The following is a 144,179-nucleotide window of genomic DNA, read 5'->3' as shown; positions in this document are numbered from 1 at the left end:
GTACAATATAAGGACTTATAGTAGTCTCTAAATGTGAGCATTATTTTTTTTTGATCAATGACTTTGTCTCCATTTGTGTTGGTAATTGCTGGAATTGCACTGCAAGCTTCCTGCTTGTGGATTTGTTGAGCTAAAACCTTATTAGCTTTCTCTCAGTGTTCATAGTAATGATGTCTTGATTTAAAAATGAGTTGTTCTGTTTCTTTAGTTGTCAAGAGGTTGAGTTCTGAATGCAGAGCCTGTCTTTTCCTATGAAGTGCTTCATTTGGACACCTGGCATGTTCTTGATCTATTCTGGAAATTTCATTGATTAGCTCTGATACCTTCTTGGTTTCCAATTTATTGTTGTGGGTAAAATATGAGATAATCTGTCCTCTTACGAAGAGTATTCCTGCAGAAACGTCTGAGGATGTATTTCTCCCTAAAAACAATAGATTTGCTTGGAAATAAATTCTGTACAGTTCTTGTCTGCTAATAAAAGTGGGTTAAGAAGCCATCAGAAAAGTATGTAGGGCATAATGATTCTGACTTCATGATCAGAGGAGCATGGGCGGAAATAACGATAGCGTCATAGGCATCATAGGCAAGAAATTATTATCTGTAAAAAAATAATCAATTCTTATGTGACAGTGATGCACTGGTGAGTAGAAGGAATATGCTCTTGAGTTGGGGTTTACAAATCTCCAGGGGTCTGATAAGATGTGATCTGTTACAAACTATGTAATTGTTTTTGCAGTGTTAGACATCATCGTCCCTGTTGCAGAAGACCTATCTAGGTCTGGATTTAAAACACAATTAAAGTCCTCAGTCATTATAATTTTATGTGTGTTTACGTTGGGAATGGATGCAAATACGTTTTGGATAAAGTCCCTATCATCTACATTGGGTGCGTAGATATTTATCAAAATCACTTTACAGTCACATAATTTACCTGGGACAATCCCTTCAGGATCAGATACTACAAATGTTATTGTTCTTGTTATTGTTCTATGTGCAAGAATTCCCACACCTCTAGTTTTATTTGTAAAACTGGAATGGAATATTTGGCCAGTCCAGTCTCTGTGCAGCCAAAACTGATCCTTACTTAATAAGTGAGTCTCCTGTAAAAATACTATTTTGGCATTTAGATCTGTTAGGCGAGAGAATACTTTCTTCCTCTTTAATTCAGCCCTTTTACATTCCAGCTCACAAAGTTAATTGTTTGGTCATGAAGATCTTGCTTCTGAGCTTTTGTTGTCCTTTTGTAGTCCTAACTTAAAATAAGACAGCTTTGACCTTAATTTTCAGTTTTCCCAGGAGTTATTACCATGAAGCCTAATGTTGCGTTAGCACTTATAATTATAAGGATTTAAGAATAGATTAGAAATAGCTTGCTCTCTTTTTCAACCCTCCCTAGTCCCCCCGTCCCCCCATTTTGCCTCCCAACGTGAGGCTAGACCACACTTCACAAAGTCCCAGTCCTCTGACATATCTAGTGCCAGAGTATGTCCAAAACAAAACAAGCACCACAGCAGCGATGTATAAGGATCAAAATAGAGATATCTATTGACAATACAGTTCAAATACTATAAGCATAAGCATAAAATATAATCTTAAACAGTCTTGAGAGAGTAAACCCAGGGAATGATGTTGTGTTTTACAGCATTTTATAATGATGTTTGCCTTGAAAGGTGCAGTATAAAATGAATACAGATTGACTTAGTAAGGAAAAGTAACAGACATATAATTAAAAATATGAATTTGGCCCATTTGTAATATTTGTAAAAGAAGGAGCTTATATAATGACTCAATTAATAATAAGAAACATCTAAAGAGCCTTTAGAGAATCAAATGAGGAGATATTTTAGGAAGCTGGAAGATTCTTTGAGGTCTCATGGCAGACCGAGGCTGGAGATATGAAAAGGGTGATGAGAAGCAGGAATTGGAATATGCAAAATCCCTTGTCATCAGAAATATCTGTTAGTATACAAGTACCTATTGGAGAGCTGAAGAATGACTAGCAAGTTATGGAAAAAAATTATGGGGTATGGAAGACTACAAATTCCATTTCTGGCGAAGACCTGAACATTTCTAACTATTATTGATACCAGATGTAGTTTGGATGAGTTAAGTGGGTAAACAGAAGAAAAATGGAGCTAATGTAGAAGAGCAATGTGTGGTTGTATAATCTCTATCACCACTTCAAGCAATTTTATTCGAGACTGTAGTTATTATGGATGCACAGTGGCATAGTGGATAGTGGTAGTGATGCTGTCCTGGGTTCAAAACTTTTTGCGTGGAAGTTTCACATTCCCCTTGTGTTTGTGAGGTTTCTCTCCTAAATTCTAAAGATATTCAATTTAAGTCACTTTATAATGCAACATTGTTCCTGTTCAAACAAGGTTCAGTGTAAACACGATTGTGGCCTATAATGGACTGGCATCTCATCTAGAATATGTGCCTGCCTTGTGCCAAGTGTTCTCTGGCTTTATAAAATTTGTTAAGTAGCATTATTTGTGAGGGCAGTACATTAAAACATTATAAACAGTTGCTCCTTTGTAGTCCCAATAGAGTTGGCTCAAATCCCTGCCTGGTCACTATCTGTTTAAGGTCTGCATGTGCATGCTCTGTCAAAGCAGGTTTTTCTCTAGGTAATCCAACTTCCACCCACATCTTTAAGCTGTATTTTTAGCTCAGCATTAGACTCTAAGCTGTCCTGATGTAAATAAGTGAGGGTGTGTGCATAAGCATTAGCATAAACTGGATAAAAGTTATTTTATTGGTGCTACCTGGGGCATAAACTATATTCTGGAATGCTTACACTTAAGGCTAGAAGGATAGTCTCTTGTGATCCACCACCCAGTAATTAAATCAAGCATGTCCATAACAAGGATGAATGCATTTTTGGTGAAAAAAAATAATGAAGGCAATATGTATATAAAAGAAGAACAATTAAGCCTGCGTTAGATTAAACTTTAGGTACAGTAGGTTTCTGCCTCGCCCTTAGTTTTACCCACACACATCCTTTGATTGGATACAGCAAGTTTTAAAACTCAAAATGAATGGAATGACAAATATGATCAGATGCACAATAAGGAAAGGTGAGTGTATATGCAACAATGAAACAATAAAAAAGATTCATGGAGGCACAGTTTAAGCAAAATAAATGTTGCCAATACTGGCTGCTGTGCCATTAAAATTGCCTCAGTGAATGACACTTTCATTTATTCTAAAATTACTTGAATACTTCTGCCAGATGGAAGAAAACAATATAGATTATATTGTTGATGCTAACTGGTACATTGACTAAATGCTTCTGTTGTACATACTACACTAAAGTGTTTAACTCAATATGTGAAGTTAAATTTTAATTTGGAAAATCATTGATGAAAATGCTTAAAGTGGGCTATTCTTTTTGGTGCCAAAAGCTGAAAATATAACTGCCGCCATCAATTGTAATTTAGTGTTTTGTTGTGCCAGATGGAAGACAGGGTGCATCCGGTGATGTGTGATTTTCTTTGGCTTTTCATCTAGGTTCATGTTGAAGTAGTTATTTTTAACTCAGGACAAGGATTTGATTTTATTACTTAAGAATGGTAGTCTAGATTGATTAAGAAGAGTGGGGTGCATATCCTTTTTTAGATAAACATTCAGAAAAAAATATTAGTCTATTTTATTTTTGGATTTAATAAAAAGGTGACTATTGGTCCAATCCAGTGGTTAAGTAAATTCAGTGGACCTTAGGCGGCACGGTGGCACAGTGGTAGTGCTGCTGCCTCGCTGTAAGGAGACCTGGGTTCGCTTCCTGGGTCCTCCCTGCGTGGAGTTTACATGTTCTCCCTGTGTCAGCATGAGTTTCCTCCCACAGTCCAAACACATGCAGGTTAGGTGCATTGCTGATCCTAAATTGTCCCTAGTGTGTGCTTGGTGTGTGGGTGTGTGTCCTGCCTGAGATTTGTTCCTGCCTTGTGCCCTGTGTTAGCTGGGATTGGCTCCAGCAGAACCCCGTGACCCTGTGTTAGGATATAGTGGATTGGAAAATGACTAACTGACTGACTGAGTGGATCCTAGGAGGAATTTCTCAAAAATAAGCTAAGTTTATTCTCTTTGTTTCCCAAAAGAAGAAGAAGCAATGAGTTACTGTTTTGACAACAGCTACTGTTCTGCCTTCAAAAACATTGAAGACCTTAAGCTTGGGAGACAGAAGGGACAAGTTAGATCAATCTGGTGCTGCTTGGAACCCAAGCTAAACTGGGTTTTCCCAGATTTCACTTTCTTCTTCTGAAACAGCTTTCACTTAAAATTGTTCCACTAGTTACATGTGCACATGTTACATATATGGTATGAAATGGAGAAACATTTAGGACCCTACCTAAGCATATATTCCTCTACTCCCATTTTTATAATGTGACCTTGCTTATTGTGGGTATTCCTGTTTGTTTTCTGGTCTGGAGGTAGTGTCATATCATCACACTCTGCAACATTTTGATGATAAGGGGTTTTGACTGTTCAAAATTGCTAAGGTCTGAGTTTAGTATTCCATCCTTTTCCTTTTTTTTAATCTTTGAATTAGTGTGTTTTCAATTCTCACCATGTTTTTTTGTCTTCTCCTTTTTCCTTTCATCATTTGCTATCCTTTATTTGGTCCATAAATCCTGAAGCACACAGCTAGACTATGTATTATATGCACTCCTGCAAAAATGTACTCTTAAAACTACCAGTTCAGTTGGTTTTGGACTGTGACATTCCCTCTTTTTACTATTCTTACTTGGAACGTGATTTTTAAGACTATTGCTTTAGCATCTATGGACCTCCAAAAACCCACACACCTCATTTAAATTTGTGGAATGCCTGCATTTAATGTACTGCAGAGAATTTGTTATTTGCATTTTGGCTGACCCCTTTTGCTCCCTTTGTCTCTCCATGTCCCAAGATACCTTCATAAAGATGATCTGAGAATGCCACATGGTTATGGTTTTCTAACATGTCAAGGTTTCTCTCATCTGTTCTTTCCCACAAATCTCTTTTTCCCTCAGATTTTCCCTCTCTGGGACTTTTCTGTTGTCTCTTTTTCTATTTTCCAGCAGTGTCTACTCCTACATCCTTATTTATGCCAAGCATCCTTTTTAATTTTATATTGTTTTATTAACTTTCTGTTGCACTGATTCATGGTGCAGCCAGCTCTTACATTTTATGTTGGCAGTCCCCTGTGCATCCAGTCCATAGCTATATACAGAGAAGCTGAGATCTAGTACCCACATATTTTTTTCGCTCTTCCTTCTTTTTTGTTTCCCATTGATATTACTGGTACTTCTACTCCAGCGATATCTTTGTTAATACAGGGCTAAGCATTGGTGTTATCCCAGGTTAGCTGTTTTATTATCTTGCTATTATGTATTTTACTGTGATTTGTTATGATTGTTCACAATTTTCAAGTCTCTATTAAAAACTTGATTACTACAAAAAAGACTTATGTGACAGTGAACTTGAGATGTTGTTTGTAGTGACTCTGTGATAATGTTTAATTTCATCTCAGGCTTTAAGTCGTACTGAATCTAGAGCATTGAAGCAAAGCTGGTAGCAGATAGAGGCCAGACTGTAGGGAAGAGTTAGATTGAGGTAGGATGGCAAAAGGAAACATTTTGGTGTGCTGCCTGGGCAAACTAGGCATCTCATGGTCAATCCTGTCTGATGCAGCAATTCCTTATATAGTTGGTTAAGATAGGTAGCAGTGTTTTAGTTTATCCTATTATAATGGACATAGTATTACTGGACTGTAGACATAATAACAGCACAATTTAATGAGAAATTAATTTAAGATTAATATTTACATGCACAATTACTTTTATCTTTAATTACAATGAAAGGGGAATCTATACTAATAAAAGGCAAAGCCCTCACTCACTCACTCACTCACTCACTCACTCACTCACTCACTCACTCACTCACTCACTCACTCACTCACTCACTCACTCACTCACTCACTCACTCACTCACTCACTCACTCACTCATCACTAATTCTCCAACTTCCCGTGTAGGTGGAAGGCTGAAATTTGGCAGGCTCATTCCTTACAGCTTACTTACAAAAGTTAGGCAGGTTTCATTTCGAAATTCTATGTGTAATGGTAATAACTGGAACCTCTTTTTTGTCCATATACTGTAATGGAGGAGGCGGAGTCGCGTATCGCGTCATCACGCCTCCTACGTAATCACGTGAACTGAAAACAAGGAAGAGCCCCAAAGAGCGCTGAAGAAAACATTCTCCGTCAACCCCCACACTCCCCCCGCCCTTCCGCACATCACGGCATTTTCATTAATGAAGTGACGAAGAAAACATTCTCCGTCAACCCCCACACTCCCCCCACCCTTCCGCACATCACGGCATTTTCGTTAATGAAGTGATGTAATACTCCAGCTCCACCTTCTTCACAAGTTCATTCACCAAATTATTTGTCAATTATTAGGGATGCACCGATACCGAAACGGGTATCTGGTATCGCCTCGATACCACATTTTCTAAAGTACTCGTACTCGTTAAAAGTCCCCCGATACCGGGGACCGATACCACGGTCTGAGAAATGTCTATGTTTGAGCGGCGTGTAAGGGGTTAATCACAGGCGCCGAGTGCCCACCCCCAGGCCCCGGGTGCAGCTCAGAGCGGGGAGAAGGCGAGGCGAGACATGTCAGCCGTGTGGAACTATTTCAAAGTGAATGAAGACGACAAAACAAAGGCGGACTGCAAATTGTGCTCAGCGAAATTGTCCAGAGGAGGCTCAAAAGGTAGCACATTTAACACAAGTAATTTAATCAAGCACCTAAAATCCCAACACGACAACGAGTACAAAGAGTTTACCCACGCTTCTAAACCAACACAACCCACGCTGCAGCAAACTCTTGCAAGACGAGAGAAAATGTTCAGAGACAATCCACGTGCTGTGAAAATAACACAGGCAATTATCGAGTACATTGCATTGAGTGACCAGCCACTCTCGGAGGTAGAAAATGTGGGATTCCTGCGTCTCCTCCATGTTCTGGAGCCCAGATATGATGTCCCAAGCCGCCGCTACATGACTGACATGGAGCTGCCTAAACTACACGACTCCGTGAAAAAACATATCCACAGCCTACTGCAAGCCTCCTCTGCGTTTAGTTTCACCACGGATATTTGGACAAGCAGTGTTAGCCCCGTGTCGCTAATTAGCCTAACCTCCCAGTGGATAGACGAGAGTTTCTTGTTTTTTTTTGTTAAATTATATGACTAAAGCTGTTACCTGTAAATTTAAATCATGTTTTTATTAAGTACTCGGTATCGGCAAGTACTCGGTATCGGTGAGTACTGAAATGCAAGTACTCGTACTCGTACTCGTTTTCCAAAAAAGTGGTATCGGTGCATCCCTATCAATTATATTTCACAGTAAGAATTTACAGCATGACTCAAACACGGGAACGAAGGTAAATGACGTTAATTGTTGAGTGTCTTTTAATACTGTGTAAGCATACATATTAACACATGTGCAATTAAACATGTGCATTTACGGGGTGATTTCTCAGGCTTAAAAGGTCGCCTTTTATTAAAAAGGTAAATGCAAACTGTTTTCATTCTGAAGGGCACAAAACACGTTGGATTTCAGCCGTTAAACGCACAAAAATGTCGGTACACCAGATAAATAAGCGCAACATATTATCAGTTGTATTGTATGCTTACAATACATACAGAAATGTGTTAATCGTTAACTAATAGTATGGGATGGTGTTTTTCGACGCAGCTACAGATGCCGATGGAGACCAGAACTGCTTTGGAAAAATATGAATGCCTTGGGGCCGATCTGGAAGAAGGTAGCGCAGCGCCTTGATTTAAACGATTCCATGTCTTGGTGGGTTTGCTTATTGCCAATATCTTTACACCTGTTTTTAAGACTTATTGACTGAAACGGGCTTTCACGAAAAAAGTTAGGGCTTTGCTACAGGATACACCCTCCACAAGTTAAGGAAGTAAAAATAAAGGTATATATTTCTGTTTTATTTAAACCTTTTAAGTTCGTATGCATAGCCCCATTTGGCTGTTTTAGTTTTTTTTTTCTTTCTTCAGTAATATTTAATCTCCTTAAAGAAAAACAACATATGCATTTTACTTTTTGTATCTCTTTAGTAATATTTTAGTGTAAAAGGATAACCAGTATTTAAACCTTTTATGTTACTTTATAAAGTTATTTTACACAATGTTGAAAAATTAATAAGAAAGCTACATATTTTGGCAGCTGCTGCTTTAATTTTCAATGAAATGAAAAAAGCTCTCCAACAGAAAACCTCAATGAAGAAGAAACAGTTTGCACTATCTAAAAAGGAGAAACCCTCATTTATAAAGGTTTGCTGCAGATGACTTAACTGAAAATAAATGAATAGTTCCTATGTGTATAATACATATTTATCTATTTGACTTATGCCTTTATTCCAGCAACTTGCAACATCTGAGATACAATTTGTTACATTACTTTTGTTTTTTGCAGCACAGGCAGGTGAAGTGACTTCTTCAGGGTCACACAGTGGTGTTAGTACCAGGATTTGAACTGACAAGCTCTGGGTTTGCTGAAATATTACTGAAGAAAGAATAAAAATGAAAACGGGCAAATGGGGCTATGCATACAAATGTCCATCCATCCATTATCCAACCCGCTATATCCTAAATACAGGAGCCAATCCCTGCCAACACAGGGCACAAGGCAGGAAACAAACCCCGGGCAAGGTGCCAGCCCACCGCAGGGCGCACACACCCACACACACCCACACACCAGGAACAATTTAGAATCGCCAATGCACCTAACCTGCATGTCTTTGGACTGTGGGAGGAAACCGGAGTACCCGGAGGAAACCCAGACAGACACGGGGAGAACATTCAAACTCCACACAGGGAAGCGAACCCGGGTCTCCTAACTGGCACCTTTCACTGCGCCACCATGCCGCCCGCATACAAACTTAAAAGGTTTAAATAAAACAGAAATATATACCTTTATTTTTACTTCCTTAACTTGTGGAGGGTGAATCCTGTAGCAGAGCCCTAAGTTTTTTCATGAAGCCCCTTTCAGTCAATAAGCCTTAAAAACAGGTGTAAAGCTAAACTTGCAGCACCGCTATTCAATTACACTTGCCTAACGCCTCTCCTAAGGGCAGATACTGTGGGATCTGGGCATCAGTCAAAGCACCAATCACAGGCCCGATTAGAAAGCGGGAAGCTGCGATTTGTCGTCTCCCTCCCATGTAACAATCACAGCCCATGTTACAACGCACTATGTATGTATGTGTATATGTATATATGTATATGTGTGTGTGTATGTATGTGTGTATATGTATGTGTATATATATGTTGATATGTGTATATATATATATATATATATATATGTATATATATGTGGATGTGTATATGTATATATATATATATATGTATATATGTATATATATGTATATGTAGATATGTGTATATGTAGATATGTATATATATGTATATGTATATATATGTTTACATAACCTCTTTAACACACTACTTCTCCGCTGCGAAGCGTGGGTATTTTGCTAGTAGTTTATATGTACAGTATCTATAAATTACAGGGTATTTCAATAATAGAAAATCATTTGTAGAGGGCTGGCTATGGTAGACTGGCAGCCCATCTAGGACTAGTGCTTGCTTTGAACCTACCACTGCTAGGGTTAGTCCCTGACTCCTACATTCCTTAATTACAATATGAGAGTTCATAAAATGAATGGATAGATTTTATAATACTCAAAATTTCCAAACTCAAAATGCAAAACTACAAATAAATTTAATTTAAAATATGCCTGAGTTTAGATTTTCATTGTGATTTTTTCCTCATTAATTTGTATGTCATTGGATGATTTTATATCGATTTCTGAATGACTTTTAGTGTGCAATAAGAAACAAAAGGACGATTGTGTATTGTGAACTGAAAAAGATGACAAATGGTTTAACTGCAAGTTGTCACTATAGGACAGCACAGTCAAAATATTCAGGGAGCTTATGGTAAATCACAGGACTTGCATTACAAATTTAATGTACTCTCTTTGATTATTTAGTACAATAAAAAAAATAATTCTAACCCAGTGGGTAGTTTAGAAAACCACAGAAAAAAGCATGTTCTTTTGTCTTTTTTTCAAGAGAGGAAACAAAAGAAGCTCTAAAGAATTTAGTAAAGCGATGACCATGAATGTACTGCCTTTTCTGGTCTCATGAGCAATTGCGACAATAAAGCAGAGACAGGAACAGAGAAGATCGGTTCACTTTCAGTTGTAGACCAGGATGGAACTCAATCTAAGGCTGGTCAAAGTCATACCACAAAGTATAGAAAATAACACTTTAACCTGCTAACTAGGCAATGGGCATATAAGAGGCTGGAATGAAAAAATGTAGGAAAGACATTTAAACATCGTGTTACATATTGAAGAGTCCCACATCTGGTAAATGGGAATGAGACAAGAACAATGTAAACCCAAAAAGAAGGAAAAGTTGGTTATAGTTTGAGTTAATAAAAGCATCTGTCATGTCATGGATGGAAAATCTATTCAGGGACTTGTTCTTTATCTGAGCACCCCTGCAAGTGTTCATGCCATTTCTTATTTGACATATTATTATCCTCAGCACACAAGACCAGTTCCTTCTTACAAAACATTTTTTGTTCTATTTTTCCTGATTCTTCTCAGGACAACACAGGGGCACTGTGGTTTGCACTGCTTTTTAACATTGCCAGCCACCTAGATTCATTTACATATCCAGTCATCCTGTGTGCAGTGTTTGAATGTTTTCCCCTTGTTCAAGTCGGCTTTCTATGTGTACTTATGTTTCCTCCATTTATCAAACAACCAAATAACGTAGTTTGATGTGCCAATGTAGAGAAAAATGTTGAATAAAGAAATTTTAAGTTGGGGATAAATGTATTATTATCATGTGCCAGACGCATTTGAGATGCATTGTGGTTTATTTTTTAAGTATTGGTATTTCATATTGATTCCAGTAAAATATAATTATGCTCATTTAACTCACAGCTAACTCAACATTGTTGCAGTTAGAATTCTGTGCCTTTTTTTTTTTTTTTTTTTTTATTATTTTATTAATTTTCATTGTAATCATTCCATACAAACAGATCAATTTATAACCCAACAAAATTGAAGACAAATCAAACCCCACCCCTGAGAAGGAGAGCTTAGCTAAAGGAAAATTGCTTAAGGCTTTTTAATAAGGCAACAATAAACAAAAGAAAGGGAGAAGTAAATATATATGTAAATAAGAGATGGAGAAGGGAGTTAAATGCGGTAATAGTTATTTCTCTTATTCTAAAATAATATTGATTAAATCCTGCCAGGTTTTGAAAAAATTTTGTACAGATCCTCTAACTGAGAATTTTTTTCCAATTTCAAATAATATAAAACATCGGTTTCCCAGTGACTTAAAAGAGGAGAATTAGGATTCTTCCAATTTAACAAAATAAGTCTGCGTGTCAAAAGTGTAGTGAATGCAATCACCGTTTCCTTGTCCTTCTCCAATTCAAGTCCATCTGGAAGAACACCGAACACAGCTGTTAATGGGTTAGGAGGGATTGTGATACCAAGGCTGTCTGAAAGGCACTTAAAAATTTTTGTCCAAAATGATGTTAGTTTGGTGCAGGCCCAGAACATGTGACCCAGTGAGGCAGGAGCTTGGCTGCAGTGTTCGCAGGTTGGATCCGGTTCTTTCTGACTTTTCTTCTTGTTACTCATGCTTGTATATTGTAGTGGAAGTTCCTTGGTCGGGTTAAATACAGGATACCTCTAAATAATATGAAATACGTGGGAAAATAAAGCCGCTGCTAGCGGAGCTCTGCTTCAGACGTCCATCTCCTATAAACGGACCAAACCGACTATAAATTAGAAATTTTGTTAAACAGAAATTGCCCGATTTCCCCCACCTTGCACCCTCCACAATGCTGGAAAAAATACTGCTCAATTCTGAGGAAACAAACACTATTTCCGCAATATATAAAATCTTATTAGAGTCCCTACCTTTCAAAGATCCAAGAGGACATTGGGAAGAAGATCTCTTAATCAATATATCAGAAAAGGAGTGGAAGGTAGCAAAGCAGAGAATTCACTCGAGTTCTATATGCGCAAAGCATAGAATTATTCAACTAAAAATTATATATCGAGCTCATCTGTCTCGCTTAAAACTGTCCAAAATGTTTCCAGGCCAGGATCCAACCTGCGAGCGCTGCAACCAAGCTCCTGCCTCACTGGGTCACATGTTCTGGGCCTGCACCAAACTAACATCATTTTGGACAAAAATTTTTAAGTGCCTCTCAGACAGCCTTAGTATCACAATCCCTCCTAACCCACTAACAGCTGTGTTTGGTGTCCTTCCAGATGGACTTGAATTGGAGAAGGACAAGCAAATGGCGATTGCATTCACTACACTCTTGGCACGCAGACTTATTTTGTTAAATTGGAAGAATCCTAATTCTCCTCTTATAAGTCAGTGGGAAACCGATGTTTTATATTATTTGAAATTGGAAAAAATCAAATTTTCAGTTAGAGGATCTGTACAAAATTTTTTCAAAACTTGGCAGGATTTGATCAATATTATTTTAGAATAAGAGAATTAACTATTATTGTATTTAACTCCCTTCTCCATCTCTTATGTATATAGATATTTACTTCTCCCCTTCTTTTGTCTAATGTTGCCTTATTAAAAAGCTTAAAGAAATTTTCCTTTAGCTAAGCTCTCCTTCTCAGGGGTGGGGTTTGATTTGTTTTCAAATTTGTTGGGTTATAAATGGATCTGTTTGTATGGAATGATTACAATGAAAATTAATAAAATAAAAATATAAAAAAAAAAAAATAAAAAATAAAAAAAAAAAAAATTTCTAATTTGAAGATAGTAAAAGAAATGTGTAGCTGGGAGGTTGAATTTTGAACGTAATTGTTCAAAAGATGTAAATATGTTGTCTATATAAAGATCTCTGAGCATTTTAATCCCAAAACTTTTCCAGGTATTAAAAACTGGATATACTTGTGAAGGTTGAAAGAGGTGGTTCTCTTGCAGAGGTGCCACTGATAAAAGATTTTCCATCTTAAAATGCTTTCTAATTTGGTTCCATATTCTGAGTGAGTAAAGCACAATTGGGTTATTAGTATATTTGCGATAGCTTTCATTTATTGGAGAGCAGAGCAGGGAATATAAAGAAATACTACAGGATTTTACTTTTATTGCGGACCAAGCCTGTGTATGCTCATTTATTTGTGTCCAGGTTTTTATGGCTTGCATGTTTGCTGCCCAGTAATAAAACTGAAAATTGGGTAAAGCCATGCCACCTTCTGCCTGAGGTCTTTGTAGGGTCGCTCTTCGGATACGTGGGTGTTTTGAGTTCCAAATGAATGAGGTTATTGTTGAATCTAACTGTTTAAAAAATGATTTATTGATATATATTGGAATGTTTTGAAATAAAAAGAGAAGTTTAGGAAGGATATTCATCTTAACAATGTTAATTCTTCCGGCTAGAGTGAGATGAAGGGTTGACCATCTATGCAAGTCTTGCTTAATTTTTTCCATACAGACGCCAAAATTTTGTTGATAAAGAGCTTTATGTTTACTTGTGATATTTACCCCTAGGTATTTAAACTGATCTGCTATGGTAAAAGGTAGAGTGTCTAATCTAATATTATATGCTTGTGAATTCACTGGAAAGAGTATACTTTTATTCAGATTAATTCTAAGACCAGATATCTTTTGAAATTCTGTTAGTGCTGTTAAAACAGCAGGGACAGTGTTTTCTGGGTCTGATATATATAAGACCATATCATCTGCATATAGAGAAATTTTCTGTTCCAGTCCTTCTCTGACAATCCCCTTTATCTGATAAGAATTTCGGCAGTGAACCGCCAGTGGTTCAATAGCGATAGCAAACAACAGTGGCGACAAGGGACATCCTTGTCTGGTACCACGTTCTAGTTTAAAGTAGTCTGAGCAAATGTTATTAATACAAACTGAAGCTGTGCCTTTTTAAAATAAATATCTTCATCTCTTCATGTTCTCAGAAGAATGATGAATATTTTGAGTATTTTCAATACTCAATAGAATAGATTATGATTTATTATAGATTATTATTATAGATGCTCAAAAATAGTCAATGAAACTTCTGGGATATTGATCTGGTCAGTTAAGTAGCAGAGAGGGTTGTTAATCAGTTTCAGCTGCTTTGGTGTTAATGAAATTAACAACAGGTGCACTAGAGGGGCAACAATGAGATGACACCCAAAATAGGAATGGTTTAACAGGTGGAGACCATCAACATTTTTATGTCCTTATCTTTTCTGACTGTTTTTTCACTAGTTTTGCATTAGGCTATGGTCAGTATCACTACTGGTAGCATGAGGCGATACCTGGACGCTACAGAGGGTGCACAAGTAGTCCAACTTCTCCAGGATGGAACTTCAATATGTGCCATTGCCAGAAGGTTTGTGTGTCTCCCAGCACAGTCTCAAGGGCATGAAGGAGATTCCAGGACACAGACAGTTACTCTAGGAGAGCTGGACAGGATGTAGAAGGTCATTAACCCATCAGTAGGACCGGTGTCTGCTCCTTTGGGCAAGGAGGAACAAGATGTACATTGCCAGAGCCCTACAAAATGACCTCCAAATGTCTCTGACTAAACAATCAGAAACATACTTCAGGGTGGCCTGAGGGCCCAACATCCTCTAGTGGGCCCTGTACTCACTGCCCGGTACTGTGAAGCTCGATTGGTATTTGCCATAGAATAACAGAATTGTCAGGTCCACCACTGGTGCCCTGTGCTTTTCACAGATGAGAGCTGGTTCACCCTGAGCACATGTGACAGACATGAAAGGGTCTGGAAAAGCCATGGAGAACATTATGCTGCCTGTAACATTATTCAGCATGATCGGTTTGGTGGTGGGTCAGTGATGGTCTGGGGAGGCATATCCATGGAGGGAGGCACAGACCTCTACAGGCAAGACAACGGCACCTTGACTGCCATTAGATATTGGGATGAAATCCTTGGAGCCATTTTCAGACCCTATGCTGGTGCAGTGGGTCCTGGGTTCCTCATGGTGCGCGACAATGCCCGGCCTCATGTGGCAAGAATATGCAGGCAGTACCTGGAGGATGTAGGAATTGATACCATTGACCGTGGTGGGGGCCACCACATTCGCCTGACCTAAATCCAATAGAACACCTCTGGGACATTATGTTTCGGTCCATCCAACGTCTCCAGATTGCACCTCAGACTGTCCAGGGGTTCAGGGATGCCCTGGTCCAGATCTTGGAGGAGATCCATCAGGACACCATCCGTCATCTCATTAGGAGCATGCCCTGACGTTGTCAGGCATGCATACAAGCACGTGGGAGCCATACAAACTACTGAGTATGATTATGAGTTGCTGCAATGAAATTTCGCACAATGGACTAGCCTGCCGCATCATTTTTTCACTTGAATTTTCAGGGTGTCTTTGAATTTAGCCCTCTGTAGGTTGATATCGTGTATAGATATACATAATGTTTTTTTCCCATTGAGATCTGATGTGTTTTCAAAATGTTCCTTATAATATATATATGCACTATATATATCATATATATATATATATATATATATATACAGTGCATCCAGAAAGTATTCACAGTGCATCACTTTTTCCACATTTTGTTATGTTACAGCCTTATTCCAAAATGGATTAAATTCATTTTTTTCCTCAGAATTCTGCACACCACACCCCATAATGACAATGTGAAAAAAGTTTACTTGAGGTTTTTGCAAATTTATTAAAAATAAAAAAACTGAGAAATCACATGTACATAAGTATTCACAGCCTTTGCTCAATACTTTGTCGATGCACCTTTGGCAGCAATTACAGCCTCTTTTTTAATATGATGCCACAAGCTTGGCACACCTATCCTTGGCCAGTTTCGCCCATTCCTCTTTGCAGCACCTCTCAAGCTCCATCAGGTTGGATGGGAAGTGCCGGTGCACAGCCATTTTAAGATCTCTCCAGAGATGTTCAATCAGATTCAAGTCTGGGCTCTGGCTGGTCCACTCAAGGACATTCACAGAGTTGTCCTGAAGCCACTCCTTTGATATCTTGGCTGTGTGCTTAGGGTTGTTGTCCTGCTGAAAGACGAACCGTCGCCCCAGTCTGAGGTCAAGAGCGCTCTGGAGCAGGTTTTCATCCAGGATGTCTCTGTACATTGCTGCAGTCATCTTTCCCTTTATCCTGACTAGTCTCCCAGTTCCTGCCGCTGAAAAACATCTCCACAGCATGATGCTGCCACCACCATGCTTCACTGTAGGGATTGTGCCAGGTTTCCTCCAAACGTGACGCCTGGCATTCACGCCAAAGGGTTCAATCTTTGTCTCATCAGACCAGAGAATTTTCTTTCTCATGGTCTGAGAGTCCTTCAGGTGCCTTTTGGCAAACTCCAGGCAGGCTGCCATGTGCCTTTTACTAAGGAGTGGCTTCCGTCTGGCCACTCTACCATACAGGCCTGATTGGTGGATTGCTGCAGAGATGGTTGTCCTTCTGGAAGATTCTCCTCTCTCCACAGAGGACCTCTGGAGCTCTGACAGAGTGACCATTGGGTTCTTGGTCACCTCCCTGACTAAGGCCCTTCTCCCCCGATCGCTCAGTTTAGATGGCCGGCCAGCTCTAGGAAGAGTCCTGGTGGTTTTAAACTTCTTCCACTTACGGATGATGGAGGCCACTGTGCTCATTGGGACCTTCAAAGCAGCAGAAATTTTTCTGTAACCTTCCCCAGATTTGTGCCTCGAGTCAAACCTGTCTCGGAGGTCTACAGACAGTTCCTTTGACTTCATACTTGGTTTGTGCTCTGACATGAACTGTCAACTGTGGGACCTTATATAGACAGGTGTGTGCCTTTCCAAATCATGTCCAATCAACTGAATTTACCACAGGTGGACTCCAATTAAGCTGCAGAGACATCTCAAGGATGATCAGGGGAAAGAGGATGCACCTGAGCTCAATTTCGAACTTCATGGCAAAGGCTGTGAATACTTATGTACATGTGCTTCCTCAATTTTTTTATTTTTAATAAATTTGCAAAAATTTCAAGTAAACTTTTTTCACGTTGTCATTATGGGGTGTTGTGTGTAGAATTCTGAGGAAAAAATGAATTTAATCCATTTTGGAATAAGGCTGTAACATAACAAAATGTGGAAAAAGTGATGCGCTGTGAATACTTTCCGGATGCACTATATATATATATACAGTGGTGTGAAAAACTATTTGCCCCCTTCCTGATTTCTTATTCTTTTGCATGTTTGTCACACAAAATGTTTCTGATCATCAAACACATTTAACCATTAGTCAAATATAACACAAGTAAACACAAAATGCAGTTTTTAAATGGTGGTTTTTATTATTTAGGGAGAAAAAAAAAATCCAAACCTACATGGCCCTGTGTGAAAAAGTAATTGCCCCCTGAACCTAATAACTGGTTGGGCCACCCTTAGCAGCAATAACTGCAATCAAGCGTTTGCAATAACTTGCAATGAGTCTTTTACAGCGCTCTGGAGGAATTTTGGCCCACTCATCTTTGCAAAATTGTTGTAATTCAGCTTTATTTGAGGGTTTTCTAGCATGAACCGCCTTTTTAAGGTCATGCCATAGCATCTCAATTGGATTCAGGTCAGGACTTTGACTAGGCCACTCCAAAGTCTTCATTTTGTTTTTCTTCAGCCATTCAGAGGTGGATTTGCTGGTGTGTTTTGGGTCATTGTCCTGTTGCAGCACCCAAGATCGCTTCAGCTTGAGTTGACAAACAGATGGCCGGACATTCTCCTTCAGGATTTTTTGGTAGACAGTAGAATTCATGGTTCCATCTATCACAGCAAGCCTTCCAGGTCCTGAAGCAGCAAAACAACCCCAGACCATCACACTACCACCACCATATTTTACTGTTGGTATGATGTTCTTTTTCTGAAATGCTGTGTTCCTTTTACGCCAGATGTAACGGGACATTTGCCTTCCAAAAAGTTCAACTTTTGTCTCATCAGTCCACAAGGTATTTTCCCAAAAGTCTTGGCAATCATTGAGATGTTTCTTAGCAAAATTGAGACGAGCCCTAATGTTCTTTTTGCTTAACAGTGGTTTGCGTCTTGGAAATCTGCCATGCAGGCCGTTTTTGCCCAGTCTCTTTCTTATGGTGGAGTCGTGAACACTGACCTTAATTGAGGCAAGCAAGGCCTGCAGTTCTTTAGACGTTGTCCTGGGGTCTTTTGTGACCTCTCGGATGAGTCGTCTCTGCGCTCTTGGGGTAATTTTGGTCGGCCGGCCACTCCTGGGAAGGTTCACCACTGTTCCATGTTTTTGCCATTTGTGGATAATGGCTCTCACTGTGGTTCGCTGGAGTTCCAAAGCTTTAGAAATGGCTTTATAACCTTTACCAGACTGATAGATCTCAATTACTTCTGTTCTCATTTGTTCCTGAATTTCTTTGGATCTTGGCATGATGTCTAGCTTTTGAGGTGCTTTTGGTCTACTTCTCTGTGTCAGGCAGCTCCTATTTAAGTGATTTCTTGATTGAAACAGGTGTGGCAGTAATCAGGCCTGGGGGTGGCTACGGAAATTGAACTCAGGTGTGATACACCACAGTTAGGTTATTTTTTAACAAGGGGGCAATTACTTTTTCACACAGGGCCATGTAGGTTTGGATTTTTTTTCTCCCTAAATAATAAAAACCATCATTTAAAAACTGCATTTTGTGTTTACTTGTGTTATATTTGACTAATAGTTAAATGTGTTTGATGATCAGAAACATTTTGTGTGACAAACATGCAAAAGAATAAGAAATCAGGAAGGGGGCAAATAGTTTTTCACACCACTGTATATATATATATATATATATATATATATATATATATATATATATATATATATATATATACTGTATATATACACTGTATATAAATAAATGTTGCCACGGTGCCCTCTTCAATTGCAAGAAGCAGATCATGGAATGTTGCATGGTTTATTGTCAAATAATGCAATGATGGTTCGATCCCGGAGAGGGGAGCAGTAGAGTGTGTACGTCTCATGAGCCCAAACGAGGGCGAAACACGTGTTGCGTACTCTGCATTATTTGACAGTAAACTGTGCAATATTCCATGATCTGCTTCTCACAACTGAAGAGGGCACCGTGGCGGATGTTTGCCGAATGGCAGACCAACCACAAGCGTTACCAGGTAACCACCCACACAACACACAATTCAGGTCGAGACTCAGACTACGAATGCAATGAATATATATATATATATATATATATATATATATATATATATATATATATATATATATATATATATATATATATATATATATAACCAGAAAAAGTTCAGGGCTGTTGTTTTAACGTCTCTAAGGTGAGTTATCTTGGTTGTTATGCACAGTAAAAGCACTGTTTTTTTAGTTGTTGTTTGCTCACAGGCTTGGTGTATGTACACACACTTAAAGTGCTCAGTACTGTGAGCTAGAGCAATGACCTGTTAATCAGCATCTTTTTCATTAAATTCAATGCAAATGTATAGGTGAATAATTGTGGATAATGTTTAGTTAATTATTGAAGGGTTCCTGACGGATATCTTTGTCATGGACCAGTTTTTTACCCACGCTGCATGGACGGCACAACAATATATTATGGCATAGTCCACATTTAGTAATGCAAACATACAATGGAATCACTCGATTCAGTCCTATAAAAAAAACTCGGGATGAAAAAAGAAGAATAAAGAAGAAGGTAGAAGCTTTAGCATTAACTCTGAAAATAATAATAAAGGCTCCATCAGCCTTGGCCCTTAACCACAGTTGAACACTTCATTGATTTAAGATAGAAAACTTACATTAAAGCTGCTGTATTTGTTATTTTTTATTACTTTTTAACGACTATAATAGGCTTTTACTAAGTCTTGCTATTTCAATCTTACAAGGTCTTTACTATTATCAAGTTATTCCTGTCTAACCATGGAAAGGGACTTCAGAGATGGCAAAGATTGTCATTTATTACCATGATTGAGTGCACCTGCCTGCAAAGTAATTTATTTTAGAACCTCCAGAGTGGGGCCTGGTGGTTATAAATTTAGAATAGGAAGGATTTTTTTCCAAAAATTATGAACTAAATAACAAAGCAGTTTCAGAATTTTCAGTTTAGAACACAAGTTCACTTTGGTTAGAAAAACCTTGTGAATGGACTGGAAAGGAAATAGGAAGTGTATTTTAAGTGACGTAATTAAGACATTTCAACATCTGGAATCATGAATTAGGCAGGAGGTTTGTGGTAAGATAAACAGGGACAGAGTGGATGCTAAGTAAATTATTTGCAACAAATACTTGTGCTAACTGTGATATGGCTGCTTCTTTACCAGTTTGCTCTCTCCATATCAGTATCTGCCATTTCAAAAGTCTGTTAATTATTAAAATAATATATAATGAATGAAATCTAAAGAAAATTACATCCTGTCACATTTAGCAATCATAACTCAAACATTAAATGTATCGATGCCAGTGAATTAAGAGTGAAAAGTATGTTTGACATTTTAATTTATAAGCAGTGTTTCCTGCACATGGGTCTCTAGAGTAGTTTATAAATTCAGGGCAGTAACAACTTTCATCTTTAAAGCTATTGCTGAATCCTGCTTCTCTGCCATTCATATTACAATGTGGAGGCACAGAGGTCACACCATATACACAAGAGAAATAACAAATCCAAGCTTTTTTTCCTAAGAGGAATTAGTTATGCGTACAGATTTAAACTACTTGCTTATCTTATTCAGTTTTTAAGTGTCCATATTAATCAAGGTTAGCTTAAAAAGAATGGAGCAGCATTAAATACAACTAGAATACTGAAATTAAGTGTTATTATTTAACAATGAAATACAAAAAAAACTGAAATCTGAATATATCCAGCAACCATCATATCATTCCTCGATTGTCATCAAGAATATTGATCATGTAATTATTTTCTAAATGTAGCACTGCTTTTGCTATTGGTATTCTACTAATTGCTAATATGTCAGGGGTAATGTAGAGAAGTTCGTCATCATGGTACCATTACTGGTGATGGTGATTACTTTCAGCTCATGATGATGAACATGTGCACCTTTCTTAATAATGCTCTAATTTGAAAACAATTTAAAACATTGTTGGAAATTATCTTCTACCAATTATTTTCCCACTATTTTAATGTTAATCATCTTTAGATTTTTGTGAGATAAATCATTGCTAGATTCAACTTTTGTATTCCTGTCAAATGAAAAATGCTTTTAAATTGTTAAAATAAGCTCCAGCGAATGACCCAGCTCTTTTAAACAATATAGTGTGTAGGACCTCTTTACTAAGTTCACCTTCCCACCCACACAACTGACTCCACAATACTGTTAAAAAGCCAACGCCTATAGATTGTGTATGTGCAATCCAGCCCAAACATTACCTTCATCAACGTTAATGCAGTTAACCAATGGCCAACATTGTGTGAGTAGATTTATACTTGGAGTGCTTAGGTGGTGCTGTGATAGCACACCAAGTGTCTTTGGACTGAGGACATGCTGGCTCTATGAATGTGACAATAGAAAGATGATCATCTAGGCGGTATGGGGGAATAGCACTATGGTTAATGGGGCAACAGGTGGTCACAACAACTCTATCAATGCTTCCCTTTCTGATGACTACCAGAGGTATGTTTTATGCAATGTTTTCTTTACAATATTTATCCTTGACTAGGACTAGTGTCAGACTTGAGTGGCATTGATTGGAGAAGAAATGGACATTTTACAGATGTGTTCCACTTGTTTCAGAGGTCTGATGATTTCTGGATTTGTAGTTGAAAACAAAGGAGACAAAAATCTCAAATGATACATTAGTAGAGCATTCCTGCCTTTTGTTTTGTTTATTGTTATTTATTTTTTGTCTTTACAAATTGCCAACCTCTGTGCTATACGGTGAGGGAATGTTTCAAGACGAGGGGATAATTTGGAAGGGCAAGACAGAAATGTAGTAATGGTGAAACAGAGCTGAGATCAGAAAAAACACAAAAATCAAAATTCCACAAATGATAGGGCAGAACTACAAGGAGTAATCTTTAAACAAAGCCAAATTCAGGAAATCAAAATTGAATCTATAACAATTCTTTAGAAGTTAACCTAAATAAACATTTGTTTCCTCTGTATCTATTGAGTGAGTGATTGTCATTAAATCTATATCAACAGAGCCAATGACATCACCAGTAGTGGCTATTGCTCTCAAATGATGGTATTCAAAATAATGTAAAAATAAAAAGAAATAAAATGATGATGAAAATCAATATAATTTAAACAAAGCCAAATGCAAAAACTTATGATAAAATTGAAATATGTATAACAAAAAAAACCTATAAAGTGTAAAAATCCAGAACCTGACACATTACATTGCTTAGTATTTTGCAGATCCCAAGTTGTGGCCATCTTCATATGTGTGGAGTGGCTGGGAAGAAAAACAAATGCAGACACTTGGAGAACATAACAATTTTACTGGATACACCATTTACAATAAAGACACCAGATCTATGAGGCAGCAGCACAAACCATAGTATCCCCTGTGAAAAATATAACCAATAAACCATTTCATGGAACAGTTCTTATGTTTGAGGCTAGCTGGAGCCTACTTCTATAGCATTGGACACAAAGTAGTGATACTGTGAAGGAAATTTTTCTACATGACTATTAAAAAATACTAGTTATATTATTTTCGTTGAAGCACCTATTTTCTAAAGTGCTTATTTAAGTCAGGCTCAAGGGGACTGGAGTCTGTCTTGCCAACACTGGGTGCAAGGTTTGCTTAATCAGTCATGTTTTCTTAGTTTAAAAGTACATATACTTAAGAAAGAAAGAATAAAAAATATTAAAGCAATACACCACCCAAAAATAATGTTTTTAATTTATTACTTGCCCAGCATTGTTTGTAATATGGTCTGAGAAAAAAAATAATCTCATGTTTTTGTGGAGCACATGATCACGAAATTCCTGATGCAATGGCAACCTAGATTGAATAGTAGCAAGCAATATAAATATGTCCATAAAAAATGTAAAATTACTCATGTCACATAATTATTGTGAATTTCCCCTTGGGATTAATAAAGTATCTATCTATCTATCCATTTCCCAACCCGCTGAATCTGAACACAGGGTCACGGGGGTCTGCTGGAGCCAATCCCAGCCAACACAGGAACCAATCCTGGGCAGGGTGCCAACCCACCGCAGGACACACACAAACACGGGCCAATTTAGAATCGCCAATCCACCTACCCTGCATGTCTTTGGACTGTGGAAGGAAACCAGAGCGCCCGGAGGAAACCCACGCAGACACGGGGAGAACATGCAAACTCCACGCATCTATCTAATCCAAATTTTAGGTATCTAGTAAGTTGCTCAAAAAAATCCAAAACGTGCATTTTGAAAAAAAAAAAAAGCTATTTCTGGAAAATGTTCTAGTGCATGGGAGAGAGACGTGTTTAGATTAAAGCATGAGATTACATTTTTTCTTGAACATCACTACAAACAATGGGGGCAAAGTAGCACAGAACTTTGACTAGATGGGAAAATGCAGTTGAGAGGAAAGTGACTTTGTCTGAGCTCTGGAAAGTCGAGCCTCACTGGATCAGATTTCTCATCCAGGCAGTATATGACATGCTTCCAAGCCATTCAGATCTGCACACCTGGGGTGTAGCAGAGTCACCAGCATGTCCACTATGTTCCAAGCAAGGAACACTAGAACACATCCTCACATCCTCAGCAGCTTTACAAGGGCACTTTGGGAGAAAAGATATTGATGGAGGCATGTTCAGGTCCTGAAGACCATCACTGAAGCAATTAACACAGGACTTGAATGGGTGAAGTGGTGCTGAATTCGTTATAAACAAATTAAACTCTTTCACTAGGATAGATTTACCTGATTTACATAAAATAATTTCTCAGGTGAAACCCTCAACCTGTGCCCTTGACCCAATACCAACAAATTTTTTCAAAGAAGTATTGGGCGTGCTAATTGATAATGTTCTTGACATAGTAAATTCGTCATTAGATACGGGGGTCTTCCCAGACTGTCTTAAAACTGCTGTAGTTAAACCCCTACTTAAGAAAAATAATCTCGACCCCTCTGCTCTTGAAAATTACAGACCTATCTCTAACCTGCCTTTCTTAAGTAAAATTCTAGAGAAGGCAGTCATTATGCAGTTAAATGATCACCTCAATAAACATGCTATTCTTGATAAATTTTAGTCAGGTTTTAGAACAAATCACAGCACAGAAACTGCACTCGTTAAAGTAGTAAATGATTTGCGGGTAAATGCAGACAGAGGTCATTTATCTGTTCTCATCCTCTTAGATCTGAGTGCCGCATTTGACACCATTGTTCATAATATTCTTAGAATTCGCCTTAGTCAATGGGTGGGCCTCTCTGGCTTGGTTGGTTTGAATCCTACCTGGCAGGGAGAAAATTCTTTGTTAGTTGTGGTAATTATAATTCACAGACACATGATATCCTATATGGTGTTCCACAAGGCTCTATCCTGGGTCCACTGCTCTTCTCAATCTACATGCTTCCATTAGGTCAGATTATCTCAGGGCACAACGTGAGCTACCACAGCTATGCTGATGACACACAGCTGTTTTTATCAATTGCACCTGATGACCCCGAATCTCTTGATTCACTAACACAATGTCTAACTTGTAGCTCAGAATGGATGAATAGTAACTTTCTCAAATTAAATAAAGAGAAAACCAAAATCTTAGTGATTGGAAATAATGGATACAATGAGGCTATTAGAAATAAACTGGATGCATTAGGATTAAAAGTCAAAACAGAGGTAAAAAGCTTAGGGGTAACTGTTGACTGTAATCTATATTTTAAATTGCATATTAATCAGATCACTAGGACAGCATTTTTTCACTTAAGAAACATAGCAAAAGTTAGACCTCTTATATCATTGAAAGATGTGGAGAAACTAGTTCACGCGTTTGTTTTCAGTTGACTAGATTACTGTAATGCACTCCTCTCAGGACTACCCAAAAAAGACATAAATCATTTGCAGCTAGTGCAGAATGCAGCTGCTAGAATCCTAACCAGGAAAAGAAAATCCGAGCACATCTCTCCAGTTTTGATGTCACTACACTGGTTACCTGTGTCGTTCAGGATTGACTTTAAAATTCTGCTCATGGTTTATAAAGCCTTAAATAATCTCGACCCCATCTTATATATCGGAATGTCTGACACCTTATATTCCAAATCGCAACCTCAGATCCTCAACTGAGTGTCTCTTTAGAATTCCAAAAGCAAAACTTAAAAGAAGTGGTGAGGCGGCCTTCTGCTGTTATGCACCTAAAATCTGGAATAGCCTGCCAGTAGGAATTTGCCAGGCTAATACAGTGGAGCACTTTAAAAAACTACTGAAAACACATTACTTTAACATGGCCTTCTTATAACTTCAATGTAATTTAAATCCTGATACTCTGTATATCCAATTTATTATAATAACTATTTATGATGGCTCTAAAATCTGTACTAACCCCTACTCTCTCTTCTGTTTCCTTTTCTGGTGTCCTTTTGGTGGTGGCTTGTGCCACCACCATCTACCCAAAGCACCATGATGTTCCAACAATGATGGATGGATTAAAAGCCAGAAGTCTGTTTGACGATCAGCATCAAGTGACTCCGTGAGAACCCTAACTATAAAGAGGACTATTTCATTTATATTAGGTAGAATGCCCAGAGGGGACTGGGCGGCTCGTGGCCTGGAACCCCTACAGATTTAATTTTTTTCTCCAGCTATCTGGAGTTTTTTTTGTTTTTGTTTTTTTCTGTCCACCCTGGCCTTTGGACCTTACTCCTTTTCTATGTTAACTAATGTTGTCTTATTTTACTTTCTTATTTTGTCTTTTATTTTTCTTTTCTTCAGTATGTAAAGCACTTTGAGCTACTTTTTGTATGAAAATGTGCTATATAAATAAATGTTGTTGTTGTTGTTGACCCTCCAAGAAGACCATCACCTTTTTCAGAGCTGGACAGCAGCCAGATCCTGCCAAGAGATTATAAATCTGCATGCATCCTGGGATCAGTAAGAGACTGGAAGTTATTGGTAGAACTCGGATGACAGCTGAAGTTCCCCAGCCAAATTGCAGTCATCATGCGACCAGATAAATGCCTTGTGTCTGAATCCACCAAGCAAGTCATGCTGCTGGAGCCAACAGTCCTGTGGGAAGATCACTTGGACTAAGCCTTGGAAAGGAAGCTCTCCAAATACGCAGATCTGGCCTGCATCTGTCAGCAGTCGGGATGGAGAGCTAGTTGTCACCTAGTGTAGGTCAGGTGCAGGGGATTTGCAGCCTGTTCTCTGGTTACTGCCTTTAGTAGTTTGGGCATTAAAGGAGAGAGGAAGAGGAAAGCCATGTGCAGCACCATCGAAGCGGCAGACAGAGCCTCAAGATGGCTGTGGCTTGGGAGAGAAGAGGAATAGGGTCAAAGTAGCAAGCCATCTGGACACATGCTGGGGTCTGATCAATCGTATGATGCTGAAAGACCCAAAACACCCGATGATCCTAGGAACATCAGTGATGAAGTGTCCAGACTGAGGCATCAGTAGATGTATATTCACAACAGACAGAAAAATTATCATTTTTGGGTGGAGTATTCTTTTAAACATGCAAAGTAAAGGATGTGTGTTTTCTAAAGATGACCCATACAAGAGCAATTTGGAGTCAATGAACAAAAGATGCATGAAGCATTGTTAGGAAAGCAGAGTGTCCATGCAGTCATGGGGAGAATTGCTCATTGGGTAATGCAACTTGTTTTACTACCCATAGGAAAGACATCTGAAATGTCTTGGAATCAAATGATAGAAAGATTCTGTCATCATATTAGACAGACCACCGCAGACAGTTATTCTACCGTAGGGCTCCAGGACTATGACTTTGTCTGTTATAACTGACTGCGGAACCCTCAGAGGTTTATTTTCTCAAGAGACTGCTGACTTCTGTCTTTGTTTTCCACTCCTCCATTGTCAAGTGGATTTAGTTCAACAAATAATTAATGGACAGAAATTGTTAGGTTCAATAAATGTTAATCTACTTGGTTTTATTGTGTGTTTAAAAATCTGTGTCTTTATGTGTAGTCATTATGTAATTCGTAATTTGTATAGTTTGCAGTTGCGTTTACTTGTGAACTTGTCATGGTGCTCTGAGCCTGGGTTCAGTAAAGAATGCTATACAAAAAAAAAATGAAATTGAATTGAATTGAAGTTGCCTTCCAGTTTTCCTGTCATTAGTCTGCGTTCCACTCTGAGGTCTGTCAGTTTGAATGTTATATTTTCTAACATGCAAAATGTATCTAGATAGTACAATAACAATGAGGATGTTAAACATATTTCTAAGATGGTTTTGGTAAAGTGCTGAATGACACATAATGACCTAAATGAAGGACACGAAAAAGATAAGGATAGGTTTATGATTCCTGCCTGCACCTGTTTACCATGTCTCTTGGGGCAATAATCTTTCTTTTTAATTCAGTAATAAAAACATCAGGACAAGTGAAATATTTGTTTGCTTTGATTTTCAAATAGAAACAATTTGAATTAAATAAACAATCCATAATCCAATACATAATTTTTAATTTCTTCAGAATAAAAATTCTCCAAATTGCATAGTGGGAAATTTTGCAAAAATAAAAAGACATGGGACTCAAAATAATGTAGACAGTGAAAGTTTTTTTTTAATTTCTTTAAAAATTCTCTCATTGACGCCTTTTGCACATGAACTGTCCTTTGTCGTCCTTTAATAGCATTTTGTCAATTTGCCATTACTGCATCATGCTTTAGACCACCAGCTTCACCTATAGTTTCAGGAAGAGTGTGTTAGCATCAGTTAGTGGAAACTAGTTGTTAAATTTTAGCTGGTTTGCCAAATCACTTATGAAAACAATAATTTGAATTTTAAGCCAAGGGTGGGAGGCTTGTAGTTGTTGCTGGGATTTTTACTTATTATAATTAAGCTTCAAAGCCAGTGGTGGAAAGCTCACTGTTTTTGCTGAGATTTTTTTTTTTTTTTTTCCTACCACCAAGTAAACTTTTCAAACTTTGAATGACTACAGGAATATTACTCAGGAACAGTGTCATTTCTCCATTAAGGGCCAGTGGGGCACAACACCTCTAGATTTTGTGCAAATGTGCATAATACTCTTCCCTAAGTAATTTTGCTTATTATTAAAATTTTTATAACAACCTTAACTTTAACTTCTTAAATGTTTTTCTGTCATATCCTCAGTGTAATTACAGTGCTTACATATCTAGGAAAAAATGCTTTTTGTAGTTTGTAAATTTGTCTTTGGTGGGTGCTGCAAGCCTATTTCTGGCTTAGGGGCTGCGCAAATTGGCCCTGTAGTGTGCTCTATACCTCTATACACCTGGCTATGTGTATACATGGACAATCTGCACATACCATCACGGTATTATGCTGTATCTTGATTTTCACCCAATGCTGAAGATGGCAATGCTAAAATTGAAAAAGCCATAAAGGAAGCCCATGTGTGCTGATTCCACTTTGTTCGAAAAGAAACCAGCAGTGTGATGCACTTGTTTCAAAAAGGAGCATTTGAGCAAATTCATGGAGCGAAAAGCATAAAGATAGAGTATGCAGCTACTAATTTTTTCAATTGTTTGCAGGCCAACACCTCGCTGCACAGTACTTTGAACTGTAAGTGGACGTGCAGTGTGCAGTCTATCCACTAATGTTGTAGTGCAAGCGCATCTGTGGACCAGTCTCTGGGCTAATCTGAGGCAGGTTTTTCCACCCCAGGTCAAGAGGGAGTGCTTGCACCAACCTGATGTTTTGTTCCCTCCGTAGTACAGAGAAAATGCCCAGTGAGGGCAACTGACTCTGTCCCCTTCCCATTCCTCACCTTTAAAGCCTGCAGCTGCCGAAAGAAGGCATTCAGTTTAGAACAGATTGCACCATAGGATGGAGCTCTTTCTACCATGACCAGTAGTGATTATTTCCTATGCCTGGTGGCATTCTTAATTTAATTTTCTTTGTTTATTGTACTGTTTATTATTTTCAGACTGAATTCAGCTAATGGAATGGGTGCCCCAACATGTATCTGTGACCCATGTAGCACTCTGTGAAAGGCATATTGGCCTGTAAACAGCACCACCATACATATCTGTATGTAGCAGTTTTTTTTACGTAGGTGTCATGGTACTGCAGTGGTTACTACTGCTGCTTCACAGCCCTATGAACATGTCCATGTTTGTATTGAGTTTAAATATTCTCCAGATGTCTTTGTGGTTTTTCTATGGGTTCTGCACTTTCCACCCACAAATCTGTGATCTTTGCACATACAAAATCTAAGAGCTGAGGATGTATCTCTTGACGTTTAGCACAATGATCAGTGGCTGAATCAAATAAGATTGATAAATTATTAGGGACTTACTGTTATAATTGTAGTATGTTCACGAAAAAATATCAGGGGCTGATCACAGCAGATCTGGGGCTAAAGCCTTTGATACCCCACCCCCCCCCCCCCCCCCCCCCCCCCCCCTTCAATGCCACTGGGTAAGAACTGATCCTGGCACCTTTAGGCCCATTCACACACATACTGTATCCACATTCACAAACAGCCAATTAACCTAACATTCATATATCTTTCAACACTATTACATTTAAATATATTTTTGGAATCATTTTGAATTTCAGCTTGAGCATGTGGGAATGCTGACGATGCTGTATTATTGCTGTTGGTGTGTGCTCATAGAATGAGCAGTGGAGAAAAAGTAGAAAATATTTTGCCCATTTTGCTGGTAAAATGTTTGAACGCTGTTTGGCTTTTTATCATTTGCATGTCACTTTCCCTTCCTAAGGAAAATGAATAGGCTGCCATTCTTAGTTTTTTTTTTGCACACAGCAGCATTACACAGCAATTCACCCCACAGTGTGGCATGAAGAGGTTACAGTTAGGGAAGTCACTAACAGTACTGCTGTGCATTCATAACAGGTAAACCCAAAGACTTACGGGATTCACTTTTTGACTTAAAGACCTGCCTCTCCTCAAAATGTCTTTCCTGTGAGTCTTTGGGTTTTGTTATAAACTGTATATACCTTGATAATTCCACAAGCATTTATTTAAGAATATTTTAGCAAAAATCTTTTGTTTTGCATATTTTCAGCAGGAGACTGGATAGCAGAATTTAAGATTATGCGACTGGAGGAAGCAAGGTTTTTTTTCTTTTTCCTGTGGATGATTTTCACATTGTTTCCTGCTGTAAAGTACTGACTATCACTGAGCTCTGTTATGTGATAAACTTCTTTCCCTTGTCAAACATGCACATCAGAGGATCTTTCTCCCAGCTCATCACAAGTATGCAATACCCCAATGGGGTGAGAGGGGGCGTTGTCACTAACAGCATCATCTTTTCTCTCCTCTTCAGCAGCAAGGAGACACCTCTTGAGGGAAAATAACGCTGCCCTTTCCAGCTGTAGGGCTATAAAAGTCTCACTCCTCCTGATGTTGGTGTCCATTTGGTCCTGAAATTGGTGAAAGAATGGAGCTTCTAATGACTGACCAGTTCTCAAAAGCCAAACCCTTCAATAAAGCCAGGAAGGCCGCTTTATATTATTTCTATTTTGTGCATTCAAGCACTGATTTTGAGTTTTACTGCTTGAGAATTAAAAGGGATGACCCCATTTTCACCCCAACAGTTTTGGGACTCTTCCTGCAATTATTCACCTGTCCACACTCTCCATTCTACATGAAAACATAAGACTACTATTTTTTCTCGCCCACTACCACATGGGTTAAGTAATACATACAAATAAATCATTTTTGGATGGAGTATTCCTTTAAGGCAAAGTAGCGCTTCATTGCTCTGTCCATCATGTGAAAATTACTTATTTTTTCAGGTTGATCTCTGTATGGTGTGTTCTGGAAAGTTCACTGATTGCACTTTGATTGGATTTTGATTAAACTGTAAGGTGATTTTTAACTTCAATAAAAGTCATTAAAAATGTTTATTCTGTTAATGATTCAATTAATTATTTTTCTTTTGAAGTGCTTGATAAACATAAAAAATCTTGTACACATACACTTCACTGACACATAGGAAAAAGTTAATTCAATATTTAGTTAGAACTTTTATTGTAAAACATTTGCATCTTAGTGCCTCAAGTATACAGTCACCAGCAAATTTATTAGGTATACCTGTTCAACTGCTTGTTAACACAAATATCTAATCAGTCAATCAAATGGCAGCAACTCAGTGCATTTAGGCATGTAGACATTGTTAAGATGACCTGCTGAAGTTCAGACCGAATATCAGAATGGAGAAGAAAAGTTTTTGAAGTGATTCTGAATGTGGCATGGTTGCTGGTGCCCGACGGGCTGATTTGAGTATTTCAGAAATTGCTGATCTACTGGGATTATCGCACAACCATCTCCAGGGTTTACAAAGAACGACAGCTCTCTGGACAAAAATGCCAGATTTCAGAGGAGAATGGCCAGAATGGTACGAGGTGACAGAAAGACAACATTAACTCAAATAACCACTCGTTACAACGGAGGTATGCAGAAGAGAATCTCTAAATGCACCACAAGTGGAACCTTGAAGTAGATGACAAAAGTTACAGGAGACCACACTGGGAGGGAACTGAGGCTGCAATTCACACAGTCTCACCAAAATTGGACAATACAAGATTGAGTATCAATTTCTGCTACAACATTTGGATGATGAGGTCAGAATTTGGTGTCAACAACATTAAAGCATGAATCTATCCTGCCTATGTTGTGGGGGATATTTATTTGGCACACTTTCAGCCTCTTAGTAGCAACTGAGCATTGTGTAAATGCCACAGTCTACCTGCGTATTGTTGCTGACCATATCCATCATTTTATGACTGCAATGTACCCATGTACCCAGTGTACCTATGGGTACTTCTAGCAGGATAACAAAGCTCAAATTATCTCAACTGGTTTCTTGAAAATGACAATGAGTTCACTGTACTCAAATGGCCTCCACAGTCACCAGGTCTCAATTCAATAGAGCACCTTTGGAATGTGGTGCAACGGGAGATTTGCATCCTGGATATGCAGCCAACAAATTTGCAGCACCTGTGTGATACTATCATGTCAATATTGACCAAAATCCCTGAGAAATGTTTCCAGTACCTTGTTTAAAATATATCATGTGAATACAAAAGGGACAGTGTACCTAATAAAGTGGTCAGTGAGTGTACTTTACTTTTATCAACAAAAGGCTTCATGGAACTCAGATACTGCAAATGGTGAATAAACTAGCCCATTTCAATCTTTTATTGTACACTTTTATTCCACCTCTAACTCTCTTTAACTATGCCAGATCATTACAAGACCCCTATAATCACAACCCAAATACTCTGCCAGACAGAGGCCTGGAAGAGATGGAAAAAAGCTGTTCACTAGGTAAAGGTGCTCTAGGATTCACCTTAATAATACTAATACCAGGCACTTCAACTCCACACACACACCCCAAATGAACACTTGCTGAGCAGCATCTGAGCTCAGGTTTACTTAAAATATCCTGAAAAGTAATTTGCACTGCTATTCTGCATACCCCAGCTGCACAGCACATCATGGTCACCATATCCAGTTTAGGGTCACTCCGTGTTTAAAAGTCATTCATCTTTTCAGTCTAGGCAAAAGACGTCTACTGTATAAAAGAGATTTGATAAAGGATTTTAAAATTGCAGAGGGAATTAATAAAGTTGACTCTGGCCTTTACTTCAAAATAAGCCTTTCAAGAAAAACATGAGAACACAAGAGGAAGCTTGTTAAGCCAATTCTTAATGCATGGAACAAATTACTAAATTATGTACTGAAAGTCAGCACACTAGGGGCCTTACAATCTAAGCTTGATGTTGTCATAGAACCAATTAATGAATAGGAAATTGACAAGCTCCTATGGGTTGAAAGACCTTTTCCTGTCTGTAACAAAATGCAGTCTGCTCTGGTGACTTACTGGGATAGGAAGCAGTCTGCTGGTATTCTTGTGTGGCATTCGTCCCAAGGTAAACCAGAGAAGCTGCTCTTAGCTAACAATTATTCATTTACTTAGATGTTTACATTTTCTTTTGGGGGGAGGGGTTTGGTCTCAGATTGGATTAAATATACTGTATATGGAGGTGGTCTGCTGAAGAAAAAGCCCTGAGAGTTTCTACTGATTAATATAAGTGATGTAGCTGAATGTAATATAAACCATTATACAGTGTTGCTGACTTAATAATTTGACTGCTACCACAATAAATTAAACTTTAGCCAATTCAGGAATTAGAATGGACCTTTATGCACCCAATAAACCACCTGTAAAATTGTCCTGGACTAGCAACCCCCAAATTCCCCATTCACCCCAGCATAGCATCAGTGAAACTTTGGGTTCTGTAGATGGTATAGCCAAGAACAAAAACTGCAGCTACCTTTCTACTCCAAATCAAATTCTAGTGCCAGAAGTAGAAAACAACTTTTGGGTGCCATACTGAGGTCCAGCCCGCTGAAGGATTGAAAGGTGCAAAAGCAGGAGAAAGCATAGATAAAAACAACTTGTTCTTCTTGGCTGAAGGATAGAGTTGACTTATCATCAGCTCTCAGCAGACATGTTTAATGCCATCAAAAGAGGTCCATTCTGTGAAACCTCAAAGACTGTAACAGCAGTATATTGTTGTCTAACACAAAGTGGGACCAAAGCCAAAAGAAAGAAATGAGCATCTGGACAAAGAAATATCAAGCAAGTGACACCTGAAGAGTGAAGATTTCAGAAAAAATCAACACCTAATCCTGGGAGATCACAGGAGCTGGACAAGCTCCTGTATTTTTGAGTTATACTTTTGGTTACAAGATTAATATTGTTTGCCTACACATTCCTCGAGTGATGTATTGATGTGTAATTCTGGTTGTTTGTATTACTTGAAACAGTAGTAACTTGTGTCATGGATACATCTTTAGCTTTTTTACACTATGTTACTACTTCTAACTTTAATTGTAAAACTGAAATCGCCAGAGCAACTTCCCTTAATTTTGCCTCTGGCATGCAGTCTCATGGCATCTGCAAGTAGTGTGTAAACATACCTTATACATGCACTAACACACATAACAAGAGGAACTGTGGGGTGTTTCCAGGTCCAGATAATCCGTGAAGAGAATCAAAGCACACAATTATTAAGAAACCTACAGGTTAGAGAAAGATTTATCCATTAAATTGGCCAACACAGCTGAAATCCTACAAAAGCGTTTAAAAGTCAAAATTTCCTTTGAAAATTCTTTAAAAAAGAATTAAGAAGGTGAGATGAAAGTCATATGATTGTGTCCCTATAAAGGAGAAAAAGTGAAAGGCAACTAAGTTAACATTGACTTGTTTTGTGGTATTCATTCTTAATAGTAATAATAATACATTTTATTTATTTGTAGGCGCCTTTCTAAACACTCAAGGACACGAAAAAATGACAAAACACAGATTATAAATAAAAGTAAAATACAAAAGCTAAAATCAGACAGAGCAATTGTAATCAAAGAGAAAAAGCAGTCTTAAACAAATGAGTTTTAAGTTTAAATTTGAAAAGTGAAAATGATTCAATATTTCTAAGCTCAGATGGTAGTGAGTTCCAAACCTGGGGAGCAGGGCAACTGAATGCTCTGCTCCCCATAGTGGTAAGACGGACGAAGGGGACAGTCAAGTGGATGGAGGAAGAGGATCTAAGGGTACGTGAGGGAATGGCAACATGGAGGAGGTCAGACACATATGGAGGGGCAAGGTTGTGGATAGCTTTAAAAGTTAGTAGGAAATTTTGAATTGAATTTGGAACTGAATTGGAAGCCAATGAAGCTGCTGCAAAACGGGAGTGATATGGTGAATAGAGGGAGTTCTAGTAATGATGCGGGCAGCTGAATTCTGGACCAGTTGATGCTTATAAAGAGATTTGCAAGAAAGACCAAAGAAAAGGGAATTGCAATAATCCAGAAGAGAAGTGACAAGGCTATGAACAAGGATAGCAGTGGTGTGGGGAGTGAGGGAGGGGTGAATATGATTAATGTTATGCAAGTGGAAATACGCAGACCGGGAGATATTATTGATGTGGGACTGAAAGGATAAAGTACTGTCAAGGATGACACCCAGACTCTTAACCTGTGGGAAAGGGGAGACAAAGGAATTATCAATAACATATGAAAAATGATCAGTTTTGGATAATGTTGATTTTGTACCAATGAGGAGAACCTCAGTTTTGTCACTATTTAATTTAAGAAAATTTGAAGAAAACCAGGATTTGATTTCTGCTATGCAATCAATAAGTGAGGAGGGTGGAAAGGAAGCAGTAGGTTTTCTAGTGAGATAGAGCTGGGTGTCATCAGCATAACAGTGGAAGCTAACGTTATATTTATGAAAGATATTACCAAGGGGCAGGAGGTAAATAATGAAAAGGATGGGCCCCAGGGCTCTGAAGTAACAGCGGTGGGTAGGGTGTGAAAGTTTTAAGCTGAACAAACTGAATGTGGCCTGAGAGGATCTGAACCAATCTAGTGGAGTGTGCTTAATGCCAATCGAAGATAATCTATTGAGAAGAGTAGTGACACAAATAGTGTCAAAGGCTGCACTCAGATCAAGGAGGATGAGAATAGTAATTAAACCATAATCAGTTGCCATAAGGAGGTCATTAGTAATTTTTATAAGTGCCGTTTCTGTACTGTGGAGGGGACGAAAACCAGACTGGAACTGTTCATACAGATTATTTTGAGATAAATGAGAATAAAGTTGAATAGCCACTGTTTTTTCAAGAATTTTGGAAATGAAGGGTAGATTAGAGATAGGAACGAAAATTATTGAAATTAGTCGGGACCAGGTTTTCTCAGTATTGGGGTTATTGTAGCAGTTTTAAAAGATGAAGGAACAGTACTAGTAGTGAGAGAAGAGTGGATTATAGCAGAAACAGAGGGACTTGCATACAGTATATCCATCCTTTATTGTCTATATGTTATTAATACACTGGTTGCATCACTTTATGTATTACAATTAATGTAGTTTGGTTATTTGTTGAAAAACAGTAGTTTACCATGCCCAAACCACAAACAGAGAAAGTGAAGGCAGCTGTCTATACCTTTGTTTACCTATACATTTGTTCATAAATTTAAATTTATATCTATTCATAGTTCTGGCACCCCACTTGAATATGAGAGAGAGAAGTCCTGCATCATCACATTAGAACAAGTGACAAACAAATCAAACAGGAAGAGATTATTCAAGAAAATACCCCATGAGTAATACATTTACATGTCTTAATAAATAAATAAATAAAGAACTAAAATGATAATAGCATGTACCTTTCCTATTAATCACCTTACAAAATAGGTCCTAAAACACCTGCTACTGAACAAAAGACAACATTGAGAGAAGATAAAAAGTTAAAACTGCTGTTATCCCTTCAGGAGATTAGTAGCACAAGGTAACTGAAACTTAATAATTAATTTGCACGTTGTATTGAGCAGTGCGACCATAAATACAGACAGACAGACACACACACATAGACCACTGCAGTTACTGGGCACCACACATTTGAGAAGTGCCTCAAGGGTTTTTTTCAGAAGATTTACTGTAAATAGTAAATGGAAGCTTACATTCTGTCAGCCCAAGTTAATGAGAGCACCTCTGATTTTTGCAGTTCAGAATTACAGCTCCTACTTTGAGTGCCGCCTTAATGAAGCATTGGATTAGTTTAGAAATATGACACTTAATGAGCTGTCTAATTGTTCCAATGCAGTTTTAAGCCAAATTCACTTATAGTTGTCTCCTGATATACATATTATATGCCTGAATTCAGCAAGACAATGGGTAAAGAAGCCTATCCTGGCAATAACAGGCACATGATAGTCATCAATTAACTTCATGTATAAGCATTAGCAAGATAAACACGTTGTCCACAGTAACTCATAATCCATTGGTTTAGTTCAGTTCTGGTTTATTGTTGTATCTATGGTGTATAGTGGAATTGTGGAATTCTCTTTAGTATATCTTACCAATGGGGTGGCACGGTGGCACAGTGGTAGCGCTGCTGCCTCGCATTTAGAAGATCTGGGTTCGCCTCCCGGGTCCTCCCTGCGTGGAGTTTGCATGTTCTCCCTGTGTCTGCATGGGTTTCCTACGGGTGCTCTGGTTTCCTCCCACAGTCCAAAGACATGCAGGTTAGGTGCATTGGAGATTCTAAATTGTCCCTAGTGTGTGTTTGGTGTGTGTGTGTGTGTGTGCCCGGGGTTTGTTTCCTGCCTTGCGCCACTGTGCTGGCTGGGATTGTAGTTAGGATATAGCAGGTTGGATACTGGATGGATATCTTACCAATAAGTGATATTTTGCCACTCTCTTCTATGTGTTACTGTTTTATTTTGTAAACCTAGCTTGCTCACCAATGTAAAATCCACTCCTATAAATCCATTGGCAAGTGACAGTCAAACTATGCTTTGCATCCTGTCTCATATTATTAATTTGATGAGGAGTTTGTACTTGGGATGTGGGTATTACACAGGGGAGGAGACCATTCACTCTATCAAGCTTGTGCACTAGTTAGTCCCAATATCTTGCTTTTTTTCTAAGCCAATATCATATCAATCTAAAAAATAAATGAATGTTATACATTTGCCAGCCTGACTTTAATTTTATTCTCAATTGCCTAAGATGTAGCATTGAGGATGTGACAGGAAAACATAAGTCTATAGAAGAAAATCCACTCAAACATGGGAAAAACTGTCAAACTCCACAGGAAACACACAAGCTGCCCTAAGCACAGCACATTTTTCATGCCCTGTTCATAATAGCTGATCTTTTTTTCATCAGTCGTCAGTAATCATTTTAAGTCTAGGTAACTGTATGCTTAAGTACTAGAGGTAGTCAATCACATACTGTGTGTTTTCCATTCTGGTGAGGAACAAATGTGAATTTCACATATTTATATATAAAAATATATACATAAAATATGTACATAACTTATTTATATAAAAATAATATATATAATTTTCAATGCTTTTTTACATATTTCACAACATCCATTTTCTAAATACACTTTTTCTACTTTGGAAGCCGGATCCTTTCCATGCTGTATTTGGTTAGCTGATGAGTTGATCACTCTGTCAGGATTACCTACAGAAAATGTACAGACTTTGCACCTGAAACTACTGGGTGCCTAGAGTTGTGAGACAGAATTGCCAACTGTTTCATCAGAAGGTTCCCTCCTACATTACTTATTCTTGAATTATTTCCATAGATGCACTCATGCACCTATCAAAATCAGAGATGTTTGTTTCCAACTCAGGCAGCAAAAGTTACAAAATGGAAGTTAATTCATAATGAGACATCTGTTAATTACAAAGTGTGCAACATACCGCCACAATTGGCCAGTTTATAGTAGCCACCTGTAGCAATGTTGTAGGGTTAGTAGATTACATAGAATATTGCCATCCAACTAAGTTTCAATATCAAATTCACACACACAAATCCAAAAGAAAATGCAGGGTGTGCAAACTTGCTTTGATTCAATTCTTGTATACCACAGAGAGACTATTTTGTTCATTCTTTATTAGAATATAAATCACAAAACAAATATTTTATTTAATGTGAAGCTGATTTCTCAAATTCTTTGACAATCTTTGATTCTTTCTTTAAGGGACTGACTGTGCATGAACTGAGGCCAAAAGGTTAAAAAAAGTGCAAATGTTTGCAAAGATACTCTGACTAGGCTTTTGGCACCCCCTTTTGAACAATTTGAGCAATTTCAAATTTGACAAGTTCAGTATTAAAATATGACCTTCAGTTATACATTTATTTTAAACAGTATGGACTATTATATGTATATATAGTATGGACAATATTTTATATGGACTAGCATATTTTATTTAAATAAAATATGCGAACTATAATTGTTTTGGAACTGTCACTCTTTCCAGAGGTTGTTCCGGCCTTGCTCGCAAATGCTGTTAATGTAGTCTGTGGTCCTTATGACTCTGAACTATGCAAAGCATTTTACCTATTGAAAAAGAGTGACATTATTTCATGAACTAGACAATCACTTGAAAAATACATCTTTTCTATATGAAACTTGTGAAACTTTTATGAGGTTACTATCCTCACAATTTGAGAAGGCTGATGTCCCACCCAGAAAGTAAGTTCCACAAATGCCCAGATATCAATTAAAAATCTATGGGAGAAGAGAAAACAAAATATAGACTCCAACTGATTTATGAAGGCCTCCCTTCAGATTCCTTACCAGGACACCATACAAAAATGTCAATAACTTCAACAGAATTTTACAATGTTTTAGCACTGGGGCAGTCATGTGAAACATATTGCTGAAATGTAAAAATTATAAAAATATTTAAAAACAAAATACAAGTTCTTAATGTAGCAGAAAATTCAGAAAACTATTCTGTTATTATTCAGATCTATAATTTCTCATGATAGTAAGCAACCATTTGTTTTCACAGAATGCATCCCCCATTAGCAGATTCTGGTAAGCTTTGGGCATAAGGCAAGACACAAACCCATGACACTCACACACCCACACTTACTGCTGCGGAAAATTCTAAAGTCATCAATCATCATAAAAGGCATATGTCTGAGGGCAACAGACTTGCAGAAATCCCATATAAATAAGGGCCAGAGAAACCCCAGCCAGAGAATGATCGTACCAGGAATTAAACTGTGGTCCCTGGTATTGTGTTGTAGCGCTGCCCTTCGAAATGTCTAGAAGCTTATTTCACAAAAAGCAAATTTAGGAAATTGATAGATGAAGGAAATGTTATTTGATTTATTTAAAACTGGTCTAGAAATCATACTTTTTAAAGATTATAGGCTGTGTTCATTTGAGTATGCTCCAACTTCACATGAAGAATATGTAAAGAACAATGCAAAATTCATCTTGCTATCTATACCAAGTGGTGTGAATTCAAGAGGTACTTGAGAGTTGCCTTAAAACTGAAAGCAAAATTAAAGGGAGACAATTATTAATGCTTCTAAGAAACACAAATACTGAATGCATTATTAATAAAATATGAAGGATAAAGCAGTGAGATGATTTCACCACATAATCATGGAGATTATTTTCATTAACAATGCACACTAATTTAAAGAGTAATTTAGATGTGCTTTGATGGGGCAAAACCATATGTTTAAATGGCAAAGTATTTAGAAAAGTGCTTATTAAAGGATGTAGAGTATCAACTGGGTGACTTTACTTACATCCATTATTAAGCGCAGGGGAGTTTGAAATACTTGTCCAGAATACATTGATCTACCGTAGTGGATACCTATGAGACATGGGCAGATGCTACTTATAGAAATTGCATACTGAAATGCCAAGAAGATCACTTGTTTTTGAGCACATGCTCAGTAATTACGTTTATGCTGAGCTCTTTCTGACTCACCATGGCTTCAAACATTAATTATTTAAGTAGTAATATAGAAAAGAATTGTTCAAAGTTTATAATTTTGTATGAGACCATTGCTAGCTTGGATGAAGTTAGTGAACTGGCAAGTACAAGGACAACAAAAAAGTTCAGGTAAATTAGAGAGGGGATGCAAAGGGTGATACCTTCGGAAAATGTTAAGCTAGCCAGAAAAAAATGTGGTTTAAGGATAAGTTAGCTGTATTTTAAGGTGAAGTTTAAGATAAAGCATAAAAGTTAAGATAGCTGAGGGTATTTCAGACACACCAGAAGTTGGTGGTGTCCATATTTGTTTTTCCACTGAAAAAGTATAACCAGGAGATAAAATGTTTTACATAAGGGTGAGGAAAAACCATAGCCAAAAAATATATGCAAATGACAGAGTCAATAAGACTATTACTACTGTGCACCAAAATCAAAGCACTAAGTCCAAGTCAAAATAAACATAGCAAAGTTCTGACATTAACTTTTATTTCTTGCTCTTAGCTTTAAAAAATATTGTTTTTTAAGTTTTTGTAGGGAATCCTACACTCGGGTAGCTAGAATGTCTGTGCTACCATCATAAATATACTGAAGTGATGATGTCACACATCACAATGATACTCAATTGTGTTGCCATTGCTGACAACCTGTAATAAATCAGGAGCCCCAAAGAAATGTTGGGGTGCCACCCAGGACACCATGTTTACTTGAAATGGCAAAAACAAAAATAGCAGGTATTTGATGGTGCTAGGGTTAGCAAAAAAGGTTCAATAAGCCTTGGGTTACTCATCTGCCAAATAAGACACCTCCTTCCAGGGATGGAATGGGGTCAAATTGTCTTCAATGGGCATCTTCTCAGAGCTAAGGGTGGAAAAGGAAACAAGAAGGCTAGTGATTGCTCCCCCTGGTGTCTCTGGGTGGTAGTGCTTGCCATTGATGAGGCCAGAAGGTGACTCTTTGATGTGCATGCATGACACTATTAAAAAAATTTCTAAAATGGTAACACCTACGATAAAGTAACCATCTAACTTGGCTCCATTGGGATATAACCAACAGAACATAATAAACAGCCATAAAAATGCTTAACAAATATCCAAAAGTTAAACTAATGGATTTAAATTTTCAAAAATGAAGATTCAACTCAGTGTGTAAGTTGCGAGTTGTGTTGTAAGGTTAACTTAGCTGGTGTTTAAGGTTAAGTTTAAAAATAGGTTTAGGCTTAAAAGTTAAGTTAAATGAAGGGAGATGTTTTATATGGTTAAGTTAAATCTAACTTATGATTAGGTTTATAGTGTATCTTAAACTTAAAGTTATCTTAGCTGAGAGTGTGGTAGTTGAGTACATTTTCTTGAAGAGTTTGTTCTTAACGTGATTGTAAAGGGCAAACCTGTCACAAAATGTAATAAGGGTACTCCTGTTATTTGCTATTTGTATTTGTTAATAAGGAAAAAGTGGATAATGCTGTGGACCCATAATTTCAGTGATGTGGGTTTAAGTTCCACCTTGGTCTTGGTGGAGTTTGCATGCTGACTATGAGTTTTCCTCCATTTGCTCTATACATACTCCACATCTCAAACATATGCAGGAGTCTTCTTGGACTGGTGTTCCATCTAGAACTGCTTCCAACTTGTTCTTAGCGCTGTTCCTGTAATGTATAAAAGTAGGTTCTAGAATGGATGGATAGACAAATTGAATCATAACAAAAATACAAAAGCAAAGAACATGCAAACTTTGACTTTACTTGTCATCTGGAACTTTGAAAAAATAGTGTGAAACATAGCACTCAAATTCTTTTTAGTTCAATTGACTTTGCTTCAACAGCAAAAGGTAATGCAACTGTTAATAACTAGCTTTGAACAGTAGAAAGGAAGAATAATATGTATAACATCAAATATTGTTCAGGATTACATGTGCCCTTCAATTTGTTAACAAACACCTGCTAGAGATAATCATAATACTGTATTAAAGATACAAGAAGAAAGAATGCTCTGAAACAAATGCTGACAAGCGGTACAAAGAGCTCATTGTCTGAACAGAAATCAAGCTTAAGGTGGATGAAAGCAGGCAGACCCCAGGGGAAAACAACATACCTACTGCACCTCACAAACAGCACTGGCTTGCAAAGGAAAGCTTTAAGAATGCCTTTTGAATGTTGCTGATACCAAGTGCCAAAGCAGTAAAGGAGTAGATTCAGAACATAAGCATCATCTTCTAAAGCTACTTGACAGCTTTGAACCCCTTTGTGGGCATAGCCTGAGAAAGGAATTATTCAAAACTCCTCCACTGTTTGTAGAGGAAAAGTCTTTCAAAGGAATTTGCAAAAATATATTTCTAGAGATATTTCAAATGACGTATAATGTTATGATTAAGAAGAGAAAAAAGTTTATACACCACCCTGGCTGCCTTAATGTCTTACCCTAAGGCTATAAATTATTTCCTGATGATAGGAGTATGTGACTGTCTCTGAGCATGTGTGTGATCATGTTTTCAGTGTGAATCTTTTCAATCCATAAGGCACTGATGACTAGTGTATGATGTCAGAAGTGGGGTTTAACCTTGTATAAATTTTGAAGAGACAACTTTCCTTACAATTAAACACAGTAGGCAAAAGATAGATTAGTTTCATTTAATCTGTGCTAAAAGACATTCTACTTTTGTTACATTAATATAGACATTAATGCTCATTCGTTGAATTCTTTGAATTACAATTATCTGGAACAAACTGAAAAGAAAATCAATCATTTTTGCCATCACAGCTCTTGGAAAATATTCTTGGATTGTAAATCAAGGAAAGTTGTAAACTCAGAGACAACTGCAGTGCCTTCAAGTTTATAGAGATTTTATAGATCCTGAGCCTGTAAGTTTTTTTCTTCTTTATATACATGTATATATGTGTGTGCATGTGTTAAAGATCATATAAGACTAAAATAACCTTCCAAATATTTGATATATTTACATTTGATACAAATTAAATCCATGACAGAATACAGCAAATGTGTGGAAAACTGTAGATCTGTTTTAATGTTTAATGTTGTTCATTTTCCTTCGTGAAAAAGAAGAGAGTTAGTAGATTTATCTGTTGATTATTAAATGTTTTAGAATTAAGTTAAAATATATGTGTATTTACCAGACGTAAACTTTTAACACTGCCTTTGTAAAGACTGTCAACAATACTTAATTATGCTGATGTTGCCACTTAAAAATTTATGTTAGAAAAAAATATATTTGCCTAGTAAAGCTGTCCAGACTTCTCTTCTTTCTTTCATTTATTTAAAGACCACATGAGACGACCATAAACTTGAAGAAAAAAAATCATTTTAATTGCTTCTCCTTCAAGCCAACAAAATCTAGAGTTTATAACTATGAAATCTGGTAATGTATTCATGAAATGGCTGTAAATATTAAGGCTTTCAAAATCGATTAATGAAATGAGGCTAAAAAAACATTTATCTCTAGAAATTACAATAGATGTCACTGTGAAAGCAAATCAGCTTTGCTGCAAAAAAGACCAAGAACAGATCTAAAATATTGCAAGTAAAAGAGATTAAATGTGTGTTTGCTAGTATAGTAATGGGAAATAACACTGAAATAATGGGCAATATAGACTGTTATGGTGAAGGATACTGAGAGACAAATCTAGTGAGAAATGAACTTGCAAACAATACCACGCTCTAGTTCTTCATCAAATCCAGATCCCAGACTCAATCATGACATAGCAACATAAAGCAAAATGGAAAACAGATGAAACCCTAAACCACAGCATGTTTCTTCAGTTTAAAAATACTTTTATTTTTTCATCAGCTGGCAGGTCTTATAAAGATGATCACTGGGCAATAATTTGGAATGCAGGCTAAACAGAAATTCTATTTAAGGAAAGTTTAGAGCTGCAAGCTGCTATATTTGCACAAACATTATATCGCAGGGTGTGTTCTAGGAGCTGTACAACTTTTATGATATAAGAAAAGTCGTGGTTACAGGTTTAGGTTCTGAACAATTCAGTAATTAGACAGCAAATCCTGCTTATAAACAGGACAGCTATCTTAATTACACCTGCTGTTGGATGAAATGTTTATGCTTTTTATGCACAGGGATGACATAGTGTATTTTTTATTTTTGTTATGAAAATTTTACTCTGTGTTTTTTTATATAAACATTTATTTTTTGCCATGGATTATACAATGGTACAGAGGTGAGCACTTCTGCCTCACAAATACAGGAACATGGGTTCAACTTCTGGGGAAATCCCTAACTGTGCTGCATTTACTACATATTCTCACCATAATCACTTAGGTTTGTCAAGAAACTTTGGTTCCTCCTTTGCAACACCAAAAAACACACACATACACGCACACTTTCAAGTAATGTGTGTCCTTTTGTACACCATTATCTTGTTCAGCATTGGTTCCTGGGTGTTGCCGTGGTGGGCTTTGGCTTCCTGCCATCCTGGAATGGAAAAGGTGGGTTTATCTTAGCTTCGTTTTGGGTTGCCTTCATTTACTTTATAATCTGTCATACTTTATGTGAATTGCCATTGGTGGGAGCCTTCAGAACATGATACTTTATACATATGTAAAAAAATCTTATTCTTTACTGATGGAAATATGGCATTGAGTTTTGTTTATACTTATAATATTACTCAAAACACACAGTGCCTTCAGTTTGTTGAATGGAAAGTGAAGTTAATAGAAATGTACAATGATTACATTAAATATTAATTTTTAAGAAATTCTACTATATAGTAATGTAAAGTTTTCTAATCTATCTATCTATCTATCTATCTATCTATCTATCTATCTATCTATCTATCTATCTATCTATCTATCTATCTATGTGTTAGAAATATTTATCCCACAGGGAAATTTAGCTTTTACAGAAGACTCAGGAAATATAGAAATATAACAAACAAAAGCAACAACTATCCTTAAACACACACAAGAATTACAAAAAATATGACTTGGCTAATGATAAGAGAGCAGTTACAGTATGTCATTATAAAGAATATTGCTGTTGGTATAACAACAACAACAGCAATTTATTTCTTGTATAGCCCAAAATCGCACAAGAAGTGCAGCAATTGGCTTTAACTGGTCCTATTTTTTGATAGCCCCTAAGGCTTGACTCCCTAAGAAGACAAGAAAAAACTCCCAAAAAATATTCTAGTTGGAAAAATGGAAGAAATCCAGAGAAAAGCAATTCAGAGAGAGACCCCTTTCCATGTAGGTTGAGTGTACAATGGGTGTCAAAAATGGGGTAAATACAATACACAAAACAGAACACAAATAATCCTCTTCACAGAGCTAGATGTCCTGGGTATGACGACAAACTGCAACCTCGGTTCCTCCAACTTGCAGGGAAATCATGGGGGTTGGTGGCAGGATTGGCACTCCAGCCAGTGTAATAAAATCTTTACGCAGCTCTGTGACAACAGACAGGACTCCTTTCTGCTCTCCGCGGGAGTAGCTCTGCTACAAAGGCTGCTCGCATTATGAAGGGGATGGGGGAAAGCCCTGGGGAGCCCCATCCCTGGAAGAGTCAAAACCATCAGCAATCAGAAATGGTGTGGTCCTGAGGCGTCACCTCATCATGCACCACGGCAGCACTCAGGTCCCAATTTGAGGTGGCCCATCCGGTTAGATGCGTGAAATGTCTTGTCCCTCCAGCATGATGATCACCTTCTTCTACTGTTGGAGGAGCTGTGAAAACTATGCATTTCAGTGGTGGCACTCTCTGAGGTGCGCAGACATGGGACTGACCAGATATCTATGGGTGGGTACATCTTTTATTGTTCTGGTTGCTCTGATGGCTTTCATATTCAGGAAGTAGCTGTTGCTATAGTGGATCAGCTCCTTCCGATGGTGTGTATGCTCTGACTGCGGTGAATAATGTCTTTGTGAGGGAGACATTTTATTCGCAATTTCACTTGATGGTTGATGGATTCATGTGAAGTGAAACTACTCTAGTCATGGGTGACGTCAATGCAACCATTGGGCACTAAAAGGACTAGCTAAGAGGATTGTGTCAGTCCCCATGGGTCTGGTAACTGTAGTGAAAGTAGCTCCATATGCCTTGGCTTTGCAAAAGGTCAGGGGTTGGTCCTGGTTCCAGCGCCCTGAGTCGCATCGTTGGACTTGGTACTCCAGTACTGGCAGTGTTGTGAAGGAGATTGATCACATCCTCATGGGCAGACTCTGGATGCACTTACAAAACTGCAGGGTCCACAGAAGTCCCCAGTTTGTGAATTCTGACCAAAGACTTGTTGTTGATACTCTGAAGATCCATCTTAGGTCTAGTAGGCTACCACCTACAGTACTAAGAAAATGAGGCTGGACCTGGCCAGACTCCAAGATCAGGCTGTTTCTGATGAGTTTGCACAAAATTTGTGTGAGGAACTAACGGACTTGGGTGCGAATGCAGATCCTAATGTGATGTGGGAGTCCTTCCATGACAAGACCCTGAAGGTTGCTGAGGGTTGTGTTGGTGTTACCAGTGTTCCCAGAAGGAGGTGTGTCATCTCACAGGGCGCTCTGCATATCATCGAGAGGAGTTGCAGCACACAGCTTGATGGCAAGTTCGGTCTGTTCCGGGAACTGAAAAGGATGGCTGTGAGGGCAGATATGAAGGCATTTGTCTGTGAGCAAGTGACACACTATCTATGGTCTAGTGACCCACATCCTGCTTACAGAGGAATTGAAGCATTACGCACATCCAAATTTACTTCTGAGAGAATCGCAGTCATGGTTGCTGATGCTAGGGTCATCCTCAATAGGATCTGTGATCACTTGCTCACCTACCAGCCACCGGAGAAGTCTGGTTTTATGCCTAAAAGTACCATTGATCACATCCTGGCACTGATGGTTCTCATGAAGCGCAGACACGAATATCGGCAGAGGTTCTTTGTAGCCTTTGTCGATTTTTGTAAAGCGTTCAACTCAGTTGATTGTGCCTCCCTGTGGGACATCCTGAGACTTCGCGGGATCCCCTCAAGGTTGCTGGATATCATGTCTGGACTATACACTGGTACTATGAGTGCTGTGCAGAGTGGACTTAGAACCTCTGCATTTTTCCCAGTTGATTCTGGGGTTCGTCAGGGGTGTGTTCTTCCTCCTACTCTGTTCAATGCTTGCATGGACTGGGTGTTGGGAAAGGTCGTGGTGTCCAACAGATGTGGGGCATCTGTTGGTGAAGAAAGATTCACTGATCTTGACTTTGCTGATGATGCTGTGATCTTAGCGGTGTCAATGGAAGCTGTGATCGGAGCTCTTGAGAGACTGAGTGAGGAGTCTGAATGTTTGGGCTTGTGAGTGTTCTAGATAAAAACCAACATCCAGGCCTTTAATGACCTCTTACACACAGCCATCAACAGAGTTTCTGTCTGCGGAGAGAGCATCGACCTTGTCTAGAGGTTTGCTTACCTTGGCAGTGACATTCATGTCTCTGGTGACTCTTCCTATGAAGTCAGTATACGAATTGGGAGAGCAATGGTGGTGGTGGGGGCGGCGGGGTCATGAGGTCACTGGAAAGGATGTGTGGCATTCCCAATATGTATGCAAAAGGATAAAGGTCCAGGTCTTTAGACTCCTGGTGTTTCCTGTCTTGCTATATGGTTGTGAAACATGGATGCTATCAAGTGACCTGAGGTGAAGACTGGACTCCTATGGTACTGTTGGTTTGACTTTGTGCTGAATGAACGGTTGCTCACGGAGTCCTGAATGAGGCACATTACCAGCATTGTGAGGGAGCGTCAGTTATGGCACTATGGCCATGTGGAGCGATTCCCCTGAGGGTGATCTGGCTCGTAGCATTCCCATTGTTGAGGACCCTGGTTTCTGGACTAGGCCAAGGAAATGCCCATGTAACACCATGAACACGACTGTTTAGTTGTGTATTGGGTGCGGCAACATGCTGTACCAGTGCATGCTCTCCAACCTGACCTGACCTGAGACCTCAGGGATAGAAGACAATACTAAAATAGTAATAGTTCAAGCTACAAAAAAGTATAAACTGCAACGTTAAATGCAAGAATAAATTATACTGCTCACTAAATACAGATCTATCACATATGAGAATACAAATTTGTTCAGAGTCCTGGCATTTCCACAGCTGAGTCAGCACTGGGCTAATAATAATAGGACCCTTCTTCCCAATGATTCTAGCGCTCCTTTATCAAAGATGACTTTTGCAGAGGCAGGTATGCAACTTGACTGTGGAGCAATGGCAGCAAGTGCAACATGCAAGTATGGACAAGAGAAACAAAACAGTTAAGCGTTAGTAACAGATTATAAATGTCATATTACTTATATTATAGTACTATTGACTAACAACAGAGATAAAACTGTTACTAAGGGTATGCTAAACTGAAGTGGTGAGTCTTCAGCCGGGTTGTTTGGGTAGTTTTGTAATGTATGCTTTAATTGACATGCAAGCGTCAAAGAACAAATACATTAATGCTGATTCAGCAAAACTAATGGTGATTCCAACTGAATAAAATAATGGCAAAATATTGTTGCAATCATTATAATTCCCTCCAATAACTAAAATTTCCTTTTTTCCTGTGTTCAAAGACAAATAGTTCTCATTCATCCACCCCTTTAATTAACTAACACAAATAATTAAAGGCAAAATCAGAGAAACTTCATTTGGTCTAAAAGAAAGGTATAATTGGGTGTCAACTGCATACAAGTGAAAATTAACATAATGTTTTCTAATGATAGATCCCAGTCGAAGCATGTAAAGTGAAAACAGTAAAGGCCCCAGTACTGTGCCTTGTGGGACACCATATCACACTTCTGTGTATAATGATGGAGTACTGTCAGCACATTTCTTTATGTACTGGAATCAACTTGATAAATAAGCCCAATGCTAATTTCCAGCCTGCATAGTAAAATAGAATAGTCAGTGGTATCAAACACAGAGCTTAAGTCTAACAAAATGATTACAGTGGAATTTCGTTCATCAGAGGATATCAGAATGTCATTTACAACATGTGTTACTATAACTGGTACAGAAGCCAGACTTCGATTTCTGAAATAAATTGTAATATGTAAGGTGTGACTGAAAGTGATTAGCAACTACCTTTTCAAGTATTTTAGACAAAAAGGGTAAATTTGAAAAGGGCCTATAATTTTTAAGTATTTGGGGGTCTAGTTCTAGCTTTTTAAAGTAATGGTTTGATGACTGACACTTTTAGTACATCAGGTACTGCGCCAAGCAATAATGAGCTCTTGATAATGCTACGAGGGCAATCCCAAAAGTAAGGTCTCCAAAGCGGTGGGGACATAGAGAAACTGTTCGTACGGCTGTTAGCCACACTGTTGTGATTGGTGCTTCCTCCACTCCCAAACAAGCATGTGCGGCTTTGCTGGGATGCTCAATCTTGGCTTGGCAGCCCTTGAAAATGGAGCTCCCGTTGAACGCTACCACCAAGTGCGAAGTTCGCGCATGAGACCATAAATTTCCGACGAGACAGTTGCGAAGATTGAGGAAAACATGCGTAAAGATCGGCGGTTGGAACTTCATCACCCACCCACCCTATAGTCCGGACTTGGCACCCAGTGACTACCACCTGTTCCCTAAGTTGAAAGAACATTTGTCCGGAAGGCGATTCTGCTCTGACGAAGAGGTGAAAGATGAGGTTCAACGCTTCCTGAAGGACATGGCGGCGAGCTGGTATGACATGGGCATTCCAAAACTATCACAGCGTCTACAAAAATGCATCGACCGAAATGGTGATTATGTAGAAAAATAAATAAGTCTTTAACCTTTAAAATGATGTAAACATTATAGAAAGTAAATGGTTGTTTGTATTTCTAAAAAAACAGGAGACCTTACTTTTGGGATTGCCCTCTTAAGAATTGGTGCTGCAAGAACATCCACTGCACTTTTTACTAGTTTTGTATGTCGAAAATTAGGCAAGATGGGGTTTACTAGGCTACTATAACGTTTGCATTGTGTGAGATTCAGGATCTTATATTTTTGATTTTCACATTAAAGAAGTTCATAAAGTCTGTACTGCTAATGTCTTGGTATTTTGCACTGTAGTTCTGAATTCCTGTTTGTTAAATTAGCCACTGATCTAAACAGTACATGAAGATTATTATTATTGTTATCTATTATTTTAGAATAGTAGTCTTAGTGGGCTTTAAAAAGAGCCTTTTATATTTTTTAAAACTCTCTGTCCATGCAATTTGAAAGACCTGCAGCTTTGTTATTCTCCATTTATGCTCCAGTTTTCAACATTCTAATTTAAGAGAGCTTGAGAGCACCAAGGGACTACATTTTTGGCTTTTTAAACACCTCCGTCAATGTTACCCACTCGCCTTGTGGCCGAATTGGTGCCACTGATTTTGACCAAGCACTGACTACAGTGGAACCTGGAAAGACTGTAGCCCAATCAGAAGTATTTGAGCTGTCTAAAACATATGAGACAAGCCAATTTTTGGTTTGTGTAATTGTTCCTAACGCGGTCTTCCAATTTGTGTATTTTCCCGACCCACTCTAAATTAACTAAGCATTTTTGGTAGGTGAAGCTGTCAATACTGTCAGCCAGAAAACCTAAATTGTACTTGTTGCTGGACACACAACATATAAATGCACCCTCAACAGGCAGAGAACAGATGCAACTTACGTTCAGGGCCATGTTCATCTTTATCTCTTTCTGCAGTAGCTTTAATGCTTTCTGCGTTCAGATGAATCAATAAAAGACCACTTGCTTTAAGCTTCTACCACCTGCTGAGCAATCGATTTTTTACTGTTAGTTACTTCTCGTCAGATGTTGGCTTTATTCTAGTTGAACTTTACTGACAAATATGATTAGTTTTCGATTACTGAATAATTTCTTGACAAAAAGTTTTCAATGTTTGCACGTCATAGAAAGAATGTGCAGTGTTCTTCATCATGGTACTCAGTTTTATCTATCTATCTATCTATCTATCTATCTATCTATCTATCTATCTATCTATCTATCTATCTATCTATCTATCTATCTATCTATCTATCTATCTATTCAGAGCAGGCATAAAGTGGAATTTGCCTGTTATAAAATGATAAACACAGTGAAAATTTTCAAGACATATCGGAGAATTAATGATGTTTTATGCATTGCTGAAGATGAACATTTGATTTTCAAATTATAACACCTTTCTGAAAAAAACATGTAATTGCTTCCATGTAAGAAAATACAGCATGTCTGGTATATAATTGTAAATAAATGTTTCTTTAACATAAAATATCTATCTATCTATCTATCTATCTATCTATCTATCTATCTATCTATCTATCTATCTATCTATCTATCTATCTATCTATCTATCTATCTATCTATCTATCTATCTATCTATCTATCTATCTATCCAAAAGTTACTCACTACCGAGAACAGTGCTGAAAATAAAATGTTTTATCATGTCTTCCCTTTGATAATTTCCCCTTATAGATTAATGTAATAAACAAAGCAAATGAGTTTAAACGTAACTAAATTATGTAAACATTCACTTGAGCAAGACGAGCTGTAGCAAAATTTCAAATCTTGTTAAAATATCTATTTTTGACCAAAGATTGACAAATACACCTTGTTTTATATCAGGTATTAGTCCCTTTAATCCAGAATTTGATTAACCATGTGTGAGTCTGTTGTGTTGTGCTTTCCTTTCTATATCAAACCTCACTGGATGGTTCTTCTAGAGTGCAGGAATATACTGTAGTATATATTTTTATAAATTGATCACAGACCTGTGTGTATCAAATATAAATCCATGTTGTGTTTTATAGTCTATTGCAATAAACACCAGGCCACAATGTGTACTTGTACGATTAGCCAATGAAACAAAACTAAACTAATGCCAGCAATGGCCACATCATTTTGTTGGGAACAATACTTGGGGTCAACCAGGAGAGCCATTGTTAATCTCTGCCCTGTACTCTGCATACACTAAGGTCCCAGTCTTAGTGTAGAAACCTGGGCATTTGTGTATCTTTTCCATGTTAACTACACACTGAAATAAATTCATATATTCTTTACCATTAATGATAGGGCAGAGCAACACTGCAAAATTAAAAGATTCAGTTAGCAGGAGCAAAAGCACTGCTTGGAAGAAGTTAAATAAAATGAATAAATAAAATGACTGCAAAATGTTTTTTCATCCTATGTGTGTCTATGCTACAGTCTGTGCCAAAACTTTGCAATTTACTAAGAATCAAAACCAGCTTTCCTGGCAAATACTCTAGTGAGCTTTGGTGCCAGGAAAATTTTTTTTACCTGTTTTTATGCAGGTATATTAGACTTTGCAGAATGGAATTATATGAGGTACATTTTTCCTACTAAATGTAAAAGCATGGGTGGTGGGAGCAGACCAACTGGAAAATGCAATGAGCAGAAAATGAAAGAGGGGAGACTTCCATGTATTAATTCAAAAATGTAGCATTATGAAATGTCACCACAGACTGTTGTCCCTTGGTTACAGGTTAGGTGAAACAGGAGATGCCTTAACTTAAATGCAGATTTGAATGTATTTAGCCCCCATGTTTCCTATGTACACATTTTAATGCAGTAATAATAAGAACATTTTGGACTGCAACTGAAGTGTGCAGTAATGAAGTATAGGAGGAATGTGGACAAGAGCTATTTACTTGACTACATATCAGAGGCTAAGCCATGTGGAAATACGTTTGTCTATGGAATGTTTAATTGTGCATTTCTTGGAAGCAAAGAAAATAAAAAAGACCTGTGTCTTTTGTCATAAAAATTAAGAGGGAATAGTAATTCTGTTACTTTTCTTAGGACATTTTTTTACATATTCAAAATAGAATGCCATATTGAAACTATAACAACTATAAAGACACAGAAATAAAATGATTACTTATTATTTATGACCATTGCTGAGAATCTAGCAACTTACTGACTAACAGGCACTTCTACAAAAAAGCTTAAAGCTTTGACTCCAAGCAGCAATCCTGCAATTGTTTTGTGATGATACTGCAGAAAATTAAACCTTAACGAATGCATGAAAATTGTCAGTACACTATATTTAGTTTTAGTAAGTTTGTCAGACAACTAAATCTAAGATGAAGACATGATTCCATTTGAAACTGCCGACAAGTTATCGTCAGTAAGAAAACATTTAGCTTCATAGACCCCCTGTACAGTTTCTGGCAGTGATAAAAGTTGCAACATCTTTGGCTTCACCAGTCATTCTAAGCTTACTGGTACCATCGACAGCACTTCTTAGAGAGCTGAGAATTAATAAGGGGACCACACACAGTGAGAATTTTTTTTTGCCAAATTTGTAGTCTGGGTGGTGCTTTGAAATAATCTGAAGAAGCTCATGGGGCTGCTGCTTCAGGCTGTTAACTAACTACAGTGTTTATTACATTTTCCTGAGTTTTTGTGAGAAGCTACATGAATTGTGCTCTTGTCGTAAAATAAAACAACAAATAAAGGAAAGCCACTAATTAAATCAAGGTAAAAATGGACATCCGGCATGGTTTCTAATCTCTTTTACATTTGCCAGCACACTTGCAAACAGAGATCACTGTGCTGTGTAGTTTGGATGATCTGCTGTATGCCAGGAGGTGTGTAGCTTCTGTGGTTTTAATGGCAGCTAACCTCTTCATCTGTGTGTCTAACACAGTAAATGAATGCCTTGCTCAATTAAACTTTACTTTTGCATTTAAAAGCACTTGGCAAGGTAAATCTATTGTAATCCAGGTTTGGATTATTAAAATTGTAACATTATGAGTTAAAACACCGCATGCCATAACTTCATTGGCTACTCAATGTTGTATCTATTTGTAAACACTAGTTTGCAGATGTCCCGAGTTTGAATCTTGTGTCCAGACATTGTCAATGTGGAGCTTAATTGTTTTTCCCTTCTCTGTATGGCGTTTCCTCCAGGTAGTCAATTTTTCTTCCCATATTCCCAAAGGCTAATTGGTCCCCATGTAAACGTATCCTGGAGTGTGCATGAGTGAGCTCTATGATAAACTGATACCCTGGGCATAAGCAGGTACTTTAATGTTGATACTCTGTGTGTAAGAGAGCCCTTGGATGGACTGATGTGCCATGCCTAAGTGAGCCGTTCAATGAACTGATGCCCTGTCCAGAGTTGTTTCTTGCCTGGACAGCTTAGGCTACATGGTAACCCTGAATTAGATTAAGTGGATCTGAGAATATCCAATATGTATGTACAATGTTCTGTTTGTATCCTGAAAATGATATTTTTGCTTGCAGAAACAAATAAACTAGTTTTGTTTCAAGAAATTAGACAGGACTAGTGTTGATTGGAGAATTCAACAAAAGTGTTTTTCGCAGAGAATATGCTGTGTTCACTGGATAGCTTGTTAGCTGAATATTTTCCTGGAAACTATTTTGCCTGGTACTTAGGCAAATATTTTTTCAATCACCCCATGATACTTTATGTGGCAAGTGAAACATCACAGAGCTGTAGCAACCATGTGCACAACTTTCATGCATGCCTGTTGTAAGAACATTGCCAAAGTGACCATCGCTGGTCATGAGGAACAAATAAATTAATTTCAGCTATTAAGATGCACAGAAACTGACCACTGTGCGATATTGTTCCCCATTTCTAGCCACACTCATTTCTTAACTTGCAGTCATTTTAACACCCTGGGGTTTTTTAATTGCTGCATGTGGGTCATCAGTAAACTTAAAAAGGTAAAAATGGGTCCAATTAGCCAAGAGTTGCTGTCAGCACACAAAGATCAGTATTATATATCTGGTGGCAGTACTCTTAATACTGTAAGTTTGGGGGTTATTTTTTTATTGCATGAGGAATGAAAATCTGTCAGTGTTCTTCAACCTTTGTGGCCATAAGATTGAAACTATATGAGTGCAATGATCTATATTTTATTTATTTATTGCTAGTTTGTAGCTGTTTGTTGCATTTTGTTTGTGGTATTTGTTTTGTCTTTGTCTTCTGTTGTTTGAGTCACAGTAGCGCAGTGCTTAGCACTGCTGCCTCACAGCACAGATCACAAATTTGGCCACAATAATCAGTCCAGCATAGTTGGCAGAATCTTCCCTAGCCTTAAGGGACACTTAAAAGGCCGTTGCACCATTATAATCATCTTAAAACTAGCTCATTTCCTCCTTCCTCATTGACTTCAGTACATTTTACCGGGTTGGGCAAAGTTCTCAAATATTTAGATTTTGCTGAAGCCAAGGTGAATTCTGCAGGGTTCGCTCATCTAAGAGATTAAGCCCATAGTAAAGTGACTGGACAAAAGTGTTTTTTTTTTGTTTTTCGCCCATTTATTTGATTTACTAATATTATATTAATTATTTAATATTGACAAAAAACATGGGGAGAACATGAAAACTTTATACAGATAAGGAACAAGAGAGAGGTTGGGAGCATGCACTAATTACAGCGCATTGCTTTACCCACCACAGAGCAAACTGTGCAACAGGTGACACTAAGGACCAAGCATAAATATAAACCCTGTATTGTGATGTTTTGAGAAATCAGCACTAACTACTGTACCATGGAGTATCTCATAAGATTTTTTGAAATGTTATTTAAAAAGGCAGGAGCCCTGGACAGGCTGCCATTGAGAACTGGCAATTAACATACTCTTTGAAATGTTGAAATAAAACCAAAGCAAAATCCACAGAGACATGGGGAGAATGTACAAATTCAATATAAACAACAGTCATACTCGGGACACTAACACTGTGTTACCGCGTTGCCTAAATACTAATATGGCATGTAATTTATTTATACAGCAGGCACATTTTAATTAACTAAAGTATAGAAAGTACAATATCTAAACAAATTGTGGTCCGCTAAGGCCATCACTGTTTTTTGAAGTGTGCTGCAAGCTGTATACTCTGTCCTTGTCTTTGTTTGACTTGTTTTAAAGGGATGAGGCTCTCATTTGCTCTTTCACAGGCACCCACCCTGTGTTAAAAACATAGTGTTCAATGGTGAAGTGATCAAAATAATGGGCTATACAGTGGTACACCATAATTTTCTATGGTTTCCCACAGTTTTCTCTATAGAAGACTGGTGGGACAGAATAGTGTCCCTGGCAAACACATGGTCATTTACAAAGACAGAGCTATGGGATACTGTAGCCCAAGATATTGCAAGGTCCTTTGACATGGTACATAGTTTATAAGAATAACTCTGATGTTATATTAATGTCTTACATTTATTACATGTTTTAATACTGCACATTTTTTGGCATCCATCTATTCATTGTCAAACCCGTTTAATTCAGTCCAGGGTTATGGTAGCCAGGATCTGCCACTGCAGCACAGGTCACAAGACGAGAACCAGCCTGGACTAGGCATCCGAAATTTATATTTTATAGTATTGTGATACCATAGTGTTTACTTGTTTGAAAATCCAGTAGTGCGTATATTATTGGATTTTTGAAGAGAATGGTTAACTGATGCACTAGATAACTTTATTTGATTTTACCTGTCACGTTTATTCTAATCCAGTAACCTCAGGCATTCTCTCTTTGGAAAGCTTTTAACGCCATTTTAAGACAACCAGATAGTTTACTGAAACAATAATTCAATAAAATACTTTAACACTTAAGGATTGGAATGATTCACAGATAACATTTTAGATAGAAAGGTGGCTGAAAGAAGATTAAATAGTTCATAATGCTGCCATTGTTGATGCTAATTTTCAAGGGAAACGTTTTTCACAGAAATTTGCACCATGTTCGCATAAAGCACTGATTGCTTTTTTTGTTAAATATACTGGTACAGTTTTCTAATAATGTAATATGAATTTGCTATTTCCAGTAATAGCAGTTATTATATTTTATCAGATTATTAAATAAAAGGCTCATAAGAACTTGATCGGGATAATCTCTTCACTAAATTGCATTGCTCAGGAAGATTATTTAAAATATATCCTTATGGATTTCAGATCTGTTTCACTTTTTTCATGAAACTTAGAGCGAGCTAGTCTTTTTTTCCACATGTGTCTCCTTCTAGGACATATGAGTAGAAATTATTTGGCTATTCATCTGTCTATTCATTTTAAAAAGTTGAATATTTAATCACACGATCACAAGTCTGAAAACCATACCTGCATTTCACTGGAACTTATGTTTATTCTCAATATGATTATTTTGACTTCTTCACATTTCCAGAGTCCTGGGTTCAAATCTTATCTGTTGGGGCTGACTATGTGAAGTTTACACATTCACTATGTGCCTCAATGGGTGCTACTGCCACATTCCCCAAAGATGTGCAAGTTAAGGTAATTTTGATTTCCAGACTGGTGCTGTATGAATTTGTGGAGGAGAGGAGAGTGAGCTGGCCCTGCAATAAACTGGCCTCAGGTCCAGAAATGGTTGCTGCATTGTGCTTAATGCTACAGGGATAGGCTCAGGCCTATCTTCAACTGGATTAAGAAGAACTGAGAATGTTTGATTATGTTATGTTATACTTCTACACTTCTAGAGTCTTTGGTTTGAATTCTGTTCCCAGTCTCTATCAGTGTGGATACCCTAATTTTCCTGTGGCCCGTGCTTTCCTCCCACCTCCCCAAGACATGTGTTTCATTAATAGGTAATGCTAAATTTGTGTTGTATGAGTTAGTTCTTTATTTATATGTGATTTTTCTATGACAGCCTTGAATTGAATTAAGAAGGTTTGATAATGGATGGATAGACCTGCTCCCTGGCTGCTCTTAACTGGTTCAGGTCATATTTAACTGGTAGACACTTTTCAGTGACTTTTAATTCCTCTTCTTCATCTACTGCTCCTCTTAAATATAGTGTTCCTCAGGGATCCATTTTGGGTCCTATTTTATTCTCTATATACCTTCACCCTATTGGATCTATTTTTTAGGAAATTTAACATTGCTTTTCACTGCTATGCTGATGATACTCAGGTTTATATTCCTGTCTACAACTCTACAACAAATCAACTCCTGGATGGCTAATAATTTTCTTGACCTAAATCAAAATAAAACAGAGGTGCTTATAGTGGGTCCATCAGCTAAAGCCCAAATTGGTCTTGGACTTCTCGGCTCTTTCTCTGTCTTTTCCAAACCTCAAGTCCGCAATCTTGGTGTTACCTTTGACAGTAACCTCTCTTTTGAGAAACAAGTAAATTCTGTAGTCAAGAGTTACTTTTTCCAACTTCGTCTATTGGGTAAGATCAAGCCTTTTTTATCTTGTAGGGATCTTGAAATAGCTACTCATGCGTTTATTTTTTCTCGCCTCGATTACTGCAACTCGCTGTATTCTGGGATTAACAAATCTCTGATACGCAGGTTACAATTGGTCCAAAATGCTGACGTTCGCTTTCTGGTTGGGACAAGAAAGTATGACTCAGTTTCTCCTATTTTAGCTTCTTTACACTGGCTGCCTGTCAGTTTTCGAATTGATTTTAAAATCTTGCTACTAGTTTTTAAATCTTTACATGGGCTTGCTCCTGCCTATTTATCTGAACTGTGTGTTTTACACCAGCCATCCAGAGTGCTTAGATCTTCTGGTCATCTGTCTCTGGTTGTCCCTCGTACCAAGTGTATAACTAAGGGGGACAGAGCTTTTGCAGCTGCTGCTCCTCGCCTGTGGAACTCTTTACCTCATCACATAAAGGAGTCGTCTACAATTGAACTGTTTAAAACAAGATTAAAGACTCATTTCTATTCAGTTGCATTCCATGATCTTCAGTAATACTGATGGTTTTCTCTTAGTGATTATATAACATTACTTTTATTTTTTATGTATATAGCATTACTTCTATTTATTATGTATTTTATTTTATTTTCATATATTTTATTTCTATTTGTTTTATGTTAATTATTTTGTTTTTCTTTTATTCTATTATTGTAAAGTACTTTGGCCACAGCATTACTATGTTGTTTTAAACGTGCCATACAGTATAAATAAATTGACATTGACATTGACATATCCAACCCTCACAACTTTACTGGCATATAATAATTTTTTGTCTTTTTAATTATGTACCTACAGTATCAAATGCTATTGTAACTTCAGCCTCACCCTTTAATTTTGTCAATGTTTTTATGAAATCTCTCCAGCTGTTTACCCAAAACAGGCATGTGTGATTTTGCTAATTTCAAAAGAAGAAAAAAACTGTCAATTATCTGGATATGATGCATTCACTTTCTTTTGATCTTCTGACAAGGCAAAGTTTATTTCAGGAATATCTGTCGATTGAAAAGAATGTTTTAATATTATGCCAATATTGGCAATACAGAAAAAAACAGACATATGATGTGGAACATCAAAATAAAAGACACCACAAAATAAATAAATAAATAAATAAATACTGAGAAAACTATAAAATAAATGACAACATCTCTGCTAATAAGAAGATTCCAATTTTAGTATTTTAGTAAAATTAATACAAGCTCATATGTGTTAAAAACAGTCCCAGGGAAAGTGTGAAATTTTCTTTTTTTTTCTTATTTTAGTTCCAAGAACAACTTATAGTGTTGAAACAGCGACATACACAAGAAACTGTTTGTATATGTGATTTTGCTATGTATTTTTTGGATGTGATTTTTAAAGTAAAAATTAAGAGATTATGATGTCAGGCTAATTTGTAATCCTGTTGCTCAGACACAACCATAACTGTAGCTATAAATGCTAGATTTGCTTGATATCTGGTTTCTTAGGTGCATCATTTGGTCTCTACTAAAAGTGATTGTCATTTCATTTTAGTCAGTCATTTATTAACAAAAGGAAGAAATGACCAAGATTATTACAAAACTGATTTAATCAGTGCCTCATTGCCAGCAGCTTCAAAGAAATAAATCTTGTCTTATAAATTGTACATTAAAGAAAGAAAGAAAGAAAGAAAGAAAGAAAGAAAGAAAGAAAGAAAGAAAGAAAGAAAGAAAGAAAGAAAGAAAGAAAGAAAGAAAGAAAGAAAGAAAGAAAGAAAGAAAACTGTATTCAGTTTATTTAGAATTAGGTCTATACTAAAACATTTCCTGTTTAAAGTCTGCTGGACAGAAATAGTACCAAATTTTCATATGTAAGAATGAGTCTGTTTGTTTGCTTTTCTATCTATCTGTGAAAGGGAACATGATCTGTCTAGGAAAAGGAGTTGTCCCTGTCTATGAAAAGGAAATTATTTCTCATTTTGAAAGAAAAAAGGATGAACATGAAATTGAAGAAAAAAGGAAAACTTTGTTCAAACTGAACCAGCATCAAAACATATCCAAATGAAATTAGACATGGGAATAGGAGGTGGGGTTGGGGGGTGGGTGTCTGCTCATTCAATTTCCAAGGGATGCATATGTCTTATGCTGCAAATGTTTACTTCAGTGTAAAAAGAAAGGCTGCAATGCATCTTTTTGTACAACTGTGCCTATGTCTTTTTAAGGAACTCCCATGGAAATACTAAAGTACAGTTCTGGCTCACTTCATGCAGTCAAGGGGGCCTCATCTTGAAGCCCACGTTCCAAGGGCGCCACCTTCATGCCACCAGCCTGCTTTCTAATAAGCTAACAGACAGGAGGAGATGGGGCCAGAGCTTGTTGCCACATTCCAATAAGTTCACTGCTCAAACCTGCACTTCCAGTGAGCTTTTAAACTTTCTAATCATTTCTTCCTCTGCTGTACAGTACTGCTGTGCTCTGCTCTAAGTGGAACAATATTTTTCTTGTAAAAGTCCCTTTTAAATTGGTACTTTCTGCAGTCAATCAAAAAAGGATTTCTTTTTTATTATAAGAAAAAATTAAGGGAGGTCTGGATCGAAGGATTCCAAGGAAAGCAGAAAACTGATTAAAACAATCTTCCAAGCAAACAGTAAATGCCTAGAACAAAATTAGGATTAATATCTTCTGAACTTTGGCTTCTTCTCTAAGTGATCTTCAGAATGTTCTGTTTCATTACAGACTGAAAGCTCTTGTGAGTTTGAGATTTTTTTTTTCTATTTATTTATTTATTTTTCTCTTTGTGGCAGCGGACAGCAAAACCACAGCAGCAGGCTTAACTAAAGAAAGTAAGTTTGAGGTCTTCTTCTTTGGCAATTTACATTACATCATTTTATGTAAAGAAATGTTTTGAGTATGTATTAGGGTTAGGAGGTTATTCATTTTCATTCTTCCAATTCTGTGTGGTCAGATGGGCTTCTCCTAAAAGAAAATACACGTTAACATAAGTATTATTTCTTTTCAGATAATAAAATGGTATTAATTTAATCCTTCACTTAAATCTATTTTTTCAACAGATTCCTATTTAAAAATGCTTTGTACAGGACGAATCTTTCAGCAGTGGAATTTTGCAGTGTTCTTACTTTGCTGCTCCATTCCAACATATGGGCAAACTCTGGATGCTGTTAACATCAGACTGTGAGTTGCTGTTTTTCAAAATACTGACTTTTACTGTTATTTTGTTTCATATTTTTTTTATTCTGTTCTCTTTTGAATTTTCAGTCTATACAAATTACTAGTGCTTGAAACTGAAAAAATGTTGGATGTTGTGAATAGCATCATATATGTATATACATGTCCATGCATAAAGTATGTGCTTTATGTTATTATATTACACATATAAATTCACAAGGACAATTTCACAAGGAAAAAATCTGTTACAGTAAATGCAACATTTAAGTTGTTACACGTAAAAAACATGATTTATCCATCCAGTCATCTATTTTCTGACCTACTCAACCCAATGCAAGATCACAGAGTGGTGTGGAGTTTATCCCAGCAGCACCAGGCAAAGAAAGAAACTAACATGATTCATGTCCTCTAGCACACGAATTTAAGAACAAAACATCTATATGGATATGTATGTGTATCTAATACACTTCTTCCACATGTAGAATAAATTATATAATTAATTGGTTTAGAAGCTATTTCTTCTTAATTCTGCTGCATGTATTATTAATTTAAATGTATTTACATATTAGCCCACTGTTTCAGTAAATCATTACATTTATCATGCAATTATCAGAAAATCTTTCAAAATGTGAAAATTCTATTTTTTCCCACTTTCTTATTTTTTTATTCTTGTAGTCTTGTATGGTGGCATATTTGGTGTTTGATTACCTGAGTCCTTCTTCTGGGGTCTCAAATTTGCTATTTATTTTCCCATTTCTTGCAAATCTTTAAAAGTTTGTTGACTTCAAACAAAACAGACTAAATATAATCCAACATGTTCTTTTGTGAATCATATTAGTGTGTATGCTGGAGGAAATAATGTCAGGTGGTAGCAAGACTGACTAAAACTAATATTAAACAGCACAGAGATTAATACATCAGAAACCTTTGATCTTCACACCAAAAGTCAGAAAGATTCAGCAGAGCAGTAGTACAAGGTGCACCTGCCAGGTTGTCCACCTTATGCAGAAATATGAATTTGACAATAACTGCAACACAGGATATATACAGTAGACAAATATTTTTAGAAGAGCATTTAATTACTTCCTTAGTACTGGGAACTGAAACAGACATCTTACACTGATTTTTTGTCAAATGTCAGATAGACTTTCTGGATGAGAAAACAAGAGAAAATGAAATACACATTTGTCAATAAATGTAAACAATTATTCCTTTGGGCTAGCAGGGAAATAAAAAGCTAGGATTTAATAGATATGTATCAAACTCATTTTTTAATTCCCTTAATTTAGCATGAAATATTAAGCTACTGATAAAAATAACATTCTCATACTCACTTAACATGTGACAGTGCTCAGATCCTGTGGAGAGCTATACAAAAATAAATTGAATTGAATTAATCAAATTAAGTGTCTTATGGGTCCAGAACCTATCCGCTATAGCACTGGACTAATATAAGGGCCAGCCCTTGACATGGTGCCAGTCCATCGTATGGCCCACTCACACTCACACAGTGCTAACTTGGAAAAAGCAGTTAACCTAACAAACACAGCACTGGAGATGTAAGAGGAAAACCAGCACTGCAGAAAGTATACCCCTATAGATATAGGGAGAGCATGCAAATTCTACAAGGAGATTGTGCATAATTTGATCTAAGGATACTGTACCCTTGTAACATTAGTCCTTCCTTTTCTACCACAGAGCAATCTTAATTTGAAAACTACATAAATCAAAGCATTTTATTATGGAATACTACTTAATACTCTCATATTAGAACTCTGAAAGTGTATTTTCTATAAGGTTCAGGAATTTAAATGCATAACCAGTATTAAATAAATTAATAAGTGATTCAGTATCATTTTAGTGTTGCATTCTCTTCAGTGCAAATGGAAATAATCTGCCTTTCAACAATCAGTCAAAGTGCAGGTTATCCCATGCTTTAAAAGGATTAATTTCTAAAAAGTTAGACAATTATTCCATTTCCATTTAGGGATCTTTGCTGCACTTTTGCATTACTGTCATCTGTAACTACAGAATAGCAGTAAAACTATTTTTGTACTTCATAAAAGTTTCCAGCTAAACTTTGGAAAGAAAAAGATGCAAGAGTGCTTAAATGCAAGCAACGATTTACATTAATAAAATAATTTGCTTTTGCTAACATCATCTAATTGACATTATCTGTAATCTTTTCATGTTTGTGTTGCTACTAATGATAAAGCAATGATGTCCTGCCACATATTTAACACAGCTTCACTAGTCAAGGTCAGAGAGAGGTTAGACTAATAAACGCCTTTTACTTTCACACATGTGGCTCATAGAACAGTACAAAGCACTAATAAACAGAAGAAATCCTTCTTGCCTTTTTTATATACGGTAAACTCCATTCAGGCCACATACTGCAAACTCAAAACAAATCGGCCACCAGCTATAAAATTAGGCTCTTTATCTAACTTTTTGACAGCACCCCTTTTAGCCAATGCAAGAGAAAGCTGATAAAGGACATCAGAATTTCTGTATAATGGTTTAAGCTCTGAAGAAATTCTGAATTCTTGTAATGAAGCTCATAACCTTAAACAATAATATATAAGAGACCTTCACCTAAATAACACTTTCAGTTTTTTACACCAATTTTGGGTTACTAGATGGCATTGTCCTCCAATATGACATGCTGAGTCTCACATAAATCTCATTGTTTAGGCATGACTAAGGTCGCCAAAGCGTTAAAGAATTCCAGGAGTCTATTTAGAGTCATTGTATTCTCTATTAATTATTCAGAGACCAACTTTAACATACATTTTCAAAGTTTCTTTATTTCTTTTGGAAATAGGTAAATAATGACTGCAAAACACTTGCACACTGACTAGACACTCAATGTCTATGTCTACATGTACTGTATCTTGCTCATATAATGCATTGCTGTTATATGCATTAATGTAAATACCCTCAACCTCCAAAAAGACAATCTAAAATAAATCTCTAGAACAACTGCAGCTCAACATATGTGGCAAGCACACAACATCAAGAGATGTAGTTTTTCTTTCATGAAACATCAGGATGGGAAGGATGCTTGATCAAAGTGACTTTGATCATACTGTGATTGTCCGTGCCAGACATGGTTCTTCTAGCATCTAATAGCTGCTCTTCTGGGATTTTCATGCGCTACACTTTCCATACTTTTACAAAGGATGGTGAGATAAGCAAAGAACATCCAGAGACAGGCAGTTCTTTGGACAAAAACACTTTGTTAATGAGAGAAGTCAGAGAAAAATAGCCACAACATTTCTGTAAAACAGTACTGTGCAGAAGGGCATTTCCAACTGTATAATGTGTCAGAACATGAATTGTATTGGCTATAGCACCACAATACTATACATTGTTCCACTCCTCTTACCTACAAAGAGGAAGGTGATGCTACAGTGGAAATGTGATCACCAAAATGGGACTATATCACCTTGTAGGACAATATTCATTTCTGTTATAAGATGAAGATTGTGGAGGGTCAGAATTTGCAGTAAACAGCATTAATCCATGAATCTATCTTAATCTGTGTTAACAATTCATTCTCTTTATGGTAGCGTAATGATGTAGGGAATGTTTTCTTAACATACTTTAGGCCACTTAATACCAGCTGAGTGTCATCTGAATATTATTATCGACAAACTTTGTTGCTGATGATGTGCCTCACTTAGGGGTATAGTGTATGTTTTTCCAAAAGGAACCTGAAGGTAAACGAGCCATATCATCAATGTAATACCACAAACATGACAGTAACTTCAGTTTACATCCAGTGGCTTGCACAGACCCCAGATTCCAAATCAGTAGTGAACCTTTAGGATGAGGCAAAATGGAATGTTCTCAAATGAATTTATGGACAAAAAAATCTGTCAGGTCAGGTTGGGAAACATGCACTGGTACATGTTACTGCACCTACCACAGGACAAAACAGCTCAGGATCCTGGTTGGCAACCCCCCAGGCAGACACGCGGTCCAGTCCCACTTCCCAGAAATGACCATCTATCTGCCGCAGCCAGGTGTTAGGTGAGCATCAGCTTGACAGCATGGTGCTTTGATCAGGTGGTGGTGGCACAGATCACCACCACAGAAAACTGGAAAAAGAACAGCAGAGAAAGTAGGGGTTAGTACGGATTTCGGAGCCACCCTGAATGATAATGAAAATTAGATTAAGCTAAAATGAACCTACGAGAAAGCCATGGTAAAATAATGTATTTTTAGCAGTTTTTTTAAACTGCTCCGCTGTATTAGCCTGGTGAATTTCTATTGGTAAGCTATTCCAGATTTTAGGTACATAACAGCAGAAGGCTGCCTCACCACTTCTTTTAATTTTAGCTCTTAGAATTATAAGCAGGGACTCGTTTGAATATATAAGGTTATGATTAGGAGTGTAAGGTGCAATGCATTCTGAAACATAGAATGGGGGGAGATTATTTAATGCTTTGTAAACCATAAGCAGTATTTTAAAGTCAGTTCTAAATGACACAGGCAACCAGTGTAGTGACATAAAAACTGGAGAGATGTGTTTGGATTTTCTTTTCCTAGTTCAGATTATAGCAGCTGCATTCTACACTAGTTGCAATCGATTGATGTTTTTTTGGGTAGTCCTGAGAGGAGTAGTAATCTAGCCGACTGAAAACAAAAGTGTTAACTAATTTCTCAGCATCTTGCAATTTTATAAGAGGTATAACTTTTGCTATATATTTTAAATGAAAAAATACAGTCCTAGTGATCTGATTAATATGTGATTTAAAATTCAGATCAGACTCAATAGTTACCCCTAAATTCTTTACCTCTGTCTTGAATTTTAATCCTAATGGATCAAGTTTATTTCTAATACCCTCATTATATCCATTTTTGCAAATCACTAAAATCTCTGTTTTCTTCTTATTGAGTTTAGGAAAATTACTACTCATCCATTCAGAAACAACAACAACAACATTTATTTATATAGCACATTTTCATACAAAAAAGTAGCTCAAAGTGCTTTACATAATGAAGAAAATAAAAATAAAAGACAAAGTAAGAAATAAAAATAAGACAACATTAATTAACATAGAATAAGAGTAAGGTCCAATGGCCAGGGAGGACAGAAAAAACAAAAAAAAAAAAACTCCAGATGGCTGGAGAAAAAAATTCTACCTAACAAAAATGAAATAGTCCTCTTTGTGTTTAAGGTTCTCACGGAAGGACTTGATGATGATGGTCATGCAGACTTCTGGCTTTTAATCCATCAATGTTGGAACATCACGGTGCTTTGAGTAGATGGTGGTGGCGCAAGCTGCCACCACAAAGAAACCGGAAAAAGAAACAGAAGAGAGAGTAGGGGTTAGTACAGATTTTAGAGCCACCATGAATAGTTATTATAATGAATTGGATATACAGAGTATCAGGATTAAATTAAAGTGAAGTTATAAGAAAGCCATGTTAAAATAATGTGTTTTCAGCAGTTTTTTAAAGTGCTCCACTGTATTAGCTGGGCGAATTCCTATTGGCAGGCTATTCCAGATTTTAGGTGCATAACAGCAGAAGGCCGCCTCACCGCTTCTTTTAAGTTTTGCTCTTGGAATTCTAAGGAGACATTCATTTGAGGTTCTAATGTTACGATTTAGAATATAAGATGCCAGACATTCCGATATATAAGATGGGGCAAGATTATTTAAGGCTTTATAATCCATAAGCATAATTTTAAAGTCAATCCTGAATGACACAGGTAACCAGTGCAGTGACATCAAAACTGGAGATATGTGCTCGGATTTTCTTTTCCTAGTTAGGATTCTAGCAGCTGCATTCTGCACTAGTTGCAAACGATTTCTGTCATTTTTGGGTAGTCCTGAGAGTAGTGCGTTACAGTAATCTAGTTGACTGAAAACAAATGCGTGAACTAATTTCTCAGCATCTTTCAATGATATAAGAGGTCTAACTTTTGCTATGTTTCTTAAGTGAAAAAATGCTGTCCTAGTGGTCTGATGAATATGCGATTTAAAATTCAGATTACAGTCAACAGTTACCCCTAAACTTTTTACCTCCGTCTTGACTTTTAATCCTAATGCATCCAGTTTGTTTCTAATAGCCTCATTGTATCCATTATTGCCAATCACTAAAATTGCAGTTTTCTCTTTATTTAGCTTTAGAAAATTACTATTCATCCATTCAGAAATACAAGTAAGACATTGTGTTAGTGAATCAAGAGAATCAGGGTCATCAGGTGCTATTGATAAATACAGCTGTGTGTCATCAGCATAGCTGTGGTAGCTCACATTGTACCCTGAGATAATCTGACATAACGGGAGCATGTAGATTGAGAAAAGCAGCAGACCCAGGATAGAGCCTTGTGGAACACCATATAGGGTATTATGTGTCTTTGAGTTGTAATTACCACAGCTAACAAAGAATTTTCTCCCTGCCAGGTAGGATTCAAACCAAATTAAGACACTACCAGAGAGGCCCACCCATTGACTAAGGCGATTTCTAAGAATATTATGATCAATGGTGTCAAATGCGGCACTCAGATCTAGGAGGATGAGAACAGATAAACAGCCTCTATCTGCATTTACCTGCAAGTCATTTACTACTTTAAGTATTGTGATTTGAAAACCTGACTGAAATCTATCAAGAATAACATGTTTATTGAGGTGGTCATTTAACTGCATAATGACTGCCTTCTCTAGAATTTTACTTAAGAAAGGCAGGTTAGACATGGGTCTAAAATTTTCAAGAGCAGAGGGGTCAAGATTATTTTTCTTAAGTAGGGGTTTAAGTACAGCAGTCTTAAGACAGTCTGGGACGACCCCCGTATCTAATGACGAATTTACTATGTCAAGAATATTATCAATTAGCACTCCCGATACTTCTTTGAAAAAACTTGTTGGTATTGGGTCAAGGACGCAGGTGGAGGGTTTCAGTTGAGAAATTATTTTATGTAAATCAGGTAAATCTATCCTGGTGAAAGAATTTAATTTGTTTGTAACGGAGTACTGGGGTTTAGGAAGATCCTCAGTGTTGGGGAGATATACTATGTTATTTCTAATATCATTAATTATTTGACTGAAAAATACAGCAATAGCCTCACAGGTTTTACTGGAAGTACTTTGGAGGCATTCCTTTGAGTTACCTGGGTTTAGCAGAAGATCAATCATCGAGAATAAGACTCTGGGATTACTAGCATTGTTATTTATAATCTTAGAGAAATAGCATTGCCTCTCAAGATGGACTGTTATTGTATTCTGTTATTTTAACCGTTAATATTTCATAGTGGATAGTTAGTTTAGTTTTCCTCCATTTACGCTCAGCTCTACGGTATGTTCTCTTTAGATCAGACACTCTTTGGGTCTTCCATGGTATAACAATGCTAGAAGATTTTTTAACTGTCTTTTCAGGTGCAACTATGTCAACAGCAGCTCTCACTTTAGTATTAAAACATTCCACCTTACTATTTACATTATTCTCGCTATTATAGTTGGCACTATAAACGGACTGATTGCTTAGAATGTTTGTAAGTTTTAAAGCTGCTGATGAGTCAAAGAAGCGTTTTTTAACAATATGCTTCTCATGAATGTTTTCTATCAATATTTCTACATTAAATAGTAGAAGAAAATGGTCTGATAGACCAATATCAATGATCTGCCTTACATCAACTTTTAGTCCTTTAGTAATTACTAAGTTTAACGTATGACCTGCTTTATGTGTAGGCTGATTAACAAGCTGTCTCAAATCAAGAGTCCAGGAGGTTCATGAATTCTTTTACTTTTTGGTCACACTGATTATCTATATGAAAGTTAAAGTCGCCGACTATTAAGAGTGTGTCATAGTTCATAATTAAAATTGACATTAAGTCAGAGAATTCCTCAAAGAAAGACGCATTAAATTTAGGAGGTCTATACACGGATAATACTAGAATGTGAGAATTTCCATGAATAACAACGGTGAGATACTCAAAGGACTTGAATTTGCCAAAACTGACATCTTTACACTTTAACCGGCTTGAGTAAATGTTTGCTAGGCCACCACCTCTTTTTCCTTGACGATCCGCACGAGTAAAACTGCAATCCGGAGGTGCAGATTCGATTAAAACAGCTGCGCTATCAGAGCCTAAAATCAATTTTTCTATCACTAATAATATCGTTGATAAAAAAAAGTCTTCTTAATTAAAGCTCTAACATTTAATAGTGCCATATTTAATGTTTCGGAGGGGCAGAGATGAATACTATGTGCGTTATTGATATTTGGAACAGGAACCAAGTTATTTTTGTTAGCGCTGCTCTGTGTGTATAAACACAAGTAAGACATTGTGTCAGTGAATCAAGAGAGTCAGGGTCATCGGGCGCTATTAAGAAATACTGTTGTGTGTTATCTGCATAGGTGTGGTAGCTTACGTTATGCCCCGAGATAATCTAATTTAACGGAAGCATGTAGATCGAAAAGAGCAGCGGACACAGGATAGATTCTTGTGGAACACCATATAGAATATCATGTGTCTTTGAAGTATAATTACCACAACTAACAAAGAATTTTCTACCTGCCAGGTAGGACTCAAACCAATTTAAGACACTGCCAGAGAGGCCTACCTATCGACTAAGGTGATTTCTAAGAATATTATGGTCAATGATATCAAATGTGGCACTCAGATCTAAGAGGATGAGAACAGATAAACAGCCTCTATCTGCATCTACCCGCAAGTCTTTTACTACTTTAAGTACTGTGATTTGTTCTAAAACCCGACTGAAACTTACCAAGAATAGCATGTTTATTGAGGTGGTCATTTAGCTGCATAATGACTGTCTTCTCTAGGATTTCACTTAAGAAAGGCAGGTTAGAAATAAGTCTAAAATTTTCAAAAGCAGAGGAATCGTGATTATTTTTCTTGAGCAGGGGTTTAATTACAGCAGTCTTAAGATGGTCTGGGAAGACCCCCATATCTAATGATGAGTTTACTACGTCAAGAAAACTATCAATTAGTATGCCAGATACTTCTTTGAAAAAACTTGTTGGTATTGGATCAAGGATGCAGGTGACACTCTTTGAGTCTTCCATAGTATAATAGTGCTAGAAGATTTTTTCTTTTCAGGAGCGACAATGTCAACAGCAGCTCTCACTTTAGAATTAAAATGTTCCACCTTACTATTTACATTATCCTCGCTATTGTAGTAAGCACTACAAATGGACTGGTTGCTTAGAATGTTTGTAAACTTTGAAGCTGCTGATGAATCAAAGAAGCGTTTTTTAACAATATGCTTCTCGTTAATTTTTTCTATCATTTCTGTATTAAATCCATCCATCCATTATCCAACCCGCTAACTACAGGGTCTGCTGGAGCCAATCCCAGCCAACACAGGGCACAAGGCAGGAAACAAACCCCGGTCAGGGTGCCGGCCCACCTCAGGGCGCACGCACACACCCACACACCAAGCACAATTTAGAATCGCCAATACACCTAACCTGCATGTCTTTGGACTGTGGGAGGAAACCGGAGTGCCCGGAGGAAACCCACGCAGACATGGGGAGAATATGCAAACTCCACGCAGGGAGGACCCGGGAAGCAAACCCAGGTCTCCTAACTGCAAGGCAGCAGCGCTACCCACTGCGCCACAGTGCCGCCTCTGTATTAAATAGTAAGAGAAAATGGTCTGATAAACCAATATCAATGATCTGCTTCACATCAACTTTTAGTCCTTTAGCAATTACCAAATCCAACGTATGCCCTGCTTTGTGTGTAGGCTGACTAACATGCTGTCTCAAATCAAAAGAGTCTAGAAGGTTAATGAATTCTTTTACTTTCAGGTCACATTGATTATCAATATGAAAGTTAAAGTCACCAACTATTAGGAACATGTCATAGTTCATAATTATAATTAACATCAAGTCTGAGAATTCCTCAAAGAAAGACGCATTGTATATAGGAGGTCTATACATGGACAATACTAGAGACCTGAGAAACTCCATGAAAAACAACTGCAAGATATTCAAAGGACTTGAATTTGCCAAAGCAGACATCTTTAGACTTTAAGTGGCTCAAGTAAATGTTTGCTAAACCTCCGCCTTTCTTACCTTGGTGATCCACATGAGCAAAGCTGTAATAAGGTGTAGACTCAAATAAAACAGCTGCACCATCAGAGCTAAGCCACATTTCACTTACAATACAATAAAATCGATTTTCCTATCACTAATAAGATCGTTGATGGAAAACGTCTTGTTGGCTAATGCTGTAACATTTAATAAAGCCATATTTAATGTCTCAATAGAGCAGAACTGAATTGTAGGAGTGTTATGGGTATTTGAAATTAAGTTATTCGTATTAGCGCCACTCTATGCATATTCTTCATTTAATCTATAGTCTGTTTTCATAGTTTTAATACAATGTTCATCTAGAGGTGTGTGTGTAATTAAATTATTTTTCTTTATGCCTAGATTTTTTACAAACACTGTGGTTGAGGTTAATTATTAGAGTATGATATAGTGCACTTTCGAGGAAGATTTTGGTACCGAATGAGCATGTCCTGGCAAAGCATTTTGGAAAGGGTTAGGAGTAATAATAGAGAGTCAAGAGAGACGAATTACTTTAGAGATGTTTTTGAAGAGGACCCGGGCGCCAAATCTAGTAGGATGCAGACCATCCCGCTTGAAGAAATGCGGCCTCTCCCAGAAGGGGTCCCAGTTGTCTACTAACCCGATGCTTTGTCTCTCGCAGAAGCCTTTCAGCCAGATGTTTAATGCCAGCAGATGACTATAATACTCATTCAATCTTCTAACCAGAGGTATGGGACTCGATATGAAGATTCTTCCAGCCGGGCTCCTCTCCTTCGTGGCTTTAATTAGTGCTGTGAAGTCCGCCTTGAGAATCTCTGACTGTCGGTATCTCACGTCGTTTACCCTGGCGTGTATTACAATGGCTCCCACTGCCCTGTCCTTGCGCCTCTTGAAGACAGTTGGCACTCTTCTCATAACATCTTGAACACAAACACCGGGAAAACAAGAGACGAAAGATTTCTGATTAGGGCATGGGATGTTTAGGCTTCCTACGATTGAATCTCCAATTACAAATACATCACCCAGGGTTGAAGGCAAACTGGGGGAATGGACAGGGTCGAACCGGTTCTGGGTTGAGATGCTTGCCTGTGCCGATGGAGGTGATCTAGCCTTAAACCCCAGCCTGCTTAGCTGAAACAGGTGTGGGGGTGAAATTCACTTGGCCTTGAAAGTGAGCGGCACGGCGTGAAGTCAATGTTACTGAACTGTGATTTGTTGTGACGATTTCATATGTTGGGGAGGATTTTTCCAGTAGATGAGCCTTCAAATCCCTCAGGTGCCTCCATCTGAACAAGAGTTTCTGGATCTAGATATTGAGAGCCTGGAGTGCCTCGACAACGTGATCCATCTCACCATTGGCCATTGTCTGCTTCTGCTTTCTGCCCTAGGAAGGAATGAGAGATAGAGGTGGTCAGAGTGTCCTCCAGACCACAGATGGTGTGCCACTTGCACACAGATTCCTCTAACAAATACCACCTCCCTCCAGGCACACTGGTAACATCAACACAACCCTCAGCAACCTTCAGGGTCTTGTCATGGAAGGTCTCCCACATCACATTAGGATCAGCAGTCGCACCAAAATCTGCAAGTTCCTCACACAAACTGTGGGCAAACTCATTAGAAACAACCTGATCTTTATAGTCTGGCCAAGTCCAGCCTCATTCTCCAAGTAGGTGGTAGTCTATTGGACTTAAGCTGGATCTTCAGAGTAGTAACAACAAGTGTGTAGTCAGAATTCACAAACTGGGTACTTGTGTAGACTCTGCAGTTTTGTAAGAGCCTCCAGCGTCTGAGGATGTGATTGATCTCCTTCACTGCACCATCAGTACTGGAGTACCAAGTCCAACAATGTGGCTCAGGGTGTGGAACCAGGATCCATTGATCCGCAGCCCCTGGCCTTTTGTAAAGTCAAGGAAAATGGAGCCACTTTCACCTCGGTAGCCAGACCCATGGAGACTGACACAATCCTCATAGCCATCCCTGTCAGGGCCAGTAGTCACATTGAAATCACCCATGACCAGACGAGTGTCACCTTGCAGGCACCCATCACCTACCGAGTGAAGCTGCGAATAAAATGTCTCCCTCACAGAGACATCATTCACTCACTCAGAGCATACACTGAGACAACAGACAGGGCACCATGAGAGTGCCTTAAGCTGAGTCTCATAATATACTCGTTTAAAGGAGTGACATTGAACACCAGCAGAAGGAGCTGATCCATTACAACAATAGATTCTCCCTGAGTATGACAGCCTTCAGAGCGACCAGACCAATAAGAGATCTGGCCAGTCCCAGGCCTGCATACCTCATAGAGTACATCCACTGAAATGCAGAGTTTCTGAAGCTCCTCTGACAGCAGAGAAAGATGATCATCACAAACAAGACATTCCATGTGCTTACTTGAATGGGCCACCTCAAATCGGAACCTGAGTGCTGCCGTGCAGCAGGCGATGCTTCAGCATCACACCAATTCTGATCCCCAGCAGGCCTGACATTGGCTCTACCGGTGGTTTTGACTCTTCTGGGGATGAAGCTCCTGAGGGCTTTCCCCCATCCCCTTCATAGTGCGAGCAGCTTACTTCCTATGAAGTAGACATATTCTGAAATCCATAGAGATCATTCATGAAATAGCAGGAAATTGTGAATATTTTTCTCTTCCAGATACAAGTTTTAGACAAGACAAATGAAACTTGTCTTGACCAGACGTATAGATCAGGCATTTGACCTTGTCTTTAAAACTTATGCATTTCAATTTATTTGCATCTTAAAATGGAAGAGCAGTCACCACATGTCAAGGAATGGGTTGCATAAGGAAGAATTCCATTTGGCATTTCCCCTCTCCTTCACTTGTTTTGTATCACTGAAACCAGGCATTATACTGTAAAATGGCTTTTAGTACAGCATGAAAATAAAGAGCAATCATATCTTTTTACGTAACACCAGATTTTCATTATCTCAATGTAGAATTGCCACATTTTTGTCAGGAGAACCTTGAGATGTATTCCTCAGATATATTCTGACTAGTGGAAGCTCGACTGAGTATCATATTCTTATGACATGGTCAAAATAAACTACTGTATCTGTGTTTAATGGCACAGTCACTTTATTACTTACACATCTTCTAAAACTCACATTCAATAGCACATACAACAAGAACATGACAATACAGACAACTGACTAAACTAAACAAATATATTTTTGTGAACAAAGTATAATATGCAATAGAAGTGAACATGAATTCACTTAAAATTAATCTATCATAACCAACTCTGTATATGATCACAAAGAATGATATCTGCAGGAACAATAAGTTAAGACTGAAACTGTCTGTTGGTTTAAAACTTGTTAAGAAGGTTTAAAACAATTAGAAAGAAAGAATATTTTGACCAGCTACTGTTTATCCTTCGAAACATGAATCTCTGACCTGAAAGTTGGAGCCGGAATACTGCAAGTAGAGAATCCTGATTGAGAGGATTAACACCTGCTTTCCATGCAGTTTTCTTGTTCTGGTAAATTTGGCTGTTGGATCTTTGTTATTTTGCTGCTTTGTTTCATAATATGACACGTACTGTTTTTTTGCTAACATTGAAATTTCCAAACCATGCCAGAAGAACATAAATTCAGTTCATTCCAGTCAAAGTTTTTTTAAGTAGTGTTGTAAATATGGGATTTGAGATCAACATTATGAGACAATTCGTTTTGATTAAGTAGGCTCATCTGAAAATTTATTAATGTACCTGTGCATTTTCAAATTTATTTCAACATCCTCATGCTTATAAATTTTATATAAATCAGAAAGAGGACATCATCCTTGAAGAGACTCGTATGTTCACCTCCAAGTAAAACAGACAACCATTCACTTGCATTTTTCCTGACAAAATGGCTGTTAGTCTTGCTACAAAGTTAAACGCACAACTGAAACCTTCAAACGAACTGTTCTGTAAGAAGTTAACACTGAATGGTATTAAAATTATAATAGTTGCTTAATGTGTTTTAACATCCTCCATGCAGTAAGAAAAAAAGGTGAAGTAACAACAGCAACTTCTACTTCTCTATTGACATCTGGAACCAATGTTCCCTTCTATCTATCATTTTTTTAGTTAATGTTGGAGCCCTGTCCAGGGTAGGTAGCCCTGAATTTGATTGAGAATGTAATAGTAATGTTTAATAGTAATGTTCCATTATTAATAAAGTAAGGGCTACTGGGCTGAAGTCATGAATCATGTTAAGGTATTTATTTGTAGCTGCTGGAATTGCCCAAATAGGATACAAGCCACATGACTCTGAATTTGATTAGGAGGGTTCAAACACAGATGGATGGACACCTGACAATAAGAGCAAAAAATTTCTACCTGTTAAAACTCTGGTATGCAGCCTTTAAAGATAATTACAATATTGGACATTAGAAGATAAACTGATTTATAAATAGAGTTTAACTAATTCTGGCTCATTTATACATGTGAATTTCAGATTTGACTTACACATCCAAAAATGGAATCCACATATAACAAAATAAATTGTTTAGCATTTTTATATTGTAATTTAGCTTTCATCATGAGCTCATGTTTACTAGCTTTAAATCTTCCTATATAGCACAAAGTTTTGCTCGCAGATTTACTGATTTGTCATGGCCAAGTGTTTTGTATCAGGGACAATGTTACATTACATTTAGAAATAATCATTTTTTCTGTTACTTTACATTTTGTCTGTTTCACAGCGCTGTGTTTTTTAAATCCTTAAAAATCCTATCTCTTTCTGGCAGTCTTGACAAAGCATTTTCTGTATTCTAAAATCTAACCAACTCATGGATGTTAACTCCATTTCAGGTGAAAAAAGCATTTTTTTCAAAACAGTTCAATCCACTGGGTATCCTAGATCCTATTTCAAACACTTAGATATCAATTATATGAAATAAGCTCTCACCAGAGACTCTACATTAATACCCACTGAATAAAAAAAACATGAATGAAAGAACATTTCTGAAAAGAATATTTGACAATGACTCTGCAGTGCCTTCTCCAGCACAAATAAAAAGGAAGCATTCTGGTTTCTTCCTGATTCTGGAGTATATAATTCACAAAAGAAAGAACAGATCATGATTGTATTTAATTTAGGTAATTGGTTTCAAAAAGGCTTGATAAATGTAATATTCACAAACTAAGATCCAGGAAACAATGCAGTAAGAATGAAAGTCTGGTGTAGATAAAAAGGCTACTGATACTGTACAGCTAAGGCAAAAATTATTCACAAGACAAAATCAAAGTAATTATATACAATTTTACCAGGTAACTGCATAAATTATTCACTATATGAATATACAATGAACGTTCTAATATAGCTCTATGCTTACTCAATAAATGAGAAATACAGTCTTATGGAGGATTAAGATCTTTACCCACACAGTCGCTATTTGCTGGATTAACTGACTGCTAATATGTATACTTGTGTGCTTAACAAAAGTACGAGTCTACTGCGTATGAATTGAAACTGCAGTAATAATACATTCAGAACTGATAAACTAATCTAACATACAGTACACATGTTCAAGATGTGGGAGGAAAATATTAGTACCCAAAAAAGAACCCATGCAGACACAAATAGAAAGCACAACGACTAGACAGACAATGAAATAAATGGGATTTAAGCAAAATCTCTTGTAACTCAGTTGTAGAAGAATGTAATATATTTGCTATGGGGTCAGGTTGAAAACCAGGTGGTGGCTCTTTTTGATCGTTTTACGCATCAACTTTAGATTTTCATAGGCGTTTTGGACTCCTCTACATGCCAACCTTATTGGTATCTGTAAATCATCCTAAAACATGGCTGTATTACATGTGGCTCTCACGTCACATCCAATTTTAGCGTTTGCCTTGCATACTTTAAACTAAAGATAGCCTTCAATTTCTCTTGATAAGAATAGGAGGATTATAGAAATGACTATTTGGGCTGGTATTGAAATATCTGAAAACATAGTGTACAAATGCAAATGCTGCTACCACACAGTTACAAGATACTTTGCGTAAATCCCATCTATTTCATTGTCTGCCTAGTCCTTGTGCCTTCTGTTCATATCTGCATAGGTCCTTCTTTGGGTACTAACATTTCCCTCCCACATTTTAAAGATATGTATGTTAGGTCAGTTTAGTAGTTCTGAATGGATGCACCTAAGATGGACTGTCGCACCTTCCAGAGTTGTTTACTTGCTTTGTTTCCAGTACTGAAGATTTTGTGCAATTAGACATAGTATTTGATTTTTGATTTGACTTGCGATACTTTATTAGTCCCCAAGTAGAAAGGGTCTGTGAGGTGAAATTATATATTTGACAGTGTCTGTCTATATCATCTAAGGGTGGAGTGGTGGCTCTGTGGCTTAGGATCTGTGCTGGTATGTGGGAGGTTCAAATCCCATTACTGCCAGAAGGGGTCTTACTCCATTGAGCCCTTGAGCAGGACCCCTAACCTTATAATTGCTCCAGCGGTGCTGTATAATGTCTGACCCTGAAAGGTCATGCAAAAGGACAATTTCCCCCCAGTATATAAAAAAAATCAATGAATTATATTTTCAACTGGATTTCATAACACTTTATATAAAAACTGATTATTATACTAAGAAATTGATATTTGCAATTTTACAATAAAAGCAGCTGAACACTGAATCACTGAATATTTTTGGAATATTTAACTCCAAAACACAAGAGTTGTTAGCTTGAACTTTAATTGTAAGGATAAAAAGAACCTCACACAATGATATGGACAGCACATAAAAAGAACGGGCACAGGGCGAGCAGAGACGTTTCATCCCACAAGCGGTTTGTAACGAAAGGGCTTTGGATCAGCCTCAGTGATGCCTTCAGCATGTCTAAGGAGATGAATTATTGTCAACTAGTTGTGCAATGGCAGGCCGAGAGTCAATGTTTTTATTTTTGGCGGATTAGAAAGTCAGGATTATAGTGGAGAAGAAACAGATACTGTATGTCCTAAATTGGTCCTCATAGAAGCAGATGAATAGTCACATGTTGGCCAAGAAACACAAAGAAAGTAAGTTCTTCAAAATGGTGGATAATTATTGCTCCATTCTTCCTTTCAGATCCTTTAGCCATTTCATTTAGCCTATTTTGCACTTCTGTGATACATTTAACTTTAAAAAAAATCAGTCATACACTCTTCACCCTCATTAACACTAGAGACCACCAATTCTGAATAATATAAGATATTTGTGGATGATATGCATTAGCATTTTCTAACTGCAAATAATGTAAAGTTAGCAGTATGATTTAACAGTCTTCTGAGTAAACAGTAGCAGTCACACACAGTTCAAAGTCTATAAACCTAAGACCTTGGAGCCCACCCCTTTCCCTTTCTGCCACCAGGTTTATTTGCAGGGTGCAGGCAAAAGGAAAGGTTACCACACTACATCCTGTAGAATGTTTCTTTTTCTTTGAGAATTGTGTGGCAGAACTAACACAATCATGCAGAGAAAAGGGACTCAGTCTGAATCCAAGCATTAGGTGCAGATGTCCATCAGGATCTATGCCAGCTGTTACAGTGAAGGTCTTACCAAGGCATCTTGATTTATTTTAGTTAGGTGTGAGGATTGGGAACTTTGCTGATATAAGGTAAATACAATATGAAATTGTGACTGAATGTGTGCCAAACGTTTGCAAGGGTTGATTACTTTAAGTAAAAACACATTGCCGCAAGTTGACCTTGGGATTTTGTGTTGTTATCATTTACTTATAAAATAAAAGATGTTTGAGGGTGGATGCAATGTAAAAATAATTATAGTTTTTTTTGCATTAAGTCCACCGAACAAAACCAGATCGTTGTCAGCATGTGTGTCTATACTACATTCAGACACGCCTAATGAACAAAATAAGAAAAAAAATGTTTTAAGAAATCCTTGAAAACTTAGGGCACAATGATTGTTGTACATTTTTTTAACTTGAGTTGGCAGGAACAACTGCGCAATTTTAATATTTGGTAGTCCAAACTGTTAACATGTGTGGCGACCTCACATTTAGATATGAAAGAAAAAATCCATTGCCCATACCTACAGGCACTATGAGGAAAACAATGTGAATGATAATTTTTAGATGATAGATGAAGATGGAAACTGCATAACACAATGATGAGGAAGTAGTCACAAAGGATGGATGGATAAGTGGATTTTAAATTTGGTGTCTTACGGCTAGACAATGAGCATTATAATTATTGACATATTTTGTGTATTTTTCACACTGAAGTGTGTGTACTTTTATATTGGATTCCCATTTGAAAAAAGGAACTGAATTATTAATGTAACTGAATGCCATAGCAAAAATGTAGATCCTATGATCAATATTTCAGGAATATACTATGTTATTCATGAACACATGTAGAACCTGCAAAATTTTGTTTACTTTAGATAGCTTGTTAAAATGCAGTTATATTGATTAAGGTATATGTAGAGGTCTTGGTCTTCCAAGTAATTTCTGATGTTTAACAACTATATTTGGTAGATGCAATGCAGTTATCCAAGGAGACATTAAAGACTGGGATGCATATTGGTTGTTAACTTACTTTTTTATTTCAAATGAAGTATGTTTATGTATATGAAGTGACCATCTGAGGTTCATACTGTATGATGAGTCAGAGGCAGGGGCTTAACCAACAAACCATTCTTTCAAATGCAGTGCTCTAGCTACTTTAGCATATTGCATGCTTCTGCTGGTATAATTTCATCCTAATAAAATTACCGGTCTAAAATAGGCCCTGGCAGTTTTAAGGCCATTTGCTACATGCTTATAATCCAGCTAAGAACTTTATAATAATGCACAACCTTAGACCTCTGTCATGTACCAGTTCTATATTTTGGATAATCCACTATGATCTATTATAGATATGATCTATTTTCTAATGCCCCAATCAACACACCAGTAAGTTTAAAGATTGAAACCATCACAAAGTAGTTTGCTTAATTATTTATCAAGTGACAATATTTTGTGCATCAAAACACAGCTAATAGATATATCAGTGTTCAAGATAAGAGTGTCTCTCTTATCAAGTGGCAGCAATCGACTACACTGTCATTTGTAAAATTAATTTATTACTATGAAAGGGTTTACCAGGCCTGAGACTAGTTATTACATTATGTTGTTTTCTTAAATGTCTTAGGCTTTGCTTATCGAATTTTCTTTTAGATATGGTGTTTGCTCTTTTTGAAGTGGTGAGCCACAGCATCTTTATTTTAAATTGCTGTGCAATGACTTAACATGAGAATGGACTTTTATCCTGGTAGCCATAGTGCCTTAGTGAAATCTAGATTGACATCAGGCCAGTCAGTATCTGCTGTAGCTGCTGACCACAGTTCCTTTATAGTTGTGTGACTTACAACCTCAAGTACTGAACTTTAAGGCACAAGCCTGCCAAGCTCACTTATTGCCTCTGATTCATTTGTGTGACCCTCATCAAGTCACTTACTCTTCCTTTAAACATTTTTAAAGCATCCTGATCCAGTGAGTCACCTTGGCTGAAGGTGTCTGCAAAATTAATAATAACAAGAGATTTATTGTATTTCAGGTTTTGTAGGTTTTTTTTTCTGAACTTAATGTAAAAGAAGTGCCTGTTCTGTTCTAAATTGAGTGTGTATATTTGTATCATATGATGGACTGACACCCCATTGAAGGCTGGTTTGTGCTACTGGAATAGCTTCTGATACTGAATTGGGTTTTATAAAGGATGGCTAGATGGAGGTTTACGTATGCCTGACTACTGCATCATTTTCTCGTTTCCATTTCCTATAATATTGTGATGCTCCTACACAGCCTTGACCCCAGTTATATCACATTACATCACTTGAGTCTACTTTATACACTACAGCAGTGCTTTGATTTATTAAACGAACATGTGGGCTAAAAAGAGGTCTGTTTTTGATAAGGATTCCTTTTCCCTCATTGCTCAATATAAATTATTTGGATTGAGAATCTGGTAATACCAACTGCAACATGAAACACAGTTCAGTCTAAAAATCTTACAGAAATCTGTGTTTGGATTTCAAAATCTTTTGTGAACTTCATAATATAAGTACGTGGACTACAAATTAAGAATATGAGTAAGTGGACTACAAATGAATATTAATGAAAATTTAAAAATCAGGAGTTTAACCAAACTATTACTCTTGTAGAGATTGTAGGACTTCTTTGGTTTGAGTGCTGAAATTCGGGAAATTCTGGTCTTTATTTAGCATTATGGCCAACTGTTAACAGTGATTACTCTTAATTGAGAAGTGACACAAGTCAGTCACAATGAAGTAATGTCACATAGTAATAAAAATATATAATTGATTTAAAAAATAAAAGTCTAAAGATTTTTATTTTATTTGTGAAACTCTTTTTACTCATGCAATGCTGCACAAACTTTTATTTAAAAAATTAACACACAAGCTGCTAAACCTTAGAGTGACCATTGCACAACAGCACATACACGCAAGTGTTGTTGGGTATATAAAATTCATTTTGCAAAACCATGTGTAGGTTTAGTTTGACTGTTTCCAATTATGCATGCTACTTGTGACACACAGTTTGTAATGCCAGTGACCTTTTTACTCTTAACCAGTAAGCATTGTTTTCATTGCACTTTGAGCAGCTATATACTTTACATATATACCTTGATTGCCTGATGAAAATAATGCCAATGAGCACAACTAATAAACAATAAATGTTTTATAATGGCTCTATATAGATATGGGTAAACTGTTACTTTGTTTTTATGAACTAATCCTTCCTTATCCAATTGTGAGAATTTTAAAAATACATGTGCTTGGGGGTTGGCAGGAATTCCAAGATCCAAATGATTTATTTTTTCCTCCAGCAGTAACCTTTTGCAGAAGTACTGCAAGTTGGAACAAGTTCTTAAAGGATGTGTAAAGAAACCAACATTTTTTAGATTCAAAGACTTGAAAAAACCTTGGTGGAAATACTAGAAAGTATAATTTTAATTTAAAAATGTAAGCAGAAACATACTATATGCGCAATGAAACTGGAACGGTGAATCTTTCTACCCTTATCTTATGTATGCAGTGTTTCATTATGTAGTGTTTTCTGTTCTGTGGAATGATATTTTGTTCTTTGGTATGACACTTGTAAAAGTGTACAGCTCTCTAAGCTTTTCAGTGTCCATGTAAAAATAAACTGAATTAAATGTAAGGGTCCAGCTGGATTGTGAAAACTGACACTAAGCTCCACATATAGGTTTCAAGATGTAATCTCCCCTTTTAAAAATCATTCTCTGCTTCTCTTACATGTGTCTGCATTCACTTTCTGGCTGGTGCTGGCTGTACTGCGATAGCATATGCAGATATGATGCAAAAAAACTCTGTGCTGATTTTCTTCAACACTGTCAGTTTGTGTGTATATGAGTCTTATAAAAGTCTGAAAATTGTGGAACTGCAGGTAATTTAATTCTGTTCATGTTAAGATATGGGCCATGAGAATTCCTGACAGACTGTACACTGACTTTGTTTATCCTTGTGGTCATGCTAACGGATCTGGGCAGCAACCACCCAGCATTTTACCCTATAGTTATGTAGAGGATCACAGAAGTAGGCACTTATGGAGTGGTAAGACAATAGAAGCATTGTGGGAAATGCTAGAGCTCAGAAGCAATTGTGTGGCTCAATAGGTTATGCACACCCCCACCTGCCACTTACTTGAATGATCTGGAGTTTGTCTGGCCTTATAACATGGGAATAGGTTCAGGACTGTAGGAACACCTGAGGATACTTTGAAGAGTTATACATAGATAGCTGGTCCAAAGATCATTCTTGACTCTGAACATTAAGTTAAAATCCGATCCTGGCCAGCCAATGGGTGAACTTGAAATCAATACAAGACTGAGTGAGAAGGGCTCAACTAACAGGAAGTAGATAGTTCAGAGAAGGTGTTAAAAAATACAGGAGGTGAGAAAGACGATTGTTCGTAAAGTACTTTTGGTGGGAAAGTGTACAAGGCACCCGATTTATTGGATGCAAGGTCACATTCTAGTAAGGCAGGTTCCAAAGGAAGATGGATTATTTGTTTAACTGTGTTTATTTTTATATTGTTTTATTCTTTGTGTATATCCCACCCTCCCCTTCCTTGTGTGTTAAATTCATATATTTCTTTGGCCTGCTTAGCATTAGTAGACTTTGAAGTCAACTTGAGCACCCTTATCATACACAGTATTATTATGTTATCTGACTTTCAATGTATATAAAAATCAATTAAATTACGAAGGCGCATTGGTTAGCTCTATTGCCTCCCATCTTCAGACTTCTGAGTTCTAATCCCAGTTCAGTCACTGCCTTCATGTGTTAGTTCAGTTCTTCAGTTGTTATACTGAAGACGTGCAGATTCAGTTAATTGTCAACTCCATGTTAGCCTGGTGTGTAATGAACTTGCATTCTGTTCAAGGATGGTTCCTGCCTTGCATCCAATGTTGTCAAGATAATAATGGTTGTGACCCTAAAATTGGATTATAGATGTGTGTTAAAAAAAGGGTGGACGTATGAACTGAAATCAGTATTAGAATTTATATGCAACAAGAACAAGAAATAAAATTATAGAAGCTGAGGAAATAAAATTTCTGAATTTTTCTTTTAACATCTAATTCCAGCTATAAAATTGGAGAAAAACCATGACATGAGAAAACACACCAAATGGCTTAAACCTAAGTGATTTTACACTAATAAAACTATAATGTGAAATAATGAAAGTATCAACCTTGGCCACCATTCTTGCAGGTTTACTCATAACCTGATGCATTTCATCATTTACTGTTCTTCAGTTTGTGTTTTTAATGATAGCACTTTGAAATGTCTAACCATTGACTTTGTAACAGACAAAATATGCATCATGTGTTTATAACTAGACAACATCTGGATTTGCTTGTCAGCATGTTTCCCAAAAACAAAGGAAAAGTCTTAGAGACACACTTCTCATTCCTATGCAGAGTATTAGAGGTCTAGAAGTAGATGCAAAAATACATCTTTCTTTAATTTTCTGGCCAAGACTGTGTAAATGGTTTGTAATTATTTACCTATCAACAGGTTTTGTCATTGACAGCTGTTAATCTGTAACTTAAATGCCAGATAATAATGCTCTCTTAAGGGAGATGCCTCTACTTCTTTTACTTTAGTTTCAATGTAAAAGTTGAAAATTGGATTACAGTTTATTTGGTAAATTAAGCCTTTGACACTCATTATTGTGAAAATTATTTAGATACAAGGCTAATGCTGGAAATAGCAGATGCATTAGTATTTATTTTCTTTTAGGGAAAGAGCTCCAAAAACTACTCTTCACAGGTCATAATGCTTTGTTTTTCTTGCAGGTTAGTTTTAATGTTTATACAGTAAGTATATTTGGAAGTAAAATAATGCACTAAAACTGTGATTCTTCCCAAGACTAGCAGTCTGACTGCTTTAACAAATGGTAAAATTCCTCAGAGGTCAGTAATGATAATTTCACAGCTATTTATTTGTATTTTTAAGAGAAAAGGTCCTCTTTGTTACAATTTTAGTCACTAGACATTGCGTTATTCTGATATTTTCATTTTCCAAAATTAAGTTATCATATGTATTTATTTCAGACAGAAAATCTTTAAAAAGGCGTTGGTACTCTCTGGTCTCTTTTACATATAGAACCTGGGAAATTACAGAGAATAACAATTCCAAGAATTTTGTGGAATTACTTGTATCAGGATGAACAGTTAATTTGTAATTAATTAAAGTCTTCTTCTTTTGGCTGCTCACATTTAGGGGTTGCCACATTGGATCATCCATCTCCATCTATCTATCTTTCACATTATTTTCTGACACAGCGACTGACTTCATGACCTCCCTTACCATATCCATAAACCTCCTTTTTGGCCCTTGACTTTTTCTCCTGCCTGGCGGTTCCATCCTCAACATTCTTTTCCCAATGTGCCCCTCATCTCTTCTCTGCACTTGCCCAAACCATCTTAATCTAGCCTCTCCCTCTTTGTCACCAATCTGTTATACCTGTATTGTCCCTCTGATATACTCACTCCTAATCCTGTCTACTCTTTACTCAGAGCGAAAATTGTACCATGTTCAACTCAGCCATTTTCAGCTCTGGGTCTTGTCTTTTTGTCATTGCCACCGTCTCCAAACCATACAACATAGCCGGTTTCACTACCATTTATATAGACCATCCCTTTCACTCTTGCAGGTACTCTTATTTCACAAATCACTCATGACACTTTTCTCCTCCCTGTCCATCCTGCCTGCACTCTCTTCTTCATATCTCTGTCACACTCTCAATTGCTTGGGACTGTTGAATCCAAGTATTTAAATTTGTCTATCTTCACTACCTCTGCTCCTTGCAGTCGCACCCTTCCACCACCTTCCCTCTCATTCACACACATGTACTCCATCTTACTCCTACTGACTTTCATTCCCCTTCTCTCCAATGCATACCTTCACCTCTCCAAGTTCATCTCAACCTGCTGTCTACTCTCTGCAGATCACAATGTCATCTGTGAATATCATAGACCAGGGAATAGTGAGCATATAAGTTGCCTCTGAGGGTTAGTGAAATGACTCAATTTAATCAGAAAGTAACAGAGAAATTTTCATCCCTGAAGGAAAGGAGGACAAAATTTATGTTCCAATGGAAATATAGGTATCCTGATCATAAAGGCAAAATAAGATTTAGGCTGGACTTGTCCTGTGGGTGTAGTGCAAGGCAGGTTGGGGAGTGAGTTATGTTTTAAGATTTGGAGATCTGTGTTTCTTACAATGTGGATTTGTGCCCAGGTGGGGGTATGCCTAGCAAACAAGCATAGGAAGGTGTAGAGCAAAATTAAGGTGGGGATGACTATGTAAGTGTAGTAAATGATACACTAGAATGTAAGACTTGCAAAAAATCAGAAGAACAGTGATTGTATGATGTGAATTTATGGAATACAGTAGAGATGGCCAAGGATTGGGCACTCTATTAGCAGAGGCAGAATAAGATATGGATCGAACATATGCTATGGATGTGTTATAGAACAGACAGAAGTGCATGTTATTGGAAGATTATGGAGGTGGGGTACGGACATTATGGTATGGATTTTGGCAGAATGGGGAACTGGAAAAGCTGGCAGAGGGCTGAGCAATTTAGAGATTATTTCCACATCTATGGGGCAAGTTATGTGAAGAAAAAGGGGACTATAGATATGAAAGCCACTATACAATAGATATATGTGAAAGGCACTATATAAAAGGTAGATTGATATACAGTATATGAAAGGCACTATATAATATATAATTGCTGCTTCAGCTGTTCCCAGAAAAAATGCACCCCCACCCAGATTTTTTTTCACCAGCTGCCACTGATGTGCATTATTAAAGAAAATAACATAAGGGTGGGACACATTAAGGGAAAACATTATTATAAACCAATTCAAGAAAAACAGATGGGCTTACCTAAGCAGATCATGAACTCATGTCTGCCAGGATTTCTACCAAACCACTCCTTTCTTCACCCACCCCACACAAAATTCTTCTTTCCTTCTCTTTCTCTCACAAATGAAATATTGACTCAACTTAGCCCCCAACCAGAGACTTAATGACTGTATGGCTTTAAAACAACTGCTGGATGATTTATGGGGCTAGTGGTGGCTTTTTAAAACATCTGGGTCAAAAAGCCAAAGTGCCCTCTGACAGCTCCTATGACCACTACACCACTGAGTCATTTATAGCTTCTAAATTAGCATGTCTTTTTAGCAGCTTGTAATCTGTGTTACTTACACTTTATGACAATGTGCTGGAGTAAAAGCAAGGTACTCTGCTCTCCAGACACCCTTCTGTTTCCTCTGTTGGACTATAGGGAGATGGTCCAAACCTGTTGTTCCACACATTAAATTAGATCTTAAATGACACCTCACAACAGAATGTCTAGTTCACACATGATACACATAATAAATCTATACCGGTATAAAGCCCATCTGCTTTTCTATGAAATTCATTGTTTTGTATATTTCTCTGAAAAGCTTCTTTGTGCGTATATGAGTAGGATTATGAATTCCTAGATATTGGATTTATCTCACTTTGAATTTTGGATCTCCTAGCTTTGACCTCTGCCAGTCTTCTTCTGTGAGAAGCTTCATCCTGAAAGACGTTCAGTGTAATCCCTGCAGGCAACAACTAATAAAGAAGTCAGTGTGTTTAAATGGTAACACTTTCACCAAGCTAAAATTTGCTTTGGTGTAATCTCTCTGCTTCTGCTCCCATGCTGGCGAGAACATGTAACTGTTAGATTACTTAAGCTAAAAATGTTCTATTTTATTTTTCATGGATAAATACCTGTTTCTTTGCAAAGCTGAAAAAAACTTTGGATCTGAATCCTGATTATGTAACTGTTAACATGAGATGTTGTTTGGTGACCCCAGTGGACTGGAGATTACTGGAAAAAAATGGTTGCACAGTGTAGGGACAACACATGTAGTCATGCCATATAATAGAAGGACAGACTGGACTTTTTAGAGAAAGAGAGGGAGAGATCCTTCAGGATTCTCTCATTTATCTAAACCACACTCCTGTTTGTATTTCTGTAGTAACTAGATCAAAAGAGTTTGTCATTTCAGTTTATGAAGACATATTCTGTGCATGATTGGTGGATCTGTAATTCGAATTTATAATTTTAATGGAAGTTTCTTTTTATAAGACTTCACAGTCCTCTCAAACAAATATCAGTTTCATGCTACAAAGAGCATTTTTACAGAAAAAAAATAAAATGGATGAAATACAATGTATTATTTTATGTATATTTTTAATATCTAAAATATACAAAATTAGTACTATTTAGCACATAATAACACACTTGAATGTAAACTAGATTAAATTAACATATATTTTTTGAAGGAGACATTTTCAAAGAGACCTCCCTTTGAAGGATGCTTCTTCTGTGTTTACTGTATGAAGGTAAAAAACAAATAATAGAATCGAGTCGGGCAGATGATAGTTTAATTATTTGTGTGAATTTTAAAGGATCACACAGACAAAATTTCCAAACTCACAAGTACAATTTGAAACACTATGTCAGTGGCAATCAAGAGGTGCTTAGGTGATAGCTTTGTCCCTTTATTCAGTGTGAGTTTGTTTCTTATGTACTTTCCCAGTGAGGTGAAGTGATGAGTGGCCAGTGGATTAGGGGCTTACATGCAGGAAGGGGCAGTACAGGGCAGGAACAGGCCCATTGAGGCTGTAAGTGACTCAGAGCATTAAGCAGTGGCGGGGACAATACATATTGTCATGCTAGTGGAGAAGGACTTCTATTCCCAGGGCCAGTAAACACTACTACTATGCTATATATCCTAGAAGGGCTAGAGACAAGGGCACCCAGTAACTAGACAGTGAGGTGCAGGCTGGGCAAAGGTATGCAATATTTCTAAAGAAAACAAGAGGGCAGTCAACCAATAATTGACAGAAATGCATGCTGATCCTCCTTATAAAGAGAATGTGATTGTGTTTTTTCTTCACTTAACGTAAAATAAAACACTTAACTTTCCAAAAGTTAAATGACAAGAAATTAAAATTGATAAAATGTCTTTTTTTAATTAAATGTAATTTTCTGAAATGAACACAAAACTAAATTCTGTTGTAATTTAGTCAATTTGTGAGTATTAAATATTTTTTTTTCTTACATCTTCACTTAAGGCTTTGAAGACCTATATTATTTAGTACTGGTATAATATTCTATACATACAAAAACACAAGTTCATACTGTAATTGAGGATTGTGTCTTGTGTCTAGTGATTTAATTTGATGAGTGTGATCTGAATGTTAACATAAAGACCCTTTACAGTTCACTATCTGTTTGTGTCCCACCTCTCATAGATTTCTATTGAGGTAATTTTCTGATTTTTACAATTATGATCATATATTTAAAAACCAATGGGCCAGCAATACCATTGTTGTTAATTATCTAAAAGAAAAAGACTAGAATAAAAGGAAAGCAGACATGATTTTTAGAATTTTTGCTTGTGACTTTCTTACACGCTATCATGCCTGTGAACAGATGCATCTACCTTATCTTTTATCACATTATCAGAACTATAGAAAGCCTATACTTTGTCCTGGCTACCACAAATCCTAAGTATGAATTCTACAAAATATAAATAATTGCAGTGTACTTTTAAGAAGCAACAATCTCTGCATTTTATTTTCTAAACAGTATATTTTCAAATGGCATGATGGGTCAGGGGTGGCATTATGATGTGCTGTTTAGTACTGTTGCATCATGGCTCTTTCAGGCTGTGCAAGACAGATTCAATTCATTTTAGGCAATAGTATAGTATCAAGTAAAATACTTTAGTTAAAGTAATACTTTAAAGTATTTCAATTAACATTTAATAAACACTTATTTGAAGTAGTTTGTATAAAGCTGCATCTAACCCAAACTCAGAGTATTACATTTAAAAAGAAATTAATTCTTTCAAGCATTGTTTTACAAAAATCCCAGAGAATTTATTGAAGCTATTGTATTTCACTTAATGACTTTAACAAATAAAAAAATGATGTAGAAATATAAATCATACTTATAAGAACTCTTAGTATATGGTACATCATCCATCATTTCTCTGCAGGATTTACCTCAAATAAGATGACTTTTGACTAAAGAAAAATAAATGTCTAAAGTTCTCAGAGCAAGTTGGCATGATGGCACAGCAGGGAGTCTTAAAGAACATGGACTATGGCTCAACTGCCTTTTATATGAAAAGTGCTTGTTCTTCACATGTTTATGTGCATTTCCAAAGAGAAGTCTGTCTCCTTCCCTCAGCCTAAGGACACTTTGTCATTTTGATTGATGACTCTATATTAGCCCAAAATATATGTGTATGTGTGTGCACCAGCCTTGTGGTTGTCTGGCATCCCACCTGAAATCAGTTTTTTGGTTTGTGTTTCTTTCCTGATGTAATAGGTTCCAAATACTCATGGCCACAAAATGGAAATAGCAAATTCTGTAAATACGTACATATTGTTGGCTGTATACATAATCCAACAAAAACAGTGTAAGATTTAGAATCATTGGAAATCTTTGAAACTGCAAGAAGACAACACGTTCATCAAAGTAGTGTTGTGATCAGCTGGGCATTAGCAGAAAAAGAACTGGGATTTCTTTGTTAAACAATAGGAACATCTGGAGCAAATAAAGTAAGGATTATGAGAGTGAGTCACTGGTTTTGGAAGGCCTGCCTGATGCCATCTAAGGGTAGAACAGAAGCCCAAAATAAGAGTCCAGTGACACTTTCTATAAAATCTTTTCCAAAGCTGTCTTATAAATACGTCTATATGAGAGAACCTTTAAACTGTGATATTGGTTATTCCTGAATATGAACTATGACTTTATCATTTGTTTCATTGGTTTAGTCTTTTTACACCTTTACAGATGTTTTGGAGTTACACAAACCTTGCAGAATTCAGTCATTTGATAACTACACAGCTTAGCAATATATGTAAAAGTGCATTGAATTAAGATTACCTGTTGGCTCAGTTTTGTACTTTACAGTGCACCATCCATTGATCCAATATCAATACGCTTAATCCATTTCAGGAATTCAGAGCTGAAGTTGCTTAATGAAATTTATTGTCATGGGGGTGGAGGTGCAGCCTACCCTGGTAGCATATTGTGCAAGGCAGGAACGAACACAGCCTCTCTCACAGAGCCTACTCACTCATTCACAGACACACACCATCATTCATACAAAGCCACTTTACAATCAATAGATAGGCTAATATGCACATCTTTGGGAAGTGAAAGAAAAACCTACACAAACACAGGGAGAGTGGGTAAACTCCATAGAGACAAAAAGACTGGTTCCAAAATTAGGATGCTGGATCACTGAGATACCATGTAACTGCCCTATTTGAAATTCACTTATACTACAAAAAAATTGAGTTTTAATTTATTTGACCCATGTTGTGATCGAAGTCTTATGCTTAATTTACACTTTGTTTTTGTTGTGATAATCGGTCTTGACTGAAATACAAAATAGTATACGATTGACTACAATATTCAAGGATTGTCAACAAAAAACATGCAATAGTATTTGGAGGACAAACGTGACTGATATTTTATGTGGGTCAAAAAAGATTAGGTAAATGTATCATCAGGATGTTTTGAAACAATTTTATGCAGATTTAGATGAAAAAGTATATGGTGCACATTGTTTACGGTTTGTGTGAATATGATCTTACCTAGATTTCACAAATGCAGACCTGTCTTAACTGTTTATGGAGTGTAGCAGTTACAGTATGCACATAGCTTTTTCTCGTGTCTGTGTGGGCTTTTTTGCACCAGGTATTCTGCTTTTCCTTTCACATCCCCAAAGACACACAGGTCTAGCTAACTGGTAGGGTCAAACTGGCTCTATGTGAGTGTAAATGTGGATGTGTATGTGTGAGAGGGCCCTGTGACCAACTGGTGCTCCATCCAGAATTGCCTCTGGCACACTGTCACCTTGAAATGAGTTTGAGCATATCATATTCAGTATTTTAGCAATTCTACTTCAGCTCAAGGTTTCTTGTCATTATACTCTAATAAAGTAATATATGTGATTTTTTAAGCATTTTTTTTTATTTTGTAGTTAAATTTATGCTACTGTCTGCTAGCCAAGTTATTGGACGTGTATCTATTTTTTATATAGACATTAAAATAAAAGTAAACCATTATATATTTTTTCAATAAAATACAACTTTCCCCAGGTTCTGCTTGTGGCTGGGACTATTTTTAGCATGTCACTATTTATATTAAATATGTGCTTAATATATGTAGTGCAGTTCATCAAAACCATGATCTAATAAAATAAAACTGGGCCTTATTAACATCATGAATAATACAATAACAACTGTGGGCAACACAGTAATAAAGTTGACACCACACCCTACATGCAGGTTATGAGACTCTGCGGAGGCATTTTCTGTATGAAGTTGATTTGTTCTGAATTTCCACTTTGATTTCTTTCCACAGACTAAACTCATTATGTGAGGTTGTTTGGCTGCCCCATATTGTATGTCTGTCCTGTTCTGTCAATTGCCATCAAATCTGTTGTGGGATTCTGATTTTGTGTGTTACTGCTTGGATTTATACTAAGCATTTATTTGCTTTATTTATATGCTTTTTCCAAAGTGACTCACAAAGGAGGTCAGCATAATCAAGTAAACATTAATCTGGGGGCTATAACAGGTCAAGGGTACAAAACTGATTGTCACTAGTGAAGAGCTCAGAAACAAAGCACGAGCTAGATTCTTTCCCAGAATACTGATCCTCAATCCACTGCCAGCAGTGGACCCCTAATATCTTGAGCTGGAAGACTACATTCAAAGCCTCCCCGCTTCCAAGACTTTTTGACCTCTTTTCACACATAATTCAATTGGTGGGGGAGGGGGAAATGTTGTATGTGATTGTTCAGTAATGCTTTTGTCAATAATTTTATGTTCAGTTATTGATTGCGATGGTCTGCATCTTTTGGGATGTATGATGTCTTTAGAGAAGGCCGTACAGAGAGTTAGTTGAACAGGGTTCCGTAAATAAACAGCATTAGAAATGTTATTCTGAGAGTGTCTCTACTTCAGCCTGAAGAATACATTATGGAAGATAAAGGTATTCAATGGTGTAGGATGGTGGGATTCTGTACAGACGGAGCACCATCCATGGCTGGTTGGGGGGCTGGTTTACATACACTAATCACAAACATGGTCACTTCTGCAATATGCTGTGAAAAACTCTCAGCAAATTAACTAAGCATTTGGATGAATTACTCCAGGTAACTGCAAAGGTCAATTATATCAAACTGCATCCACTGCGTGTACAGTTATTTGCAAAGCTTTGCAGTGATATGGGCGCTGCATGACAATTTGCTCTTTTACAAGGAATCACAGTGGTTGTCAATGGGAAGAATGCTACAAATAGTTTTTGAACTCAGACATGAACTGTTGGCATTTTCATGGATGTAAAAAAAAAACCCAAACTTGTTCAGTTTTCGTGTGGCGAGAACAAAATGTCCCTTCTTGCTTATGTAATAGACATATTTGAAAACTTGAACTAAATATTAGCATGCAAAGGTGAAACAAACATCTCATACAAATGAGGGATCGTATTAATGGATTTAGGGGGAAATTAGCATTCTGGAGACAGAATCTTTCTAAAACAAATTATGCCTCTTTTCCACAGACAACAGTCTGGCTGATCAGCGCCCCACTAAAACAATAACTGATTATCTACAATGCTTGGAGGAGCATGTCACAACTTACTTTCAAGGACTGGATATGTCAAAGTTTGACTGACCCATTTTACTGCAACCCCAGCACTATGGATCTTCCAGACAGTGTAACTGAACAGCTGATTGAGTGGTCTTGCGATTGAACGCTGCAAGCACTGCATTCTCATGTTTCAGTGGAAGAGTTCTGGTTTGGAACCAAAGCAGATTATCCCGAAATTCCACTGTGTTCTTTAAAACTGCTGGTTCCCTTTTCAAGCACTTATTTGTGCAAAGCTGGATTTAATGCTCTGGTGTGCCTGAAATCAAAGTACAGGCCCAGACTAGATGTGACTGATGAGATGAGGTGTGCTTTCTCAACTATATCTGCCATCTCATTAAACATTGTAAGTACTTTATATGGTTATCCATGCCAAAATACTATGTTTTGATGTAAGTTAAATGTTCTGTAGTATAACACTGAATCTCGCCATTAAACAATGTACTGAATAGGAAGTGAATGTCAATATTTCAAACAGGTGAGGTCACAAAATAGCTCAGATTTCGAAATGGAGTCACAAACCAAAAAACTTGGGAACCTCTGACACAAGTGATCAATTTAACAGTTTTGTTCAGGGTTATAAGGAGATAATTATTTCTATTAACAGGAGGCAGTAGTGGATAAACTGCCACACCATCGCAGGGCAAACTTACACACCCCTCTGCACTACCTAATGTCTTGTCAGTCATCCGCATATTTGAAATGTGAGAAGAAATACTGGAGAAACAGGGGGAATGCTCACACAAAGGCAGGGAAATGTGTAAACGTCATACAGATATAGCACAGACTGGAATTTAATTCCAGGAACATAGAGCTGTACTAATCATTTCACTACTATGAAAATTATCCTAAACAAAATTAGAATTGGAATACAGGGTGATTTGCAAAATATTCTCATGGACAGGATCAATTCCACAGAAATGTAAAACACATTTTGAAAGAAGATGACAGATTTGATAATGTAGTGTAATGCATTCAGCAGGAAAAACAGCTTATGAAATGGAATCATTTAGATGGCATATGTTTTAAATTCTATAGTTAGTCAGTCTGCAAAGTTTGTCTTTGGAACTTATATGTCCAGTCTGTAAAACAGTATGGAAAGTGGAGAACTTTTCTCATTAAGTTAAGGCTGTGCTGCTGGGAGAGACAGTAACATTCATTAATATAAAGTAATATATAAGATCTTTAGCATATTTTCAGGCTGAATGTTTAAATGTCAAACTAAACTTGGGTAAACAAATTAAGTTTTCATCTTTCTTCTCCTGAAATGCAATATACAGGCCTTTTGAACAATGTACACTTACCTCATGCTAGTGGACAGATGTTAAAGTATGAAAAAATGTTATTCAATAAAGGAGTATGTTCACGGCAGGCATTAAATCTTGGTTAGCCTATGATTATTTAATGTTTAATCTATCTGTGTAAAACTGGCACAAGGCTATGCTAAACTTTGTGAGTAACCAGAAAGTTTCATTACATCAATATTTATATAAAGAGAGTTTGTCACATTTGAATTTTAAGGTGTAGATATCCCAAAAATGGGTAGCTAAGGCTAACTGAAGGACTCAGAATTGGCCTCCTTTGAGTTAGTGTACTCTCCGATAGACCGATGTCCAACACAGAGCTGATTCTTGCCTTGTGCCAAGTTTCTTCTAGGTCAGTCTACAGCTATGTGTAACACTGAATTGAAACCAATGAATTTAAATGAGTGTAGGAATGAATAAACTATAGAAATGTAGTAATATATCGATATTGTACTACTTTTGTCATACTGTAGAATTTCCATGTAGCTCTAGACATGGTATAAACAGCAAACAGATATTCAGGTCAGGTCAGGTCAGGTTTGGAAGCATGAACTGGTAAAGCGCGTTGTTGCACCCACCACAAGACGAAACAGCTCAGGATCCTGGCTGGCAACACCCCAGGCAGACACGTGGCCCAGTCTCACCCTCTGGAAATGACCCTATATCTGCCACAGCCAGGTGCTATATGGGCATCCCCTTGGCCTGGTCCAGCCACTCTGGTCCTCAACAATGAGGATCCTGCGAAACCAGATCACTCTTGGGAAATTGTGTCACATGGCCATAGTGCCGTAACTGACGATCCCTCACAATGCAGGTAATGTGCCTCATTCGGCACTCCATGAGCAACTGCTCATTTGGCACAAAGTCAAACCAGCAGTACCCAAGTATTCATAGTACCAAACGAGTCCAGTCTTCGTCTTAGGTCACTGGATAGTGTCCATATCTCACAAACATATAGCAAGACAGGAAGCACCAGGACTCTAAAGACTTGGACACTCATACTTTTGTATAGATATCAGGAGTGCCACACACCCCTTTCCAGCAACCTCATGACTCCCCATGCTCTCCAAATCCATCTACTGACTTCATAGGAAGAGTCACCAGAGACTTGAATGTCACTACCAAGGTAAACAGTTATTCCTGAAAAATAAATGTGAAAGATACCACCTTGGGCTGGTGCCCTGCCCGGGGTTTATTTCCTGCCTTGTGCCCTGAGATTGGCTGAGACTGGCTCCAGCAGACCCCTGTGACCATGTAGTTAGGATATAGCGGGTTGGATAATGGATGGATGGATGGATGGATAGAAGATACAATCTTTTGATACTCCAGCAACATTTCCAAATGTTGAAAGTAATGACTACAATCATCCTTGTATCCTAGTAACACATACTAGAAAAAGAAAAATACATGTTACTTCTAATAACTCATGACTACTGCGGTGGACTGGCACCCTGCCCGGGATTTGCCTTGCGCCCTGTGCTGGCTGGGATTGGCTCTAGCAGACCCCCCGCGACATTGTGTTAGGATATAGCGAGTTGGATAATGACTGACTGACTGATGGACTGACTCATGACTACAAGGTTAAGATGTAAGAAGTTTTCTGAAATTACTTTATATATAGGAAGTATTATTGTTTCAGAGCACTCAGTTTAACAGAAGACACCCTCATGGGATTAACATCAAGGTGAAATATTGTAGGGGTTTTTCTGTGTTCCTCTTTTCTTATGCTCATTTTTTTCAAATACTTACTACACTCTTAAAAATTATGCGCCAGGGTGGTTCTTCAGAGCAATGCTATAGGGGAACCATTTTTGTTTCCTGAAAGGCTCATCCACATGAAGGTTCCAGAAAGAATCTTTATTAATTTTGATCTTCTAACTGGTCCGTAGATTAAATAACTATGAATAGATGGTAACATATTTGTGACATGCCAGTGGCTCATGATTTTAAAAGGACTCTTGCTGCATACAATAACACAAGGTAAGTCTTGGTTTTCTTAATTGGTTAATTTCCTGCTAGGTAGCCTACCATACATTAAGGATTTCATTTTTTTTTCCACATATTAGAAAGTTTTTCAAAGTAAAAAGAACCAAGATTATATGCAAACAAGACTTACCAGAATGAAATGGTGCTTTGTTAAGCTGTGGTTCTATGAGGGACCATACAACCCAGTAAATAACCATAAAGTGCCATTAATGAACCATTATTTTTAAGAGTGCACTTACTATTCACTGCTGCCTCCACACAGTTATATTAACATGTGATGTTGATTTCCAGTCACAAATAGCAAATACTCTTAGGATTATGCTCTTCCTTTGTTACAGACTGCCTAAAAAAAGCTAGTTAGAATATTTTTTTCATTGTGCACATTTTTCTTTTCATTGCCTCTTTATATCTAATGGCAAAGAATGCCAGTTTTGAACTGAGCTGATTAGCTTTGTCTTACCCTAAAATGCTCTGTATTTTAATCATATAGATATAGATTTTGTTTTGACTTTAAATAATTTTATAAATATGTATACTATGTATATAACATTCTGACCAATTTTATGAAGAGGAAACACTGTACTACTCTGTGAATTTAATTCTAAACTGTTTTACAGTATTATGCTGTTATTCTCCATATTTCTTAATTTCATAAACATTCCAGTTAACTTATTAGTATGGTTGATGGTTAAGTATTAAGTGATCATGACTGGGCAATATAATGCAAGAAGAGACAAATACAAGATCATCGTTAAGTGCATTTATGATTAATGGTAGATATTATATTAACATTAATTTTATTAACAGATTTCTTCTATGTGAATCAATTTAAAAACAAAAAAATGTTATAAATTAAAATATTCAGTTGGATGCATGACAGAATCGTGGCACATTGCCTAGCTTGTGTAAATCACACATCTAAAAACTGAAAAAGAGGTTCTTTCGCACTGTTATAGGTTTCCTTTTCTTAATCCAAATTCCTCCAAAAAATCTAAAGAAATTTTGCTGAATTATGATGATGAATGACACCTGCTTTTCTCTGTTAAATCCATTTTATTTTCTTCTCTTTTCCTTGTTTTCTTAGTAGTAGAGGGGAGAACATTTTATCTCCCCATTGCAGGCAAGGAAGAATATGTTTACTCCTGCAACCAAGGTTTGTCAGCACAGAAAGGCTTTCCATTGCTGAGAAAATAATTGCTTTTTCCTTGTTTTATTGTTGGAGTTCCTATGACATCAAAATTCCAGGTCATAAAAACATAGTATCTGTTCCATGGTATTAACTCTTTGAGGGCTAAATATAATTTCCAAAAAAAAACAGTTTTCTGAAAAGCACACAAAGCAATGGTTGATGTTGATGTATGCTATGGCCACCAGTTCACCAGGAATGCTCGGCAGGATGGCTGCCAGGCTGTCTTTATGTGACAGGGGGCAGCAGAGGTGGTCACAGTCACAGTGTATCGTAATCTGGTTTGTACCTCTTGTCATTGTAAGTGGCGGTCCTTCCATGCGAACGTTGCCATAGGTGCATCAGCTACACAACCCTGTTCAGCACCACAGTCAGCTGATATTGCTACCTCACATTCATTTTCAGTTACTTGGAGTCGGACAAGTCAGAGTCCAATTCAATGAGAATAGGCAAAGCATTGTCCATGGACTATTTTCCCTGATGCATCCGCTTTGATCTCTTGCCAGATGTCATTGTTTGCTCCTTGCTACTCATGGAAACACAGAGAATTTCATTCAAACCAATGAAGCTAACTTTCCTTCTAGTAAAGAGAGTCCAACTATAACATAATGGCAGGTGTTGTCACTGTTTATAGCCATTAACTTCTCCTCTTGACAAAAGTAAATATCTGCCCTGTAAGAGTTAAAGGACCAAGTGTACTAATCTTAGTGCCAGTCTACCACTGTGTAGGGACATCAGTACTAGTCACCAAGTCAGTTATTATCAGGAGCAAAGCTTCAGTGAGTGTTATTCCCAAAAGCAGATCAGATGCCTTATCCTGAAATGCTCATTTTTAACATGCTCCCTGTGACTTCCTTTTGTTCCTGAAATTAAAACTGAGACTGAAAATATGACAATTTGCAACCATGGAAGAAATTCAGAAAAAAAATCATAGGAGGCTCTTAACACAGAAATGGAAAAAGCAGTGGGACAAGTGTATTGCATCTCAAGGGGAGTATTTTGACAGTGTTTAAAATGGAATAGCTGTAAGTTGTATAAAACATATGGAGAATAATAATTCAAAAACAACAGAAATTTCAATGGAGAATAAACATACTGTAATCCAAGAAACAAAAGTGGGCTAAAATATAACAACTATGAAATACCTAAAAAACAATAAAATTGAATGAAAACCATGTTTTCGTTTTATCCATAGATGTTTCTAAGGTAAGAAAAAGAAAATAAGGGATATTAAACTTTTTTGTTTTTCGATTTATTCTTAGTATACCATGGAAATCAAAATGCCCCTGGACTTTCATATTATAAGAAGAAGACTGTTACAATCACATGAATGGTTTCATTAATCTCCCAAATTAATTTTAAATGTAAAAAAGTTTGTCATTCGACACTGCGTTAAAATAAATCTTGTATATTTATTTTTATAGCCAACACACACCCTTTAAAATTTGTGGTTTTCTAACAAAAGTGCAAGACATTTTAAAAAATTGCTTCAATTGCCAGTTCCCATTCAATGACATATCATAAATTGTGCTTGAACTGCACATACAAATGGCAATCACCCAACTTTCCTTTCCTTTAATGACAACATACATTCATAAAGAGGGATTGTGGATAAGTGCAGAACAACATTATACATTCCTTCTGAAGTACAAATCTTTTCAGATATACTGGTTGGCAGTCATTAACTAGCTTTGAACTGCATGAGGATAATGTCCATAACATTTTATTCAGCTTTTGCTAAAATTACGATTTAAGCTCACAAAATAAAATTTACCTTAACTGATTCTGAAAGGGTTCATTTCTAATTAAAACTGAAACCAATAAAAAATTGCAGACCAAGACATTTGAGTAATACTGTACGGGGACTGCCTTTTATGAATCAGTTATTTAATTACTGGTAAGCTTAAGGCCAAATGCTTTGGTCTTATGAAGACTTGCAAAGGACCATGGACAGTGCTTTGTATGGATGCTACTTGTAATGCATTTATGAGTTACTTACTGCTGCATAACAAGACCTTAACAAAAGGCTGTTTGTGTTAAGAGCGTACTACAACAAGCCCACAACACCTTTGTCATGAAAGCTACCCTGTAAAGGGATTCTTAACTGAGGAAGGCAGAAAGAAGAGAGGACCACAATAGCAGAAGAATAGTGAGAGGCCCCATGTAAACTGCTCAAAAGAATTAAAGGACCACTTTGAAAACACATCAGATCTTAATGGGAAAGAAATCATGCTGGATATCTATACTGATATGGACTGGGTAATGTGTTAGGAATGAAAGGATGCCACATCGTTTGATGGAAATGAAAATGATCAACCTACAGAGGGCTGAACTCAAAGACACCCCAAAAATCAAACTGAAAAAATGATGTGGCAGGCTAGTCCATTTTGCCGAAATTTCATTGCAGCAACTCAAAATTATACGTAGTAGTTTGTATGGCCCCCACGTGCTTGTATGCATGCCTGACAACATCGGGGCATGCTCCTAATGAGATGACAGATGGTGTGCTGGGGGAATCTCCTCACAGATCTGGACCAGGGCATCACTGAGCTCCTGGACAGTCTGAGGTTCAACCTGGTGGTGTCAGATGGACCGCAACATAATGTCCCAGAGGAGTTCTATTGGATTTAGGTCAGGCGAGCGTGGGGGCCAATCAATGGTATCAATTCCTTCATCCTCCAGGAACTGTCTGCATAATCTCATTACATGAGGTCAGGCATTGTCGTGCTCCAGGAGGAACCCAGGACCCACTGCACCAGCATATGGTCTGACAATTGGTCCAAGGATTTCATCCCGATACCTAATGCCAGTCAAGGTGCCATTGTCTAGCCTGTAGAGGTTTGTGCGTCCCTCCATGGATATGCCTCCCTAGACTATCACTGACCCATCACCAAACAGGTCACGCTGAGCAATGTTACAGGCAGCATAATGTACTCCACGGCTAATCCAGACCCGTTCAACTCTGTCACATGTTGTCAGGGTAAACCTGCCCTCATCTGTGAAAAGCACAGGGCACTAGTGATGGACCTGCCAATTCTGGTATTCTATGGCAAATGCCAATCGAGCTCCACAGTGCCGGGTAGTGAGCACAGGGCCCACTAGAGGACGTTGGGCGCTCAGGCCACCCTCCTGAAGTCTTTCTGATTGTTTGGTCAGAGACATTCACACCAGTGGCCTGCTGGAGGTCATTTTGTAGGGCTCTGGCAGTGCTCGTCCTGTACCTCCTTGCCCAAAGAAGTGGATACTAGTCCTGCTGATGGGTTTAAGGACCTTCTACGGCCTTGTCCAGCTCTCCTAGATAACTGCCTGTCTCCTGGAATCTCCTCCATGCCCTTGAGACTGGGCTGGGAGAGACAGCAAACCTTCTGGCAAACCTTCCTTTGTAGGATCCATGTATCGCCTTATGCTACCAGTAGTGACACTGACTGTAGCCAAAACTAGTGAAAAAACAGACAGAAAAGATGGAGGGAGGGAAAAATGTCAGTGGACTCCACCTGCTAAACCATTCCTGTTTTTGGGGTTGTCTCATTGTTGTCCCTCTAGTGCATCTGTTCTTAATTTCATTAACATCAAAGCAGGTGAAACTGATTAACAACCACTTCTGTTACTTAACTGACCAGATCAATTTCCCAGAAGTTTCAGAACTCTGATTGAAAAGTGTTCCTTTAATTTTTTTCAGTAGTATATATTTATGTACTACCCTTTTTGGAGTCCCTGGAGGGGGTGCTAGAGGGCATACCTTCTGGGGACTCCCTCGTTCTGCTGGGAGACTTCAATGCTCACGTGGGCAATGACAGTGAGACCTGGAAGGGCGTGATTGGGAGGAATGGCCCCCCTGATCTGAACCCGAGCGGTGTTTTGTTATTGGACTTCTGTGCTCGTCACGGATTGTCCATACGAACACCATGTTCAAGCATAGGGGTGTTCATATGTGCATTTGGCACCAGGACACCCTAGGCCTCAATTCGATGATCGACTTTGTGGTCGTGTCGTCGGACTTGCGGCCACATGTCTTGGACACTCGGGTGAAGAGAGGGGCGGAGCTGTCAACTGATCACCACCTGGTGGTGAGTTGGCTTCGATGGTGGGGGAGGATGCCAGTCAGGCGTGGTAGGCCCAAACGTGTTGTGAGGGTCTGCTGGGAACGTTTGGCAGAGCCCCCTGTCAGAAGTAGCTTCAACTCCCACCTCCGGCAGAACTTTGACCACATCCCGAGGGAGGTGGGGGACATTGAGTCCGAATGGGCCATGTTCCGTGCCTCTATTGTTGAGGCAGCTGACCGGAGCTGTGGCCGTAAGGTGGTCGGTGCCTGTCGTGGCGGCAATCCCCGAACCCGCTGGTGGACACCGGCGGTGAAGGATGCCGTCAAGCTGAAGAAGGAGTCCTACAGGACCCTTTTGTCCTGTGGGACCCCGGAGGCAGCTGATAGGTACCGGCAGGCCAAGCGGAATGCGGCTTTGGTGGTTGCTGAGGCAAAAACTCGGGCGTGGGAGGAGTTTGGGGAGGCCATGGAGAATGACTTTCGGACGGCTTCGAGGAGATTCTGGTCCACCATCCGGCGTCTCAGGAAGGGGAAGCAGTGCAGTGTCAACACTGTATATGGTGGGGATGGTGCGCTGCTGACCTCGACTCGGGACGTTGTGGGTCGGTGGGGGGAATACTTCGAAGACCTCCTCAATCCCATTAACATGCCTTCCAATGAGGAAGCAGAGCCTGGGGACTCAGAGGTGGGCTCCCCCATCTCTGGGACTGAGGTCACCGAGGTGGTCAAAAAACTCCTTGGTGGCAGGGCCCCGGGGGTGGATGAGATACGCCCGGAGTTCCTCAAGGCTCTGGATGTTGTAGGACTGTCTTGGCTGACACGCCTCTGCAACATCGCATGGACATCAGGGACAGTGCCTCTGGATTGGCAGACCGGGGTGGTGGTCCCCCTCTTTAAGAAGGGGGATCGGAGGGTGTGTTCCAACTACAGAGGGATCACACTCCTCAGCCTCCCTGGAAAAGTCTATTCAGGGGTCCTGGAGAGGAGGGTCCGTCGGATAGTCGAGCCTCGGATTCAGGAGGAACAGTGTGGTTTTCGTCCTGGTCGCGGAACAGTGGACCAGCTCTATACCCTTAGCAGGGTCCTGGAGGGTGCATGGGAGTTTGCCCAACTAGTCTACATGTGTTTTGTGGACTTAGAAAAGGCATTCGACCGTGTCCCTCGGGGAATCCTGTGGGGGGTACTCCGAGAGTATGGGGTACCGGCCCCCCTGATAAGGGCTGTTCAGTCCCTGTACGATCAGTGCCAGAGCTTGGTCCGCATTGCCGGCAGTAAGTCGAACCCGTTTCCAGTGAGAGTTGGACTCCGCCAGGGCTGCCCTTTGTCACCGATTCTGTTCATAACTTTTATGGACAGAATTTCTAGGCGCAGCCAGGGTGTTGAGGGGGTCCGGTTTGGTGGGCTCAGGATTGGGTCACTGCTTTTTGCAGATGATGTTGTCCTGTTTGCTTCATCAGGCCGTGATCTTCAGCTCTCTCTGGATCGGTTCGCAGCCGAGTGTGAAGCGGCTGGGATGAGAATCAGCACCTCCAAATCCGAGACCATGGTCCTCAACCGGAAAAGGGTGGAGTGCCCTCTCAGGGTTGGTAGCGAGATCCTGCCCCAAGTGGAGGAGTTCAAGTATCTCGGGGTCTTGTTCACGAGTGAGGGAAGAATGGAGCGTGAGATCGACAGGCGGATCGGTGCGGCATCCGCAGTAATGCGGGTGTTGCATCGGTCTGTCGTGGTGAAAAAGGAGCTGAGCCGTAAGGCGAAGCTCTCAATTTACCAGTCGATCTATGTTCCTACCCTCACCTATGGTCATGAGCTATGGGTAGTGACCGAAAGAACGAGATCGCGAATACAAGCGGCTGAAATGAGTTTCCTCCGCAGGGTGTCTGGGCTTTCCCTTAAAGATAGGGTGAGAAGCTCAGTCATCCGGGAGGGGCTCAGAGTAGAGCCGCTGCTCCTCCGCATCGAGAGGAGTCAGATGAGGTGGCTCGGGCATCTGATCAGGATGCCTCCTGGACGCCTCCCTGGTGAGGTGTTCCAGGCACGTCCAACCGGGAGGAGGCCCCGGGGAAGACCCAGGACACGCTGCAGGGACTATGTCTCTCGACTGGCCTGGGAACGCCTTGGGATTCTCCCGGAAGAGCTAGAAGAAGTGGCCGGGGAGAGGGAAGTCTGGGCATCTCTGCTCAAGCTGCTGCCCCCGCGACCCGACCTCGGATAAGCGGGAGACAATGGATGGATGGATGGATATATATATATATATATATATACTGTATATACAGTATATATATTTAGAATGGAAGCAAAGGTCTGTGATATGGTTTGCATATCTGTAGCTACAGATCCACAAAGGGAGAAAAATGAGTCATGTATCTTAAAATAGTTTTACTTATGACAACCTACCAGGTGTCATCATCAGAGGAAAATGATTAGAACTACAGGAATCAAGCGCAATATATAGCAAGGGAAGAGTTTGGGTGAAGGGTGTGTGACGATGCGGGTTCTCTTCACGCTCCCACTGTCCTTATCGGAGCCCTGAACCCAGCACCCTCAGTAATGTCACCAAGATGAGCTGACAAATGGGGACAAATCTTACATGAAGAAAGGGGATATATTCAAAAAGTGATAAAGTGATTTTATTTTAAACAATAATCAAAACAGTGCAGTGTCCAAAGTTCAATAAATAAATCCATAAAAACAAGCGTCCAGTGGGGATAAAAACCATCAATAAATAAATCTTTTAAAATCCAAGGTTAATATGTGCAGCAGTTAAAACGCAGTCTCTTTCTCTCTCTTTACTCTCCAGCCCACCTCCGTCTCTTTCTCCCCGGCTCACCCATTGCTCCTTCAGCCGGCGGAGATTCAACAACCACGAGCTCCTTCAGCTAACCTCCGTCTTGGCCTCCTCCCAGATGTCACTGCCAGACCATCGAGGTCAGCTCTCCTCCCTCGATCCTTCGCGCACCCGCAGTCGCTCCTCAGATCCCTCGTGAGGGCACCTCTCCTGCTCACCCCACTCACACGTACATTCAGTGGGGCGATCTAGCCCCCAGAGTGCATCAGCCTAACACTCCTTTGTGGGGCCCCAGCTCATGGTGTCTACATCTTGCGGTTGGCCAGATCGTAACCTCATGTGTGTACGCCTGACGAGCCAAGAATAAGGGGGAAAGACGTGTCACGTACTCTTTGCATTATTTGACAGTAAACTATTTTCATCCATTCTATGATCTGCTTCTCACAACTGAAGGCACCGTGGCTGATGTTACCTGACTTGCTGGCCACCCACTCACTTCACTCCCTTACGGGAATCGAACCTCGGACGTCAGCGCTAGAGGCGAAGCCCCTAAAATTGTGCCACGGCGTGTGGTTCGTTTATTTGACAGCATGTAGATCGGGGTAATTACATTCATGCATTCGTAGTCTGATTCACAATCTGATTGTATGGGTGGTTACCTACCAGGTAACGCTTATGGTTGGCCAGCAAGTCAGCTCGAAGTGATCATTCGAGTGAAGGCAGCTTCACAAAAAAACAGATCCTTAACAAACTGTTATTGGTATATTTTCCCTCAATTTTAAAAGGTTTTCTTTTCTTCTTAATAAAAATTTAAAAGCAGTACTTCGCCGGTGCGAAGCGCGGGGATTTGAGTGACTGACGCATACAAACATATTCATGAGTGCAGGTACTTCAGAAAGAAAGCACCGTGTAAACCTAAAGTTTAAATTAAGTTCATAGACCTACAAAAGGTTGGCATTGATTTGAGGCAAGATTGCTTTTCTCCTGTACAACTATACGTTGCATTCTTAACAGTAAGCTTGCACAGCTTGGTCATTCATATTACAACCGGAGTGCTGAACTGACAACATGGTATACAAGCAGAACTATAACAATCGTAATAAACGAACAAAAAAAAAAAAGCAAAGAACCCTTGGATTTAATAAAAAGGCTCCATCCTTGGCGAAGCAAGGAAAAAGGAAGACCTTATATGGCATTCATTTATAAAACAGCGGAAAAGCTGTGTTAAGGCTGCTTCACAAAAAAACAGATCCTTAACAAATAGTTATTGGGATATTTTCCCTCAATTTAAAATGGTTTTCTTTTTAATAAAAATTTAAAAGCAGTACTTCGCGGGAATTTATATATATATATATATATATATATATATATATATATATATATATATATATATATATATATATATATATATATATATATAGATGTATATAGAAATATAGATATAAATAGATATACATATATAGATATAGATATATATAGATATATATATATATATGTATGTATGTCTATATATATATATATATATGTAAGCTTATAAGTACTGCCTTACTTCTCTTTAAGAAAGGAAGATGTAATGATACTTGATTTAAACGATTCCATGTCTTGGTGGGTTTGCGTAGCTTATTGTCAATATCTTTACACCTCTTTTTAAGACTTATTGACTGAAACATGCTTTCACGAAAAAAGTTAGGGCTTTGCTACAGGATACACCCTCCACAAGTTAAGGAAGTAAAAATAAAAGTATATATTTCTGTTTTATTTAAACCTTTTAAGTTCGTATGCATAGCCCCATTTGGCTGTTTTAGGTTTTTTTTTCTTTCTTCAGTAATATTTAATCTCCTTAAAGAAAAAGAACATATACATTTTACTTTTTTTGTATCTCTTTAGTAATATTTTAGTGTAAAAGGATAACCAGTATTTAAACCTTTTATGTTACTTTATAAAGTTATTTTACACAATGTTGAAAAATTAATAAGAAAGCTACATATTTTGGCAGCTGCTGCTTTAATTTTCAATGAAATGAAAAAAGCTCTCCAAGAGAAAACCTCAATGAAGAAGAAACAGTTTGCACTATCTAAAAAGGAGAAACCCTCATTTATAAAGGTTTGCTGCAGATGACTTAACTGAAAATAAATGAATAGTTCCTATGTGTATAATACATATTTATCTATTTGACTTATGCCTTTATTCCAGCAACTTGCAACATCTGAGGTACAATTTGTTACATTACTTTTCTTTTTTGCAGCACAGGCAGGTGAAGTGACTTCCTCAGGGTCACACAGTGGTGTCAGTACCAGGATTTGAACTGACAAGCTCCGGGTTTGCTGAAATATTACTGAAGAAAGAAAAAAAAACGAAAACGGGCAAATGGGGCTATGCATATAAATGTCCATCCCTCCATTATCCAACCCGCTATATCCTAAATACAGGAGCCAATCCCTGCCAACACAGGGCACAAGGCAGGAAACAAACCCCGGGCAAGGTGCCAGCCCACCGCAGGGCGCACACACCCACACACACCCACACACCAGGGACAATTTAGAATCGCCAATGCACCTAACCTGCATGTCTTTGGACTGTGGGAGGAAACCGGAGTACCCGGAGGAAACCCAGACAGACACGGGGAGAACATTCAAACTCCACGCAGGGAAGCGAACCCGGGTCTCCTAACTGGCACTTTTCACTGCGCCACCATTGCCCGCATACAAACTTAAAAGGTTTAAATAAAACAGAAATATATACCTTTATTTTTACTTCCTTAACTTGTGGAGGGTGTATCCTGTAGCAAAGCCCTAAGGTTTTTCATGAAAGGCCCTTTAAGTCAATAAGCCTTAAAAACTGGTGTAAAGCTAAACTTGCAGCACCACTATTCAAATTACACTTGCCTAACGCCTCTCCTAAGGGGAGATACTGTGGGATCTGGGCATCAGTCAGAGCACCAATCTCAGGCCCGATTAGAAAGCGGAAAGCTGTGATTTGTCGTCTCCCTCCCATGTAACAATCACAGCCCGTGTTACAACGCACTATGTATGTATGTATATATGAAGAGGATGGATGGATGGATGTATATGTGTGTGTTTATGTATATGTGTATATGTATGTGTATATATATATGTTGATATGTGTATATATGTATATATATGTTGATATGTGTTTATATATATGTATATATATGTATATGTAGATATGTGTATATATGTATATGTATATATATGTTTACATAACCTCTTTAACACACTACTTCTCTGCTGCGAAGCGCGGGTATTTTGCTATATATATATATATGTGAATGTATGAATGTATGTATATATGTATGTCTATATTTATGTATATATATATATGTGCATATGTATATATATATGTGTATATATATGTAGATATGTATATATTTATATGTATATATATGTACATATGTATATATATATATGTAGATGTGTAAATTTGTATATGTATATATATGTATATGTAGATATGTGTATATGTAGATATGTATATATATGTTTACATAACCACTTTAACATACTACTTCTCCGCTGCGAAGCGCGGGTATTTTGCTAGTATATATATATATATATATATATATATATACCCACATGGGTGCCTCCGTGAGCGCAGCACCTTAATTACATACCGCAGGAAGCCAATGAGGCAAACAAGAATGACCGCACCCACACGTGCAGGTGCGACTCGCTCCAAACACCTCATTAACTCCCCGTGATCATGCAATCACACCCATGGAGAACGGAAGCTGCAGACCCGCTATACCTCAGGGTGAGGTTGTAAGGGAGAAGAGTGGATTAATAAGGTGGGGTCCAGAAGGTGTTGGTCATAAAGTCTTTTTTATTATTTGGACCTTCTTCTTTTTAAATATGCATATGCTTGTTCAAGTCCAAGGATTTGTTAATGGCATTTTCATTAGAGAGCCAAGATACAGCCAGCTCTTGGCATTCTTGATATTGGCCCTGAATTTTACTTTCACATTGTCCCAGTTAAATGTTTGTCCAGTGCTACTTGTATGTGTATAAATCAGAGACTAATGGTCTTTTCTTCTGATGGCATTGTGATATGCTTTTAGATGTTTTTTAGATGTATGTTCCAGGTATACCACTGGGCATGCGTTGCATGGAATGCTGTAAACTGCACTTCTTGTTTCTGTGGTCAATTTTTTGCTTTTGGCATTGAAAAGGACAGTCCGTAAAGTGTTTGATCCCTGATCTGGGCAGAACGCGTGCTGTACATTCTGACATGCCACAATGATAAGGGAGGGTGTGGTAAATGTGGTGAGAGGCCAGGTTGGAGTTGATTGTTTGCTGAGGCTGTGTCATCTCCTATATAAGCATTGTTTAATAAATGTGTTGGGGTTGATGTGAACAGATGAAAATGATAATTAGAAAGATATATATAAAATATAGTACAGTATATATTGTGCTCCAATAAACACTGGATATATTACATTTATTATGCATATTATATAGATTAATATATTGTAAGTATAAAATTATTAATCATTTTCAAATTCTCAACCAAATATTAATATGTATAGTTCCATAGGCCGCAGTAAATTATACCAAAGCACTTTACAGATTCAATAATGTATATACATTATGCATATGTGTATGTTTAGCAAAATATTATATTTTACATATATCTGATGTTAGGTCTACTTGATGTATTCAGCTTTAATTATTTCAAAATTATCAATCCTTGATTTCTTATTAAAAATGCTGCTAGGATAAGCTCTGAAATCAGCAAACTGGATTGAGCAGATTTAAAATTGGATCAATGGCTGGATAAGAAATGCACTTGTGTTCTTACTGTATATTATAGCATTTATAAATACAAGTCAACAAACCAGCAACCCCACCACTTGCTATCACATTAAGACATAACACTTCTTCAGTAAACTTAGTAATTAAGTCGGTGTAAGCCTGATTTCTAGCCAGTATAATAATAATTACTTATAATTTGTTATAAAGTAAAATTTTATCTTTAGAAATTATATATTGATGTAATATATACTGTGTGCTGTTTTTGTTGTGTATGAAAAAACCTAAATGGTAATATTAAGCTTTATGTTAAAAAACATAATTTAAATGGAAATGGAATAAGCAAGCCCTTCTTCAGTAGTTTATGCTCTGAGCTTGGGAAAATGTAGCCCTCCGGTTAATCAATCAGTAAACCGTTATTTTATATAACACCACTGAGGGTATTGAAAGGTTATAAGTAAATATTTTGAAAAGTTGTATGTCATTTATACATTTATTCTGCACATTATAATCTTGTGAGCCATTGGTTTTTCTCAAATTGTCTGGCCTCTTTTCAAAATTTCTTGCAGGTTTCGAGTTATTACTATTATTATTTTTTATTTGGCAACATACTTTGACCCAAGGCAACTTTCAAAATCATGATGTATATATTAAATTACAATTCTTGGAAAGAAAGCAGAACTTTAATGGTCAATTCAGAAAAAAGAGTTTGGTATAGCATAAAAAGTATAGTACTGCTGTTAGAAAAAGGACTAGTTGGCAGAAAAACAATGTTTCAAAGAAAATCTCAGGAAAAATTGAACACAAAAGACCACGGAAGATATAAGAAATCCAACACAAAGTTGAATGTCAGAGAGCCTAAACTGTACCAAGATGTGATGTGAAGAAGCTGGCTGTCAAGAGGCATCTGACTGTCAATAGACTATGAGCACTAAACTCTGGAACTGTACTGGAAATGAATGATCCTTTTTAGTGCATTTTGCAGAGGGTAATAATGAAGGTCTAAACAAGAACAAAGACTTTTTGGAAAAAGCATAATGAGAATCAGAAGCATACAGAGAGCTGTAGGCAGTGACATGCGGTGAGGTACTGACTCCTTCAGAATCAGAGTTACAAATATACGAACCCAAAAGAGTAGCTTATTCACTATTCAACTGGCAGCATGCACATTGACTATTGGTTATGTTTCATATCTCATCAGCATTCTTTACACACACATAAATAAGGAACATATTTGGATAAGAAAGAACGTTACATTTATAGTGGTGAGAGAGAGCGCATTTGCACTGCACCCTCCATGTGTTCTAAATTTCCACAATTCATACTCATACAATACAAATGAAAGTATACAGTGGTATATAAAAAAAAATCGGCTTTCAATTTTGACCTTAATTGAAATATTTAGTTGTTTTTCAAAGCTTTTAGCTCTAATGCTTTAATCAATTTTATTACAGACTTTTCAACAAAAAGATAACAAGAAAAACAAAAGAATATTTTATTTAAGATCAAAACTAAGTTTTTAAATATTGTATTTTTTTTTTTCTTAGTGTGATGCCATTTTTTATATAGTTGAAAACCGTTTATGGTCTTACCTTAATTTGTAAATGAAGTCCATGTGCCTATCCTTCTCCACAAAAATCTCTGTCACTTTCTTGTAAAAGTCTTCCTTATTTTCCTTTAGTTTTAAAAGTCTCTCTGCCTCAATGGAGATTATTGCCAAAAACAGCAGCAACAAGCACCTGCTGGGCTCACATCTGCCCCCTTTGGTGCGGAACAGTACTATCTGCCTCACCTTTCACTGCAGTTTTATGTCCAATCAGCAAGACTAAATATGTCAAACACATTCACTAAATATATTAGCCAGACTTTAGAAAGTCAGGGTGTATAATAAACGTGTCTGCAAACATTATATTGCCGACATACATAGAGACAGCAACAGGCACTCGCCAATTGCATGCATCAACCCAGTGTGTGAAGGACAGCACAGTCCGAGGTGAGGCCCGGCTAGTCACTGCTGCACCTCGCGTTTCTCCCTTGTATTTGAACAGGAAATGCACAAATTCAGCAATTTTGACTATAAAAATTGATCAAAATTATTGGAATCATACAGAAAACAATTTTATAGGACAGACTAGTGAGCAAATTTATTTTATGTTATCATTATTATTTTTTGTTTTATGTTTTATGAAGAGCCTCACCTGCCTCCCCTGACCGTACGTCCCTGCCTGTAGGTCTGGGCAAGGTGTTTCAATTGGACCATAACATGGATCATTAGGATGGCAGCTGCAAGGGGCATCTCCAAAAATGAATTGCAATAATATGACCTAGAGAGAACAAATAACATAACAAGTAGTTAAATGACATAGTGCATAAAGGATGCATCTTGGACTGTTGTGAAGAAGTAATAAGCAGGCATGGGACAGTGAAAATACACATTGAGTATACTTGGGAAAGTCACTCAGAGTCAGCTAGAGGATCTCTAGTGAAAGGCAAGAGAATGATATTACCTGGAAAAAAACTGAGATATGATTCATCGAGAGAGCATCACAAGAGATCAGACCAACTTAATAAACCTAAGAACATTTGTTGCTGAACATAAATCAGTTTCAAAAGAATAACTTCATTAAAAGCTGGAATGAAGAAAATTTTGCAAGCTGATGTCGGTAGGAATGAGACAGATGGTGTTAAATTACAAATTAAAGAGTTTCCATATTAAATGTTACCAAGTAGCATTCGATTATATCAGAATTTGGACTGTGATATTGCTTATTGTCTCATTGGCGTTTGGAGCCAAAAAAACATTTGCACAGATGGGAAAAATGTGTAGATGGAGTTCACACTCCTTAAAATTTATATCTGACAAAAAGTTCTACATTTTTTAAAGAAATGAGCAAATAACACAAGCAATGATGTGATAAAACCATTGCACAATGATAATCAAAATCCATATGCAAATAATATAGTATAGGTCATTAATTGTGCATTGTAGTGGCACCATGTGTAGTTATGGAGTCTCATAGAGGTTCAATATCCTGCTGGTGTACCTTCTCAGTGAAAGTTTAATACTCTGTCTGTGGTTTCATTGGTTTTTCACTGGGCATCTAATTTACTCTTACATTGGTTAGGCCAAATAATGACTTTAAACTTGCAAGATGTGAGAGTGCAGTGGTTGAGAATGCAACTTCTTCTCAGGTTGGTTCACTCATTTTGCATGATGCTGTTGGGATAACCTGAAATCTCTCAAGAACTTAAAATGAACAATAGATTAATTAATGGATGGATGGATAGATGGATATAGGCTAAGCCTTCTAATTCCTTCCTTTCCAAAGTTTTTACAGATATATTGATAGGCTAGTCATGTGCTAATGCAGTGAGTTTTTCTGTTCAGCATGTGGCTCAAAGCTGTATTCCATAAAGCAATGGCCTCATTCTTTTTTCAGTGAAACCTTGAACAGCTGAATTGTACCAGAGAGTACTCTATAATTTGTAATTGGATCTTTGCAGATAAGTACAGGAATTTGAGATATCTCACTTCAACAAAAGAAAGAATCCAGGTTTGGTTTGAATTTAATAATTACTCTAATTACCCAAATAACAACTCTAAAGTTAGGCCACTAGTGGGTTAGAGTTTATTTTTCTGAAACTGTGACAGATTGGTTTAATGGGTCAGAGCTGTGGTCTGTACGACTGGCAGCAGGGAATAAGGCTTGCCAGAAATGGGGAGGAATGTACTGTTTCTTTAATCTCGTTAAAAAACTTCTTTTTGGAAAACCTGGGCTTGAATCCAGGTTTGAAACTTGGAACTGGAACCTTTAAATTCAAACCCGATGTGATGCAGTAACCTATTAAACAAATAATATACCTTCTAAGTCAATAACATATATAAGGGTTTATAAACTTTACATTTTCTTTAAAACCTACATGTTGTTATTCTTCTCAAAATGACAGACTCTGCAGTGCTAATAGCATACTAGACAATGCTTTCCAAATATATACAATTTGTTAAAAATATATGAGAAACAGATGGGGAAGGAGACAACGAAGGCAGAAAGCTTTTTCTGAGACGTCCAAGTCTTATTCAGCAAAAGATGCAGACCTGTGGAAAGGGTCTGTGGTGAGAGGGGGCAGTCTGCTGCAGGCATCCAAAGAAGTTCAAGAGGTTACTCAACCCAATAGTTTTGGTTTCAAACATCCTATGTATCTAACTATAGGGCAGGCTGCCATTAACCCTAAAAACATTAGGATCCAAGTTTATTAATTTAAACTTTTTAATTTACCTTAATGAAAAACATAAAAATGACATGACTGCTACTAGAACCAGATATTTAAAATAATAACACTTACAATGACAAATACACAACATCAACATTCAACATTGTTTTTCATTTAATCCATTTTCATTTCATATGTTAGAAATATTCATAACAGTACAGAGATTTACACAAATATGATACAGCAAAAATACCTATCTCTATGTAGTCACTGAGGTCATTCTGGCTATTGAGGTTTTTAATGCTGGTAAGAATAAGTAAGGCAGGGCTACCTGAGGACATGTAAGAAAAACAAGGACATTTCTTGGATATCCTGGAGAAAATAAGCCAACCTAAGATTCTTGGAAAATCTCATTGCCAAAGTCTAGTTCCTCTTTAGGCATTTTACAGCCTCCACGACTATAATGGGATCATCTTATGAGCTGAAACCGGAGACTTCAATGACTTATGCAATGTTCTTCCAGATTTTTCTGAAGTCCTATTCCAAGAGCAGGGAAATATACTTGGCCAAAGTAGTAGCAAAGGCAAGTACTACAGTAAGAAACCAAGATAAGAGACAGTATTAACAGTATTGAACAGGTACAAGTAAAATAATTTCATATCAACAGCTTCAACTCCACCTTTAGCAAAAGTGTGCTATACAAAATTTTTCAACCTTATGCTGAGAATGTTGGGTCATCCTCCATGCTGGCAAGCAGATCATTCTAAAGATATGAGACCCAAGGTCAGTATGGGGTTTTAAAAAGGGTTGAATTATAAATCTCATTTAAAAAGTGTGAACTTAAAGCTATCAGAATCAGTTGTCCAAACATTACCTTTATTATTTAGCATTATGTAACATTTTAATGTTGTACAATGATGATGTCTTCAACTCCAGCATTTTTAGTTTTGTGTTTTACACAAGCATGAATGTGACATCATGGTGACCATCTTGTTTAAGACTGAGCTACATGTTCAATTTTTAAATGTTTGTATCTGTTATGTACACAATAGTGTGTACAAAGATTATAAGGCTGACTAGGAGCTGATACTGAGGCTGAAAAGTCATAGACGAGCCAAGGTCAAAGTCAAGAAGTCAGCCAGAGCTGAACAAACTAAACCTAAGAGCAAAGACAAAATTGGTGGTCAGAAACAGAGATAAAGTCAACACCAAAACATTAATGCTAAGGCATACTTGATAAAAATGCTAACTATTGCTAATATTTTCAGTTTTTTAGAATATCCACTTAGAGCTATTGAAAATGTTGAGTAGCACCATATTTATAGAGAAAAGTAATGATGATATCACCAGTTATATGTGACATGAACAGCTATGTAACGATACATGGTCAAATTGAAATCAACTAAACAAGAAAAACAATGTGGTAATGAAAAAAAAAATCTTTAAAAAAAATCTGAAAATTAAAGTCAGTATTGTGGTGTGAAATTTTGTATATAAGTTGATAATATTTTGTATGCTCTTATTTGTAAGTCAGACAAAGCAAATATTATATTAGTGTTTTATTCATGAGAATAGCGATGCAAGTCTTTAGGACTGACTTAGGAATTTATTGCAGGGTTGGGAAGTGCCTCAAATTAGTTTGGCAAGTGATTCACTGCAGGACATACTCTCTTAATCAACCCCCACAGGAAAGTCAAACTACCTAGCCGGGAAGCTTCACTCAACAAATAGTTGTTGGGGGCAGGTGTGAAAATAAGCCAGTAACTGGGGGATGTGTTGCACCAGAAACCTTTTGGTCTAAAGTTGGCTGTTTGGTTTTGAATCAGAAGCTATTCTGTACCATGATGCCCTGTTGGCTGTAGGATTTGAACAGAGAATGTATAAATTCTATTGCTTTACCCTTACCACTCTCTCTCTCACACACCATTACCATAAAAAGGACAACACACTGAAGAGCACAGCTCAGAAGTCATATTGAGGCAGGCATGTGGCCTGTCCTGAAGAAACCTAGAAATGGTGACTTAACTGAAGACATTTAAGTAACTAACATGTCTGTGTGCCACCTGACTACACTTCAGCATTAATCAGGTTGACAATATTCACTTGTACATTGCTTATTGTTATTATTTTATGAAGATTATACAAAAATACATTTTTTAAAGTTGTAACTTTGCCTGAGGTTATAGATGTAGAAGGTAAAGTGAGGAGAAGTTATAAAGTTCAATACCTTATAAACAATGGTAAGTCTGTGATATTTGATGCATTCTAACAAAGGCTATACTTTAATGAATACAAAAGGGAAAGTAAAGCAATATAGAACTCTACCAAGACAATACAAAAGAAAATAGAATTAAATCTAACAAAAAACAAGCTAGACAAAAACATAAGCATAACAATGACAAAATATTTCAGTACTAAATTCAAGTCTTTCTTCTTCCATTGTTCTGGTAGCTGATTTCTTAAACTTTTTTGTGTTTTGACCACTACTATGTCTTTATAATCGTTCCTCTTTTGCAAACTTATTCTTTCGTTTGCATTCATTATTAAAATTGATGTTTTAATCATTGTTAAATCAGAAAGATAATTTTATGGAAAGATAAAAAGAGTCATGACAAAATCATTTTCTTAGTCTATTAAAGATTCAATTAAAATAAAATTAAAATTTCTACTGCTGTATATGCAGAATTTATGCTATCCAATGGAAATTATTTTCTCTTATTTAAAGTATGAATTACTTATTACTCATAGTCACTACACACAGTACATCACAAAAGTATAATTATGGTTATGCAACATTAGGATAAGAGTGAAAAAAAGAAGTATCCCCTAATGTCAATATATTGAGACAAAAAAATGTGACAGCCTATTATAGTTGGTGCAGGGTGTACCAAGCCACTGAGAGAACTTATGTCTGAGACATTCCATGGTTTCAAATGAATTCCTACGTTTATTGATGTCATAGCATCAAACCCTTTGGTGAGAACAATTTAAGTCCAACAGGTCCATCAGTGTAACCTTAGGTCAGCTGTTCTATTGATCCGCCAGTCTGTGCCCCCTGAGAAAGATCAGAGCAAGGCTTTCTCTCTCAGGCAAGTTCCTTATGTGACACTGCCTTATAGCCTTTATAATATAAAAGTAAAAGTTCCTTCTCCCTTAACAGCTGGAAGTGAACTGATGCTGTATTTTCCTTTATAGCAGTAGTACCATGTGACCACAAGGAGCTTGGCTCTTCTTCTTTCCTTAGGTTCTCATTAAAAAGTCATTGGGTTCCTCATTTTAGGTGACTTTAATAAATGTGGATGGCTTTTACTGGCTCCAGGGCCATACAAGAAAAGGGCAGGCACTGAAGCATCAGTAGTGCCTCGTCTGTTCTCCTGGGGTCTCATGTACAATGCCGTGCATAGAATTCACACTAAAACATGGCGTACAAACAAAAACTGAAATGTGCGTACACACAATAAAATCCAGATGCATTAAACTGTGGGTATGCCAAGTTCCGTGCACTTGCCCAGTATAAATCCCAATGAATGTGAAATTTAACACATGTGCATGCGCCTACGATCCCACCCCAACTCTTCCCAGAATTAAAATATGCACCGTTCAGTGTTTTGTTAAAAGACAATGGCAAAATCACGTGGAAAATCACGAAATGGAACCAAGGAAAAAAATTCTATTTGTTGACTTAAGAAGTAGTATAATCAAGAAAAGGAAATTATGGAGTGATACAGCATGGCAGACGCACTTGAAAGTTCAAATTCAGAAAGTCACACAGTTCCCAAAATAAAAAAGCAGTGGTCAGATATCAAAGTCAACGTGAACAGGCAAGTCATAGCTCACCGTCTGTTTATTCTGTTTCAGACAATATTACAAATGCTGACTCCCGTGCCGATGATGCAACTCCATTCGGTGATGGTGCTGCTGTGCCCAGCACATCTTAAAACACTGGCTGCACACACACTCTGCCTCGGAAATCGCTGGGTGACCAATTGCCTGTGTGCTGACGGACACTGTTCTGGAGTCGCAAAATGCAATAGTGAAAGCTGTAAGAGATGTGGCCAATGAACTAAGGTATATAAGGGCTGTACCATGTGATACTGACAACAATTTAAATTAATTGGTTGAAAAATAAATGCTGCATCTGATTCCCTGTTTTTACATTCTGCTAATTACATTCAAATGAAGATGTAACACTGTCCAATTTGGCTGATCATTTGGTGGGTCAGGGTCCGGTTCATCATACCACATCTCTTCAGGTATGGGCAAGCAGGATGCTACATGCCTGCATAATGCAAAACACTTTCTGTGGACTATAGAACAGCCTGCATATAGTGGAAATGCATTCTACTTACATAAGCAAATTCATTCTCTGAAGGCTCCTTTATAGTGTAGCATCAGCACCGAGTGACAGAACGGATTGATTCTCTTCTCTTTACATGGCTATTTAAAGTGACTCGCTGTCTTTAAAAGAACTGCTTGCCTTTTGCTGCAATAACTGGAAAAAGCACCTCAACTGTACGGTGTTGTCGCTTTTTTTTACAGGTTTTCCAGCTATATAGGATGTAATGCCAGCTCATTCTTTTGGTGATTCATCCCTGGCTAATGTAATTTGTCCAGTGACGCTGCAGTAATAATGTGCGTGGAACTGACTACTTCAATTACATTTGGGAAACCAGACATTGCTCTGAATTTCATTTTGATGTTTCACAGTTCAACCACAGTGTAAGGAAATCTTATATATGACAAGAGGATAATACCATCCTATATAGCTGGCATGGTGATTTTTGTGAAATGCCAGGACAGAAAGGTATGGAAGAAGATGATCCGTTGTGGCGACCCCTAACGGAAGCAGCCAAAAGAACAAAAAGATGATCCTATCGGTCAGCAAGTTCACGTTGAAAAGCTCTTGTGGTTAAAAACCCAAGAGTGGACAGAACTTGCAAAAGAGCAAGTAGAGCACACTTCCTCAAAGTCTGCCTTTGTAAAGCCGGTGCCAGTTCAGCACACAGCTTCAAGAGGATATCTCTTAGAAATCGAAATCGACTAAGAAGCCAGTTACCATCATCATCTATAAATATTCACTCTCTTCTCATTCTTCCATTTGCGATTTCTTCTAACAACGCTAAAGCAGCTGTGGTAGGTGGTAGTTTGGCCATTCCATGCACCATTATATTGTTACAGAATGATTACAATCAAGTAAATTAAATTTGTAAACAATATGCAATTAATTTCAGTGTATTTGATAAATCCTGTGCCATTGATGCAAATATGAAAAAGAAAGGTAAATGACAGGGAAACAGCACTGCTTTGATGCTGGGTGCCGGCAGTTTGCAAAACTGAGTGGAAATGTGCGTACGTAAGGTAGGGGGCTACCGTGAAAATGTGCATGGCTTTAGGGCAAGTTTAGGGTTTATACATCTCAATGAGTGCAAAGAAACGGGAGAACGCAACATTTTTGTGCATATGCACCGTTTATATATGAGGCCCCTGGCCTTTTGCTGTAGTTGAAGTCCAAACATCACAAAGAGAATGAACAAACCAAGACAATACCTAACCTGCAACAGGAGAGTTGTCATTAGATTTCTGCTGATATCAAAAATAATTTGATAATTAAGGAAGCAAACCATCCAAGTTACCTGACTGATATACTTGTCAAGACTTTACAACAGAATTCTGTGATCAATAATGTGAAAAGCTGCATTAACTTTAACAAAGGAAGCATAATTCCTTTGTTAAAGGAATTTATTATTTTGCATTTCTTTCATTAGAAATTAATGTAACATTATTAGCTGCACAAGATTGTTTCTGCTTATGGTTCTGTGACTTGGTACAAAACCAATGTTACTCCGAGGTGGTAATTTTAAGATAAGACTGATGTTGCATGCCTATACATGTTTCTAAAACTTTAGAGAGTTAAAATGAACTAAATAAATTTAGAATCTTATGCATTTAAATGTCAAAACATGGCTCCTTAAAGATCTGACCAAGTAGGGAATCAAACATTTCTGACCAGTAAAGATGGATTGATTTTATGTATCATATGGGCTCAGCGACAGAATTTCAAGCCTCTGGATAAAACTGGCTGGAAGGAACAGGGTTTCTTTTTCACAGATCACATTAATTAATAAAAAGGAAGAGCATCAAAAAAGGTGCAACTGATGACTTTTTACATTCCATTCTGATTATACGCTGTACTGCTAAAACTCATGTCTTCAAATTTAAATATGGTTTGCTCAGTTTTGCTATATAAAAGTCTTTCTTTTCATTGTTGCAGGAGAAGAGCTGTGTCAGAACATCAGCTACTTCATGACAAAAGTCGTTCTTTCCAAGAGCTGCAGAGGCGGATTTGGTTGAGGAACCTGTTGGATGAGGTGCACACCGCTGAAATCCAGGATTTACCCAGTCGAACGACCAACCCAAAACCGGCTGGAAGTACCAAAAACTACCCAATTGGTCTAGTGGTAGATGAGGAAGGAACGTATCTGCCTCAAGAAACTAACATCCCTCAGATCTACAAGGACCAAACCATTAAAGTTAATGGAAAGAAAAAGAAGAAGAGCAGATCTGGCAAGCGAAGAGAAAGTGAAAAAAAAAAAAGAAGAGCCCGCTCAGTAAATATCTGCGAAAATGGCAGCCAGATTGATGGAGAAAGGTTTCCTTATGCAAGCATGGAAAAACTCATAAATAACAGGAAGCTTTAAAAAAAAAGGCAAGTTGGAAAGTATTCACCATATACTTACATATTTTTGTGATCATTTTTTGGGTCTGTACAAAAAGTGTATTTATACTGCAAAGGTTTTTGGTTTAGTTTTATTTTATTTACCTCTTTCATTATCTTCACAAATAACTTTATGAAAAGAAGTGAATATTTACAGTGTCTTTTAAAAATGGCTAACATCACATTTGGTAATCACTCAAAGCTTTTTACTGACACCACTCATGTTTTATTCTTTTATGGATGTCCAGGTTATTTGTTCACAAGTAATTTTCTTAGCCACTACATATTGGTAGATGTTGCTGCATCATTACCTACACCACTGAATTATTCAAGTGATTTATCTGCAGTGTAAATGAAGGAGTTTCAAGTATGACATGATTGCATTATTTATTGTTTGCCCTTTTGTAATTTCTTGTATTATTGAAAATGTTTGTCATAGATTATGTTTTTTTTTTCACCAAGCCATAATATTATATAAACAGCATCTCAGTGAAGAAGTAACATTTTTTAAAACTTATTTTACATATTTATTGAATGAAAATTATTGATGCTAACTAGCATGGTATGAAACGCATGACTTTATCAAAAAAGATCTACATACTACTGACAATATCTGTAACAATTACCCTACCTGTACTCCACTAAAGAAATCAATGAAACAAACTTAGACATAAAAAAGACGGTATAATTTTATAATAACATGAACTTCTCATTTCAATTTGAAGGATGAATGACTGGAAATTCTCCTTAATAATTTTCTGATACAGAACATAATTCATGGTTTCTGCAGTTATGGCAAGTGGTTGAGAGACTGAGGCTGTAAAGCATCACCACGCCATCATACTACAACCACCATGTTGGATTACTATTATGATGTTCTTATTGCAGAATGCTGTGTTTGCTTTACACCAAATACAGTAGGACTTGTGTTGCTCAAAAAAGTCCACATTTGTCTCATCTATCCCTGCAAAAATTTCCCTAGACTGGGGGATCATTCATGTGCTCCCTGTAGGTAAAAGACAGGAATTGTATTCGTCTTGGTTAGTTCAGTGTTTTTTGTCTTGCTACTACCTCAATGATGCCCATTTTTGCTATTTGCCTTACCAGTTGTGAGGTCATAAACATTTACCGGTGCAAGAGAAGCCAGAATTACCTTAGTATCGTTTCAGACTCTGCGCATTATTTAACGCAACAGAGTATCTCTGGAGTAATTTTGTGAGGCTGGTTACTACTAAGATGTGTTTCCATTTGGAGAGTATTATTCTCCCAGTGGTCTGGGACAGAAATGGCTTTTTAGTCTTTGTAGTACCAAACTGATATACAGTGTATATATATATATATATATATATATATATATATATATATATATATATATATATATATATATATATATATACACAGTGTATATATTATACAGTAATCCCTCCTCCATCGCGGGGGTTGTGTTCCAGAGCCACCCGCGAAATAAGAAAATCTGCTTATATGGTTATTTTTATATTGTCATGCTTGGGTCACAGATTTGCGCAGAAACACAGGAGGTTGTAGAGAGACAGGAACGTTATTCAAACACTGCAAACAAACATTTGTCTCTTTTTCAAAAGTTTAAACTGTGCTCCATGACAAGACAGAGATGACAGTTCTGTCTCACAATTAAAAGAATGCAAACATATCTTCCTCTTCAAAGGAGTGCGCATCAGGAGCACAGACTGTCAGAAACAGAGAGGAAAGCAAACAAATCAATAGGGCTGTTTGGCTTTTAAGTATGCGAAGCACCGCCTGTACAAAGCTGTTGAAGGCGGCAGCTCACACCCCCTCCGTCAGGAGCAGGGAGAGAGAGAGAGAGAGAGAGAGAGAGAGAGACAGAGAAAAACAAACAGTCAAAAATCAATACGTGCCCTTTGAGCTTTTAAGTATGTGAAGCACCATGCAGCATGTCACTTCACGAAGCAGCTGCACACAGAAGGTAGCAACGTGAAGATAATCTTTCAGCATTTTTAGACGAGCGTCCGTATCGTCTAGGTGTGCGAACAGCCCCCCTGCTCACACCCCCTACGTCAGGATCAGAGAAAGTCAGCGCAAGAGAGAGAGAGAGAAAAGTAAGTTGGGTAGCTTCTCAGCCATCTGCCAATAGCGTCCCTTGTATGAAATCAACTGGGCAAACCAACTGAGGAAGCATGTACCAGAAATTAAAAGACCCATTGTCCTCAGAAATCCGCGAACCACCAAAAAATCCGCGATATATATTTAAATATGCTTACATATAAAATCCGCGATAGAGTGAAGCCGCGAAAGGCAAAGTGCGATATAGCGAGGGATCACTGTATATATATATATATATATAAATCCCTTTGCTTCTTCAGGAATTTCCTTTGATAGTACCATTACGTGCTTTCTGATAGTTTGTTCTGATATCTTGACACTGACAGAATAAGTCAAAACAATCGAGCAGAGCACGCTGAAATAAAGTCTCTTATTGTTCAGTCAGCTATGGTAGTTATCACTTTAGTCTGGCTGATTTAACAATGGGACATTTACTTTTTAATACACTGTCAGCTGTTGTTGGATCATTTTAATCATAAGGTAAATGCAATAAGATAAAGAAAAAACATATTATAAGATAAATATACCCTTTATGTAATATTGGATTTTTGGTGAAAAGCTGAACACATTTGGTGTCCAATGTTTCCAATAATAGAGGAAATCAAAAATGAAGAAATATATTTCATGGCTGTCTAAATGGCCTAGTTGATGAAATGCCTGGTTCATGTCTAAGTTTGATTTCTTCAATGGAGTACAGGTAAGCTAACTGTTACAAATATTGTCAATTATATGTAGATCATATTTGTAAATTCATGTGTTGCATATGTGTCACAGGCAATGCAGTTATGTGCAAATTTACACAGGTTGATTGCTACTAAAGGCAAATGTGAACATCTACATGAACTAATGACAAAGTTACCTTGAGGCACAGGGTACAAGGTCCAATTTGCCCTTCATCCTTTGAATAACATTAACTTCAAATGCATGGTTAAGAAATATAATTTACAGCAGTGGACTAATTGCCATTATAGATTGTTAAGTTAAAAAAACACAATCTAAAAAATTTATTATAAATTGTATAATTAAAATTGGCTGTTTACAAGTACATTTTAAAAGGAGAAACTTTTCTTTGTTCAATTACCTTTATGTGAAAACAGACATCCTACTGTCACTAGTTTAGGTTTTGATTACAGAAAAAAAATCAGATTAGAGCACAGTACACCAACAAGGTCTATATATTTTTTAATTTTATATGCCTACAGTATGTTTTCCATGAATACCCAAAATACTTAAAACAATACTGTTTTGTTTATTATGTCAAAAACAAAAATTACTGTATGAAATATTTAAAGAGAAAGAAGAACAATTACTTAGCCTACATTTCTCATTTTATTTATTTCAATTTACTGGTCAGCAGGAACATCTAGTTTGTTTTTAATAGCTGGCCCAACAGTGCATTTCTAAATGTTGGTGCCAGAAAAATCTAGTGTTTGTGTCTATTGTTGCCCATATGAGTTTGATTTTTCTTCTCATGTCTGTTTTCCTCCAACATCCAGAACAACATACTGGTTAGGTTAACTTGTGACTCTGGACTAACCCTATGTGTGTGTGTGAATGATCCCTGCAATGGACTGGTACCCAACTTATTAGATTATGCCTAATACTGCCAGTATAGGCTCATGCCCTGAACAACCCAGCACTGGATTAAACAGAATGCTAGAATGTTGCATTGTGCATGATTTGTACTATTACCTTTGATGTACATTAAAGCACAATAAAAGGAGCTAGATTGTTACACATTACTCCAACACTGTCCAAATAGAATTTCATAAAAAGTTCTTGATATCCCAGGAGAAAAACTGCATAATATGTTTTAGAAGCATTGTATTAAATCACAGGGTGAATACAGGTGAATGAGACATTGAGTTTTGCCATGCTGTCACAATCACACTGACTTTTGATCAAGAATCCAAAACTTCAATTTGAAGCCTTGTCTCTGTTCTTAAAGTGATTAAGGTGTATGACACATCTGTTTGTGCAAGTAAAACATGCAGTTTTACATATTTTGATTTATTTTTTTGTTATCATTTCAGTCAAAATTGCTTACATCATTCTAGTTTTTGTTCTTTTAGATTGTTTTGAATACTAAAATCGTGACTTACAGTAACAAATATCACCCTTTTTTCTAATGCCAATCTTAAGCCTATATCACCCCGACTGAACCTCCAGCAACAAAACACTGAATAGATATTATGTACGATAAATGTCAGCATCTTATCATTTGCTGGATGTGAAGTTATTTTTAAAGGATTTTGCTTGAACTGTAATTTTTTTTTTAAAATGACTACATAAACTCAGTTCAGCTCAATTTAGTTTATTGCTTTTAAGCTTACTTCACTTATGAGCCCTGAATTCCTGAAGTGGATAACATACATTGTAGAATACTATGTTTTGTTTATGTTTTTTATTCTTAGCTATGATGTCCAATCAGAGTATTTGATGCATTGTTATTATAGTTAAAATGAAACACAAAATGGCATGAGACAAAAACACAAATGTAATACTAAAAACTAAAAGTTTGGACTTTGTATAGTAAAATCAAAATGTATAGTATATAGACAGTATGCAGCTGATTGTATTTTAAGTGTGGAATACTGTGCATAAAAAATTCTCATAATTATTAACTATATTGTAATTTTACAGAACAGATCTGTGTGCAGCATGAGACAAAGAAGAAAACATATGCAGATAAATAAAATATAGGCTTTGTATGACCGTAGAACAAAAAGCATGGGAAAGGTGCCATATAAATAAAATGTATTATTAGTATTATTAAAAACAAGCATGCATTACACACATTTGTTAGTCATCTTCAATTTCTGCATGTTTATTTTGTTATGGAAAGCCAGCGTGTCGTGAGTGAGTGAGGGCCCTTATTCTGCAGTTTCTACAATGACTATTCAGCAGTGCCATCTGCTGGCAGAGGGCAGATATGCATGCAGCAGGAGATTTTTTTAGGACTGTACTCTACATAGAGGAAAGTCGGCTGCCTCCTCTGCAAGATATCTGTGAGCAATCTACTGAACAGCACTCACTATATAAACACTCCCAAATTGCTAGTTGGGTACAGTTTATTCATCGTACCTCTTTGCCCCAGTTAGCTAATAATATATAAATTGCAGGACAAGAAGGCAGAGGTTGTTTACAAGTTGATGAAAAATGTATTTGCAAAAAATGGTATGATAAATACTGCATATACAGAATTGAACACTACCATAAATCTAGAGATCATTTCCCGCTACACTGTACACACCTGAGTTTCATTTTTTACAAATTTCCACTTTTTTACTATTATCAATTAATTTCACCCTCCAGAATAATTCTGTGATGTGATTGCCCAAGTCATAGCGGAACTCATTTTCCATAACATTACAAAACAGAGTTATTTAAACTCTTTAAATCTTTTGGATGTTTGTTACAGTCATCCCTGATTTAACCCAGTAAACATTAAACTCTATTGTATTATTAGTCAAACATAATTTTTTAGGAATGTTGTTTAACATGCACCCACTATTAGACCAGCTTGATCCAGTTCAAGACTGTGAACATGGGGCTTATTCTAGCAGTATCAGTGGCAAGCCAGGACCAAAATCTGCATGAGATGCCAGCCCATTTCTGGACACACTTGCATACACACCTCCATAATCCATGTGTACAGAGATAATTTAAAGGAATCAGTTCACTTCAAACACTAAACACCCAGAGGCAAACTCATGCAGACATGAGGAGAACAAGGAAATCCATTCAGGGACTGGGATGGGATCTGAACCAGGACTTTAGGATTTTTAAACAGTAGCACTACCCAAAGTACCATGCTTTTTTTGTTTTTTTGACAATTTTACATAATTCGTTTGGATGTGAGTCTTCATTAAAATACTTATACAATACAATTGCACTGATATCCTACATTCATGCAAATAAGGATTAGTAAATTGCGTTATTTCTCTTTTTTTTTCAGAATTTGGTGGATATTCTATTGAATCATCTTCCCACAACGTGTTGCAGTTTTCTGTAACTGACTGTAGAGAGAGTGTTAGAGAAAATATTTATTGTTTGTAAATATTTAAAATGCACCAATATAGTAATAATATTTAGAGCAGTGGTATTAAGAATAATATTAAAAAAGATATTTCTGTTACTGTCACACACACACGTATATACATATATAAAGGTGAGCATCTTCAAATGCTTGTTTAGTCAAATGAAACTCTTGGCTGAGTATCTGAGCTATGATTTGTCCATCATGGCAGTGATTCTTGCATTGTTTACCTGACAATGAAAACTTAAATCAGAGGTGGGGGGCTCTGATCCATAACAGTCTTTGTTGTCACCTGGTTTTCACCGAAACTTAACAAGGTATAACTTTTGTGCAGAAGGACTTTCAAGTTAAAAAAAAGCATTAGACTGTTGACCTTAATGTGCAAGTTTGGACATTACTGAAGCAATTTATCTGCACTCAACTTTAAAGTTTCCTGCACTGCAAGAGGATTACCAGAACAGTGGTATGAGAAGATTGTGATAACAGCCTCTCTTCTGCATCATTGTAAGTCAATACAATTTTAATGGCAATTGAATATGATCAAGCATATATTCATTTAAGTGTTCTTGATCAAAGAGAAAGAAAAAACTTTCCTCCTTCCATTTTTATGGACCAGCATTTTCCATTTGAGAGTTGCAATATACAGTATATGTGTAGAAAACAATATAAAATCATTCCTTGATGTTGCTCTGATGCCACATCGGTGCACTCACCAGGAGCACTCACACAATTGCACATACTACAGCATCTGCAATCAAACCCACAAAACAACTTTGGACTAAAAAATAGAAAACAACATCTCTGGAGGAAATCCACATAAGCATGCAAACTACATGCAGAACGATGAGAATTGAATCAGAATTCAAATTAAGGATATCCACTTTTCCTACTTCTGGCTATATTAGGATGACTGGCAGTGTCCAGTTAAAATAGACATGTTGCACTAGGGCAGGCTTTGACATGCTGAAGAGTTGCTTGCTTTACTACTTGTAAAAAAATACTCTTCTTGATGAATGTGCTCAGTAATGATTGGACATTTGTTGTGACTGTTGATAATAAGAACATCAATTTAGAATTACATGATTAATAAAAAACAGAGCCTAAATTCAGTGTCAAACCCACAGTCTGTTCTATTTGCTCAGTTTTTTGTTGGATTGATGAAGTGAACTTGCCTGTATATGTATATATGCAATCATGTTAATTGTTATTGTAAAATGCGATAATTTATTTTGTTTGAGTGGTGTATTTATTTTGTAAATGGATCATGGTGCTGCTGACGTTCTATATTTTTGTTACATAATGCACTTTAGATATATATATCAAGCAAGTTTTTGGTTTTTGTTGTAATAAATTGTTTTGTTTGTGTGTTTAGTTTTAATGAAAATTAAACTGGGCTGCATTTTTCCTCTGTTGACTCAGAATTAATGTATGCAATGTCCAATGAAGCATATGGGAAGCTTAAAATGAATGGTGTCTTTCATGCAAATCTCTTTAGCAGCCTCGACTATTTATGCTCAATAACTGTCAATATTTTGTTATAATCTAATGAAATGTGCATTTCAGATTAAAATTAACTGAAATATGATTCTACAAATTGTCTTTATATTGGTACAACTAATAACATGACACAGACAAACACAGATTTAAGTTTCTAGAAAGATTCTTCATTTGTGTGATAAATATGAGCTAAGAACTGACCATGTTAAGAAAAGAAATGTGCAGCTTTAGTATGCATTTACTGTAAATACAACAAAAGAACAACAGATGAACTTTATCCAAAAGACATTACTCCACATTTAAATGGATACTTAACAGTTGTTTTAATAATAATTCTAGTGCAAATAAAGCTCATGCTTTTGTAAAATTACAAGTTTTGTTTTTTATTCTCAGTCGGTAAAGGTGACAGTGCCCCTTCTCTTCATAATGATCTGGTTGTTCTGGTTGACTTGGAAATCCAGAGTTTTAACTGACTTCAGAAAATGAAATCAACATACTAGACAAGGCAAGATGGATCTCCCAAGACAAGGTGTTAGCTGCATTGTGGAGAATGACAAACACACACCAACACTGTCACATTTCACTTCAAAAAATAGACAGATGACACATAAGCAGTAACTAATGGTAGATTTTTTTTCAAATTTATTTTAATGAACAAAAGACTTAAAAATACATATCAGAATATAAAAAGAGAATGTAAAAATGCACAAACAAAATGTAATTTTAACACAGAAAATAAACACCAGAACCAAATACAAATTATTATAATTTGAAAACAACTGATTGGTTAACAACAATTACAGTCTCAAGTCCAAAAGTAATTCCCCACCAGCATCAAAAAAAAATATTCTCTAACAACAAAAAAACAAAGGAGCTTGTTATTGACTTTAGGAAAAACAAAACTGACATCCAGCCACTCATCATTGGCGGGGCATGTGTGGAGAGGGTCCCAGTGTTCAGGTTTCTGGGTATGGAGCTGGAGGATGACCTGACCTGGAGTGCCAACACCAAGGAGCTGCTAAAGAAGGCGCAGCAGAGACTGTATTTTCTGAGAATTCTCAGAAAGAACCACCTCCCAAAAAATCTGCTCCTTGCTTTTTATCATTGTTCCATCGAGAGTGTGCTCACGTACGGACTGTGTGTGTGGTACGGCAGCTGCACTTCCTCAGAAAAGAAAGCGCTCCACAGGGTCGTCAGGATAGCGGAGAGAACAATTGGTTGTACCCTCCCCACTCTGGAACAAATCTATACCTCCCGAAGCCGCAAAAAAGCAATAGACATTTCACAGGACTCATCACATCCCGGTCATTGCCTCTTCCAGCTTTTGCCATCGGGCAAGAGATACAGAGCTATGAAAACTAGGACAAACCGCCTTAAAGACAGCTTTTATCTGAAAGCAATCATGGCCCTGAACTCAAAATAAAACTGCTCCATATTATTCTTCTAATGTGCAATATAGACCGTAAGTCAACAAGTGCAATTTGTATATTTATTACTATTCGGTTTGTTATTATATTCTGTCTTCTTGTCTTTTTGTCTTTTTAACTCTTATTCCTCACACTGAGTCGATTGCACCTTCAATTTCGTTGTTCCTTTGTAAAAGTGACAATGACAATAAAGATCTATCTATCTATCTATCTATCTATCTATCTATCTATCTATCTATCTATCTATCTATCTATCTATCTATCTATCTATCTATCTATCTATCTATCTATCTATCTATCTATCTATCTATGCTAGATGCATTTGAAAGTATTAATATTGTTAAGGAGTTTATAATACACAAAGATTACTTTAAATCTTCTGCTAAATAACAACATTTATTTATATAGCACATTTTCATACAAAAAATGTAGCTCAAAGTGCTTTACATAATGAAGAAAATAAAAATAAAAGACAAAGTCAGAAATTAAAATAAGACATTAATTAACATAGAATAAGAGTAAGGTCCGATGGCCAGGGGGGACAGAAAAAACAAAAAAAAACTCCAGACAGCTGGAGAAAAAAATAAAATCTGTAGGGGTTCCAGGCCACGAGACTGCCCAGTCCCCTCTGGACATTCTACCTAACATAAATGAAATAGTCCTCTTTGTATTTAGGGTTCTCACGGAAGGACTTGATGATGATGGTCATACAGACTTCTGGCTTTTAATCCGTCAATGTTGGAACATCACGGTGCTTTGAGTAGATGGTCAAAGAAACAGGAAAAAGAAACAGAAGAGAGAGTAGGGGTTAGTACGGATTTTAGAGCCACCATGAATAGTTATTATAATGAATTGAATATACAGAGTATCAGGATTAAAGTGAAGTTATGAGAAAGCCATGTTAAAATAATATGTTTTCAGCAGTTTTTTAAAGTACTCCACTGTATTAGCCTTAAATCAATCTTAAATCAATTGTTTAATATCAGAAATGCATCAATTCTTAGTGTTTTCTTATCTTCCTAATTTTCAAAATAGCTAATTCTACCTGCTATAGCAAAAAATGGTACAACTGAAGAATAGTTCCTACTTTTCGGAGAAGTCACTACTTCCAAAACAAGTACTTCCTGAAAATGACAAATCTAATTCCTTAAAAAGAGAATCGAGGAACTCAAATAGTGGTGTGAACCAAAACCTTTCTTTTGAAAGAAAAAACAACAGGAGTTAATCACATACGAATAAATATCAAACATTATACAGTAGATCACCAACTTCTTTTCTATAAGCGATTTATAAACAGCCCCCCAAGACTGAATAGCTGTAGTGCTTAATTTCAAAAACTCAATCATTTTAAAAAGATCTTAATACATCTTTCAAGACAAGAAAACATGATACATTATCACACAGATTGTATAACAATACAGTTTGCTGCCAAGACAGCTAAAAAATGTTCCTTCAGTATCAACAATCTGTAAAGTTTTTTCCTGAATAATTAGAGTTTACAATAAATACCAAATTTACCCAATACCAAACTCGCTTTTAGTGTGGAAAACTCTCGACATTAAGGCTCCACATACTGTATAAGTAGTGCTCCTAAGTTTGAAATGCCTTTTGTTGCTGGCTAAGAAAAAATTCTAACAGACCTATTGACCTGAAATCCATTTTGGGAGCAATATCAACTGTAGTTTTCCAATACTTTCTGCCCTGATCAATCAAACAACCAACCTTAGTAATAAGATTTTATCAGTAAAGAGATAAACGTTACAGATTTTAAACATATCATTCCAAACCAATAACTCTTCTAAGAACCAAACTGTTTGGTCACATATACACCTCCTTTCTGTATCTTTAACTGACATTTCAAAATGATATTATGATAGAAATCTGGTAAGACTGATAAAGCAAAATCATTTTTATCAATAAATGAAAGATGTGATCAAATTTCCAGCAAAACCCTCAGTATCTTTTTCAGTAATACAGTTGGTGGGTTAGTGCACAAATGCAGAAGATGAGGTTATTTGTTATAAAAACCCTTCCATGAAAACACAGTTTTCAAAGCAACTACTGTACCTCCTCCACTACAGTCTGCTTTGTACCTGGCCAGTTTTCAATAGCTGTATCCAGCAGTGATATTTTCATAACGAAAACGAGAACTAAAACTAAAAATATTGTTTTTCATTTTACAAGAACAAGAACTGAAATTAAGACAAACAGAGAAACTCCATACAGGAATGTGCAGTCTCACCTGTCATCAGGAAAAGTAAACCAACTAATAATGATAAAATAAAATAAATGTGTCCACTGGTTTGTGCTATAAATTTGTTTTCTGTACGATTCCAATAATTTTTATCATTTTTATAATCAAAATTGCTGAAATTGCGCATTTCCTGATTAAATATTGGGGAGAAACACGAGGTGCAGCAGCGATGAGATGAGACAAGCCTCAGACTGCGCTCTCCCTCACACACTGGGTTGATGCATGCAATTGGCGCGTGCCTGTTACTGTCTCTCTGTATGTAGCCAATATAATATTTGCATACACGTTTATTATATACCCTGACTTTCCACAGTTAGGCTTATATCTTTAATGAATGTGTGTGACATATTTAGTCTTGCTGATCAGACATAAAATCGCAGTGAAAAGGCACAAGGTGAGGCAGATAGTACTGTGCAACCTTGAAGTGGGCGCATGTGAGCCCCCCGGTTGTTCGTTGCTGCTGTTCTTCTACACAGAGGCTCAGGGCGCCAATAAGTTAGCGATATCAGAAGTGCACTGCACCAGTTGGTTTATTTTTATTTTTTTTTTCTGACTGACTGCCAAAATGGAAAGGAAATTAAGGGGGACTTTTACAAGAATGTGACGGAGATATTGAACTAAATTTACAAATAAAGGTAAGACCATAAATGTTTTTCCATTTTATAAAAAATAATTGGATCAGACTAACAAAAAACAATCCAACATTTAAAAACTACATTTTAACCTTAAATAAAATATTCTTTTGTTTTTCTTTTGTTGAATTGTCTGTAGTAAAATTGATTAAAGCATCAGAATTAAAAGCTTTTAAAAACAACTAAATATTTCAACTAAGGTCAAAACTGAAATTTGTTTGTTTGTACACCACTCTATACTTTCATTTGTATTGAATAAGTATGAATTGTGAAATTGCAAAGGAAAACTTAGAACACATGGAGGGTGCAGAGCAAATGCGCTCACTTCACTCTTGCTGCTATACTGTACATGTTCTTTCTTAGCCAAATATGTACCTTACCTATGTGTGTGTAAAGAATGCTGATGAGATATGAAACATAACCAGTAGTCAATGTGCATGCTGCCAACTGAATGGTGAATAAGCTACTCTTTTGGGTTCCTATATTTGTAACTCTGACTCTGAAGGAGTCACCAGTCATGAACCTCACTGCTCCAGTACTGGCAGCCGAAATCGTCAACATACAATCTGCTGGGGAGTTGGTCTCGTCCGTTGCAGGAGATGGACGTCTGAAGCAGAGCTCCGTTAGCAGCGGCTTTATTTTCCCATGCATTTATTATTATTTAGAGGTATCCTGTATTTACCCGACTCAAGGAACTTCCACTACAATATATAAACATGAGTAACAAAAAGAGAAGTCAGAAAGAACCGGAAAAGAAACTTAAAACTGCATCAAAGTCTGGACAGACATCTGGCCCGAGTACGAGGTATGGCCTCTCGGAGACTGACCTGGAACAGGCAGACGAATGCGCAGACTTTCTAGGACCCCGCTCCACGGCGTCGTCTCCTGTCGAGAGTGAAAATGGGAGCAAAGGTGCAAGTGATACAGGCCATGATGGATTGCCGATTTCTAAGGATCATTCAAGCCTAGAAAAGGCTCTGCAGTACATGCTCTCATCTACTCATCAGGAGCCCACAACATCTGCTGTAACAGGAGCTGCAATTCCACTCACGGAGCACGAAAGCTGAAGCAAACTGTCTGAAATGAAGGAGATGATCGCTACACTGGCTACGGCCATAAGTGAGCTTAAGAAGGATAACAAAAACCTGGAAATGCGTCTATTTAAACGTTTTGACACGACCTTTAAAGGCATCTTGGAGAAATTAGAGGAACATATTGAAGAAAATAGATCTAAACTGAAAAAACTTGCAGATCAGATGAATGACGTTACAGATCAGCTGGAAGACGTTAAGCAGGCATTCACAGCTCGAATTGAAACCATGGAACAATTGGCGTCTAATGCCGATGAAAAAGCTACAGCTGCGAATTCCGAATGCAAAAAACTCGGAGACAGACTTGTGGCCTTGGAAGATGGGTGCAGAAGAAAAATATAAGAATTGAAGGTATACCTAAGAAACGAGAAAGCTCAAACCCAGTGAAATTTGCAGTAGAATTACTCTCTAAAGTAATTGGAGATGACTTTAAATTTGATACCGAGATAGCAGCAGCTTATCGCATACTCAGATCAAGCACCTTTAAACCTAGGTCTTTTATTGTCCGCTTTGAGCGGCTACGATGTAAGCTTGATGTGATGGCACTTCTCAGACACAAGCAGGAGATCATATTTGAAAATAATCTCATTTGTATTTTCCCCAACTTCTCACCATTAACAGTTGCAAAACGCGCAGCCTACTTTAACATTAAAAAGCTGCTACGGAAAGCCGATATCAAATACAGCCTCTTGTATCCCGCCAAACTGAAAGTCGAAGTTCAAGACAAATATTATGTATTTTCAAGCAAGGAGGAAGCTGAAAAGGAATTAAAGAAGCTGTTCCCGACACTCTTTTGAAAGTTAATAAGGAGCTGTATTCTGTCATGGCATGGGATGGACCTATCATCTGCTGTCGGATACAATTTTAAAGAGACTGGTATTATAATTATACATCCTTTTCTTTACTTGGACACTATATGTTTATGTCTTTATTACAGTTATAGACGTGAGTGTGTGGAAGTGTGGAAGTAATTAAAGTAGGGTTTGATTTTTTTAGGTTTTTTTTTTTTTTTTTTACTACCTTAAAGTAGACTGTTTAATATCATACCCTTGGTTTATTGTTATTTCTACTATTGCATTAGGATCTACTATGTTTATCCTAGACCACTTTTTTAAAATCATTCCCAGGGTTCATTATTTTATTATCTTAATATCTTAAAATTGCTGAAGATTATTTTAAGCTTAAAGACTGTTAATGATTATATTCTTGGCAGATAGTATTTAGACTTCAGCTGCAATAGATATCTCTACTTTGTTTTAATTCTCAAACGCCGCTGCTGGGGCTTGTTTTGTTTTGGACGTGCTCTGTCTCTTTGTATGTCAGAGGACTGGGACACTGCGAAGTGGGATCAAGCCTCATGCAGGGAGGCAAAATGGGGTGGGGGATAAAGGGGGGAGAGAAGGAGAGCAGGCTATATCTAATCTATTCTTCTAAACCTTATAACTATAAATATCAATGTAACAATAGGCTATATGGCAATAACTCGTGGGAAAATTTGAAATTAAGAATAAAACTGCCTCACTACCAGTTAAGACTATAAAATGACATTAAAAACTCAGAATTAATGTCTCCATGATGGGACAGTTAACTTTGTGAGCTGGAATGTTAAAGGCCTGAATCACGAATTAAAGAGAAAGAAAGTATGCTCTCGCCTAACAGGCTTAAACGCTAAAATAATATTTTTACAGGAGACCCACTTACTAAGCAAGGATCAGTCCAGACTACAAAAAGACTGGACTGGCCAAATGTTCCATTCTAGCTTTATAAAGAAAACTAGAGGTGTGGGAATTCTCATACACAGAACAGTCCCATTTGTAGCATCAGATGTAGTATCGGACCCTGAAGGGAGATATGTGATGGTCATGGGCAACTTATTTAACAGTAAAATTATTTTGATAAATGTTTATGCACCCAATGTCGATGATAAGGAATTCATGCAAAATTTATTTGCATCCATTCCCAATGTGAACACTCATAAAATTATAATGGCTGGGGACTTTAATTGTGTTTTAAATCCACTCTTAGATAGGACTCCTGTGACAGGGGGGACGACATCTAATACTGCAAAGACAATTACACAGTTTGTAACTAGCCACAACTTATCAGACCCCTGGAAGTTTCTTAACCCAAACTCAAGAACATATTCGTTCTACTCACCAGTACATCATAGCTACTCAAGAATTTATTATTTTTTTATAGATAATAACTTCTTGCCTACGATTAAATCGTGCAAATATGACACAATTGTTATCTCTGACCATGCCCCTCTAGTCTTGGAGCTAAAATCATTAAGCCCCTCACACTCACCTCGCAGATGGCGTCTTAACCCTCTTCTATTGGCAGACGAGAACTGCACAGAATTTATATCCAAACAAATCAGCTTCTTCCTAGAGACAAACACACCCTCAGAGGTTTCTGCAGGAACACTCTGGGAAACTCTAAAGGCCTTCCTAAGAGGACAGATTATCTCATATCTTTCCCACAGAAATAAATTAGAAACCAAGAAAGTGTCAGAGCTAAGAAGCGAAATTACTAGAATAGATGAAGAACAAGCCAGGCGTCCAAGTGAAGCTCTTCATAGGAAAAGGCAGGCTCTGCATACAGAACTCAACATCTTGACAACTAAAGAAACTGAACAACTTACTTATAAGTCAAGACATCATTACTATGAACACGGAAAAAAGCTAATAAGCTTTTAGCTCAACAAATTCACAAACAAGAAGTTCGCAATGCAATCCCAGTGATCACCAACACGAATGGAGAAGAAATCATTGACCATAAAGATATAATGCACACATTTAGAGATTATTATAAATCCTTATATTCCACTGAGTTCAAAGAAGACAACACACAATCTAATGCATTTCTGGATACATTACAGACACCACAAATAGATGCTTTAAGTGATGAGGAACTGGATAAACCTCTGACCCTATCAGAATTACTAGAAGCTATAAAGTCACTTCAAAGCGGGAAATCAGCAGGCCCTGATGGTTACCCCATAGAATTCTATAAGAAATTCTCCACTCAGCTAGCTCCTCTCTTATTGGCAACACTTACAGAAGCTAGAGACAATCAAATTCTACCTCAAACTTTTCGTCAAGCATTAATCACCATCTTTCTTAAACAAAATAAGGACTTGTTACAATGTGCATCATACAGACGAATTTCACTCCTGAATAATGATGTTAAGATACTCTCAAAAATCATAGCTAGAAGGATGGAGAAAATGCCGCCCTAGGTAATATCACAGGATCAGACTGGATCAATTAAAGGCTGACACTTATCTTCCAATCTCCGACGTCTGTTTAATGTAATATATTCACCAGCAAAGTCAAACACCCCAGAGATATTACTATCATTAGACGTAGAAAAAGCATTTGATATGATTGAATGGAACTACCTTTTCACTGCATTGGAGAAATTTGGGTTTGGCCCGAATATTTGTGCATGGATCAAACTACTGTATACCAATCCAGAAGCTTCAGTTTGTATTAACAACATTTGTTCAGACTACTTCATGCTAGAGCGTGGCACCAGACAAGGATGCCCCTTGTCACCACTGTTGTTTGCAATCGCCATTGAACCACTGGCGGCTCACTGTCGAAATTCTTATCAGATAAAGGGGATTACCAGAGAAGGACTGGAACAGAAAATTTCTCTATATGCAGATGATATGGTTTTATATATATCAGACCCAGAAAACACTGTGCCTGCAGTTTTAACAGCACTCACAGAATTTCAAAAGATATCTGGTCTCAGAATTAATCTGAATAAAAGTATACTCTTTCCAGTGAATTCACAAGCATATAATATTAGACTGGACACCCTACCTTTTACCATAGCAGATCAGTTTAAATACTTTGGGTTAAATATCACAAGTAAACATAAAGCTCTTTATCAACAAAATTTTGCCATCTGTATGGAAAAAAATTAAGCAAGACTTGCATAGATGGTCAACCCTTCATCTCACTCTAGCCGGAAGAATTAACGTTGTTAAGATGAATATCCTTCCTTCCTTCAAAACATTCCAATATATATCAATAAATCATTTTTTAAGCAATTAGATTCAACTATAACCTCATTTATTTGGAACTCAAAACACTCATGTATCCGAAGAGCAACCCTACAAAGACCTCAGGCAGAAGGTGGCATGGCTTTACCTAATTTTCAGTTTTATTACTGGGAAGCAAACATACAAGCCATAAAAACCTGGACACAAAAAAATGAACATACACAAGCTTGCCCCGCAATAAAAATAAAATCCTGTAGTACTTCTTTATAGTCCCTGCTCTGCGCTCCAATAAATGCAAGTTATCGCAAATATACTAATAACCCAATTGTGCTTTACTTACTCAGAACATGGACCCAACTTAGAAAGCATTTTAAGATGGAAAATCTTTTATCTGTGGCACCTCTGCAAAAGAACCACCTCTTTCAACCCTCGCAAACATATCCAGTTTTTAATACCTGGAAAAGATTTGGGATTAAATTGCTCAGAGATCTTCATATAGACAATATCTTTGCATCCTTTGAACAATTATGTTCCAAATTCAGCCTCCCAGCTACACATTTCTTTCACTATCTTTAAATTAGAAACTTTGTTAAACAGAAACTGCCCGATTTTCCTCATCTCGTACTCTCCACCATACTGGAAAAAATACTGCTCAATTTCGAGGAATTAGACACCATTTCCGCATTATATAAAATCTTATTAGTGTCCCTTCCTTTCAAAGATCCAAGAGGACATTGGGAAAAAGATCTCTTAATCAATATATCAGAAAAGGAGTGGAAGGTAGTGTAATGGGCTATAAACCAGTGTTTTAAAGAAAAGGCAGAATTTCTGGAAAATTCTGCTACAGGTTATTGCTGGTGGCTATCTACAGGACACAAATATTTACCTGTCTTGCTAAAGAGTCACCTGCTTTAAATAGTCAGACTGCTTTGATTTAGTATCTTATCTACACACAATGTGTAGATACAGAACTGTCTGCTTCCTTGGAAAATTAACGAGTTCTGGGGACATTGGTTTCTAATCAAGTACTCAAAGTAAATGTGTTTAATTGGCTTGCACCATTGTTTTCACTGATTACCATGTTCATCTATGCAGAAATTGAAGCATATATATATTTCTGGGAAAAGGAGAATAAAGATAGAAGAGAACAGAGAAGTATGGTCTGAGACTCGGGACTGCTGTCTGTTTCTTTTATGCTTTACATCATATCGCTGTGGCTACACCCTGTAGCAACAGTGGCTTGTACCTGGCCCAGGTTCCCCTAGGCCTGAGGTTGGTAACAGTAGCATTGCAGAGAATTCACTCGAGCTCCATATGCGCAAAGCATAGAATTATTCAACTAAAAATTATATATTGAGCTCATCTGTCTCGCTTAAAACTGTCCAAAATGTTTCCAGGGAAAGATCCAACCTGTGAACGCTGCAACCAAGCTCCTGCCTCACTGGGTCATATGTTTTGGGCATTCCCCAAATTAACATAATTTTGGACCAAAATTTTTAAGTGCCTTTCAGACAGCCTTGGTATCATAATTCCTCCTAACCCATTAACAGCTGTGTTCGGTGTTCTTCCAGAAGGACTTGAAGTGGAGAAGGACAAGCAAATGGTGATTGCATTCACTACACTTTTGGCACGCAGATGTATTTTGTTAAATTGGAAGAATCCTAACTTTCCTCTGATAAGTCAGTAGGAAACCAATGTTTTATATTATTTGAAATTGGAAAAAATCAAATTCTCAGAGGATCTGTACAGAATTTTTTCAAAACCTGGCAGGATCTAATCAATAATATTTTAGAATAAGAAGAAATAATTATTTCCGCATTTCTTTCCCTTCTCCATTTTTTTTTATTTACCTATATATATTTTTTCCTTTCTTTTGCTTATTTTTGCCCTATTAAAAAGCCCTAAGCAATTCTCCTTTGGCCATACTCTCCTTCTCCTTCTCCTTCTCCATCGGGAAGCTGCCTGAAGTTGGAGACATGTCTTCAATTCTTTTTTGTATAAATTGATCTGTTTGTATGGAATGACTACAATAAAATTAAAAAAAAAAAAAAAAAAAAAAAAAAAACATACAATCTGCTGGAGCCAGTGGCTGAGGACCTTGTCTGTGCACCTACATTACAGGTGCTCGTCAAGTGAATATTTTTACTGTGTGGCTATCGGAGCAGTGGACGTAGTTGCAACATGAACAAATCTCTTGAAATGCGTGCTTGTTTAAAGCTTAATGGCAACATGCTTGCACAGACTGGTTTCTTGGATTGAAATATTTGATCTTCCTGACTGTACTCATTAGGCCACTTAATCTGTTTGATCATTTATAGTCAAGCTGTGTTTAACGACATTATGAACTGTGAGTGTATTTTATTGACTGAAACATAACTTGCATTGAAATGTGTGTAGGCCAGCATTTGTGTCTTACATCAGAAAAAAAACTAAAATTGCACTAATATTATGTAAAAAAGCCAGAACTAAATAAAATAAAAACTAAAATTTTAAACACAGAACTAAATAAAAATAAAAATTGCTGACTCCACTGAAAACTAAAACAAAATAAAAATAAAAATTAATTGTATAAAATAAAAATTAAAACTACAATTAATGTCAGAACTGAAATATCACGGGTCCCAGGGCCGGCACCACTCTGAATAGGCAACAATGCAAAAGACTACAATACTAAATTCATCTGTGCTACTATTGAGAGAAACTCCAGCCCAGTTCTGGAGAATGAAATAAATTTGTTTACATAATTAAATGTGTCTCTGAATGAGGCCTTAGATACAGTAACTCCATTCAAAACAAAAATTATCAGAACACAAGGAAATTTAAATGGTATAACAAGAGCACTCACACAGCAAAGTTACAGTTCATTCAAACAGCATGTATCCAACCACCATGTGGTCAAGTTTGTGCTGACAACTTGAATGAATACAGTGGCACCTGGAGAAATGGAAATAAAATACAATCAGAAATGGATTAATTGTTTAAATAAACCAATTCAGCCATCTGACTATCATAACAATGCCCTCCAAAGCATATATTTTTTCTCATCACCTTCAACAATACCTTTTTCACAGAAGTTTCAAGATGAGATAGTTATTTCAGGTAATGAAGACAGACATTTCAAGGTAAGGAAGGTCTACTCACTAATTACAACACAGAAGAGTGGATATGTGTTGTATATTAATTAGAACATGCAAGTACAAAATCTCACTCTACTCTGTACACATGGCAATAATGAATCTATAAGGTGATGACACATAGCATTGACATCATCAGAATATGATATAAATACTGAAATATCCTAAGTATAGGCTACCACCTTGGAGGACTTACTAGGTAGCCAAAAGTTTTCTCATGAGCTAGAAAAATGAAAAAAGCCTTAAGACCATAAATCATGAAAGAAGCTACTAGAGCACAAACAAAGAAAATAATTTAATTGAGAGATCTTTTTGGTGCACAATATGCCTGCTTGTATGGAATGAGACAATCCATTATAGTTCTCATGCAATTAGACAAAGTTTTCTACTCAGTTGGGTTGATGCCAGCCACCCAAATGGATGCAAAGATTGCTTGCAATACCAGGAGGGCAGCCTTACCCACCAGCCTGGAGAAATTCACCCTGGATACCATAGATCACTGCAGCCTTCCCTACCCTCAGCTGGTTCACCACCTGTGCAATCACAGTGAGATTAGGTTGTTCACAGCTAATTGGAGGATTATCCTCAAGAACCGTGGACACAGAAATATTCAACGTCTGCTCAAAGTAGCCAGCCCAGTGGGACACAACTGCAGTGTCATCCATAAGGACCATTCCATCACCCACCCTGACTGCGACTCTCCGAGGAACAGATTCGGATGTGTGTAATGCTTTGATTCCTCTGTAAGCAGGTTGTGGGGTCACTACACCATAGATGGTGCGTCACTTGTTCACAGATTCCTCTTAACAAATGCCTCAAGAGCCCTCAATAGCCATCCTTCTCGGTTCCCGGTTCCCGGTATAGACTGGAGTTGCCATCAAGCCATGCACTGCGACTCCTCTCAATGATATCCATAGTGCCCTGCAAGGTGAAACACCTCCTTCTGAGAACACTGATAACACCAACACAACCCTCAGCAACCTTCAGGGTCTTGTCACAGAGGTTTACCATATCACATTAGGATCAGCAGTCCCACCCAAGTCCATAAGTTCCTCACACAAACTGTGTGCAAACTCATCAGAAGCAGCCTGATCTTGGAGTCTGTCCAGATCCAGCCTCATTTTCCTAGTAGGTGGGTAACTGGATCTTCAGAGTATCAATAACAAGTCTCTGAACATAATTCACAAACTGGACACTTCTGTAGACCCTGCAGTTTTGTATGAGCCTCCAGCGTCTGCCCATGAGGATGTGATCAATCTCCTTCATCACACCACCAGTATTGGAGCTCTGTGTCCAATGAACCGGCTCAGGGTGATGTAACACAGCTCACACTGTGATTATGCAAGGAACAAAAAGCACTTATCAAGGGCCCTGGAAACCCGTACTCTCTCATCACCTGCACAAAATCCCTTGAGGAACACAGTCATCTGCCTTCTCTAAGTCCACAAAACATATGCCTTCTCTAAGTCTTCAAAGTATGCAGACTGAGTTGGCCTACTCCCATGCACACTCCAGGATCCTTATGACAGAGTGATAGGCTGTATCATAGGACTTTATGAGACTAATAACTAACTAGAGCAATTTGATATTTGTATAGGTTAGATATAAAAAGAGAGCACCTACATGCAGGAAAGTTAAGAAGGCTTTGGGAGTATATAGCTATGGTGGTGGTATCGAGGCAAGCCGTGGGTGGAAATGTTGTTGGCAGTTTTGACGTTATTGAGGAGGCCTGTCATTCACGTTAATACACTAGCGCTTGCATGCCAATATCCCGGTGTTACTTCATGCCATACTGGGGAAGGACATCTGTGTGGCTGCAGGAGTTGCTGCACGTAAACCAGTGTGCAGAATAGCATTATGATTAAAAAAACTCCCCAGGGAAGAGGAAAAAAATTGAAAGCAACATCGGGAAGCTGCCTGAAGTTGGAGGCATGTGCACATGAGAGTGTGTGTGTGCTGGTACCCATGTATGTGCATTCAAACAAGATGCCCAGAACATAGGGAGACTTCTGCCTAGATTGAGGCTCTAGGGGGTGGAAGGTCACAAGTGGCGTCACTGACAGGTTGGTGTTGGGCTGGAGTTAATAATTGGCCAAGTAGTTTGGCAGATAAAACCAAGAAGTACCCAACAGGGGTCGTCTTTTGACCATCTGGCATTGGAGAGAGAGGGTAGCTGAGCGATTGCAACAGAATGATCCTTTTGATCATTCCTGTATATAGAGTTACTTATTTATTTTTCACCGGTTTTCTTGTGTTTTGTGCTTGTGCCATTTTGTTTACTTTGATTTTGATGACTGTTTTTTCTGTCCTGTTGATTTTGAAGTGCATGACACTAGAGTTTTTGTTTTCTTAATGGAACTTTAATAAACATGTATTTTCTTTTGAATATTTTTGGTTCTGTGTCTCCAAAATACACTACCGTTTGGTTATGTTACAGATATCCAGAACCCGAGTGTGTGCAGTGGTGCCAGTTACAGATGGTAAAAGCTTGTTCACAATTCCATGGCATGAACGGATTCCAAATTGCCTCTCCTGAATCTGAGGTTCCACAATTCTGATCATTACCCACTGCTTCTCTGTGCAGGGTTAAATACTAGAAGGAGAAAGAGTGAGACAGAGTGGAAGTGACAAAAACAGGCCTGTCATGCCAACAAACTCCCCTTCATTTCTTCAAAATAACGGAGTTGAGCTTTGAAGCTTCTCAAAGTACTTCATTTTAACATTCTACTTAGTAATTTATTCCATGTATCCATGGTTCTCCGTGTGAAGAAAAACTTAACATTTGTACAAAATCTATGCTTGACCAGTTTCCTTCTATGTTCCTGTGTTCTTGTTGAAGAACTCATTTTAAAATTACAACTGAGATTATTTCTTTCACAATTTTGCTT

The 144,179-nt window shown here is 37.4% G+C and overlaps 1 protein-coding gene across 1 annotated transcript; it reads left to right on the top strand.

The window, feature by feature from the left end:
* The first annotated feature begins 60,777 nt into the window (after nt 1-60,777).
* LOC114652792 (parathyroid hormone-related protein-like) lies at nt 60,778-121,098 on the top strand. The gene is made up of 3 exons (XM_051920734.1): nt 60,778-61,449; nt 61,678-61,798; nt 120,659-121,098. Exons 2-3 carry the CDS (start codon nt 61,692-61,694, stop codon nt 121,083-121,085), a joined length of 534 nt encoding a protein of 177 aa, XP_051776694.1. The 5' UTR covers nt 60,778-61,449; nt 61,678-61,691; the 3' UTR covers nt 121,086-121,098.
* The last annotated feature ends 23,081 nt before the right edge of the window (nt 121,099-144,179 follow it).

Source organism: Erpetoichthys calabaricus, chromosome 1 (genome assembly GCF_900747795.2).
Source record: "Erpetoichthys calabaricus chromosome 1, fErpCal1.3, whole genome shotgun sequence".
Taxonomy (NCBI): domain Eukaryota; kingdom Metazoa; phylum Chordata; class Cladistia; order Polypteriformes; family Polypteridae; genus Erpetoichthys; species Erpetoichthys calabaricus.
Note: the sequence above shows the minus strand (reverse complement) of the source record. Positions and strands in the feature narration are given on the sequence as shown.

Coding starts and splice junctions, on each gene's coding strand:
- LOC114652792 (XM_051920734.1), top strand. CDS start 61,692: ATGCTTTGTACAGGACGAATCTTTCAGCAGTGGAATTTTGCAGTGTTC. Junction 61,799..120,658: donor GATGCTGTTAACATCAGACT/GTGAGTTGCTGT, acceptor TCATTGTTGCAG/GAGAAGAGCTGTGTCAGAAC.